Source organism: Brachionichthys hirsutus, chromosome 5 (assembly GCF_040956055.1).
Source record: "Brachionichthys hirsutus isolate HB-005 chromosome 5, CSIRO-AGI_Bhir_v1, whole genome shotgun sequence".
Classification (NCBI taxonomy): Eukaryota; Metazoa; Chordata; class Actinopteri; order Lophiiformes; family Brachionichthyidae; genus Brachionichthys; species Brachionichthys hirsutus.
In genome coordinates, this window is record NC_090901.1 from 1,764,243 (window position 1) to 1,877,249 (window position 113,007).

At 43.1% G+C, this 113,007-nt stretch overlaps 10 protein-coding genes across 11 annotated transcripts; 4 read left to right on the forward strand and 6 right to left on the reverse strand.

Annotated features, from left to right (window-relative positions):
* Positions 1 to 2,975: 2,975 nt before the first annotated feature.
* mafb (MAF bZIP transcription factor b) lies at positions 2,976 to 3,956 on the reverse strand. The gene has a single exon (XM_068739327.1). It carries the CDS (start codon positions 3,954 to 3,956, stop codon positions 2,976 to 2,978), a length of 981 nt encoding a protein of 326 aa, XP_068595428.1.
* A 43,140-nt stretch (positions 3,957 to 47,096) lies between these two features.
* On the reverse strand, positions 47,097 to 53,349 carry prpf18 (PRP18 pre-mRNA processing factor 18 homolog (yeast)). The gene is made up of 11 exons (XM_068739334.1): positions 53,248 to 53,349; positions 52,610 to 52,687; positions 52,345 to 52,371; positions 50,669 to 50,767; positions 50,467 to 50,580; positions 50,169 to 50,315; positions 49,967 to 50,035; positions 49,309 to 49,449; positions 49,142 to 49,213; positions 48,891 to 49,046; positions 47,097 to 47,968 (listed from the first exon to the last, which is right to left on the reverse strand). The coding sequence occupies exons 1-11, from the start codon at positions 53,311 to 53,313 to the stop codon at positions 47,888 to 47,890; spliced, it is 1,050 nt and encodes a 349-aa protein (XP_068595435.1). The 5' UTR covers positions 53,314 to 53,349; the 3' UTR covers positions 47,097 to 47,887.
* A 1,020-nt stretch (positions 53,350 to 54,369) lies between these two features.
* Positions 54,370 to 57,761, forward strand: bend7 (BEN domain containing 7). Its single transcript, XM_068739887.1, has 10 exons — positions 54,370 to 54,433; positions 54,874 to 54,951; positions 55,037 to 55,363; positions 55,536 to 55,655; positions 55,739 to 56,064; positions 56,394 to 56,501; positions 56,657 to 56,774; positions 56,872 to 56,985; positions 57,212 to 57,342; positions 57,732 to 57,761. Exons 1-10 carry the CDS (start codon positions 54,370 to 54,372, stop codon positions 57,759 to 57,761), a joined length of 1,416 nt encoding a protein of 471 aa, XP_068595988.1.
* Positions 57,762 to 61,009: 3,248 nt separating this feature from the next.
* On the forward strand, positions 61,010 to 64,587 carry sephs1 (selenophosphate synthetase 1). The gene is made up of 9 exons (XM_068739304.1): positions 61,010 to 61,136; positions 61,237 to 61,333; positions 61,757 to 61,860; positions 61,986 to 62,093; positions 62,239 to 62,393; positions 62,483 to 62,573; positions 62,672 to 62,771; positions 63,044 to 63,256; positions 63,923 to 64,587. The coding sequence occupies exons 1-9, from the start codon at positions 61,041 to 61,043 to the stop codon at positions 64,135 to 64,137; spliced, it is 1,179 nt and encodes a 392-aa protein (XP_068595405.1). The 5' UTR covers positions 61,010 to 61,040; the 3' UTR covers positions 64,138 to 64,587.
* Positions 64,588 to 64,711: 124 nt separating this feature from the next.
* On the reverse strand, positions 64,712 to 70,828 carry cpt1b (carnitine palmitoyltransferase 1B (muscle)). Of its 2 annotated transcripts, none has more exons than XM_068739303.1 (19): positions 70,684 to 70,828; positions 69,682 to 69,831; positions 69,413 to 69,552; positions 69,159 to 69,330; positions 68,912 to 69,013; positions 68,476 to 68,613; positions 68,309 to 68,386; positions 67,999 to 68,106; positions 67,727 to 67,811; positions 67,208 to 67,403; positions 66,954 to 67,139; positions 66,757 to 66,862; positions 66,553 to 66,669; positions 66,299 to 66,463; positions 66,082 to 66,216; positions 65,526 to 65,678; positions 65,330 to 65,443; positions 65,150 to 65,242; positions 64,712 to 65,048 (listed from the first exon to the last, which is right to left on the reverse strand). In XM_068739303.1, the coding sequence occupies exons 2-19, from the start codon at positions 69,820 to 69,822 to the stop codon at positions 64,917 to 64,919; spliced, it is 2,361 nt and encodes a 786-aa protein (XP_068595404.1). In that variant the 5' UTR covers positions 69,823 to 69,831; positions 70,684 to 70,828; the 3' UTR covers positions 64,712 to 64,916. The 2 variants fall into 2 exon arrangements, with proteins under 2 accessions (XP_068595404.1, XP_068595402.1); XM_068739301.1 differs by having other exon boundaries at positions 69,159 to 69,333.
* Positions 70,829 to 71,626: 798 nt separating this feature from the next.
* On the reverse strand, positions 71,627 to 77,646 carry chkb (choline kinase beta). Its single transcript, XM_068739193.1, has 11 exons — positions 77,242 to 77,646; positions 76,391 to 76,499; positions 76,108 to 76,221; positions 75,768 to 75,901; positions 75,575 to 75,679; positions 74,508 to 74,566; positions 73,791 to 73,878; positions 73,225 to 73,333; positions 72,396 to 72,490; positions 72,225 to 72,306; positions 71,627 to 72,070 (listed from the first exon to the last, which is right to left on the reverse strand). The coding sequence occupies exons 1-11, from the start codon at positions 77,586 to 77,588 to the stop codon at positions 72,014 to 72,016; spliced, it is 1,299 nt and encodes a 432-aa protein (XP_068595294.1). The 5' UTR covers positions 77,589 to 77,646; the 3' UTR covers positions 71,627 to 72,013.
* Positions 77,647 to 78,771: 1,125 nt separating this feature from the next.
* LOC137894406 (zona pellucida sperm-binding protein 4-like) lies at positions 78,772 to 81,138 on the reverse strand. The gene is made up of 8 exons (XM_068739888.1): positions 80,787 to 81,138; positions 80,488 to 80,672; positions 80,298 to 80,395; positions 80,028 to 80,188; positions 79,757 to 79,949; positions 79,244 to 79,421; positions 79,057 to 79,132; positions 78,772 to 78,860 (listed from the first exon to the last, which is right to left on the reverse strand). The coding sequence occupies exons 1-8, from the start codon at positions 81,136 to 81,138 to the stop codon at positions 78,772 to 78,774; spliced, it is 1,332 nt and encodes a 443-aa protein (XP_068595989.1).
* Positions 81,139 to 83,728: 2,590 nt separating this feature from the next.
* Positions 83,729 to 85,812, forward strand: LOC137894409 (zona pellucida sperm-binding protein 3-like). The gene is made up of 8 exons (XM_068739889.1): positions 83,729 to 84,019; positions 84,125 to 84,243; positions 84,438 to 84,541; positions 84,777 to 84,954; positions 85,032 to 85,149; positions 85,245 to 85,324; positions 85,405 to 85,568; positions 85,763 to 85,812. The coding sequence occupies exons 1-8, from the start codon at positions 83,888 to 83,890 to the stop codon at positions 85,810 to 85,812; spliced, it is 945 nt and encodes a 314-aa protein (XP_068595990.1). The 5' UTR covers positions 83,729 to 83,887.
* A 1,820-nt stretch (positions 85,813 to 87,632) lies between these two features.
* Positions 87,633 to 101,445, forward strand: mapk8ip2 (mitogen-activated protein kinase 8 interacting protein 2). Its single transcript, XM_068739789.1, has 14 exons — positions 87,633 to 87,697; positions 92,238 to 92,343; positions 95,039 to 95,272; positions 95,384 to 95,462; positions 95,978 to 96,181; positions 96,442 to 98,698; positions 98,854 to 99,062; positions 99,495 to 99,570; positions 100,175 to 100,347; positions 100,433 to 100,542; positions 100,646 to 100,768; positions 100,873 to 100,943; positions 101,034 to 101,132; positions 101,373 to 101,445. Exons 1-14 carry the CDS (start codon positions 87,633 to 87,635, stop codon positions 101,443 to 101,445), a joined length of 3,879 nt encoding a protein of 1,292 aa, XP_068595890.1.
* Positions 101,446 to 103,881: 2,436 nt separating this feature from the next.
* arsa (arylsulfatase A) lies at positions 103,882 to 107,702 on the reverse strand. Its single transcript, XM_068739319.1, has 8 exons — positions 107,396 to 107,702; positions 106,226 to 106,466; positions 105,875 to 106,093; positions 105,584 to 105,753; positions 105,292 to 105,416; positions 104,911 to 105,038; positions 104,718 to 104,820; positions 103,882 to 104,625 (listed from the first exon to the last, which is right to left on the reverse strand). The coding sequence occupies exons 1-8, from the start codon at positions 107,608 to 107,610 to the stop codon at positions 104,330 to 104,332; spliced, it is 1,497 nt and encodes a 498-aa protein (XP_068595420.1). The 5' UTR covers positions 107,611 to 107,702; the 3' UTR covers positions 103,882 to 104,329.
* Between the last annotated feature and the right edge of the window lie 5,305 nt (positions 107,703 to 113,007).

Here is a 113,007-nt window from a genome sequence, read left to right on the forward strand (position 1 = left end):
AGAGAGCATAAGTCAATATGCCGGGCGGGAGAATAGAATTACAGTCATACTAATGAGATTAACAATGTGGTGTGTCTACACAAAAGCGCACATTTCTTCACGCCGCACAAAAGAACGAAGCGGTGGAGTGAGAATGAACGAGAGGGCACCGATGTTTGTTTCCTCTGCATTCTGTCCTCCTTCAGCACAGGAAGTGAATCCTTCCTGCCCCTCTGTTTTCTCTAGAAGTCACCCCACACACCCCCACACACCCCCACACACCCCCACACACCCCCATACACCCCCACACCCCCCCACACACCCCCCCCCCCCCCCCACACCACGCACACACCTCAAACCTGTGCCATCTAACGCTGCTGCATTAACAGCTTCCGGGTTAATCTGTCCTCAGAGAAAAACCCAACACAGAAGAAGGAGGTGTGGCGAAGAAGAATAGCATCTCCAGTGCTATAGGTTATAACACAAATGCTATAGGTTATAACACAAATGTAATTAAACAGCACACTATATTGACCTAATCAGATAGGAGGGCCATAAATTAGTGGACACGTGCTCACTAAAAGCCCCCCCCCCCTCTCAGCTAGGACCGTCTCTGATCGTTTATCATCTGAAAGGCGGCCAGCATCTCTCTCTCTCTCTCTCTCACACGCACGCACGCACGCACGCACGCACGCACACACACACACACACACACACACACACTTTTAATCACAGATAGAATCATGCTTCCAGGCACGAGAGGCTTCTGCTCTCGCATCTTGTCCCTCACGCCGGGCTTTCATGGGCGCTAACCTGCAGGTGTGTGTGTGCGGGAGAACTCAGAGTGCGCGCAGTCCTCGAGCGTGTCACGACTGTACGGTGCGTTTGGACGTTTCCGTGATAGGTGCACGAAAACACCGACGATCACGCACTCCGAATCAGCACTCGGACGGCAACATAAGCTTCCCGCACTCAAAACGCGCATTGTCCAACACGCAGCGTGGTGACCCCGCGCGTGCACGGCAGCCCAGTGGAGATGCGCTGCCTCCAGGAGGAGAGGCTCGCTGCAGGCCACCTTCAGCCCAGAGCAGAGGCAGGTCTTCGGATTCCGGATTTTCCTTTTTCTCGTCTCATCTGCATTTTTATGCCTGAAGTCAAACAAGGAGGCGGATTGACAAATTAACTCGCGGGTCAAGGCGATTTTTTTTTGGGGGGGGGGGGGGGGGGGGGGGGGGGGATTTATACTCAATTTAAATGAGTCTCTTTTGGTCACATCGCTTATCGTTGCTTTACTGTAGCTATTTTCAGACGCGCGTAATTGCAGGAAGTGAGCACACTTAAATGTATATGTGTAAATATTACAACACAATTTCACCCTATATTGTTCGGACAAAGTCTTTCATGTGTTTTCTTCTAATGAGGACCGTCGTTTCGGTCCATTTTTAAAATGAACTTACCACATACAATATTCAACAAGTGCAGCGCTACCGAGTAAAAAGTCCAAGTTTACTCTGATATCAATCATTAACGTTTCTAGGGCACTGACTGCACAATTATTGGACCCTCATGTGGCAAAAATAAAATTATCTTGGAAATTCAGACAATTTCGTCCTGGGGTTCGTTCCATTTTTAAAGCGTTTTAAAGTGTCGACGCGCAACAAGTGAGCGTCGTTTAAGTGAAGTAAAGAAATTAAATAAAAGGATCATTCTTTGAAATAAGCCCACTGTAATTTTCTGTGAAACAAAAAAATAAATGAATACATTAACCCAGAATATTAACTGAATTACAAACATTTATCCTGGTCTTAGTGCGCGCTATTGCGCGGTCACCACAAAACAAATATATTAATACAGTATTCCAGTAGCACATTTAATCTGCTTTCCTTCTGTTTAAATATAAGTTTATCTCGATTTAACTTTACATGACTTTAGTGTGCACAGAGACAACGACATACAGAACTAAAGAAAACTGAAATAAACATTTTTTTAAGAATACATTTGATTCCATTCATAAAGATTTATTGTTATTAATTCCGTTTTAAGGGTGAACGCTCTCTGCTCGTTAACGATACACTGTTCAGAAAATACATTTCGCTATACGCGCTACAGAAATGCAGGGCGTCACAGAAGATGTGTGACAAGATGCTGCTTGATGACGCCAGGAGAACATTAACAGGTCATTTATTTATCGGATTCTAAGCTTAATTAAGTTACTAAATGAGCGGAAAGCAGCAACAACAAGCTGCAGCAACATTTTACTGCGACAAAGCATCCTATTTATTTCAGGACATGCGTTCTGACCAGCATTTAATCTTCATGCCCACTTGTTGATCGCAATAATCTCTTTAATTTTATTTTGTTATTACATATTATTATAGCTGTATATGTGCTATATATTGCTGCTCACCTTTGTTGTCTGATAGGACAACTCAGTATTTAGTTTTTGTCACTTTTCCACAAGTCTCCATGAAGAAGCCTGAATGTCGAAACGCAACGTGACGCGGATGGATGCGCGTGTTGCCATGTTTTTAACAAATAAAAGGAGATGAGGCTGATCAATGCAGTTATTGTATAGAATACACAAGTTCACAAAAACGTGTAAACACACAATCCGCACATGACCAGCATGCATCGCTTCACACAACAGTCTGATCACTTTTCCAAACGGGTTTGGATGAGATTTATTTTCTCTCCACACGATGGATGATATGAAAATGAGATAATTCATTTCAAGAAAAAATGTCTCCCAACAAAACAAAAAACACAAATAAATTCACATCAAAATCAAGCCTGAGGACTGTTGAATAGAGAAACATCAAACGGTGACAGAAAGGCTTTGAAATGTGTGGAAAGTTAATTCTCATTCAGTCATTTAAGTGAAAAGTGGTCAAAGACACCCTGAAACTAAATACAAATCTCATTTTAGTTGCGCGCAAAGTGCCCGTTTTTCTGCCTCGTTTCGAGGGTCGCGTAATAAAACTTTTCCGCGCCGGGACTCACATGAAGAACTCCGGGGACGAGGGGTTGTTGTCGCTGCTGGAGCCCCCGTTTTCCCTGAAGCCGGTGCTGATCAGCTTCTCGTACTTCTCCTTGTAGGCGTCCCTCTCCCGGGCGAGTCGGGAGATCTCCTGCTTGAGGTGATCCACCTGCTGGACGAGCTGCGTCTTCTCCCCCTCCAGGACGTGCCGCTGCTGGACCCGCTTGTACCGGCAGGACTGGGCATAGCCCCTGTTCTTAAGTGTCCTCCTCTTCTGTTTCAGACGGATCACCTCTTCTTTGCTGACCCCCCGGAGCTGACGGTTCAATTCCCGCACCGACATGCTCACCAGCTGGTCGTCCGAGAACCGATCATCCAAGCGCATGTGCTGGTGGTTCCCCCCTGCGCCGCCGCCGGACTGAGCCCCGGAGGAGGGGTGGTGCGCCCCCGGGTGGAGGTGGTGGTGGTGGTGGTGGTGGTGGTGGGGAGCCCCGTTCTGAGCTGCGGCTGCAGCGATGACCGCGGACACCACGGCGGCCGCTGAGCCCATCTCCTCCCCGGCCATGGCGCCTCCTGCCCCGGCTGCGCCGCCGTACTGCTGCCCCCTGGAGTAGCCATCGAAGGTCTGGAGCTGGTGACTGCTGCTGATCAACGCCTCTACGGCGTCCTCCGGGCTAAAGCCCAGAGCCTCGGGGTTCAACTGCTGTTGGTATCCGGTCATCCAGTAGAAATCCTCCAAGTGGGCTTTCTGTTCGCTCCCTGATCCCGGACTCGGCGCCGAGAAGCTTGGAGAGGGGGGAACCGAGCTGCAAGGCGTGCTCATCGGGGTGGAAGACAGGGATCCCCCGGCGACCAGGCGGCTGCACTGGCTGATGCTGCGATCGGGCTCCACCGGCTCCTTTTTCACTTCAAACTTCATCAGATCGAAGTCATTAACATATTCCATGGCCAGGGGACTGGTGGGCAGGTCGGAGTTGCTCATTGCCAGCTCTGATGCCATCCTCTTGCTGCTGACAGTCCTCCAAAGGGTGTGAGGAGCACCTGTCAAAGTGGGCTGCGGAGACACGCACTGAGCCAGCTTTATTTATTTATTTATTTTCTTCAAAACCGAAGAAGGAAAAAAAAAAAGTGGCTTTTCTCGCACTAATTTGCGCAGCGCAGGTTTTTGGTTTCGTGAGCCGCGAAGTTTTTTTTTTTTTTTCTTCTTCACAGAGGAGCGCAGTTTCCTCCCTCTCTCCGGGCGTGCGTGTGTCTGCGCGCCGCTCGCTCTGGTTCCACCATTTAACACTTCATGGCTCCTTTTAGGATTAGTGCGCCAGTTTGAGGAGGTTCGCGTTCCCGTCCGGGGCAAATAGTTGGGTTCGGGTGGAGAATGGAAAAAAAAAAAAAAAAACTCCACCCAAGGATTGATGGATTTTTTTTTTTATCGGGGTTCAGTCAGCCGACGAGTTAAAACGCATTGCTTAGTTTTATAGGCGCCCTGACGTCAGGACTGAAATATGAAATTGACCGAGATTCAGCCAATGAGGAGCCGGGCCTGGGGATATAATTAGCATATCAGTATAGAAACACAAAGTTTTCTCAGCTGTCAGAATCCATCATCACGTTGACATGTGAGACTTAATCTTTTTTTCTTTTTTTTTGCGTAACAAAGGAAGTTAAAGAAAAGAGAAGATTTCACGCGGTTAGTAAAAGTGAATGTAGAATTTAATTTTAGAGTTTGTCGCCAGTACATTTGGTTTGTTTGTCAGCATTATCCGGTGATGCTTAAATAATTTTCACCGGAGCGTTACGTTTTGTAACTTTCTGAGAAGACAAAACCGTTTCGATGACTCGCAGCTCTTGAAAACGAGATGGATCAAACTATATTATAATGACATCCACTGCGCAAAACACGAATGATCTGCATAGGTTAAAGCATAAACCCGCAATAAAGGTTATCCAAGACGATGCGGACCGCTGGGTGCGCGTCTGAGGACGCGCGTCTGGTTGAATGACAGCCTTTGGAAACCCAACGTCGCCACCTTTCGGTAGAAAAAGGTATTTCAAGTGGCTCCTCAGAGCGGTGAATGAATGAAGCAGATTTTTCTGCTGTACATGGATTTAAATTTATTTATTTTTACTCTTGTATCCTAATCCGGGACATAAATAAGCCTTGTGATATCCTTTAAATTCATAAACTAAACTATACACATATTTTCAAACATGTGTACAATTCATTTATTTAAAATGAAGCAGTGTCCATACACCTTTATCTTGTCCTTCTGGTGTTTACAGTCTCAAGTCCTTGTAATGAGTAGAGCATCCGTGTTCCTCCCTTTCTCTGTCATTCCTCAGGAGTGGTGGAACATAAGAACAAACAATAAGGAAGGCTATACTCAGAGGACCGGAGAGTAAATAAGAGCATTCTCACTGGAACATGTCACACGGGGAAGCTTCAGGAAACTACAAAGCCGCCAGCAGATAATCCAACTCCCCGGTGACCCGACGCAAGTAAATATTCTCTCGGTCCCTGTGACTGTTCACGGGGACTTAACGTTAAACAGGAAGGATAAACATCGTGTTTTATTCATTAGAAAATACAACAGAGCTTCCTCTGATGACTTTGAATTAATATTAAACAGATGAGGTGTCCCGTTTGAAGCGAGTTTGCTGCTGGTGCCATGTAGTAGGATGCAGGAAAATAACGTGTGTGTAACAGCACCATAACAGCCATGTTTATGTGTTTTAATAATTGCAGCAGCATCATGTGGACAGGAAATAGAAATCAAAACAGATAAAGGTGAGTAAACAATACAAAGTGAATAAAAACAATACTCCTGCATGACGCTTACATTTTTATGTCAGGGCGATAAGCAAAAATATAAATATCAAAAGTTTCAAATATAGTGTATGCAGACAAACAGCAGCTCTTATTGTTCCCGATGCAACACAGCCTCCGAGCTGCTGTGTGAGTTCTAGCTTCTCCAGATCTCTTAAACTAAGATTTATCAGCCTGAGCGTCTCAAGGGTTAACAAGCAGAGTCCAGAGCCAAAGCAGCAAGTTGTGTTACTGAGGGCTAATAGTCCTATGCCCCTGATTCTGTCTCCCTTTGGAGTTTCACACAGCCAGCGCTCTGCCATGAAGTTTACTATTAAATAAATCTACTATTTATTTTATAGGGGATCTCCTCCCTTATACTGTCCAGGGGTAGCACTCAGGCACATACAATACAATAAGCCTGTGTAGATGGAGGAGGACCTCTCACAGATTTCTAATTAAGAGAAAAGTTTGGCGCATTTCATATTTATTTGTGTATATATTTGATAGAATTACAATGATAAAATCAAATTTGATAGCATAGAATCAGAATCAGAATCGACTTTATTGTCATTGACAGCACAGTACGACAATGAAATTACATTCGGTGAGTGAGCATCAGGCCGCTGCAATCTCTCGCGCCACCAACAACTCTCTTCTACAAGAAGTTGCAGAAAGAGGGGGGGGGGCAGGCAGGCAGTCTCAGGACAGAATGTCATCAAGAACAGACGAGCCAGAAGGGAGATGTGTGTGTGCAGTTCTTGTGGGTAGAGTTTGATAAGAGCCGCAGAACACTGCGACCTGTCCTTGGGAAAGTTGTTATGGTTAAAAAGATAGATAAGGCTAGCTGCGTGGTGCACGCTCTGATGGAGGAAGGAAGGAAGGAAGGGGGGGGGGGGGGGTGGGGGCAAAAAATAGATGAATTTGTCTTGATCCAATTAGGCAGTTGGTCCTCAGTAAATCCACATTTCAGGAGCCAAGGAGAGACTTCAGTCCCTCTGCCATTCTTCCACGGATCCGGCAGCTCATCGATCCGGGCCAACACCCGGTCCCCCAAAGTCCCGAAAAGCACTTTTAGATCCATGGTCAATTTATCAGGAACTGTGAAAGCCGCCGTCTTGGAGACTCTCCGGTACACCAGGGCAACTCTCAGCCCAATTTACAGATGCCCCCTCACCAATAAGCCAAATATCTATGTCCTCCACAGATAGGACCGCCAGACAAACAACCCTCCACTTGCCCCAGGCCCTTGTATAGCCTGCTGCAAAGGTCCCATTTGGGCAGGTTGGCTCCCCCGGGTTGCCGTGCTTCGATAAAAATATTTGATCAATTCCATGGTATTAGTCATCGGGAGCGCATCAGGGAGTGGGTCCAGAAGAAAAGTCATCAGACAGACAGACAAGACAAGACAGAGATAGCAGCAGGCAGGTGGGGGGGCAGGAGCAGAGAGAAAACGTGTATAACTAGTTGAAATGTCATTAAATCCATAAATAACTTTCTGAGTTATCTTGCTAACAGACAAACCAACGGTGCTGAAAACATGACCTCCTCGCCGGAGGCAACCTTCAGAGGGACTAAGCGCTGTGCAGTCAGGTGATCTGCTAATGCAAACTCTCCCGGCCTTACACGAACAACCCACGTTTCATTTAATAGCCTCGTCCCTACACGTGGAGCCCGGCTACAACCTGGGGTAATGAGACACTGTCTGACCTTTAACAGTTCATCCCAGGAGAAAACGGATGCACCCTGGGTAAAGGATAACCAGTGCTCACAGACTTCATTGATTTACTGGTGCGGTGACTTTACTAATTGTTACATCTATTAAAACCATCCTTGTTACAGCATGACTTATGTTCCCTGAAGTTGTACACTCACAGAGGATGTGCTTGCTGTTTGCGGCGTTATCCACGTTTATCGTGGAAATGTTTTCCTCGCGGATCTGTTCATCCATTTCAATTTGTCGAAGCACAAGCGTGATTTGAGGTCTCTAAAATAGAAATAAGATGTAGAAATACAATTTGTTTAAGACAAATATAACAAAATGGGTTCCATTGATACGATTGCGATGCTTCTAAAATGTTCTACAGTGTGTGGGCAAAAATTGAGGATGGAGAGTATTGAGAAAACCCTCATAAAATCTATTTATGCATCTGCAAGATATGCAGTTTAAAAGCACACATGTTATTCAGAATATTAAGTGCTACAAAAATATCCAGACAATACCACGTTTAACAGACAGCAACTTGAATAGAACACCAGAACCTAAACTAAAGGATTTCTGCATTACTTATGCATTATAATAATTTATTACATTCCCAATGGGAGGTAGACTTCATTTTCAATCCTTGTTTAATGTCATATTAAACTCTGGTGGTACTCTAAATGGGGGACAACTAGACGAGCGGGCTCAGTAGACTCATCTGAGACGCACTTAATTAGCAGTACAGAGAATGAGATGTTTCGTGGGGTCTTAACTAACTATTGTACCTTACGTAATTGAGTGAGAGTCTTGGGCAGCTATTATGAGGAGGAGCATGAAAAACGGTGCCACACTTAACTCTGCCAGTGTTTTATGGGGGAATAAAAGAATGTGTATTCAGATAATAAGCTTTCTCATCACAGAAACAAAGTACTATATTTGGAAAGTGCAATGATTGAGAGAACGGGCTCGTTTGTTCCCGCTTGCTCTCTCACCACACTGTCGGGTTCTCTGATCCTGCAACAGTCGGTGTCTTAGAACATGTATTTATTTACCGTCGTTTTTAATTTTTATTTTTTTTGCTGCATCATCTTGATGGTTCACATTTATAATGGCAAATGTCAAACATCCAGCTCTAACATGAAGGCATCTGTAAAACACCACATGAATTCTGATCGCCTCGCATTCATATCAAATAGCCACAAACTGGATTAGAAAATATCACATTTTTGGTTTCATGCAACTATGAAAAATTCTGATTCGAGTCACATAGAAAAATATTAGAATTGAATAATAATAAAAATCTGTAAGCTTTCAGCCAAAGGAACTGCAGCAGAGTAAAATGAAGTGAAAATGGACAAAATTTAGATACAAGTTATTTGTAATTCTGATCATGAACTGTTAAAATAACCAAAAAGTAATCCGAGCAAAGCATCGTCAGAGAAGAATGAAGCTTGTTATGGAAATATACCGAATCAGAATTGAAAATACTGTATGAAATGTATGCTTTTCATGCTGTCATGAAAACACACAGACAACAATAACAACGACAGCATAATTTAACTGAGGCCATTGTTTTCCTGTGGTCGGACCATTGCTTGTCACACTTATAGTCCAAAAATAAGAATCTTGTTTGTACACTATAAGTGGTGCATGATTTGGATTCGAGTGACTGGTTGCATTTTACTCTCTCTCTCCTTTTGGGTCTGTGCCTGACAGAAAGATGCTTCAACCTGGTAATTGGCCACAATGAGCAGACTTGCATGTGTCAAACTCACCTCTTCACATCTGGTTATTGTCTCTCACAGCGGGTGGACATCACAAGCACGGTCTGAACATCATCTGTTTTCTGTGCCTGCGTAGCACAGGATGTAATGCTATTACACTTATAAACCCGTGGTTTAGAATATGATATCTCGAGTCTGAACGGTTTCAGTGATGGAGAAGAGTTTGGTCCCTCACATGTCTGTGCAGTCTGTAAGTCCTATAGGGTGTCATGAATGCACAAATTGGAAGAGAAGAAGCCGTTCACTGAGGATTCTGCAGTCCAGGTTAAGCAGTGTAATAATATTTACACAATAAATTCTAAAATATAATGTGAATTATGTGGAACCTTAGCTCAGCTACTCATTAGACACACACTGCTAATTCATTAGCTTGCTACAGCATGCATCCCCAGCATGTGGAGAAGCAGGAAGAAGGGGACAAAACAAAAGTACAGCAAGTAAAGCAAATTCTGTTTCCACAGAGCTGATGTTTTATAAAAGTCTAACAAGGGGAGAAACGGATAATATTTCCTTCAGGGCAAATGACTCTGTCTATTTTCAGGTTTATGAACCCATGTTTGCACATGTGACTTTCAGTAATGGAGGTGTGATGATTCATGTTGCAGTTGGAGGGTGTGAGTTTTTATTGATGTGGGCGGTATGTGCTCTGTGCTATATGCTACGCTGTTATTAATGTCCACAGCGTCCACTATGTGCTGTTATTAATGGGACTTATATACATAGAGTTTCGCCATTAGTCAGAGTCGAACTGCGGCAACATAGAGAGAGGAGGTGTGAGGAGTCCTCGTTCTCTTTATCCTCCTTCACCTCCCCTGTATCGTCATCATCGTCACTGGCATCCGATGTATCAACGATAGAATGAAGTCATTCGCACACACACACACACACACACACAGCAGGCCTTTATTAATGAACTCCTCTTCAGTCCACAGACGTTCTCTATAGTTCTGAAACACCCTGGTGACTCAAAGCTTCTCAACTGAAACAACCCATGCAGCGTGAATTGAACCAACACAAGAAGTACCAAAGCAATTGACTAAGCAATTGATTTCACAACTGACAGAATTTTCAGCAAAAACAAATGTCATACTTGACTTTTAAACAATTTATCAAGAAAGAAAATTCCAATTTAATTTCACATTTGCTATTCCATCATTTTGCTGACCAGAGTCTTCATCAACTCAGAAAAGGCTTGTTGTTGTTTGTTGTAGTTGTTATTTGTGATTCATATGGAATGATTTGTGGTAAAATAGTTTTTTAAAAATGGTTGAATCTTATTTATGCTGATCAGATAAAATATAATGGAAAGGATATTAGTTTTAGCAAAAGAACAAAAAAGAAAAAAATTGAAATGAATCCATAAACACTGAAAACATTTCAACCTCTTGGTGATAATCCCCCCCCCCCCATCCGTTCACCAGAGGCTGAAGAACCATCTGCCTCTAGCTCTTAGTGAGCAAAGCAGCGTGTGAGTGAGCAGGAAACTAAAGTCGCATCTCTCTGTGTTATCCTACACTCTGTCAGGGAGGAAGCTGCAGAGACAATACAGGCCACAGGGACACCGCGACCTCATACAGCAATCCTTTACATCGCTGCCAGATTAATACCAGGAGACAAATGCGCTTCCACTGGGATTTTCACTTCTCCGGGGGAGACTGAGGGAGGAGAGGTTGATCGTTGCTGAACTGAGGGATGAGGGGAGCAGGATGATGAACAGGCGTCATGTTATGGGTGGACTTTTGATTATGGCAATATTGAGTGTGGAAATGAGATGTTTATCAGATGTGGTTTTGAGGGAGAGGTGGGAGGAGTAAGAGAGGAGGGAGAATGCTGGGAAAAGCGTTAATCTGGCTGCTAAAGGGAGGTTTTGACATGTTGTGTCTGCCTTTAGAGCCAAGCGGGACACGTCGCCTCTTCATTTCCTCTCTGCACACTTTGATTAAGCTCAGAACCATTCTCACAATTAACACCTCATGACTTTGAAGCATTTGGAAAGAAATATAAACATTTGTCAGACCAACTAACAGAAAAAGATCCAGAGGGAAACGGAGGTTTTGACAGTGAGAGTGAGTGAGATGAGGAAGAGAGTATCTTTAAGCTTTTCCTAAAAATGCACAAACAGACTTAATAAGAGTTAGTCATGGTTCTTTGCACACTCACAGTAGATTTGGATGCTTACATAGGAACAGAGACACCCTTCCTGTTGCTTATCCGCTTCCTGAGCCTCAATTTGTATTGAAATCCCTCACAGGCAATTATCCATATGCGAATGGTGTACTTACTCTGAGCTTATATAAGTTTCTTTCCCGGTAAGCCGCACCATTTTCATTTTAAAACTCTGATTACAATTTCAGAATTTATTCCTATGTGAAAATGACAAAAATGGGTGTTCATAGTTAGCACAGAACCTAAAATCCGACCGGACCTCGTGCTAGCATAATCATTTGAAAGATTAAATCATCTCTCCTTGCCTTGGTGTTGAAAATCCCTTTGCAGGAGGGCAGACATGGGCAGCAGTGGGCATTTTATTGGGTTACATTTTTGGCAGGCAGGCAAGGGCAACACCCTCCCACCTCCTCACACACCTGCAGGCTGTCAGGAGTGTCATATGTCTGGGCGATATCTGAGGGCAACTGAGATTGTAGTCCAATTACGGGCTGATAACTAATCAATAGGCCACTTATTCCTACAGCAGGAAGTAACGGAATGGGCCCCTGGGACACGTACATTACTCTCCTCTCAACATGGGACAGCCACTAATGATGAGACAGAAACAGAACTGGTAAAGGGGCAGGCAGAGAAGAGCGGCATTCTTTACCAATCCGCTGATATACAGTTGAACTCGATTACCACAATCTACTCTCAAATTAGCTGGACATTGGGGAGATTCACATTTTCACACTTCAAAGTCCGATAAAATGGGAAAGTGAAGACGTGGCTCAGTGTACAGATGAACACATAGGTTTGGTTTTGTCTAATATAAAAAATGAAATGAAGATTGAGCATTGCGAAGGAGAATAAATAAAAATAACCAGAGATCTTTTAATCCATCTGAGATTAGCAAGCAAAATCCAAATGACGTTCATTATAAAAACAAGGAGCTTCTGGATGTCACAACCTCTTTATGTACTACTAATTAACCATCTTCATCGGTGGCATGGATGTATTCTGTGTTGCTAGTTGCTAGTCATGCTAGTTGCAAACTAAAACCTGGCTTCTGCCTACAAACAAAGCGCCCTTGATGCTGGAAGCGTCCTCTGCCATGGAACACAGGAACTATTCGTTCTCATTTCTTTTGACAGGCCATTCATTTTGTCGCTCCTCTGTCACTGTCATCCTCATGAAGAAATATGGCAGCAGCCCCTGCCCCTGCCCCTGTCCCCCACACCTTATGCCCTTAGCTGACAGTCAGGCCCCGGCCAGCCCCCATCCACACCCGAGGCACCTGTTACTCTCACCACTGTTCGACTAATATCAAGTAAATAATCAGCAGTCTCTGGTTCAGAATCTAGCATTTCAGTACAATCAACTGCAGGCTGGTGAGGTAGAATAACGACTATACAAGTGTTAATGTGTCTCAAAGTTTAGGCAGGTTGTGTCATTGTAGATGTAAACCGACGCTTTTTTCATAAGTTGAGAAGAAGAAAATGAAACTATAAGCTCCTCCTGTTTTCCTTTTTCAGTGTCGTCTAATCAGAAAAAGCTGTCGGGCTGAAGGCACCAGCACAAGCCCAAAGCCTAAACCATCGCCATTAACACTGATCAGGTTTCTCCCAATCTGCTTGTTTATCCTCCTTTCTCCCCGGATTCGTACAAAGCTACTTTGCAGCCTCTTAAACCCAACGTGTTTTTTTTTTACAATGCAGATGAACAACAAAACGTTCCTCTGTGACTCCAGTGATTAAATGGAAGCAGCAGTTTTGGGGGAAATGAGACCAGAGAGAGAAATAGAGACAGAGAGTGGGAGTCATTGCTGTAGCTGCATTTGGCTTTGGCACATTGGCCATATCCAAAGTTTTCCACACAAGAACAATGCTACATTCCCTCCAAATCGATTGGTAAAACGTCTCATCCCACTGATGCCATCTCTAATCCATTCTGGGCTCCTTTGCAGGATGGAGATGGAGAGGCAGAACTGGATGTATGGCAAGGCATGTGGAGAGAGAGAGAGGAGACGGGGAGCTGCCTGAACAGTCGTGTATTCTGAGAAATTTGTGTAGAGTTTTTTTTCCCCCCTCCCTCCCTCTCCTGCAATGGGACCGTGTTGTTAAGCGCTTTAGTCCGCGTGGCTAATGGAATAGGGTTGGCAGGATTACACAGGGCTAAAGCACTGTGCCTGGTGAGCCTCGGAGAAACCGCTGTAGCTCTGCCAAGTGAATGGGAGGGGAAGGATAGAAAAATGGGAGGGGGTTTGTTGAACAGAATAGGGCAAAGCAAGGCTTTTTGGTGATTGAGATAGTAGAAATGAATGTGTGTCGTTACACGATACCATTATCACAGGCGTCAGATCTGATCCTGGGTCATTTTTAAGAAGTTGGTTAATCCAGATGCGGCTTGCTTCTGTGCTGTTTTAACCCTAAACTCCCCTGGAGGCTCATAATATTTAAGGTGGTCAACCACTGGCAGGGAGAGAAAACAGGGCGAGGAAGATTGCTCACACTTGGCTTCTAATAGCCATAAAGTAAGCAGAAGGTTTTTAACTAGTCGTAAAATCAATGGCAGGAACAGGAGGATATTAATTAAATTAACGCATTCATGGTACTGTGATCACCTCTTCTGCTTCCACAGTTATTTAACAGAGATGTAATTAGATCAATTCATCATTAGATGTGTATTTTGTCATATGAACACACAAGCAGTCCCGATCTCTGTAAAACACTAATTAGCAGCAGAAAAATATTTAGAGATAGGCGTCCAGATTACATTCATTGTCATTGTAATTTGAAAATATTAATTTATGCTTTTAGTAAGATGAAAAAGAGTACTGAAGAGTTTTACAACAAAATTAATAGTCTTCATAAGATGGCTTTTGATTGTTCATTTTTGTTCAATTATCTTGTGCCACCTAGAACTTTCTTAATTCTTGTGGTACCCCTTTAAAAAAAATCATTTTGTTTAAACCTCTCTGTATTGCAGGGACTTCTCTCTGCCCTGTCCTCTTCCTCCTCTTGTCACATTCAGGAATAAATTTGTTTCTAAACATAATGGAGCCCTCCAGGAGGGAGGGGCTTCGGTTTAGTATGCCACTGTCTGATTGGCTGCTTGGCTTGATGTCGTATATGATGATAAATCTGGCCTAGGTGTCACCTCCTCGGCAGCAGGTGAGGATTGATGGGATACAGGAGGACTATCCATCATGCTGGGCAGGAGGCACGCTATCGAAATTTGGGAAATCTGCTCCCAATCAGGGTCCCACAGTGCTCGGCGGGGTTCGCCATGCTGTTTGAGAGGCGTTACTGGAAATCAATAGCTAGCACTCAAGGTCAATGTACTGTTAGAAAACTCCTTAAGTTCTGACGGATAGAGCTCTCTTTTCCTCTCCCTCCCTCTTTCTCTCACTTTCTCTGTGGATGAATGCGAGGAGACATTGACATCTGCTATCCCCCACCACTTTCAAAGGAAAGCTGGTTTTTAGGTGGATGTCAAAGCAGCTGTCTAGAAGAATTTGTGACGTAACCCTTCTGTAGGTGGAGCCAGCGAGTGCCGATCTAGAGCCTGGGTTGGAGCCTGGGAGTATTGGAGATCTAATTAAAGCCCAGGGCACCTGGCTGGCTCCTTATTCTTATAGATTACTGGTAAGTCACCTTGTCCCTGCTATTGTAAGGGTTATGAGTTAAACTACCAAAAAAAGCAGACATTCACCCTCACCTCCATGGCGAGCTGAGAGTCGGCTCAAGCTATAGATCAGAGGACAAGGAAACTTTCCTGGTCATTTTTCTTACATCATCAGTCAAATGTACAATGCTGTGTATCAGATGTCTGTCTGGTATGTCTAAAGCCATCCTTACCTTTTTCTTTACCAGTCCTCATACTTGCCACCCTGCCCCTTTATCCCAAGGTGACCTTTCTTCCCAATCCTCACTATCGGTCAGGCCAGGGTCCCTATTAATCCTACTTCATTTGTCCTGCCTCTTCCCTCCACTTTGGGTGGAATTTATGACAGTACCTTAAATGCTAATGGCGTCTAATCTGTGGAGAGCTTCGCTCTTTTCTAAAGACTCCTATCACTCTTTGTGCCACGTGCGTACAATGAGTCTACAGAGCCAGACTGGTATTAAGAGAAAGTTCGCTCAGTGAATAGAGTGCACATGTCCATTCAAATGTATTTCCACCCAGGAAATCATGTCCTCTTTGTGGAATAGTGAAAATATTAAATTTTTTGTCAAAATGCTTTAGTCTGGGTAGAAAAGATGAATCCCCCATCAGAGTTCAATGGCTCGGGGTAAGATTCACTGCAGTGAACCACAGAGATTAATTTTGGCCTGGGGCACTTCACTGCGAGTGTGTGTCTGTCTGTCCGTTGGTCACGGTGGCAATTAACATGGAAACTCCTCGAGACTGTTTAGCCTCACTCAAGTGATAAAACCTGTCAAAAATAAGTGCTGCCTTTTGGTAATGTGTGTTTATGAGAGAGAGGATAAAACTGGACAATTTTCTGCCTCACTAGTTTATTCAATGCAGGAGTAAAATAATGCACATTTTAAATGGATGTAATTACTAGTTATCACTGGCAGTTATTCCAAGTCACTTTGTGCTGGAATAGAGTGAAGGGACCAGTGATTTCTCTCCAACACTGGGAGCTATACACCAAATACACAATGGTCCTGTGAGAGTAACAATTGTGACACTTTAGTTCAGCAGCGATCCTCTCCATTGGCCCGGAGGGAAAGACACAGTGAATAAACTAGAATGATCAGTCTGAACAGAAAAGTATAGAACTGTTGAGATGTTGTGCTGGAGACTTAATTAATAATACAATTTAAATGAATGTTTACTGATATGCAAAAATAAAATCATAGAACAGTGGCTCCAAGGCCCCCCACAGACCACACGGATGTGACGAACGTTGAAGAATCGTGAATTATTTTTACTTTTATTTGTTTTATTACTGAAAGGTAAGAGACTCGTGATTAAAGTCCTGCAGTCCATCATCGTGTCACATTTTTTCCAAAAAGACCTCAGAGAGTATTTGAAGCCCACTTTGAAAGCCCACGTAGTCGTCGACCACAAGCTGTGATCTCAATATGATAATGCATTAATTAGTAAAGCATTAGTCTCTTCTGAGTATCAATATAATGTACTAATCTGTTCTAATCCAAATGTCTTGATAATGAAATGCTGTCCGCCCGCAAAGACCCTCCTCTGTCAGTTATAAAGTCAGGTAAAGCTGCACACCTACACACACACACACACACACACATTTACAAACATCAGTTTTTCAAAAGTTTAGAATAAATATAAAATCAAAGCTCTAAATATAAACACAAAATGTACCTTGGTAGACTAATTTTGCTTTAAATTCAAATAATACAAATTAAAAGATGAAAAACACAAAATAACAATTCTCACTTTAATTATTTTGATTCCTATTAACATGATTTAAGATGTGTGATGTGTGATGTATGTGCAGGATACCGAACTCTCTCTTTTTTTGACTTATTCATTAATTAATATCTGGCTTCTGTTGAATGCCAAAAGCTAAACAATTTTGCATATTAGACATGCAGGAGGGATTTCACACACAAATCAGCCTCAACAATCAACTCACTTTAATTGCACCCATAATATCAATGAAGAAACGTAATATTGGAATGCATTGAGGCGTGTGTGTTGGATCGGGCATGTTCAGGTGTGTGTGTGTGTGTGAGAGAGAGAGTGCACATCCATGCACAAGTTAATTTTTTGCTGGTCACTGGAGTGAGCTACGCTAGAGAAGGCAAAGCTGTGATTGCGTTGAGCGCTGTGCTGCGACTGCAGGCTTAATACCAGCCCTACTGGACTGAGATCAGCTATTAAGATAAACCAACTTAGTTTAATTCCTGTGCAGAATTACTCACAGAACAGGCCTGTATTTGCATTCATGTAAATTTCATTAAAATACTAATTTTGCCAAAGGTTTTGATTCTCTTATTATTTCTGCAAGCAGCATATTGTCATTCCACAAATACATTTCGTATGAGAAGCACTGTGACATCAAGTACCCGAACTCTTGCACGGCATGCATTTGAGTGGGTGTGTCCAGTATCGTGTGAGGGCAACATCTATTGCTCTGTGTGTGGTTGTGTGTCGTGCAACTGTTCACTCATCTGAATGTCAATCAAAGCAGGCCATTGACTGATCCAGCAGTTCAGCAAAGCAGCCAAAATACTGACGGCTGATGAAACCTCAGTGCGGCTTCAATAATCGGGCTGTAATAAAGCTGGTCATCCTACGGTTTAAACACAACCTGACAGTGAGCTATTGTTCCCTGGAACTGTGGCTACCTATAAGGCAGTTCTATTCTCATAATCACCACACATAATGGATGAGATGGGGCAGTGTGGAGGTGGGGTATTTTTCATGCTCACTTTTAGCCAGCCAGCCTATTCTTTTTTAGAACCTCTTCATGAGCGAGTTGGAACATTGCTGAATCTCAGACTGGATTTTTTTTTTTTTTTTTCCTGCTTTAACCTCTGTTTGACTTGTTCACCTGGAAATGTCAAGGGGAGGTCACACGATGTGCAGCGATGCAGGTATAACAAGTATTACAAGGTGTTGTTTTATTAGAGTCTTCCTAAAAGACTAGTGTGTTCAATTTATTCTCCAAATTTAAAATAATTCAAAACATTAGATGCATTTAATAAGTCATTAACATCGCAAATGTCCCACGTGTGAGGCACAACCGTCATTACATTTACAGGTACGTTCTCACGTTAAGCCAATTATTTAAGTCTGCATGGACGTAAAACACGATAAACCATATGGCGTTTTTATTAGTTTTCTACTGCAGGTTTATAGCAACAAATAAAATAAAACATGTAGGCGTTTTATGACAATGGAAATTAGACACACTGCACTGTTACGCCTGTGGACAATAAATGTGGCATTCAACACCTGAGAAATGCAGCGTCCCAGCGCAGCTTTGGCGTCCCACATCTGTTAGTTTGTGTTATGACATGTATGCACGTTGTTTAGGTTGCTGGTTCACAACCATGCTTAAAATCCTTTGCTTTACACCTTGTGACTTTTTTAAATGAACGTAACAGAATCGCACTCGCGCAGTAATAAAGACATTTATCACATCCACTGTCTTCTGCTCACACACAAACAGACATGCAGCACAACCACACGCAGAACAGCCTCACGGACCGCTGCCTCCTGCGCTCTAAATCCACGCTGTAACGCTGTCAGGGGCTTTAGTGAACGTGTTTACAGTGTTGTATGGCCGGTGATCATCAAGTAGCCTCTTCTCCTCCCAGCTCCATCTCAACCACCTTAAACTTTAATAGTGGACAGTTAAATATTAATAACTGATATCAGTGGAGGCTGTTTTACTGTTTTTGGCAGCAGTACAACATTAGCTCCATACTGCGCTGGTCCTGCTCCAAAGAATGCACACACACACATACACACACACACACACACCATACTGTACATTAACACACTACTGGAGGCAGATACATGAAAAAAGGACAATTTATGAAAGAGTATTTCCACCGGTATTTTTGTTGCTACCGCAGCTGCTTCTAATAATAAAAAGAATAGCAGTGGTAGAAAGCACTAAAGTGATTGAAAGCTGCAGCGCACACAATTGTGCAATGTAAATTCAATTTAGGGTAATGGAAAAGGAGAACATTGGCATGGACATGTCTGTGGTTGCATTTATCGTTTTGAATGGGGTAAAGTGTGATTCCTCCTTTTTCCTGTGCCTGGAATACAATATAAATACAGTAGAGAGAGAGATTTCCTTTCCTGCCGACGTAACGCACACACCGGAGTGTATCTTATAATGAACACTATAATAAAAGAATAGGCAATGTGACAATGTCGTGAACTAAACTCCCTTCAACTAATATAAAATCAAATATACACAATGTTGGTCTTTATCCCTATAAATTCCACATTTCCTTGTGGTTTTGTTTTTTAGTCTGGGTCTTTAAAAAAAAGCTTTCATGCAGGCTGTCAAGTCCCGTCTTCACCTCTAACCATCAGGTACACTGGTTTGTCGACGCAGATGTCTGAGTGTGTCTCTGCTCGTCTTTACCTAAACATTAAAGGTCTTCATACGTCAGCAGACATCACACACACACACACACACACACACTGTCCCCTGGTGCCTGCAGGGTCTCAGGTTTGAGTACGGCCCAACTAGCTCTGCAAAAACAATGTTTTCTGCCTCAAGGCCACAGGAAAACAGGCCGGTCTTCAATCACAATTACCTTAACGAAGAGAGAAACTTGCGCTCAGCATTCACACAATCAACAGACAATAAGAAGAGTCAACAGAGGTTTAAATCAACATTTTAGCAATGTACTTAAACTTGTGAAGCATGACTTCATCAGCAAAAATAAACTAGTTGAGAGGACCTTGATGTCAGTCCTGACTTTGTGCCGCGTTTCCTAATGAACCTTTTCATGTGGTCAGATCTTACGAGGCCGGATCACCCTCTTTATGAAATATTTACAAATTCAAGTAAACATCAGATTTTTCTGGAGGAGCATTTCTACATTTTCAAAGAACATAAATGAGCAATGCTTATTCCCAACAAACACTCCCCTATTTATGTGTTATCTACGTAAATGAATCCTCCAGTTTCAAGGAGCTGGTGTCAGCAGTTTTGGCTCTTTCCCTCTGTTCTTGTTTTCTCTGTTTCTCTCCATCTCTCTCACCCTCTTGCTTCATGTTGCGCTGCACATTTCCCAGATGAATCCGATGGGTTCAGGAGTGAAGTCAGTAATACACAGTAATCCTTTATTTGCTTGATGAACATATTTGTTTTCTCCAGGGTACTCACTCTTAGAGGTAATTACATCATCCTATCTAAACCTCTAATTACAACATTTGTAGAACAATCAAGGTCCTCAAAGTCAAGCGAACTGAAACACGTTTCTTTGGGCTATCTTTATTGAATTCCCCGCTAAGCATATAAGGCCAACTGTCAGATGTATAAGTGTGCACCTTCACACCGAAACAAACACTCTCTGTATGGACTATAACAAAATAGGAGGCAGCTCTCCCAGATGTGCTCCATTCCACTCTTCCACTTCCTGAACGTCTCACACAGCTGTTCATCCCGTGAAACCTTGCTTACCAGCAGCTGCTGTGATGAAGCTCAGACTTCTTGTAAACCCGTTCTCATCCAGAGGTCATTGTGGAGGGGAGCTCAACGGGCCGGCCCCAGCCCCTACTGCACCACTAAGACGAGAGCAGGAGCGCCGCTAATCTGAGAATTGGGGGGATTAGGCCGCACTGTTATTGTCTGTTTGATGAGGGATTAAATTTGGTTAATCCAGACCTTCATATGGGATTCCTCATTTAAGATAGTAGCAGCTTAAACGACTCTCTTGCGCTCTCTGTCTCTCACTCCTCTTCCTCTGTAAGTCTTTATTTTACTCTCTCTCTCTCTCTCTCTCTCTCTGTATCTCTATTTACCTGTGATTGTGATCACTTCTGATAGTGCCTAAAATAATTACAAGTTACTGTATGGTTCTATAAACAGCATGTTTGTGTGTGTGTGTGTGTGTGAATGATTGTCTGTGTGGCCCTGCGATGAAATGGCGGCTTGTCCAGCGTGTACCCCGCTCCTCGCCCCTAGACTGCTGCAATAGGCTCCAGTAGATCCCGCGACCCGTATTTTGGATTAAGCTGCTAAGAACATGAATGAATTTAGAGAAGGCCAAATGGTCCAGGTGGTCACATCAATCCTGTTTAAAATCCTCTCCGAAGATAAAGGATCAAAGTAAGATAAAAACAAATCATTTTTACAATCGATTTAAGGGAAATATCCAGGTTGGAAACATGCAGATTCAGCTTCAGTGGAGAGGTAGGGGTCTTTGCATCATTTCGGCAACATAAAATATTGACATTGTTTTTCCCGTTTGTAACCCAATTGATGAGTTGGAATAAATTATTTATCAACTTCAAATATTCATTGAATGAATGTGATTTTCTCTGTCTTTCTATACGTGTAGCTGCTCTCAGGAGAGCACATAAAAGGACAATAACAATATTCTAAGTGCTGTTTTGCTGTATCATCAATGTCCTCAGTGATGTATTCAGTTTTATTGTAGTTTTCATTCATTCAGTCGATACAAAAATAAAGTGGTTTCTCGATCGCTTGACACTTGCCAATACAAAAGGCACAGCCATAAAAGTATATGATCTAATTGATTCGCTGTGAATATATATATATATATTCCAGAGTTTAATGCATGCGAGTAGACCCTGCACAGGAAACAGATGTAGATATATTTCTTAATTCCCCAAAATATGCTTACTAGTGACAAGCATATAAAGCCACATATGTACATTTAAACTGTTAATAAAACAAAGCCTGTTTAACAATCACAGCATGTGGGAGGGCAGGAGAGCGAGATGCGTAAAAGTCAGTATATCTTCCATTTATATCTGCACAGCAGCTTGTAAAGTCTGGAGCGTTGTCTCTGCCACACGTGCACCGCTTCCTGCTCGCTGACACCCCCCCCCACCCCCCCCCCCTTCGTTCTCTCAGCTCCGACACCATTTAGAACAGTTGGCATCATTAATAGGAGGGATTGCCTCTAAATTGGCAACAATGAAAAGACAAATTATGAGTGGCAGAGTGCTGGAAAGGGAGAGACGGTGGGTAGAAGGAAGAAGGGAAGAATTAGAGCATTTGAATAATTTAGCCCCCCGTGGATGGGATGACAGGAGTGTTACTCTGAAGTCAGGCCCTGCTGCTAGAGAAATGAGAGGTTGTAATGAAACGTAAGCGTCTGTGAATGTGTGTGTGTGTGTGTGTGTGTTGATTTGACAAGTATTTTCTAACTTAGCAATAGGGCTGGTAATAGAGAGGGCTGCTGTGACATGAGCATGTTCTGTCTTTTTGTTGGAGAGGCAGTTTGGCATGTCAGCGCTGAGGTTTATGTTTTGTAAGCTCTGTACACACTTTCCTCCAAGCCAACACTCTATTTACCCCTGCAACTATACAAACATACAAGAGACTGGCGCTTTAATAACTTTAGTGTAACTTTTCTGAAATAATAATGAAAAAGGATTCCTCACACACCGTGCGGTGCGATCCACTGGACCAGTCAAACAGCCTCTGCCTTCTAAATGCATGTGAATGTGGGCCAGTGACAGCTCCGTCCCTCACCTGTCCCCCATAGCGCTGTCTAGGGACCCCCCTCCCAGGCCTTCTCTGTAGGGAAGACGGGAGACACCCCAGACACCTCCCCACACTCAACTCCACTTCTGGCTTTGAACACTTCCTCTACTTCAGTGGCAACTTGTCTGAAAAAGCTCCTGCACTCCGTTCCTCACACAGCCACTTATAAGAAGGAATTCTCTCTTTCCGTCCTCTCTCGCCAGCTCTCCTTCTCCTCGCCTCCTCTCTCTTTCTCTGCTGGCACTTGTAATTATCTTATGCCTGGGAGACAGGTTTTAAGCAGAGGTGTCAGGCCAGGTGCTTCCTGACAGCTGGAGATGATTAGGAGAATTCTGGAGTTCTGTCACTGGTCTCAGTGGTGCTCCCCACGGCGGCCGGGATGCCTTGTTGTCACCGCAACAATAGCAGCTCTTAATTTGTTGACGGTGGAAAATTCATCAAGGCTTGTGTGGCTCTGCAGCCCTAAACAACAGGCCCTCTGGGGGGTAGGAAGGCACACCCGGGGACCATCGACTGGGCTACTGACAGAGAGACAAAACTTCGGCAGCTCTTCCTGACTTTCCTAATCACGGGTACACTGCTGTTCCCCCCCCTCTTTCTCTCTGTCCATCTTACCATCTCCCCATACTCTCTTGCTGCTTTCTGTAAAACTCTGTGAAACACAAACACAAATATGCATACACAGACAAACAGACCTAACTTTAACTTTCATAGTTCATTAGTGCTCAGCTCATTCCCTGGCATTTCCCAAATGCTTGCATGTTTGCTAATGTGAATGTCTTAATGAATGCATGTCTGTAATGTCCTGTCAAGAGCATAACGGCAGTGTGTGTAACTCCTCCTGTTTTATGACCTGTGCTTCAAGGACTATGTGAGGACAGAGACTTTCACACAGGCCTCATAAATGTTGGATCGGAGTCCCTTTGCTGTGATCCACACAGTCACTCACCCTAACGATTGAACCACAGGGCTGCTGGGATACTAACGGTTCCGAACCATACATGCCCAGTCTGCACAACTAGGGAATGTTGCTTACAATGGCTTTCAACACAACTGGTTCAATTCAAAATGATAATATGTGATCATAAAATAAATTCTGCCATAGATTGAACGTAAAGGGCCTTTTATGTTCTATGTTAAACAATGACATGGCTGGAGCCTTTCTTATCTGTTCTGTATTCACTCCACGTATGTTGCAAGGAGGTTATGATTTTTTTAAGGTGTCTGTCTGTCTGTTTGCAGGATTACCGAAAAACTGCTGGATTGATCTTGATTTAAAAAAAAATCGGTAGATGGGTTGAAGTGTAACTTGCATCCCATTTAATTTTGAGAGCGATCCGGATACCTTTTTGGACACAATTATTTTGGGGGATTTTCCCATTTTCTTATAAAGGAGGCTTTAAAAAAAAAAAAACACATCTTCTAAAATATGCATTTAATTCACTCACCAAGAATCAATCATGGTCTGATATGCACTATCATGCAAAATATCTTCTGGATCTGATCCAGAATGAGATCAGGGGGGAAAAAATCAAAACTTGTAAAATTGAAAACTCATTTCTGGATTCGAAAATAAATAAAAATACGCCATTTACAGTTTTAAAAAGTCAGTTAAAAAGTGTACCTAATGACCTCACAGACATCTACACACTACATCACTACCGTCATCATGTTTGATGCTGTCGAGGCTTCTGAAGCTTCACTGTCCCTCTGCGGTCACATTGATGTTGGTATAAAAGTCATATGGATGAAGGCAGATGCTGATGGATAGATTGTTAATGGATGGATGAATCTATTTAGGTATGAAGGGGCATAAATGGGCCTTCAGCAGACCATATAACTGAAGGCATAAAATAGACAGCCGTGGAGAAGTCGCTGGTTTGTACAGTGAGGGACAGTTTCAAGATGATGTCTCTTTGATTTTTGGTCTAAATTATTTTGGTCTACCAATTATTATTGGTAGAACTCGTGACCAAAACTGCAGCTGCAAAGAGGGACCCAACTTGGTCTGCTTCACTGCTTCATGCAACCTCAACTCTCTCCTCCGTGTATTTGTTTAACAACTCTTTAAAAAGCTGTGAATCACTTCTCTGTCCAACACACACACACACACACACACACACACACACACACACGCACACACACACACACACTGAGGGAGAAAAAAAGGAGAGAAATGGCTTGTCCAATTATGTCCAAGTGATCAGCGAGAGAGATTTTCAGTGGAAACACTTCTCAGTTGCCTGCATGATGAGCTCAGCAGGGTGAAGGCGAATGGAAACACTCACGCACTCGTGCATCGCGGCGGCCCAGGGTGGCAAAGCGAGAGGGTCTAATTGAGGGGAGATAATGAGTGAGTTTGGGCCTCCCCGCTGGCACTGCCACGGATGCTCTCTCACCTCTCATCATGTCTCCATTCAATGTCAAAGATAAGGTGCTCGTCGTGCGAAGGAACCTCTTAATGTTGCTGCTATTGATTTACCATCATGAAAGGCCTGAAATTAATATTGATTCAAAAACATCCAACATGACGATTTTATCAGCTGCTGTAGTACGTCAGGGATATCTTACAGGCATGGGGGGGTGATCGACACGGGGGACAGCAACACAGATGAGCTTTTCTTTGCCGTTCCTTTATGTGGTGACATTTTGTGGGCGAGGGGGAACACTTTGAGAAGTAAAGAGGAAAAAAACACAACTTAAGAGGGAAAGTTAAGTAAAATGCTGATATCGGCAGAAGAGGCTTCGTTGTGAGCATTGTTCATATGCTTTCCTGCAAATACAGAAATAAGGAATACTAGAGGGGGATAGCAGCTAATTAAAGCTAAGATCAAAGCCTCCCTCTAAGTGTTTTTCCTCGACACATCCGGGAAAACTCAAAACACTGCTTTTATTTTTCTGCCACCTCAGACATTTCATTTTTTTGGGGGGGAAGACAAATACAGTGAACTTTCTTTGAGTACATATTGTTAACTAATGATCCCATTCTGTTTGCCAACATGACCTGGTAGCAAAAACAGAGGGTTTCAGTTGTGGTTTCCTCGCTGTCATAAACACTCATTTTTGACCTTTCCAAACGGAACCCGGAACCGTTTTACAACCAAGATCGTCTTGGATCTTGACATCATTTCTCTTCATAAACGATCTTGTCTTAATCCAGCACCAAGCAATTAAGAATCGAGTAAGTACTAGCCGCCATTAACATTTCAATTAATTTAAAGCGTGATGAGTGTGTGTGTGAGTGTGTGTCTGGAGCCCAGGCTACTGATAGATCCCCTGTAGCTCTGCAAGGATTACACCCCTAATCTACACTGTCACTCTGAATGAGCCCATAGACACACGCTGCACTAAGGGGTGCGGGAGCTGAGAAAATGAGGCTGACTTGAGCCTGCATATGTTATACGATTATAATGTGAAGGAAAAAAAGTGCATTTTCTTCCTCGCTGCACACACACCATCCAAAAAACTTGCTTTTTTTTAAATGTACTCCTGCAAAAGTAATGATATTGTATTCCAACTGCTTCCTGATACAGTCGTGGGATCACATTTTGTTCTCAGTCCGGTAACTCGTAAATTAAACGTTTGTTTAATCCTGTTTATATGTGAAACCGTGGGATCGCATTCAGGATCAAGGAGGAACTATAACATCGCTCTACAGGGAAGTAGAGGTCACAGTCATCTTGGAACACTCACTGGTCCAATAGGAGATGACATCATTACCTGGTCCTCTCAGCATTGTAAGTGATTGAGCTGTGCTGTTATGTGACACTGTATTGAGTTAGACCCAGACAGGTCACACCAACCCTTCCCTCCTCATCAGCATCACCAGGCCTTCAAAATGGTCTGTTCAGCCCAATCAATGACCCTAATATGCATACATTTGCATACTAAACAAATGGATCTTTGTTGATTCAACCTGGCCAGTACATGGAAATGTGTGGTATGTTCATCTTTCTTTTCTTTCAGCAGCAAATGGTATCATAAAGTCCATTTCTGGTTTATTCTTTTGTTTGAATGAATAATGTAACTTTTTTAATCAGACAGACATTTAAAGTGTTTTTTTGTTTTTTACTTTTCAAACATACATTAAATATAACTTGATATAACTAACTAATTGTGAAAATTAGGATAATTCTAAACATGTCCAACAGGATGAAATGATGAAGTGAAGACAGCCAACACCATAGCTCAGGAACAGAAGCAGAGGATTGGCAGCACTATATATTTGTATATGCGCACACATACACACACACACACCAGCCTAAATGCTAGGGATTCAGGGTTTCATTACCAACTGGTTTCTTCCTTTAAAAACATGTTTTGTACAAATGTGTACAGCATAAAATCGTGCATCCTTTTTATTATTCATATTATACGAACAGTAATATTTCTAATAATACTGGAATGTTGGGATATTTGAAACGTGGCATATCCTCCACATTACATGCTCCTGGCCCTGCGCGTTGCAAATTTGACACGAGGGTTTTCTATTCACTATTCAATATTTCCACTGTCACTGTGTTGACATCTTGATATCCACTGTATGTGTGTTGCATGTTCAGCTAATAATGAGTCGGGCTTGTCCTCCCATGTCACTGCTGATCCTCCAATCTCTTTCTGTATCCACCCTAATCTACCAAAGACTGACGACAGACAATATGCTGTGCACGTGTGTGCATATATTGAGAAGCAGGGTGATGGGTGCTTTTTTCCCCCCCACTTTCGGGTTGGACACATTGACGGGAAAATAGGCCTAAAATCAGCTGAGGAGGTACTGAGAACGGACAGACAGACAGACAAACGCAGGCAATTAGATAATAATAATAATAATAATAATAATAATAATAATAATCTGTATAATTGGTGATTCAGGTGTTTTGGTTTCAGGATTCTGGTATATGTTGGCTCAGCGTCAAACTATGTGTAACTAGACACTAGCTATTGAAATGACTTACTAGTGCTGTAATCCAAACACAACTTGTGTACGTAGTTTACTGCCCAGGAACAGGTGTATTATAGCAAAGTAGGTTTGTGCTATGTATGACCTGGTTACCGTATTTTCACACCCATAGGACGCGCCTAAAAGTCTTAGATTTTTTTCAAAATGTGCAGCGCGTCCATTGGTCCGCGCGGCCTATTTGTTGTTGTAAGGCGGACTCAGTCAGGCGCCTGGCGGAGTGATACGCTCCGACGTGCTTCACCACAGTAAACTATTATGGCGTGTTGACGGAAGTGGCTGCCGAGGCTGCCGGTCCCGCAGCAGAACACGGGAATAGAGCAGCGGAGAGAGAATCCAGCATCAATGAATCAATGGAGGAAGCGGAGGAAGCAAGAAGAAGACCTGCAACAACTCGGTTCCTGCGATCTGCGACTCCGTGCGGGCCGATCTCACCGATACGGTCTAAACCGGAGTGAAGCTAGCTAACGCGCTAACGGGCTAACTAGCAAGCTAGCTTATCATCGTCATCCCCGGTGGATTAACCAAAGAACTCCAACCGTTCAACGTTACACTGCGGGCTGCGTGGGAGCGCTGGACGACAGAAGGAGAACACAGTTCCACTCAGAGTGGCAGGCAGCGCAGCGCCACAGTTTGAATGGACTGTAGCTGCTTCGGCTAACTGTCTGCTAGCATTGTTGTTCTCATCATTTCCGAGGCGCCGACGCCGCCGCACGTAAAGTGACTGGCAATGAAGAAAGAGGCCGGCATGTTTGACGAGATCTAGCGCAGCTGTTCACTACAGAAACAGAGGATGAGGACTTTGATGGGTTTGATTAATGACTCTGTTTTGCTCCGGCTCTATTTTTTAAAACGCGCACTAGTATGCTTGTTTGATTGATGACGATTAAAGATGTGAGTACCAAACTCAGTTTTGCTCCTGCTTTATTTTGCGCACCTATCATGCCGGCGCCTTTTGATCCGCGCGCCCTTTGTACGTTTGAAATACTGAAAAATCAGCTGTTAATGAGACTGCGGCGAATCAGCAGGTGCGTCGTAAGGTCGTGAAAATACGGTACTTGCTCTCTCTCTCTGTGTGTGTGTGTGTGTGAGAGAATGAACGAAGAAGTGAATTATTCTGGATTTATCTATTCTTCTCTCCCTGTCTGCCTTTCTCTCTCTTTTTTCTCAGTGCTTGCTCTCTGATCTCAAACAATCGCCATCGTGAGAGACAGCGGTAAAGAAAACGTTCCTCCACAGGGCAGGTCTGTAGCAGTTTGTTTATTTGTCAGTGACAAAATTCAGTAAAGCAGCCCACATATGAAAGAGGAGAAACAGCAACAGTGTCTGCCCGGAGGATTTATCCCAGCTGTGAAGCACTTTGTTGTCCTTATCTTCCCAACACGACGCGATACTTCCACTGCTGCGGAGGCATTGCTCTCCACACGTCCACCCACAGTGACAGGCTGGAAGATAGCCTGGCTGCTATGAACAAAATACGGCCTCAATTTTCATGGAACTTGATGGAAGGTTTTAATCACGAATCAGGGGGTAAACGTAACGTACATTTTCCACAATCATTGTACGTTGGCCATTCGGCCCTGACGGAATCTTAAAATCCAGTAAGTGGCAGTAATGTTCAATTTGGACATAATAAAGCAAATTGTACAAATACCATGACAACATAATTAACGGGTACCCTCCGTCTTCTGGGGCTGCTAAGCTGTTCAAACAGTACTTTTATTGGAACGCCTACTTAATTGTAACAAGGCCTTTTTAAACAAAGACTTGGAGCATCATGCAAATGTTTTTAAACTAAGGACAACAGGAACTCTCGGCTACGTGGGAATGAACGTGGAGTTAGCGCTTGCGGATGTACATGTCATCGGTCAGTGGGTGTCTGGGTGAAGGGTTTCCCTCCCTTCCAGTAATTAAGATGAAAAATTGCATTTTCAAATCAGTCTTACAAAACATGGAGAGAGAGAGAAAAAACACTGTAGCTGTAAAAATCAAACAAAAAAAAACACACAATTACAACAAATAAAAAAACTTCCATCCTTCCACCCATTTTCATGTAGATGAGACGACCTCGTCTCGTCGACAGCCGCTTCATTCACCTTGCGGGTCCCGGGTGTTGCTGGCTCCTGACCAGAGCTTGATCCCAGCACCGATTGGTTGAACGCTCCTTATTATTTTGCTTTTAGGAATGCAGGACTCTGCTGCCTCCTGTGTCTAACTTAGGTACTGCGCATGAAATGAAACGCTTCACTAGGAATAGTCTAAATTCAGACGATGACTGAAAACGTAAAAATAAGATAATTAAAGAAACCAATTATGAGATGAACTTTTAGCGCTCTTACTTTGCTGATATGAAATTTCACTGAAATCTGTTCCTCAGCTTTGGTGGAGATCAGAACCTTCAATCAGAGCTCTTGAAAATAGATTCTGTGAAGACAAATTTGCCATAATTATCAACTCACTATGATGTCATCATATCTTATCGGTGCATGTAGGTTGCATGTGGCTGAATTGGGGCTATGCGTGCACCTACCGGTAATCAGACTTCATTTTGCTTCTCTTTGGGGATTTGGATCTGTCTGAATGTCATTCATTCTGTCCCTCTGTCTGCCTGTCTGTCTGTCTGAGGCAAGAGCAGAAATGGCAACATAGCAGGGCTTGGTGTGTCTGGACAGGTGGATGGAGAGACAGGACTGGAACAGCCAGACCTGTCAGCCGTGTGTAGGTGTGTTCGTGTGTGTGTGTGTGCGTGCGTGCGTGTGTGCGTGTGCACACACCACCAGAAATGCCAGTTGATGGCTGCCACTACGATGACTAATCTGCCACCAGTTGAGGGAATGTCCAGTTTCCCTGACCTGCTTATTTAACCACCAATGAGGCCACATTGTTAGCTGTAAACATCACTCTCCACTTAATGGAGGTCAACCGTGTGTGTGTGTGTGTGTGAAATGAAATGACACCAGATGAGGAATGTTCATATTTGTTTTTAATAATCATTTTAAAGGCTTTTTCTCAAAAGGACATGACCGTGTTTTCTCGTCTTTCACGAAAATACATAAATATATTACAGTCAGGAAATACCAGTGTGTTGTCTGTCCATATCAACCCAAATTGAGTTTTTTCAGCACTGACTGCATCCATGTCTCTGGGTTCAAATGTCCTAGTACGTCTATACTGTGCATTTATGGATTGTATCTTTTTTTATCTGTTTCTGTGTTCAAGGTCTGACGATACACTTGTGAAGTTGTTTGAACTATGTGTAATTATCTTACTTTCACTGCGCTAACCTGACCTGTAATAATTTTCCAAGCAACCATGTCACTAAAATGTCCTCACCCCAGAAATGCAGTGACATCATGCACATTGTTCATTTTGTCAAACCAGACTTTTCCATTATTAGAGCATTTCTAGAAAAGAACAATTAGGACTGAAATGGCCCAAGCTCAGAATGGCCTGGTGCCAGCCATCGGGTTATCGGTCTTATCTGTATTAATTCAATGAGAGCTGTTACAGACATCAAACTGTGCTTTTTCTCCTTAATTGCTCCAGTGTGCAGTTGATCTATGGTGAATGATATGAATTTATACGAGGTAGCGGGGTGGAGCAGTCATTATGCTCGGAGATGGGCCTGGTGAATGCTTATTGATTGACAGTTAACGCAGGTTAAGGTTACTTCCTGCTCAAATAATTCATCTGATTGGCTTAAAGATGAGACAACAGAATGTGTTAGTGAGTTCAAAGGTCGCAGGTGGATTATTCCTCTTTTATTGAGGAGTTGATCTGTATTAATTACAGCAGAAAAAAGTTTTCTTATACATTTTTCTGAGCCCCCCCCACAGCACTGTGCATGCATTTCCATGCAAAACCCTTCGGCAAAGCTTTATCCTGGAGCTAACATGCTGAAAAGCCGCTGAGTACCCCAATGATCAAAGTTGCCCATTTGTTTGAACACACTGAGACAGAGTCATTAGAAATGCATATTACACGACAGCTATTGCATATTAACACAGTCAGGCAGCCAATTAATCATTAGCTCATCAATATCTCATTTGCATGAAATTATTCTCTTTTAAGAGTCTGTGTCTGAGGTGATGGGGTGAGCTCATCGATAATGCTAATGTCCCTGTGGGCCTGGAAGTGGAAGGGGGCAGAAATGGAGTGGGGGAGACCTTGTTCTCGCGTTCATCTCCCACTTTAAATACCGTATGGAGACAATTAGCATGTACATCCACTAGAAGAGTTTCACGTGATTGAGGCGAGCAGACTTTCTGCAAATATGCTGAGGAGAAATGAGCACATAAAGGTGAGACATGTGTGAGAAATACATACGTCCACACGCGTAGCTATGCTATTGGCAAGGCCAGAGTGAGTGGGGTGTCTCAAGGTCGTCTAAGGCTCAGGGCTCTTATAGATTAGAGCTATGTGCCCTGGCCACACCTCAGCGTGTCAGCGTGTGTGTAGCATGGCTGTAGATGGAAATGGCACCATTGGGAGTGATTCTGTCACCCTTCCCTAAAGAAGAAGGTGAGATATGCCATTCTTGTTATCCATCAAGACATTGATTCCTTGAATGGACAATAGAAAAAAGGAGAGAGGTGGAATTGTAAGAAAAGACCAAATAGTTTGTGTAGTGATGAAGCAGTTTGTATTCAGACACTAAAAACAAAGAATAAATTAAACACATATGTAAAATACAGAGGATTAGAACTGCTGAGCTGTCCATAACAGTTCTATCTGCATGGTCTACAATCCTAGAAAAAACATGGAAGGTGTTCCTTTACAATCTTATATTTGAGACTTCAATCAAACTTAAAGAACAAAATAAACTGACGTTTTCTGGGAGAAGCTAATGCAAAATTATTTAGAAATAACTTCCAATAAATTGTGGTGTCTCCTCTCTCATCAGGTAAAACCCAGGTCCCATCTGATCTCTCCTGTTTCTCCTCTCTGTCCTCATGTCTCATCCAACTCGGGGAGGTGATACAGGAACTATCAGCTGATTACCAAACATGCAAAGGTGTTCCTTCATATTGATTCGTGACCTGCTCAGTCGGTGCCTCTGCTCTAAACCTTAACCCCTCATTGTCGATCTCTCTGCCCCTCCCCTTACCCCTTATTGGCACCAGAACCTGTCCATGACACCCATATTAAGTAGGTAAAAAAATACCTACCTACATTTTGCAAGCATGAGCTGATGTATGTGAACACATTCCTGTGTGTGTCTGTTCAAGTGTTTGTGTCTGAAGACACACTTGAGGCCTAATTAGATCTGTTATAGCTGCAAAGGGAGGGGCATAATGAAAAATGACAAATCTCCTCTCCAATAAAAGCGAAATAGATTAATGAAAAGCACTTTGAGATAGAAGAGGCAAAGTGTTGTCGGATATAAAAGATGATGTATTAATCCTCTGCCGTTACAGATGGTTCAACCCTCCTGACAACTGCTATTCTGTCGAGACACTGTTAGCATGCATAATTATGCTAATTAAGACCTAATTAAGTGCTAATTCTTTAGAGAGTCTCTTTCTTTGGTAGTAATTTAACACGACTCAGCGTTTAACACTTCTTAAAGAATTTCATGCCCCGTGTGATTCATTTGTAGTCCTCATTTATTTTATTAGATACGTGTAGGCCTCAGCACTGGTCAAACAATGACGCAAAAATAAAAGGAGGGAAATGGGCCTGAAGCGAAAGAAAAGGAGAGAAGTCAGCTCACTGCCGAGGAGATTCAATTATGATCGGCTTTGTGTGAGATCTGTTTGCTGGGTTGAAGACTTTTGGCATACAGTATATATATGAAATTGATCTACCTAAAAAAGAGCATGAGCGTAGATCCCTATGAGGTGTTTCCACACAATTGGCAGTCAGTCTTTAATTCTGTTTTCCTGCTTGCTCACTCGTTAATGCAAGATTTCATTCTCCAGCAGGCTGATGGGACATTGTTAAGCTGAGTGACAGACAATTCCGAAGTGGTTACAGTTTGTTGCACCAGAGGAGAATGACGGTTGCGTGACACTGATTCAGCATGGGTCGAACAGCGACCCTTGCGTATACACAAGTGGTGATTTGTCCACTGACATTAAAATAAAGCCAATACAAAGTTGACGTGACGTCTGTCACACCAGCCGTCATCTCAGGTCAGGACTCTTGACCTTTCCACGTCTCGGTGCGTGTAGCGATCGGACATAATGTGACTCACTGATCGGGGGGAAAGCTGTTCTCTAATGCTGTCTGTTGTATCCAGGAGTATGGCTTGGGTTGCTACAAACTGCCTGGTGTCTTTCTCAAGAGGAAACTCACTTCTGACTGTTTAGAGAACTCCGGTCTGCATTTCCTCGTCTTGACAATCACTAAAATAAAAAACATCCACCCTGTGTAATGTTTCAGCAGGTGAACTGTACTATCGTGTGTTTCAGAGCAACATACTAAAGGCAATATCAACAAGTTGCTTTTAATGTCTAATTTTATATTTTTATATTTTATCTAATTTATTTTCATGTTCCTATTTTAGTGTCTGTATTGATTTGCTGTTTTTATCTTATGTACACATGTAAAGCGACTTTGAGTTTCTAGAAAAGCGCTATATAAATAAAATGTACTGTTATAATTATTAAGTTTTAGATGGTCAGTAAAAAGGTAAAAATAATTCAAATCAAACATTCCATAAAAATCAGAGAGAAATGCATTTTGTGAGAAGCAACGTGATGGAGAGAGAAGATTTTACATAGGAACAATGAGCCCACAGCGTCGGAGCTGGAGTGTGTTCAGATAATGAAATGTGGCACTAAGTAGCAGTGGAGACCCTGCCAGAGCTTAATTAGGGAGTCATGCACCGGTGTAGGTTTATCACTGTTAGCGGGGCTCAGCAGGGTGTCGTGCTTTAGCCATTGGCATAAAGGGGTTTATAGCTCAAACACATAGTGTTTGTGTGTGTGTGTGTGTGTGTGTGTGTGTGTTGCGTGGAGGTGAGGGGGATAACGGCCACATCTCGGCCTGTGATGGTAAAAAGCAATAATTAATGAGAGCTAGGACTTTAGCACCTGTTTCAATCTATTGTTAATGGAGACCTTGCAGTGAATCCAGTGGGGAGGGCCAGTGGGTGACTTTAAGGTAAGCAGTGGGTCTGAGCATTAACCTCTGGTTTTATTCTTTTCTTGCGTGAACATTTTCTAATGGTTTGCCCTTAAAAGGCACTAGATTAACGACGAGACAGTATTAAACAGTAATATACAGAATGTAATATGCACCTCAAGGAAAAATAAAAAGTACAGTAATATCATTGTAAAACATATCATAAAAAATGTATGATCTAAAGGTATAGTCACACAGTTTCAGTTTATCTGAATCGATTACATTAAAGGAAATCAAAAATAAAAGCTTTCACCTTATTCCTCAATATCAGCTTCATTGCTCAAATGTAAGCAGAATATTTTTGGAGAGTAGTTTTGCACAAATATATGCAGTGTCATCTGTGTGTCCATTTAGGTTTGAACAATCATGTGTAAAAAAAACAATAAGAAAAAACCTGGTTTATTTCACCAACCAGGAGACACATTCACTTGTAGCATAAAAATGGCGGTTACGTGGTTCATAGCTCATATCATAGTGTGTGTGTGTGTGTGTGTGCTGACTTGAGGAGGGGGCGGGGGCCTGAGGTTTGATTATGCACCACTGACTGTAGAGTGTATTTGGTGAAGGAGGAAGCACAGAGGCACCGGCCCAGTGACTCAGTAACACAGCCCCTGGGACTGGAGCTTATACAGCGTTTGTGATGTTGCTGGCTGAGGCTGGAGCAGGGGATACACACATACACACACGTACGCACACACACGCACACACACACACACACAAGATAATGGTCCTACTGCAGACAACACAACACTCAGACAACAGTGAGGACTTCATCCCTGCAGGAGCTGTAAACTTTTATTTCAACAGTGACCAAATCAAATATTTAAATTGTGTGTGTGTGTGCGTGTGTGTGTGTGTGCGTGCGTGCGAATTAGTCTTTAAGAAGATTTAACGCACCTTCATGCTCTACACTGCGTTCAGCAACATCCTCTTTCCCGTGGCTCTCCTCTGTCTGTGTTTTAATTTACCATCACACACACAAAGCAGAGTGGGAGGTGAGCATAAACTGTGGAATACGGCCGACATATAAAGGAGGCCAGCGAGATAACGGGATGGAAAAGCAGCATGTGCAATTCACTCCTTTGTATTAGTGACATGTTTCTGGCTGTGTCGTTTAATCTGGCTAATTGAATGCTCCAATAATTCTAAAGAGATTATTGTCCAATAAGGTGTCACAACTGGGTCAGAGGTAAAGCAGCCCAATGATCTATTTGTCAAATAGGTTACATCACTATCTCCTCTAATTTCTTTTGATGAAAATTGATCATTTCGTGAATGCACAGTCCAGATGGCTGGTGAGATTTGTGCAAGGGAGGTTGAGGTAATGTTATGTAAAGGAAGTGTGGATAATTCTGGATTAAGTAAAGATCCACGTGAAGAAAGCTGGTTTTAAAGCTCTGTCTAGCACATGCTGATGATTCCGTGCAAAGCTCTCATGGTTTTATGTAAGCTTGCTCTTACTTATAAATTACCTGTAGAGTGTAATCTCTATCTTGACTTTATTTGTTTTGGTATCATTTTCATTTACTCATGTATTGATTTCTTAATGATGGCCACTCACTCCCAGAGTTTTGCATCTCCATCTGCCAACAAGCCTCCATATATACAAATACATTTAATATATCTTCTGTGTTTCATTTGGATTCAATGATTTTTGAATCCAATTTTATGGATAATATAATACTTGGAGGGTCAGGTCTCTGGAGGCAGAAAACCAAGGCGCACTTCTGGTTGGCCATAAGTGGAAACTGCGAGGGATCATATTTGTATGTCTACAAAATCATGCATAGTGTGCCTTGATAGTTGCATTAGTTGGCGTGCATAGACCATGTTGAAGGAAATGATCAAGTGAGGCAAAGAAGGAGACAAAGAGGAAGCGAGGACACTTTGAGCCTAATATATTTTGTGCTTGACCTGTCACTTCAGATGGTTTCTGCACAGCTCTGTTTGTAACTATGAACTGCTGAAGCGCATTTCTCTTCTGACATTCAACAATTTGAAGAGGAGGTTCCCGATTATTCCAAAGTCATTCCAACTTTACCAAAGCAGGTTGTTTCTCCCCTAAAAGTCACGGTCCATGTTAGTCAACGTCATCCCGGCTCAGCATTTCTTAGTTTCCTGTCAGCCTTGCAAAATAAACATCTCTCTCTAATGCTCCCCTTTTCACCCCCTCCCCTCTTCCATTTCTGTCTCCCTCTGTGTCTCTCTTCCCCCCTGTCACTGTTACTCATTCGCAGGTTGATGGGAGGCATCGGAACACGGCGTGCTATCAGTAGAGAGGGACGTCTCTCTCAAAGCCTGTCTCTGGTCATATCCACAACCGGGAGACAACAGATGACGCAGAAGAAAGGATAGCGCGGGCGACCGCCCGGGGGCAGCATGGCGATGTGGAGAGGTTAGCGTGGAGCGAGAGCATGCAGGGTCGGGGGGTCACAGGGCGGAGCATGAGCTGGCTCTATATGTCCCATTGTTTAAAGGGTGTTTTTGTTTTCCAGACCCCCCCCCCCCCCCCACCGGTAAATGTGCACACACACACACACACACACACCCGGCCTCCACTTGTCATTCTCCTCCTCCCCAGTCGTCCTCTACATGTAAAGCCTTGTCAGTTTGATCTGCACAGACAGGCCATAGCTGCGTGTGCACACTCAGACTGACTGCTCTTTTTGACTTAGTATGTGTGTGTGTGTGTGTGTGTGTGTGTGCACATTTGTGAGCAAAACGAGGAGGAGGGGGTAAGTCTCTCTTCCTGGTATCTGAAGGGTCTGATTTTTGTGGCAGGGCTGTCAGATCTCTGTTCCCTAAACGCCAGATCAATGCCAACAACAAGCAAATGGCAGCGCCTGATGAGAGCCACCCGCTCCTCTGATGGGTGCCTCCTATGACAGGGAATATGTTCTCCCAAATAGCAGGCTGGTGGCGGCAGAGGGATGCAGACACAGACGGGAACTACCGGGGGAAGTTGGTTCCTTCGCTGCACAGCAGGTACCAAGGCCTTGTGGTCAGGAAGCTGCCGTGTCAACCAACAAGCTCAAACACTTGTGAGTTATAGCGCACGCGCACAGTGAGATTTTGGGATGTTGGAAAGCGATTATTGATTACCTTCTTTCATCTTCTTGAATCACTTTTCCTCTCTTCCACTGCTACTGCTTTGTGTTTGGAGATATTGCAGTACCAGTGTGTTTCTTCTGACTGCAGCTTAACATGAAAGCATCTCCCTTGAACTGAAATACGAAGTCTGATGGAATGCAGCACGATGCACAGACGGGGTTAAAGGACAGCCTCACCGTAAAACATTTAATACACAGTGCCAACATTGTAACGCTGAATAGATGCTGCCCACGTAAATCTTTATTCATTTAGCTCCCCAAACATGACAGTCCCCATAGATGAATAATGAAATATCGTTAGTAAAAGGTCCACAAATTATTGATGTAAAATAAGCAATGATTCTTTTTTTGTTCTGCAATTTATTGCTATTAACAAGTAACTTGCAATCCAATAAATGTCAGGATGGCTTTCAGTTAATTAAAGGCAAAGATATTATACAGTAATGCAGGGTGGCGTTTATATCTCGATTTCCAGAGACTGCAATTTACTGCTGAGCCTTTATTTGAGGGAACCCACAAATAATGGCTATTAAGCCGTCAGGGGACGGACAGGGGATCACATTAATGAAATTAGATTAGGTGGAATGGTGATCTACACTGCCTGGTCTCTGGAGACGCATGAAGACCCACAACCCCACACAGACATGCGTGCGCTCTGCACACAAAGCATGACACGTGAGGACTGGCTGCTGTTTAGTTTCCTCTTTCCACATATTTTTATTTTCCTGACCTGCTTGGTTTCATTTTCCTCTTCCTCGCCGTCACCCCGTCTGTCCGAGCCCCAACCAGAGCCGCGTTAGCGCTTCTACATGAGGGCCTGTCAGCTCATCAGGGGAAAGTTTCCCTGTTTGTCCTGAGCACTGCAGGCAGCCAGTCAGTCCATCAACCCTGTCACCAACACAGCCAACACACACATGCGTACACTCACACACTGACGCACTTGTCCACATCTCCCCCACTAACAGGGAGGTGTCACTCGAGAAGGCAGCTGCAGTCGCTGGTGTGACTGCTCTGCTCAAATCAGAGACCCTCGTCCCTGTCAACAGCAACCTGGCCCCGAGGCTACCGCTGTCACACGGCGTGCACCCCTCAAACATGCACACACACTCTCCGACTTGGGGGGGGAAGAAGAGAGGGAGATGGCTGTGTTCTATCTCGAGAGTTGATTTCCACTGCAGGGGAGCTGGGTGACGGAGACGAGAAGAAGGGAGGGGAAAGTCGGGAGAAGGTAGAATCAAGGGAGGGATGAGGATGTGTGTTTTAGTTAGAACAGCGGGCCTGATTCCTGCTCGGCAGAGAAGCCCAATTATCAGGTGTGACAGTTTAGGGAAATTGGACTTGAGTGTGAGACAGATAGGAGCCGAGCAGGCAGGGGACCTGGTAATTGTTTGACAGACACCCAAGCCAGGTTGAAATCCTGCTGCCAAATTCACTCTGTTTCATGTATACAAATACGAAAAGGAAGATTCCATGATTTACCAATAAGATATAAAGTGAGTAAGTTAGCAAAAAGTAACTTTGTATCCCGAAACCATCTCAACCTTTGCTTCCCTCTGGCTTTGTTCTGATGCTCATGCTCATTGTGGGCGTGGGCGTATAAATGGCGTGCCTGTATCCGTGCTGCCAGCATACATAAGAGGCTCTCAATGCAATCGGACAACATGCCGATATCTCAGTCATGTGACACTGACTTTCTGTCTGTGGGTCAGGCAGCAACTGAAGGCTTGTCGATACCAGCTCGTGGTCACATCCTCTCCCATCTCCTCCAACACAAACTCACGCAGAGAGCTGTGAAAAGAACTTTCTTCTTCTCGCTCTCTGCACGCTGCGTGTCCTGAGGGACGGAAGGAGGACTTAAGACTATGACAGCTGCAGTTTTTAGACATTCATATGATGCCATAAGATTTTTTTTATCATAGCTATATTCAGTGTGACAGCATATCACAATATACACATATCTGCTTTAATTAAAATCAATTAGTTTATGTTACGAATGTTTAAGAAGACCAAGCAGCTGCTCATCTCTCCTATCTTCAATCCCTCCCGTTCATGCTTTTCTGCTCCACCTTCCACTCGAGGCAGAGCTGCTGGAGAACATTCCAAAGGACAACACTGCCCTCGTTTGGCTGGGTGATGCCATTAAAATAAAACATTCACGCTTGATTCACTCTCAAAATGCAGTCTGTCATCCAAAATGTATGGCATTCACCTCACCATGTGTGGAGTATGTTCTTTCAAAGTTCCTTTTAATTCAAGCTTAGTGCAAAAGGAGTTTACAGTTTGTGTGTAAGCTGTAAGCAGCACACTCACAGAAAGACGAGGCTGATCTGTCCAAAACAATCCGTTTATGCCCTCAGCATTCTTGTTTAACCTGAAGGATGCCTGTTGCTGTTGCTACATCCATCCACTCTCTGCTTAACGTTTGTCATTGATCGCAGCCAAGCCCTCATTGGCAGGTCTAATTCATTTACGAACTTGTCATTCCACGTTATTGATTAAGTTGTCCTTCATCCCAGCTTTAATTATATGCAAAGATAAAAGATTTTCTCATTATTGTGTTTAATCTAATGAAAGGCCTTGTGCTACTGAAGAGGCCAGTTCAGAGGTCCAGATTATTGACCTTGGAGGGCACAGCTTGAAGGCAAATGTTTTTAATTAGACACAGCAAACGGTTTAGAGAGCCTTTAGTTGTCTTCAAAGCTTTGCCAAGCTGCCATGATGCATTGAAATGAATCTACAACAGGTAGAACCCAGAGTGCGAGGCGACAGCGCTAAACACTACTCCACCGTGCCGCCCAATAACATTTACATTCTTAAGATATTAGAACTGTGTATTTATTTTACACTATATAAAAAAGATAAAAAACACACTTCATAAACAATCTCAATCAACTAAGTCATCGTCTTTCTTTTAAAAATGATTGTTGAGTATTATTTTTTATTCTAACCACGTTGTGTTGAAGAGAGTAATCACTTTGCTAAACTATAGAAAAGCACTCACTTAATTGGATTTACACCGTCCACATGGTAATCCAGATCATCATCGAAAGGTTCTACATTTTTCTTTGTATCTTTATACAACAGACTTCAAAGTGAATTTGAGTTGATTTTTTTTTAATCCATAAATGGAGTTTTCAATGTTAAATTTTAATATTATTTCCTGACCTCATTCTGGATCAGATCCAGAATACACTTTTCATGAAGAACTATTTTTTTTTTTTTTTTAACTAGCCTCGATTATTAGTAAATGGGGAAATTCTGATTTTTTTTTTTTTTATTTTTATTTTTTACTTTTTTGTATACAGATCAACATTAGACCAAGACCCATCTTCAGGTTGTTTTTTTTCATCAAGATGCATCCAGCAGTTTTTGCAAACAAACAAACAAACTAACATAACCTCCGTCAACCCTCCTGACGACGCGGGAGGGTTGAAGCTCTCGATCGAGATCCAGGCAACAAGCCGTACCAGAACAAAACACTCGGGGGCAGTGCAGCTTCATACCTGCAATCGAGGAAACGTTCCATCCGAATTTCATCCGGATCTGATCCAATAACTTTAGGAAAAAATATTACATTTTAACATTGAAAACTCAATTTCTGGATTCAAATATCTGTTAAAAATACATGTACATTCTGATTCACTTTTACTTTTCATGGTTGGTGTATAAAGATACCAAAAACAATGATCCAGATCACCATGTGGATGGTGTTTAATGTTTAATGGCTTCATAATGTTCTCTTCACTAACATACAAATTTAGGTTCCTTTTCCTCTTTATTTACTTTTCATAATAATTAAACAAGTGTGAGGAGTTCATGAATCTGATCTATTAATCAGCATTTTCTCCTTTGTCTAAAATAATACACATTTAGAGTTAAAAAATTGAGTAGCCTGCATGTTTTGGAAATATGCCAAAAAATGTAATTCTGGGTCAGAATGTTTTAGAATGATCACCACATTGTCAAACAAACATAAAAACATGAGGCTTGGCTTGGTAACACTTTTAAGCGGCTCCCTCCTCACGAGACAAACTGTCATGGTTTTAACCATTTCTCAATACAAGACAACACATAATCCAGCAGCATTCTCCACTAGGTGGTGCTATGCATTCACCAGTTTCTACTTCTGGTTCATTTATACATTGAGTCAGCCACGCCCGTGAGCTTGAAGGTCTCAGCCACCTGCCTGGAGTTCTGTATCTTAGCCGCCAGCGCCTCCAGGACGTCGTTCTGGTCCACAGCGGTGGCTGTCCGGTAAATGAACGCCCCCATCGACTCCAGGCCCCGCATGCCGAGGTTCACCCCACAACCTGGAGGATGGAAGTCGAGGGAAAGGCAAAGCAGATCACCGATCATGACATAGATCGAATCTGATTAAAGAACAATACATATCGATCCCACTTAGACTGAGCAGCAGCCCACCTGTGTCGAAGTTCAGGGCTCGTGCCGCCTCCCCCTCCACAGTGACCGCCACGTTCTCCTCCTGGATGTAGGCCGCACTGATGCGTCTGTGTGATAGCTGGATCTCAAAGAGGCGGCGGCTGCACTGCATGTGGTGGAGCGTCATGTCATTGAGGCGGGGCTCCACATCCGTCTTATACGCGTTGAAGGAATGGTGGAAAATGTTCTTCATGATCTGAGCAGGAAAACAAATGAGAGAAGTTTCTCATTATTAAAGCGCGTTAAAGGTTAGGTTTACCTGACTTTAACCTCATTCTGTTGTAAAACGACAGCCGGCGATAGATCATGCTGCCACGGTGGAAATATGGCAGCGAGCTTTGTAGCGTAAAGTCATTCCAAACACTCCGAGAATAGTCCACTCTTTTCTGTGCGCGTCCATTTCAGTCCTACAGTACTCGTAGAGATCGAGTGGCGAGTCTCTTTCTCCTTCGCTCGGCCGCTGTCGCTCTCTGAGCTCTGCTCTTCTTGAATCCGTGCTGGCAAAGTCGTCTGTTACCAAGTAACGGTGCATCTGAATGAGCAGCCACGTAGCAACAAGCGCTCCAAAGATGGTCTGCTACATACCGGCGTGTGCTGTGGCTGTCGGCTGCACGATAGCGTGAGAGCACGCTCTAACTGAACCTACAGCCTGTCATTGAGCACTGATGGCTCTCTATGCACACACACACACACACACTCACGTAAACACATGAACCCACAGACACTAATGGACTCTGTCAATGGTGCAGTTAAAGGAAACGGAAACACAGGAATAAGTAGGCAGGCAAACCAAGAAACCAGAGCGGCGTTTTGTTCACACCTCCGGTGGCCGACAGAAAACAAAGCTCTGGAACAGAAGAGGTCAGAAGGCTCACGGAGGAACTGGCCGTATGTCTGAGGAAGCGAGCCGTCTTGGTTTCAGAGGCGGGGCAGACGAGCGCCATGTAGCGGTTTCTGAAGGTGCCGTAGATCTTCAGGTGGAAGCCGGGTTTGGCGGCGGGGTGTCGGTGTTCTCGGAGGGCCTCCATTCCGTAAGCAGACAGGTCAAAGTAGAGGCTGTGGGCACGGATCTCAGGAGTGGGTACCTGAAGAAGAGACACGAGATCAAATCAGCTCGGAATGCTCCTTTGCAGATCGAGTGCAGCCAATTCAATCACAACAGGAAGCAGCCTGGGAGTAACTGGGCCAATAAGAGGCAGCCGCGCAGCCACCAATGACGACACGGTATGAATTCTAATGGTGGCCTGAAATAGCAAAGGAGACTTCGTGTTCAGATATTATTCGTTATTACCTTGGAAATGTTAACCTTTGCATCAACTTCTCCAGATTAATCTGCTTTCTTCTTCTTCTTCTGTTTTATATAATCATAGACGGTGCCATTCGTCTGCAGGAGACAGTCTCCTCGATGATGCAATTATCAACAATGGCTAATGTCCGGTGACCTATGCAGAATGAGTAGCAGACTGTTGCCGTGACTACCGGCAGCGATGCCACAGTTCTTATTTTCTGTTTCGCAGCTTTCATAAATCAACAAAAGAATTCATTAAGCCAATGTTTGTGTGCGCATTTCAGCGATCGTATTTCTATTTATTTATTCATTATTTTATGAGCCTCGGCCTCAGGGAGTCATCATCAAAGGAGCCGTCTGTTTCTATGGCGTCAAAACAAAAAGAAAACAAACTCTCGTGCCCTTTGTAAAAAAGAAAATATCTCATGTTTATATATCTTGAGTCGTGTTTATCTGGCAAAAGACAGATTGTGAGTCTGACCGGGAAGACGCGAGTCGTCATCACCCGACCGCATCAAAGGAAGAGCTGCTCTTCAAAGTAAGGCCCGTGTTGATGCCGATGAGACGGAACAGTCTGAGCGTGAGACATCGATCCCCGCAGGTCTGCGTCCCTGCTTGCTTTATGAGCCCAAATAAATATCCTGCATCTACAGTCGTCATTCTTCGCACCAACAGAGACCTGTTGGCTGTTGCTTCGGTGTTGAGTGAAGGCAGATCCGATCGTGCGTGCGTGCGCTGACCTGTCTCTGATCCGCTCTCTCTATCGTTGCATTCGCTCCGTAGGCGCGGCAGGACTCCACCGTGTAGTCAGAGCTGATGCCCAGCGCCGAGCAGGAGTCGCCACGCCACCCGTCAGCCACCACGATCACACGTGGCCAGTTGTTGTGAGGGATCCGACGCAGATATTCCTCTGTGAACTGAGCGTGACACGAGAAAAACGTGGTCGTAGTACGCGGTAGGGTTCCTGATAGATTAGTTTGATTTCCACATTTAGAAAACGCCCCCAAGATATTTGAATTACACTGGAAAGGTTCGTGTATGACGCTGCTCAACAGCAAGACATGAGTTTGTTGCTTTAAAGGCGGCAGGGGGGTGGGGGGGGGGGGGGGGGCAGGATAGTTGGGGAGCGATCGACAGGCTGAAGGAGCGGTAATGGCCCAGTGTACAAAAGATGCCTACATTTATTTAACCAGGTGGGAGGAAGTCGGAGAACCCGGAGAGAACCCGGAGAGAACCCAGGCAGACACTGGGAGAACATGCAAGCTCCACACGGAAAAGCCACAAGTTGGGTCTGCCTTTGTTGCAGGTTTTCCCCGACTTCCACGCTGATCTCATGCACTGCTGTTTGAGAACCGCCGTGGACTGGTAGGACAAAGCACGCGCAATCAAACACATGGGCGGGTGCTTTTGGGTGGCCAATTTTCAATATTTAGTTTGATGAATAATCAAGGTGGAGTAACAAGTTCCGTGGAGCCGCAGTGAGGCCAGACCGGCTCGTGTTACTTCCACACCCCAGTGATGACGCACCTTGGTTCCCAGCCGCACCTCCACCTGCACCTTCTGTTTCTTCTTCTGCTCCAGGATGCTCAGCAGGTGCTCCTGAAACACGCCGATCCTGGTGAAGAAATGATCGTCGTGCCAGCAGCCCTCCATGTTATCGAAGTCCACGCCGAGTCCCAGCAGAAACGTCACGCTGCGGGGGTCCAGAGCGATCTGCTGCGGCCGGCAGAGCAGGGCGGCCCGGTACCGCTCATCCAGCACGGTCAGATTCAGCACCTTCCCGGAGCGGACAGCGACCAGCGCGGCCGTGAGCCCCACGGGTCCGGAGCCCACGATGAGCATCGAGATCCGGGCCCGCCACTGCCTGATGCCGTCCAGGCTCACTTTCACCAGGACGCAAACCACCACCGCCGCCAGAGTGCTCAGAGCCGAGTCGCAGGCGAGAGCGCGATAGTCCACCGCGTGGCCCCCGGCGTGGCCCCCCGCGTGGCCCCCGGCGTGGCCCCCCGCGTGGCCCCCCGTGTGCCCCCCCGCGTGGCCCCCCGCGTGGTCCCCGGCGTTCGGCGCCCGCAGCCAGTCCATGGATGCTTCTTGTCCACCGCGCGTTCTGTCAGAGGAGCGCAGCCTCTAACAGCGACGCACGACGCACGACGCACGAGCCGCTTCAGCCACGCGCGTCCTGGGAGTTTCTGCTCGTTCTCTCTCACGCACGCTCTCTGTCTGGAGCTTGTCTTTAAAATCCACAGCGCGAAGGTTGAGAGAAAGTACCCGGACACGAGAAAGTTGATTCTCATAGTTCTGTGATTCCCGATCCGAAAAAATCCAGTAAATGCGTAACAGCAAACCGTCGAGGCTGAAATACGCGCGGTGGGTCTCAGAGAAACGATCGATTACCCGTCGCTTGAAAATCCATCGCTCAGTGATGAAGCGATCTGTCTGGATTTCTTTCACCTTTTTCTTTCACCCTTATTTTTAAAATGTTTGTAATAAAACCAGGCGCGTGTTTACATGAGTTCATCAATTTAGTCACTTGTAAACATGTATAAAAAGAGAGAATAAAAATAGAACCGACCACAAGCATTTTCTGCTCCACGAACATGCGGACATGATTTCCTCCTCTCTTTTATGAGCGTCACACTCATCACGAGGTTTAGCATTCCTGCTAAAGCTCTGACCTTTAAGCCCCATTTGAGCTCTGACAATAAAAGGAGCACTTAGAAGGTGCGTGATGATGACATCAATTTATCCAAGTGACTCCTGATATAATCCAAAACCGTCACAGGAGATTGATGAACAGGTTCATGCGCAGTTTTTAGTCTCCATTTTAGTTAGATGTATAATAGCAAAGATCCAGGAAGAAAATATAAGGCAAACACACACACACACACACACACACACACACACACACACACTCAGAAGGAAGCAGACAGGTTGGTGTTACAGACGATGGCCCAAACAGTAATTAGTTTCCACCTCTGCGGGTGCCTGGCAACGATAATGCTGCTCATCCAGTCCAGATGAAAAGAGGAATGAAGCTCTAATTACAGTAAACCTGCAAACTGGCAGGAAACCAGAGATAAAGTGGGGGGGGGGGGGGGGTCTGAAATATGTCATAAAAGTGTAACGTATTCACTTACAAATATGTTGTTGCCTTTAATAACAAGCACGACACACTCCGAGCACACACACACACACACACACACACACGCGCACACACACACACACACACACACACACACGGTCAGTGCCACACGGCCCCACTTCTCTGGATTTGCTCTGCCGAGTGTCCAGTAATCCCTCGCAGGACTTTGAAGATGTGATGCGCTCTGAGCTCAGTGGCTGAAGCCGTGCTGACATTACGGTCACAAGGAGCAGATCACCATGGTTACTCCATGTAATAAGGTCAGCATGTGACGCTGGATGTTACCATCTTAGCAGACCACTGGAAGGTTTCCATCTGCAGTCAGCTGTTACAAATCGAGTTTCTCCGATTCTACTCATCTGCTCTAACTTCTCTTGTGTGTTCCTAATAAAGCTTTATGTCATGTACTCCAAAAACTAAAAAAAGTCCTGGAACAATCGGGGCAGAGCCATTTATTGAAGCTGCTTTTCTGTAGACATATTTGTGATGACAAAACAAAGACTGTGGTGGATAAAAACAGTTGCATTAACAGTCCAGCTGCAGAAAAAAATGGAGCAAAATGTATCTTAAAGAAGGAATATTAACTATCACGCTGGATATAAACTAAAACCCCTGAAGAGATTAGACAGATTGCTTTATTTCCTTAGATAAATAGGACAGAAACACATCAAAGGGTTTAATTATCTGACGAAAACTTTCAAACTGAACCGAATCTGCATGAATTTTAGCTGTTTTGAAATATCTGGAATATCTAATTTGTAATAATAAAGAAAAAGAAGCTCCTGTTGCTTATTTACATCAATAAAAAAACACACACAACTATTTCTATTTACAGAAACAATGGTTTGGACTCCTCAGAGCAGCCATTAACAAACGCCCTCTGGAAGGACTGCAGGCTTGTGATTATTAATGACATCATGACAGATTCATCAAGTTTACAGGTAGTTCCCATGGAAACGTCTACCTGGAATCCAGTGTTGTTCAGAGTTCTTCAGATCAATCTGCAGAAATGTAGCCGTAATGGAACTATGGAGTTACAACTCGTCTCACTGAACAGCCTTCCGTCTAATTCATGCGTTACTTCCAGACACGATGCTCCACGCCATTCACAAACTGAAGCATTTTTCATTTGTTTGGTTTTGGGAAGTTTCGGCAAACTGATAAAGTCTGAACCAATTTTTTTAATGCGGTAAAATGGACCCGACCTTCTTGACTAACTCAGCAACAGCTACGAGTTAAAGAGCGTTGTACTCCACACACTTCGACGGAACTGTCGTGAAGTGTTTCTGGCAAATAGTCATTAGCCTCTTCAGTCCCTGCAGAAACGAAAACAAACAAAACATTTAACAAGTAACCAAATTAAGCGGCAATTTACACTAAATCTTACCTGGATGATTATGTTCTCTACGTTACTGTGCGCCGTCACATTCTGTCTGACATTAGTTAAAGAATAACAAAGGTACCGAGGGCAATAAAGGTATTTAATCGTGTCTGTTAAACACAGTGTACTTTACCATGACGGTGCACTGGTAGACAGAACAGGAATATAGCAGCGCCTGTGAAGCCTGACAGGGGGTTGCGTACTTACTCACTTTGCCACAAGGGGGAGACATATTCCCCAATTCTGGTTTTAGAGTTGAAAATAACTGGTAGTAAAAGATATAATGAAGAAAAAGGTTCTGCTTCATCTTCACTCTGCATGCGGCATTTGTTAATGTAATTAGCACAATAATTTCAATACTTTTCAATTTCAGATGTATTTGATACAATTAAAGAGAAATTCGAATAAATATGACTTAATCTGTATTTTTGAATCAGAATCAGAATCAGAAGTGGTTTATTGCCATTGTCAGTGAGGGTTCACAGACTAGGAACGTTTCTCGGTGAGTGAAAGGAAAAGAGTGACTTGATGTTGGACACCCATAAATGATATTATCTATCACTACCTGAACCTTAAGCTGATACACATCAAACCACAGCAGAGCACTGTGATCATTTTTACTAAGCTCGTACTGATTTGTCAGTGGATTCACCATCTGCCTTATTTGAACCATTCACATTTATAGGTTAATAATTGGTGTGTTGTGATCGAGCGCTGACATTAGTGAGTCACATCCCTCATTTGTAAATGAGATGACATCCATAATGATTAAGGCTTTTCATGTGGGCGTTTGCTTTCATGATGCATTATTCTCACGACTAATCATCATCATCATCATCATCATCTCATAGTCTCACCTGGATGTATTTTCGTTGAGTCTCATCATTGAGAACGTGGGCCACATGCTTGGAGAAGATCTTCTCCCGTCCAGTCCGGGCGTGGATCCCCACCATTGTCACGCCAATAGGCCAGGGGGCATTACCGATGGCCATCTGCAGATAGGCGTCGTTTGCCTGGACAAAGGAGCAGATCAAGCAGATCAATCTGTAAATTCAATAAAAGGGCAGGCATTGGGGGGGGGGGTCCTCCTATGCAGAACGTAACATACCTTGACATATTCTCTCTCCAACATGAATTTAATGATGTCTGTGATCGACTCTTTGATGTCACCTGGCAAATTCTGCAAGACATCATTGATAAACTTAGTCATAAATGAAACAAGCAGCATCCTGTACCGTCCTTGTAGCTCCTTCATTGTGTCATCTCAAATTGCACCTTCTTTTTGAGTTTCCTGAAGAGAGGCTTGAGGTAAGACTCCGTCTGGGAGTGGGTTGCACTCGCAAGCTTGCCCTGAACTCCTCGCTTCACGAGGTCCTCGCGGCTGTTTAGGTCTTTGGCCCAAACACCAAGAAGAAACTAGAATACAAAAGGAAATGCAGGCATTCGATATTGGGATTAACTGAAAGGTATATTGTTTAATTTACTTGTGATTGTGGGCATAACGAATACAAAATAACTTAAAATATCTACATTTCCATAGTAGCTGTATGATTAAAAAAGACAATAAGAGTCTTCGTGACTCCTCGACTGCCTGTCAGATAACACTGGTCAACACTGGTCTCCACTCTTCAAAACAGTTACGAGCAAAACTAACAGGGCTTTGTCTTCAGAGACAAATATCAAGTGTTGCTAAAGGAGGAAACACCGAAAAATAGGTCACTCATATTCACAAATATCATTCATTAAGCTAGTCTGTTTCATTGATGACAAGGATAAAATTCATGCTGCTCATTTGCTACACAGATTGAATAATCCGGTACCTTTTTTTCTCCTAGTTTATCGTAAAGAAATGAGGACACAGCTTTATTTTTTTATTTTTTTTTAAAACATTTTACCCATAGCTCTTTCAGAAAAACAAAAAAACATTAATTACCCTCAAAAACTTGTGAATGACTTCCTGGTCTCCGTCATCGTCTCCTGTGCCCAGTGTCCTTCCAAGAGCCTAAAAGAGATCGTCAGTCATCAGAAGCAGACTGAATCATAAACCACAACTTCTTAAGGATGACATCAATATTTAATGTCAATATTTAATATTGTAGCCACTAGAAACGGTCAGAGTTCACGACTGAACACACCTCCAGTTCCTCTATAGTCGTGTTTTCTTCGAGCACTTTCAGGTCATGCTGCGTGTCCACTTCTCCTGCCTCTGTTCCGCCAACGATCTCATTCAGGTACTGCTGGTCGATCTTGTCCATGGCTGCTTTTAGGTCATTCCTTAAACCCTGGACACAGAAGTATCAGAAATATACAACCCCATTACAAATCCAGCATTCTGCACTCAAGAACAAGGCCTGAAAAAGACACAGGCAATCATTTTTGTGAAGAGTGTAGACTTGTCTGACTCCAAGACGCACTTCCGGATCATCATCTCACCTTGTTGACCTCTGGGGTCAGAATCTCAATCTTTCGGAGCCTCTGGAAGGCGTCGTAGTCGGACTCTCCAAAAAGTCTAATTGGTTCTCCTCGTTCTCTCAGCCGTCGGATTACCTCAACAAACACGGGGAAGAAAGAGACATTTTACTTAAATGTTGAGAGAACTACTCTGAAAGATACTTTTACATTTCTGATGACTCACTTCTTGCCGTGAGAGTGTCATTGGCAGCTTCTCTTCTGTTAGCTCAAGTTCCAGCACTGGATTAGACGAAGAGGATGGCTCATCGTCTTTCTTGTCAATCTTCAGATAAACATGGGAGGAAAAGAAACGTACTGAAGTTATCGGAGCGATGTCAAGGTTTTATGAGAAATCCAGATTTACGATTTGGGTGTGAGAAAAGCATCACAATGTGAAAGTAAGGTGAGACATCAGGATTGCAGATTTGTGTCAATGTGAAAATCAGGAATGCACACAGTTACGTCTGTATCTTACCTTCAACTCTTCTCTAATGACTTGCCAATAAAAGTGATCATAGTGATTATTCCATCGATTTAGATCACAGGCAAAACATAAACCAACGAGCCATAACATTATGACCACTGATAGGTGAGGTGAATGGCACTTATTTATACATCATGGCAGGTTTTATTTGTTTCTATGCGCAGTATGTTCGTATGTTAATGGACATCCTATATGTTTTTGAATATATATTTTTTCTAAAGGGGCCTCTTGGTCAGGTCATGCTTGTAAATCAGAACGGGTTCTCAAATATTTCAAATACATAAAAACTAAGCAGCAAAAGAACGTCTGTCCTCAATTTTACGGTGTTAGAAGCAGGAAACATGGAGAAAGAAGGGCTAAATAGTGTTGACTGGGTCAGATCATCTTCAAAATGGCAGCTCTTGTGGGATTTTCCCAGTTTGCAGTGGTAAATATCTAACAAACGTGGTTCAAGGAAGACAAAGTGGTGAACTGGCAAGAATGGTATTTGGGTGTCCAAGGCTCACTGATGCAGGTGGAGGCTGGCCCACGTGCTCCGATCCAACAGACGAGCTACTGGAGCTCAGACTGCTGACTGACAGGTGTCAGAAGACACAGCAGTGTGTCGTGGATGAGGCTGCATAACCACAGAGCGGTCCACCTAGAACTAGACCACATGTTCAGAGGCCTATTGGGGTCATGCCTCGATGGGTCAGGGCTGTTTTGGCAGCAAAGGGGGGGGGGGGGGGTGATCATAATGTTATGGCTGATCGGTATATTTGCACAACGAAAACTGAAAGTATGATTTCATGCTTTAACGGGCACATGCATCCATCGGTCTTAGATTGTGGTTAAAGGAGCACAATCTAAAATAACAAGCAAACAATGGCCCTTGCTCAACTAAACATATGTCCTGAACGGATATAAATAGTTGCCTAGAGTTAATATTTTAAGCATTGCAGAATGTGGAATATAAAAAGTTCCCCCATTAAGCAGCATTTACTCGTAAACCAGGGAAAACGTACAAAATGTCAAACTACTTACGCTGCCGTCAGTTTATGTGTAAAATAATAATAATAAAAAAAAAAGAACAATCAAGATGCATTTAATTGCTTAATTTTAGTTAAGTATCTCATGCTAAAATCCACACCCCGTCTGTGTCCCACTCTGGCTTTGTGGAATCCCTTCCTTGTTCCTTTGGACCCATCCATACCCAACCATGGCACGGGTACATTAATTATTAACAACCCACACGAGTTATTTCTGATTTCATCCTGAATTCATCTACAAAGTATACATTCAGAAAAGGGTGTAAAGGAAGGAGAAGCCTTTGGGACACAGCATTTTGCCCTTTTATCATGCACCCTGTCGGCTTCTTTCACTGTGCAATCCCATACCTGGCTCTCAGGAGTGTCCCTGTGAACCTACAGATGCAGGCAGCAGAGGTAGGTTGGGGAAAAACAGCATAAACACAGACATAAACACTAATGTTCAACAGCTGAGCATCAAAACTAACCCCAACCGGCTTCCTGCTGAAAGGCTGAATGACAGTATTAATGACGAGATACTACCGGTAAGCATGATAGCAAACACAACTGAGGGAAGGCAGTGACGTAAATGTGTTTGTGTGAAAGATAGAAAAAGATTCCTCTTGACACCAACCTTATATCCACATTTTCTGAAGTACTCTTCTTTTTCCTTTCGTGCAAGATCAGCTCTTTTGAAGAATTTCTTGGAGTCCTGTAAGAACAGATAATTCGCATAGTTTTCCCTTTTAAATAAACACAGATGTTAGATCATATAAGATACTATTAATCAGCTATTAGCACTAACCAAATCAACAAAGAATATTTACAAAGCATGATCAACAAGACATTAAAAAAAATTTAAACAGGTAAACAATGGCGGCTAACACTCACAAGTAGTGACAGGCATCTCCTATCCGTAGGATAACAATCTTTAAAACGTACCGAACATAAAGCAGTGCAGCATTGGCTTATTTGCGACTTGAAAAATAACAAATTAATCCAAATTACAAACCGAAGTTATTAATATTCCGCGTGACGTATTTGCTAATGCTACCTGCTATTTTCGTTTACGTCGAACTGTTAAAGTTCCCCTTTGCTGGCAGAAAACACACAGACGACCCCGTCCTTCTGAATAGTTTTCATTTTAAGTTAGCTGTGTTTTGTTGTTGTTGTTGTGTTATCCAACGCTGCAACGATACATCGAGGAGTTTAGGACAATATTCAGCGGTCAGAGCCAAATTGGACCATCGGCTTTTAGCCTCACCTACTCACGTCAACAAGCTGCTTTTCTTCGATGAGTTTCCTTTTCCGTGCGACTTCAGCTTTCAGTATATCCATAATTGTTTATTTTCGTTAACAATGATTAAAAAACAGCCACGACAACCATGCTAGAGATTCTTACTCGTAGCTGCTCCTTCTTCTTTATATTTGGATTTGCTGCAGACTACACGCAGCAAAAGCGCATTACTGCCCCCCACAGGTCAATTGTAGATCGACGCCGACTGGAAATTTAAATACAAAAATAATGTTTTCTGGACATGTGTGAAGTTACTGTAAAGATTCTGCAGGTTTCATTACAAATTAAGATATTAGATCTAAATGAAAATGGTTTCCACTTAAACGTTAAATGTTAACGACAAGAAGATTGAATTGAACATTTAAGAAATGGTGGAATATGGATGGATGGATGGATGGATGGAATAACCAAAATCATTTGCATATTCCATTTGATGTCATTTCATTTTTATTTATTATTTTCTGTTCATAGTAATGCAGCAGGCAATGACACAAAACACAGAATAGCAATAAAAAAATAATAATGCATACTGTAATGATCCCTCATGCAGAAAGAAAGAAAGAAAATGATCAGGAAGAATATAAAACATACATATACGTATCATAAGTGGAAAAAAATACTTCTTATTTTCCACCAGTGGTTAAGAATTCATATATTTTTACTGAAGTCTTGAGGGAGCGATAAATCATCCTTTGCTGCACTACATCAACTTAAGGCGCCTAAAAAAGTTGCTGTCTCGTCTGTTCTGCTTTGGTTCAAATCCCAGGCTCGGCAAATGTCTGACGCGACCCTTTTGATAAGAACAAACCATCAGGTGGCGCAAAGAACGATTTTTTAAAATATTAAAGTCGTTAATATATTTCCATGACGAGATGGAGGAGTCGGCATCACGCTGGAAACGTGAACAGAATGTCAAGACAGTTTTCTCTAAACACGGTGAAAATCTCCCGACGACAGGATCAGTCGTGCGTCCGGGGGAGAAATGAAAGGATGAATCAGGCAGACGCGCTGATTCCTCTGAGCGCGTCCCAGTCGCTGCTCTCGTGAGGAGCGATTCGACACTGCACGACTTCTTACAGACTACATTCCACCCGAAGATGGAGTTTGGGGAAAGGAGGAGGAGGAGGAAGTCACAGAGCTTTAAACTGATCGCGGATGAAGGTAGGCTGCTGAATAGCTGCAAGACGCGCGTCTCCGTCTGCGCGTCTGTCTGGCGCTGCGTGACGGCACAGACATGGCCGCGACTGTGCCCGGAGACTCTCTCGCTATTTATCTAAGTCTCACTTGTACAAATTCCTCCTGGATGTCGGTCTCGATGTGGATTCAAGACTGGATTCTGGAAACGACTCGTCCAAAATATGAAAACATGAAAACATGAAATGCATTCATACATTTTTCTATTGTGACTTTTTACTGAAGCTGTATGCTCAGACAAGGCCACGTCTTACACGAGTTCATACCACCTACAGGTGGTGGTTATGCATGCGTGTGTGTGTGTGTGTGTGTGTGTGTGTGTTGACATGATAACACACGAGACTGCAGCAGTGATATAAACGTGAAACCGGAATCATTTTAATACGCTCCTTGCTGATATCTTCCAGATTCTGACGTGTCGTATGTCACAAATTCCAGCTGCAAAGATGCCAGCAGAGATCCTGAGGATGCAGCTGCGTCTGATGGTACGTGCCTTTGTAAAGATTCATTTCAATGATACGTCATGGCAGATCTCAGTATTTGAACTCACACCCTTCTCTATCGTTGTAGTTTGGGTGGGGGACAAGGGTTTGGAGATCAAGAGGCAAATCACAGGAATGATGAGACTCCTGAATGATAAGACTGGCAGATATCAGCGCATGGGAACAGAGCAGGGCAGGCTAACGAAGGAGCCCCAGCCTCGGAACCTGACTGGGTTACGTCAGCCTCCATCTCCGGACGACCATCAGAGCAGCAGCTGGAACTCTGCAGGGAATCTAAGGCCTTCTCAGGCATCCATATCCACTCCCATCCTCAATGGTCCAGACTGCAGCCCCTCCAGAGTCATGAGAATCCTCAGCGGTACCAAGGATCTGGTGAAAGCGAATGAACCCAACGGTAGGGTACCAAAGCTTATCGGAAACTCTAGACAAACACAAACAGAAGTATTTGTGCTCAAGGTGCTGGTTTGTTTATCTGTCCATTCAGAAATATACACGTTCATGTCAGAGACATACACTGTGTATGCCTGTTTGAGTAGACAACACTAACCAGCATGCTAACTTTATAGCACCTGCAGTCCCTGCTGCTGCGCCAGAACCCCCGTGCTGCATGTGCAACTGCAAGGGAACGATGCAGGCTATTTTGCAGGAAGTCCGTGCCATGAGGAGACTGATGCAGTCTAAAAAAGGTAGTGGAGGAAAACAAACACTCTCACACTTGGAGACAAGGAGACGGAGAAAGAAAACATCATTTGCTGTTTTCTATTTCTAGCATTCTTGGAAAAGCAGGAGCAGGCGGTATCACCATGCCAACCTCGCTTTGGTCCAGGTCCCGCTCCGCGTTGCAGGCCCTGCAGGAGGTGGCCAGTCTCTAAAGTGGCCCCCCTACCGGTGTGCAGTAGAAGAGCTACTCTTAACCCGCAGGAGGAATCGCCTGCACCATCTGGAAGGAAGAGCAAATGTGAGGAAAAGTCATCTCCACCCGGCAGTAGTCCTGTCTCCTGGGCGTCAGCTCTGCCACCTCAGAATAATCCAGTAACTGTGAGCAACACACACAGTCCTCATCGGAGCCAACGGACGGACCCGCAGTCGTTGCCGGTAATTTGCTGCTCTCTGTGCTTAAGTTGCAAGTGCACTTCATTGATTTGATGCAGTTTCGTGTTCGCGCCCAAAGGAACATCGTTATGAATGGGAATACTGGCCTACAGATAAAAATTATATCATAAATTCTATATATGTTGTTATAGATTATGACCAATCTCTCTCTTGCATCTCCCATTTCCAGTTTAGATGTGCATATATTAAAAGTCGTTCAGTGGTGTTACAAATCAGGACATTTATGTCCTCCGAACCCATTTTAGAACGTATGAGATTTTAAATTCTGCATCGTCAGCCTAACTAATATACCATGTTTTTGATTTCATCAGTCTGAGGTGCGTCTTGCAGAGAATTATGATGTGTTTATCTCGAGGGCTCAGCTCGACTCCATTCTGGTCAACTACACACGGTCTGGCAGCCTGCTGTTCAGAAAACTGGTTTGTATAAATATGTTTTATGCCCCGATTCGTCGTGGGTCAGTTTGCATTCCTGTGACGTCTCTGGTTATGTGCATTCATCAGAATGCAAGCAGCTAATCGTTTACTGGCTCGAGGCTCAGCAATGTTTTAACATGGCGCTACTATATGTTTAGGTGTGTGCCTTCTTTGATGATGCTACCTTGGCTAACTCATTGCCAAATGGTAAAAGGAAAAGAGGCCTAAATGATAACCGTAAGGGCTTGGACCAGAACATTGTGGGTGCCATTAAAGGTGTGCAAAATACTTTTTACGTTACGGTTCTGTTAGTTCAAGGGTACAATACATCAATGCTGAGGAAATAATGTCATTTTTTTTTTAATATCTCAAGTGTTTACAGAGAAATACTGCACTGAACATAGAATAGAGAAACTGCCTGGGCCACGAGACTGGGTTCAGATCCTTCAAGATCAGATCAAACTTGCCAGGAGAAGGCTGAAACGAGGTACGAACAAACACCCTGCCGAAACGTAGATTAAGAACTACATTTTAATGTGTCCTAAATGAACCACTCACCTTTTATATTATGGAAAAGGTTTTGTTAGTATAGTTTTAAAGAGATCATTTAGTGTTAATCAATAGGTTTACAGTTAGTTAGACAGTTAAACAGTGATAGGAGTGACTTTCTTTGTTAAACTTTGTGTTGTTTGTTTGTTTGTTTGGGTCCTCAGATGCTGCAGAAGTTGAGGAAGTTTTAAAAGGACCTTCCACAAGTACGAGACTCATACTTAATCTGCATACAATTATTCGGCTGCACTTCTACTCCCACATCAGAGCTACGTCTCCCAGCGTCTCTCCATCAGCCCCACCGCTCTCTCTCTCTCTCTCTCTCGCTCACCACACACACACACTGACACACACAACTACTGATTCTCATTGGCTCATATGTCACGCTGTTGCGGTGACATTTGACATTTTCACAGAGCTTTCCGAAAATGTCAGCTAATTTTCTTCACAGCATGCACTGTAACCCCCGCCCCCTCCCTACCCTCTCATATTTGCAAACCTCCCCATTTCAATGGCATTTATTTTTCTGCAGTCAATTTTTTTTTTTTTACAAAGACTGAGATTCTTTTTTTTTTTTTTTACTTTACCAAATATGTCAGTTGACTTCTTTTTTTTTGGGGGGGGGGGGGGGCATTTCAACAATGGTATTCTAATCCTGTAATTATTTTTTTCTCCTATGTTTAGGCTCTGGCTATAATGAGTCTGCGAGTGTGAAGGGGAACGTGACAGATGTAACCGGCTGATCTGCAGAGTACCGCAGATATATTGATTGTCTTTGTTTCTTCGTGATACATTTTGCCGCTTTAGCTGTTATGGATATCAAAAAGGAAAAAACAACACTTTATTATGGACCTATCTGCCTGTTACATACATTTACATTTTCCTTCTTTTGAGCATTTTCATTGGCCACATACTGGAAAATGGGATTTGTGCCAAAAGCCATTAAACTATAGAATCCTTAAAATGGAGGTGTTTAGAGGCAACATACTGTTTACATTAGAAGCTAGAGCTTCAAAATCACACTGCTTTGTTCCCGTCATTGCAATGAGTTACATGTCAAAAATGAGACAAATTACTGTAATGGTAGAAAATTCATACATTTAACACAGATTGCATTTTATTTGGAAAGTGTCTATTGTGGATTGTGCCTTTTATGTGACCAGTTTTTAAATGGTTGTAATGTGCAGTGCAGCATCCCCCTCAAACATTACATCATAAAGAAAATGATACATTTTGGCCACTTTGGTAATTAAAAATAAGTTGATAGGCATCATCTGGACAAAAATGAATGATGGTGTTTTTGTTCATTCGAATCTCTATGCTCCATATCAGTGCTTTTGTAGTTAATATTGTGATGAAATTAGAACATATTTTACTTTTCACTGTGTGAATATAATAAATCCTAATTTCTTAAAGTTTAAAAGCATTTCCTGACAATGTTTTTATTATTATTATTATTACAAAAAAGAAAACAGGAGTAGGTTTCATGTAGGTAAATTTCCTCCTGAAACACTGGTGGGATCTACTTATGAAACAATAAGACATATATGGCCTGGAATGGCTTTTCTATGGTCTAAAAGCCATTTAGGAAAAAATAATCATACATACAAATCTTGTTATAATTGTATCAACAGTTTTACAAACAGATTATTAAGGGATTTGTCATTTCTACCGAGGTATATTAAATTAAAGGTACACTCCATTGCAGAAATTTTGTTGCCAGACTTCGCAGATCTTTAAAGGGGATGTTCAATTCGCCAATGTGAAGGAAGAGGACCCTTTGAGATCTCATGCCTTTCCGCTCTGTATTTTTAAATCAAATATCATTTTATTAGAAACGCACAAGGTCAAATACGAATATACACCGATCAGTTTTTGGTTGTTGATTATAGTTTATTTTATTGTCGCCACGTCTCAATTTAAAAATCTATTATATATTTCCTTTTAGTCAGGCTTTTTCTGTGGACGCCCGAATCTAGCCGCAATGCATTCTGGTGCTGTCCCCGCTCTTCTGTCGGGATCCACCGCTAAAGTGAAGCTGGTAAGGATAAACTGGTCAGAGCAATTAAAGGGGAAATGTTGAAAGAATATAACTCCGCTTTGGTCCTAAAGTCGTACATAGGGCAGTTGTGAACACTCCCGTTGTACCATATCATCATAAACTTAGCACAAGTGATGCGCTTACTGCTGCTTTGTTGATACGAACTCTGATGTTGCACACCGCGCATGGCGTGGGACAGGAAAGGGTTAATTTTTTCCGCCGCCGACATTTTTCTTTGGCGCTACACGCAACTTTTCAACTTACAAGCGCATCGCCGACGCCGCGATCAACAGCTTCAATGTTACATTTAGCTTGCGCCGCGCACAGGACGCGCTTTCAGATGCGTCGCCGTTGGCGCACGCAAACAAAGGCGGCCCTTTTGTTGCAGAGAGCTGCCGCAAATGGATCCGTGTTTGCGTGCGAGCTAGCGCGCAACGGCACATTGATTTATAGAGAGAGAGAGAGAGAACCCATAAATATATAAACTGATATATATATGCACGGTCGACCCGAAGCTGATCACGCAGCAGTTCTGAATGTTTGAGATGAAAGACTTGCGTGCCTCAAGTTAGCGCTGCTAGCGTTAGCTTAGCCCCGGGGGTTGAATGGAGCTGCTAGCTTCCTGAGCCGAGCCCGCTTGGGCTCCAGCGACCAGTAGCTGTTCGGGTTCGGGTTCGGGTTCGGGCTCGGGCTCGGGCTGGAAGATGTCCTGATTTGAAGTTCTTCGCGCTCGTTTTCATGCCGCACACACTGAGCGTTCCTTTGATATCATGGAACTCTGTTATTAACTTCCACAATTCAATTTCACTTCAGGAAAGGAAGAACAGGTGAAAGAGCTGGTTGAATTAAATGGTTTAAAGTTTCTTTTACTCTGCTTTGACACCCAAACAGTGTTTATAATCACTGACTGGTGTTCTGTCCTCTCACTGTTATTCCGTCCTCTCATTGATGTCCCGTCCTCTCACTGGTGTTCTGTCCTCTCACTGATGTCCTGTCCTCTCACTGGTGTTCTGTCCTCTCACTGTTATTCCGTCCTCTCATTGATGTCCCGTCCTCTCACTGGTGTTCTGTCCTCTCACTGATGTTCTGTCCTCTCACTGTTATTCCGTCCTCTCATTGATGTCCTGTCCTCTCACTGATGTTCTGTCCTCTCACTGATGTCCTGTCCTCTCACTGGTGTTCTGTCCTCTCACTGTTATTCCGTCCTCTCATTGATGTCCCGTCCTCTCACTGGTGTTCTGTCCTCTCACTGATGTTCTGTCCTCTCACTGTTATTCCGTCCTCTCATTGATGTCCTGTCCTCTCACTGATGTTCTGTCCTCTCACTGATGTCCTGTCCTCTCACTGGTGTTCTGTCCTCTCACTGATGTCCTGTCCTCTCACTGGTGTTCTGTCCTCTCACTGATGTCCTGTCCTCTCGCTGGTGTTCTGTCCTCTCACTGATGTCCTGTCCTCTCACTGATGTCCTGTCCTCTCACTGATGCTCTGTCCTCTCACTGATGTTCTGTCCTCTCACTGATGTTCTGTCCTCTCACTGATGTCCTGTCCTCTCACTGATGCTCTGTCCTCTCACTGATGCTCTGTCCTCTCACTGATGCTCTGTCCTCTCACTGATGTCCTGTCCTCTCACTGATGCTCTGTCCTCTCACTGATGCTCTGTCCTCTCACTGATGTTCTGTCCTCTCACTGATGTCCTGTCCTCTCACTGATGCTCTGTCCTCTCACTGATGTCCCGTCCTCTCGCTGTTCTGTCCTCTCACTGTTATTCCGTCCTCTCACTGATGTCCCGTCCTCTCACTGATGTTCTGTCCTCTCACTGATGTCCTGTCCTCTCACTGATGTTCTGTCCTCTCACTGATGTCCCGTCCTCTCGCTGTTCTGTCCTCTCACTGGTGTTCTGTCCTCTCACTGTTCTGTGATTGCAGTGGTGAAGGCCCAGACTTGCTTCAGACATGTCTGTGAGGGAGTCCTTCAACCCAGAAAGCTACGAGCTGGACAAGAACTTCAGGCTGACGCGCTTCGCTGAGCTCAAGGGGACCGGCTGCAAGGTTTTTGTCTTTGATGCCGTCTTGTCATCGGATAGATCTTTTAATTGATAAAGCGTGTACGGAAACAAAATCATATGAAATATAGGGCTTTTGTTCGCAGGTGCCTCAAGATGTGTTGCAGAAGTTGCTGGAAACTCTTCAGGAGAACCATTATCAAGAGGATGAACAGTTCCTGGGTGCAGTCATGCCTCGATTAGGTAATTCTGATTTAAAGCCTTGATTAGGAAATTCTGATTTAATGCCTCGATTAGGTGATTCTGATTTAAAGCCTCGATTAGGTAATTCTGATTTAAAGCCTCGATTAGGTAATTCTGATTTAAAGCCTCGATTAGGTAATTCTGATTTAAAGCCTCGATTAGGTAATTCTGATTTAAAGCCTCGATTAGGTAATTCTGATTTAAAGCCTCGATTAGGTAATTCTGATTTAAAGCCTCGATTAGGTGATTCTGATTTAAAGCCTCGATTAAGTGATTCTGATTTAAAGCCTCGATTAGGTGATTCTGATTTAAAGCCTCGATTAGGTGATTCTGATTTAAAGCCTCGATTAAGTGATTCTGATTTAAAGCACCAGCACAGTGCAAACATGGTAGACATCTTAAACTGCCCGTGTGTTTGTGAAGGCATCGGAATGGACACCTGTGTGATCCCGCTCAGACATGGAGGCCTTTCCCTGGTCCAGACGACGGATTACATCTACCCCATCGTGGATGACCCCTACATGATGGTATGGGGCGCTCTTTGGTCTTGTGACAAATATAAGAGTCTCGCTCGCCATTTTCGGGGTCGTGGGGAGACCTGATTTGGACTCCGGCGCTTCGTGTGTTTATTTTCAATATGTCTGTTTTGTAGGGCCGAATTGCTTGTGCCAACGTTCTTAGTGACCTGTACGCCATGGGAGTGACGGAGTGCGACAATATGTTGATGCTCCTCGGAGTCAGCAACAAAATGTCTGAGAAGGTGAGAGTTGCGTGTCATTTTGAGGAAAGAACTGCAAAGGATGAGTATAAGAATGAACAAAATGGCAACTGTAAATGTTACAGAAAGTCAAATTGTTCAGTACTTGCATGTGTTCTGTAACTTGGTCATGTGTGGGTCTTTATAGGAGAGAGACAAAGTGATGCCACTGGTCATTCAGGGATTCAAGGACGCGTCGGAGGAGGCGGGCACATCTGTCACGGGAGGACAGACGGTGCTCAACCCCTGGGTGGTGATGGGAGGCGTCGCTACGACAGTCTGCCAGCCCAATGAATTCATCATGTGAGGATGAATTCCTACGACGTATTTCTTGTGGAATTTTGCAGCAATGCGAAAAGAAAGTCCGGATTATTCTGTCTGTCGTGTCTCAGGCCAGACAATGCGGTGCCAGGAGACGTGCTGGTGCTGACCAAGCCACTTGGAACTCAGGTGGCTGTCGCAGTGCACCAGTGGCTAGATATTGTAAGTCTACCAAATTGCTCAATTCTTTCTTGACTCTTGTTTTTTCAGGCTATTAGCAACTCATGTTATTTGATTTTTATTTTCTTGAAATGGCTCAGCCTGAGAAGTGGAACAAGATCAAGCTGGTGGTAACGCAGGAAGATGTCGAGCTGGCCTACCACGAAGCCATGATGAACATGGCTCGGCTCAACAGGACAGGTTGGTTGTCCAAGTTATTGATCTGCAGTCGTGATTCTCTTATCGTGTCAGAGAAGGTGTAGAATGATTTTGTGTTTAGACCCAGTTACCTTAAAAAACACTGACAAGTTACAGGGAAACGGCCTCAAGTGTTTCTGACACTCTTTTGGTTCCAACGAGTCTCTTTGAGTTTTCGTAGCAGTTTGTCTCTGACTAATCAACTTCAAGGCATTCATAATGAACCAACTGATCAACCAGGTGTGTTTTGATTGGCTGTCTATCTTCACTTGTAGCGGCTGGTCTCATGCACACATTCAATGCTCATGCAGCCACGGACATCACAGGCTTCGGCATCCTCGGCCATGCTCAGACGTTGGCACGGCAACAGCGAAGTGAAGTCTCATTCGTCATCCACAACCTTCCAGTGCTTGCAAAAATGGCGGCAGTTTCCAAGGCCTGTGGGAACATGTTTGGACTCATGCATGGTACCTGCCCGGAAACATCAGGTAAGTGTGTGTGTGTGTGTGTGTGTTTACAGTGTGAAGCAACATGACCAGCGTAACGAGGACTATACCACTGTGGGTTTAGTTCATAGCGCTGAGTTCTGAATTCCATTTTATGTGCCGACTATTCAGTCCGCTGCAGACCACTGGCTTAGCGACGCGTACCTTTCTGCTTCCCATTCCCATTAGGAAGCCTGGAGCCTATCCCAGCTGCCCGGAGTCAGCTGGGATAGGCTCCAGCAAAAGGCAGATAAAGCTGCTGCAGACGAGACGATTGAGTTCGTCTCGGCTACAAGAAAATGGGTGGACTTATGACCGTCTAATTGGGGCAACATTTATTCTAAAATACAAGCCACAATTAAGACATTTTAAAATGTCATCATAAATGCACATGTTTGATGGTTCAAATAATATCCCTTCTTGCGTTGGATTAAGTACCTTTGACACTATAATAACACTCTAAATGAGGACTTGCCTTGTTGTTTTCCGTCTTTTTAGATTTCTGACTCACTGACTGTCCTCGTGTTGTAAACCAACTTGTCTAATTGATTTAGAGAATGATGTCTGTGTAACGGTGCTAACAGCCAGAAAGAAAAGTTCCGTCTAATAATGTGAACGGGAACATCTTTCGAGACCTGCGTGACGAACTAAACCTCCTTCTCCTTGCAGGAGGCCTGCTTATTTGCCTGCCTCGGGAGCAGGCTGCCCGCTTCTGTGCCGAGATCAAATCCCCAAAATACGGCGAAGGCCACCAAGCTTGGATCATTGGGATTGTAGAGAAAGGAAACCGCACTGCTCGCATCATTGACAAACCGCGGATCATAGAGGTGACGCCACAAGTGGCCACGCAAAACGTCAACCCAACTCCCGGTGCAACTTCTTAATCCTCCTTCTGCATCATAGACCAGAAAGCGAGCAAGTGATTTTAGACACAAACGACAAAATCATCCTAGTGTGTTGAAATTTGTACACAAATTATGATGTACAAAAGACTGGGTTGTATGTATCTACATGAGCAAATGCCTCGTGCAGTTTGCCGGGAGACATGTCATCACCAAGAGGACCGAGCCTGCAGTATCCCCATGATAGGATGGTAAAGAATTAGAGCATACTTAAAAACACTTTGCCTTTTGTGTCTGTTGTGTTCTATCATGTTAAATGTGTGCAATTGACAGGTAGCTGCTGTCAATTTTGAACCTAAGGAAGTTCAACATTTGTTGACTTTTGAGTGCTTTAAATATTGCTCTCATCAAGACAGTTGACTGTTTGATTGTGCTTTTGTTTGTCTCCTCACTTTGTACAGTTCTAAAAGCGAGTTTTAGTTTGTTACGACTGATGCCTTGAGAGAGTCAGCGGAAACCTTTTGTATTGTCCCCTCATAAATTAATAAATATTCAAATAGGATTGTTTTTTTTTTATTTCTGTCTGTGTTGCAATTATAAACGATCTACTCGCATCTTGAAATTGCAGGTTGTTTATTGGCAGAATTACAGATCCATTGTGTATTGACAAATGTGAAACCACAAAAAGTTGTCCCTGTCGCCACCTTCGAAAATACATGTCTTTTAAAATAAATATGATTTTGATGTATACTTCTGTGCTATTGTTGTAATATCTGCAGGTTTTATGGGAACCAAATGCAGCAAACCAGCCACAATTCCTCTCATATATGCTTTTTCCCATTTTCCAGCTGAGCATGTTTTTCTTGTTCAACTGTCTTTTCATTTTCTGTCTTGAAAAGTGATTGGATATCAAGCATGGCCTTCCGGATGTGCTGACCGAACCGGTGCGAGTCCTGCGTGTCACAAAGCAAGATAATGGGTGTGTGTGTGAGAGAGAGAGAGGCTTTCTAATATAGTATGAATCTTACTGTATTGTCGCTTTTTAAGCCCTTACCGTGTCAGGGCTGGAGAACTTGCTGGAGATGTGGAATGTGATGAAATTTTCTCCAACGATGATATAAGATACACCATAACCGTCGTCAGCCACCTGGGAGAGAACCAGAGACGTCAATCAAATGCTCCCAATGAGGACATCTGGGTGAAGCTCGTAGCTCTAAAAGTCAACTTAACTCACCGGGCCAAACCCACCACCGGCACCCGCATATCTCGGAAACTTGTTGATGTCGACTAAGTTGAGCTGCTGTTGTGGAGTCTGGCTGGTAGACAGCTTCCAAGGCTCCGATAGCACCTGGAAGCAAATGCAACAAATGTGAGGGGAAATGGAAGAAGGAAAAAAAAAAAACTGAATTAGAAACCAGTTTAGTTTAAACCTTTTTAAGAAACGGCGAGTCAACATCAAGGTATTTGGACATGATGTAGAGACAGAATAGGTGACGGTCGATACCAGAACCAGTCATGGCCAGACGATACATGTTTTGGTGTTTTTCTGCTGCCTGCCTAAATAGACCAAGTCTCTGGGAATTCTGTTTGGGGGGAAAAGGAGAAAGGCATCAAGGCAAATTCAAAGGACGTTAATGTCGTATCAAAACAATCTCATTTCTGTTGGCAAACAAATGTAGTTTCAAACTGCCAGAATATCACGATGTTCAGAGTCCAGGGCAGTGACGCACAAAGACACATTTACTCTGGGGCTTTGCGACAAAGTCAAAAGTGGATCATTGTGACCTCTCTCACACCACGGGTGTCCAAAGTCAACTTTCCTAAAAACAGAAAAACAACTCCAATAAAGTGTTTTAATCTCTTCAGCGATGTTGGGCCTGCCTTTGAATCCACCACTAAAATCGGACTTTAGGGGCCTGTCTGGCTTTACATTGTGCTCTCATGATCCGTTTGAAGTGATTCTGTGCGTTTGTTTTCCTTGCTTACTGTTGCTCCGGCGTCTTCCATGGCGCAGACGAATGCCACAGCCTCAGATGTGCAGGAGCGCACCGTCTCTGTGCGACCGTCTCTGAACATGCGCGTCATTGACGACTCGTACGTCAAACAGAACACTCCCTGGTCCTGTAAGTTATTTAGTGATACTGAATGTTACAATACAGTAATGTCATTCTAGACACAGGATCATGGATCAACCCAGGCCTACCCTGTACTGCGCCAGCTGCAGAGCCATCTGAATAAAGGCATCAGGGCTGGTCCTGCATTTCTTGATCAGCCCTTTCCCAAAATCAGTAAACAGACAACCATGGAAGTCCACATCATCAGCTATCTGCTTGGCTGACAAGTACGAGGCCTCAATGGTTTCTTGACACTAAGACAGAGGAAAAAAGAAAGTTTGCCTTTGTGGTGAAGGGACAGCTGTGCTGACATAAAGGTCAATAGCAGCACGTGTGCCTCTACCTCCTTTGGAATCTTCCACTGGAGTCGAGTGGGGGGAGGTAGGCCTTTGTTCATGTCCCCTTTGCAGTGTCCCTCCTCTGTGTAGCCCAGATGGAAGCAGTCTGTTGCGAGGACGTACTGCACCGGAGAGAAAAGTGCGAGGTGAAGATATGCACACACTTTGAACAATTGCTTTGAAATAAAATACAAGCACTCATTCCGTACCTCCCACATATGTCCCACAATTGGTGCATCAGCCCAAGAATGTTCAGCATTTATACCTATTTTTCCATTCGGATAAGAGATCAAGGTGAATGACTTGTCAAACCACCTGTCAGTAAAGAACAAGGGGGGGAATTGCATACCAGTGTAACCAGCGCTGCAACCAGTAGAGACATTCCTGTGCCCCCCCCCCTTTCTACCTGTCATAGCATTTTCCATGAAGAAGGGATTTGGCATATCCGTCAAGTGAACCTTCCATCGTCGAGTCGTAACCCTGCGGCTCCTCTTCGAGTGTGAGGAAGAAGGCGGCTGACTCGATGGCATCCAGGGAAGCTTTGTTTACCCCCTGGCAGAAGTATTTAATCCGCGCCCGAGCCCATGGTACTCTTGAAGATGGGACATCACAGCAAACTTCTTTTTCATGTGTTCTGTGTACGTGCTTGTGGATGCTTACCTGTTTCCTGCGGTCAGGGCAGCTAATTTGAGTTCGCCAGGCTGGGGTTCTGATTTATCGGTGAGGATTTGTTGAAACTGCGTCTCGAGTTCACTGGGTAAGAGGTGACGCCCCCCGGTGTACAGCCACACTTGAAAGAAACAGCCCTTGTGGTAGACAACCAAGTGCTTACGATTAGTAAGGTGCTGCACGATATCTGTGGACAAGGAAAGAAATAAAAGAAAAGGTTAACTGAATGTATGAAATGGTGAATGTTATTAAACGAATGCTCAATTAGCAGCAAGTAGGGCCCTTCCATGCAAAGAGACACATGCACCTCTCTAGCCTACTTACTCAGACTGGATAACCTGCAGAGCCAATGGAACACATTGATTTGATCACTTAGACAGAGCTGTACTTCCATCTATACCTCAGCGATCATGTCAAGATTCAACCCAGGACAAAAACCGCTCTCTGCTCAGTGGGGTTGAGAGTGGAGTTGGACTTTAAAGCAATTTTGTGACCTCAGCAGTTGCTTACCGGTTTCAACCCCAGGGACACGGGTGGTGTTAAACATCCTCTCCATCTGAGTGGAGCACATAGGGACAGTCCCCAAAGCTCTTAGCTGAGAAAGAAAGATGGTGAAGACAACGCAAAGCTAGTTATTGAAAGAAAAATTAAAAAAAAAAAAAAGTTTCATTCTGACTAGTGAGAAGATGGGAGTATAAAATGACTGCACCGTGATTAGGATTTCAGAACTACGTGAATGGGGCTTAAGATGGCATATCATGGGGTTTGAGTCATGGCATTACCGGTGCATGTTCACCACGTTCCAATTTGCGTCTATACTGCAGCATGGCATGCACCACATTGGCTGCTCGGGCAGCCTGTCGGTGTGTTGGGATCACATACAAGAGGTCCTTCGCAAAAGCCCGTTGACCAGATGAGAAGCAGACAAAGCAGCAGACAGACAACAGTTAGTTTGAATATTTTTTGGGCTGGAACTCAATTTCTACCGGTAATTGAAGTGTTTACTTTTCTATTTTGTACACACCATTTACTGTTTTTTTTTTGTCTTGCTACAATTATAAAAGACGAGTACAACCAGCTGACCTGCCTTACCATTATGTAGAAGTTACTGTTCACCATGATGGGACTCCTTCCCCTCAGGTATATATACTCTTCCCACCAGTCACTAACCTAGAGAAGAACTCACATGGCGTTTGCGTTGCCGTACATTGAACTTTAGTTTGTGAGTGAACATTCTATCACTTGTAAACATTACTCACATAATTTGTTTCCCACCAGGATTTCAGGATGAGGTATCTTTGGAGCATGGCAGCTATGGAATCTTGGAAGTCATTGGCTAAAATCTCCATTTGGTTGTACTCTTCACTGTCCAGCAGAGGACGGACTGACTCAAGGTACTGAAGGGGAAAATAAATGAGTGCTAAAATGGACAAAGAGAAACCTGGACGTCCAGCCGTGCAAAGAAACCACACCGCTGTCCTTGACATGGTGCAGGAAGGCAGTTACGTCAGTAGGTGTCGCTGTGGCTAAATTAAGTGTGGTCTAAAACTGGATTCAACAAATGGTTCGAAAATGATTACCTTTTTGTAACAGTGTGACTAACGTCCATACAGCTCAAACAGTTCCCCAGTAGGTCTAGTACCAAATGAAAATGTTTGATCAACTTCATCCCAACACGCGATTGTAATTACAAACCCTGTTAACTGTATCGTCCACGCTGGGCACAGGCAGCCGGGGTAAAGAGGCCTGGAAACTATAGAGCAGAGGTCTGCGCCCAGACAGCACTTTTACCAGGCTCTAGAAGGAAACAAATGGAACACTGTGTATAACAAACCAAACTCTCTGGTCCGAGTCGGGGGACAGACACCAAGAAGACATAGATCCCAAGTCAGAGACACACAGTGCACTTCAAAATAGACAGAGGACAAAAGGACAAACCTACCAACCACACTTTGGTTGACGTGCTACTCTTTCCATGGGATTCAAAAATCCATCCATGGTAGGAGAGAAGAGCTTTCAGAGCGTATCTCAAGACGTAGATGAGAAACAGCCACAAGCCGGTGGCAAACACGATGGCACTCAGCACTGCTCGGGTCTGCACCGACGCACCGTCTCTGCTCAGGAAACGCACAGCGTGGCCTTTGTTAGTGAGACATGGAGAATAAAGATCCACAGTGGATAAAGCAGGCTCCTGACCTGTGTGGCAGGTGATCCTGGATGGTGGCGATCATGCCCAGTGAGGGGTCTATGTGGATATACAAGGAACTGATCATGGCAATCACCACAATGAGCCAGCTGGATGGACTGGCAGGGTAGACTCCAGCCAGGATACCGTTCTGTGAATAACAAGCAAAAGATTTAATAACACAAAACTCACCATCCTCATTTAAGTTCTGCTCAAACAGCACGGAAGGGATTTTCAGCTTGATTTATTGCACCGATATGAAAAGCTACATCTTTTGTACCTTGAATAGAATGGCTCTCTTCCTCCATGCCGTCACTCCCGACAGGTAGATGTTCTTGATGACTTCTTGACTCAGCGTAAGGTCCACTCCATCTGGCCGGACGGTGAACTGGAATCCTACTGCCTGATGTGCTTCAGCCATTTCGGAATACTGTATGGAAATCAAAGAGATGCTGAAGTCAGAATCTGGACTGACTAGTAATGTTAAACAGTAAGCTGTTATAGACTTTGTTTTCTCTGCTTACTGTTGCTCCGGCATCTTCCATGGCGCAGACTTTTAAATATTAAAAACTTTTAATATTGTGGGTTTTTTTTTTCAGATCCATCAGCTCATAACTCATTTTAATGTTATAATGCAATGCTTTTACGTCAGCTTCAGTTTTACTTCCTTCTAAAAGCTGTTTTTTAATATTTAACCTGTGGCCATTGTTCATGTTTAGATAACTGACAGTAACTATGATGAACATTTTTTTTTTAATGGGCTTCTCTTTCTTTCGCTGGATTCACAGACGTCAGTGTAAAATATTTCTACACTCGGGTCAAATTCAGCTCAGTCAGTGTATTTAGTTTCCAAAATCCCCCCCAATAAAGTTGGTTCACCATTCGGTGTGATGGACAGGGTGGCAGGTCTAGGGTTTCTCTTTCCACAGCGTGTGACTGAACCGTTCCCAAGTAGGACAAAGTTCAACAACCAGATATAGCCGTGCGCCGTCTGAGCGCGTGCGCAGACCTCAGGTGGACATGGCGATATAAACACAAGGTGACAAGCAGCGCAAGAACATCAGGCTCTGAGAGAAATAAAAGACACTGAACAGAGCTTCATTGCTTTGACTTGACTGTGTTGCTTTATCTCTCCGTGCGTGGCTTGACACAATGAAAGCAACACATTAAATCATTATTCTTTTCAGCCTAACCTGTTTTAGTATTATCTCATGCATTTAAATCATGGAGTGCAGCTAACGCAAATATAGAACAGGACAAAAACAAACAGACTCACGTGTACCTTATGCTGGATCGGTATCCGCTTCGACTTGGTTGGTGTCTAAACTCCCTCCTGCTCAGGCGTGTGTGTTCTGTGTGACTCCGGTGTCCTTGGTGTGACTTTCCTCAGGTAGGGAGGACAGAACTACCTCCTGGCGTCACCCCCCCCCCCCCCCCCCTGCCAACACCAGCCTCTCTCACCCACGACAGGCTTCTTTCTTTCTTGTTACAAGACACCAAACAAAAACTGAGTCAAGACTCACGTGCTTTGGGAGTGCGTAATGAAACAGAATGTGCTGCATCGCTGCGTCAGGATGTGGAGGACAGGTTTGGACAGGCACCCAAGTTGCAGGCTCTTCTATCCGTGATACCTGGGAACGTTCTCCAAACTATAGCAATACATTATTGCATCCATGTCCATATCCACCTAAAAGGCAACTAGAAAACTTTGCCGGAGCATATGACAGGATCCAAGTTTAGCTATGTGCTATATTGTCAATAGTCATAAAACTCACAGTCACATGGCTAAAAAGCTTCCTAAATAAGGGAAGATAAACAATCTGAAAGATATCCAAACTGCCAATGCAATGTAGAAACAGAGGACAGAACAACCAGAGTAGTTCATGTACCAGAGGCTCCTCTCCCTTTCCTTTCAGCAAGCCACCTGAGAGCAAAGATGTAAGAAGCAGCAGCTAGTTAGGTAGAGAAAGCGGTGCCATAAACACAAGGCTACATTTTCAGCTTCGCAATTCATGCTTCCACAACAGAGCCAGTTCAGAAATGTCATTCGATTTGCAGCAGTCGGGTCTATTCTTGGAGCATCTAAGTGGGACAACAGTTGACGCCGTAGGATGAAACATGGTCTGCACTCTGCTTACGTCATGAGGGTGAACTCAAGTTACTTTTAAAGTTCCTTTAAATACAGACACATTACTTAGAATAAACAGGTTAGTTGACAAAGGTTGATTGTACGATTTTATTAATATATTAGCAAATATTAAGAACAGACGTTTAAACAGAAATAAACTGTGCTGGGACAATTATGTTTACAATAGGAACAGTATAACCAAGCACGGAACATTCTGGATTGTGATTGCATAATCACAAGTACTGTTGTTAACAGCAATATTATATAGAACAGCCTTCTACTAACTTGTGGAACTGCTGGACTGTAATATTATATGGAACTATGATTGGCCCATCAGGAATCTTTGCCCCTTAATGCAGAAAGAACACCAGAAGCGCTGAACTGGAATGATTCACATACTAAACTTCATGAATTTGAATACAATTTTAAGTACAGATGAATGAATGATGGATACAAGCAACGTTTTTGAAGAACATTGTGGAAATCAAGAAAATAGCTTTTTTTGCTTGTAGTATTCATCAAAACGACACTGGGCATAGTCCTGAAAAACAAAAGATGTCAAGGTCTTGTACACATTATCAGATCACAATCATATAAGTGACAACAATAATGTAATGACAATGTTTATCATGGGAATCAAAAAAGTAATTATATACAGCTTCTGGGGAAACAAATAAAATACAAAATGTCATTACCATATATCCAAACTCAATTGTGGATATCCTTGCTTGGATGATGGACCACAGCCCCCATAAGAAGTGTGATGCTAATGCATACCTAAAATGAACAAAAGAGATGGCAAATCAAACCCTGTAACGACTTATAAATGCATTATATTCACTGCCGCAGTAAAACGTAACACAAACCTGTTAGCTTCAATGATCATTTGCTCTTCAATCTGTGTCTGGTCCACTGTAGTGTCAGAGTTCTGTTCTGCCAAATACGCTCTAATAAAATACAGCTGAAATAAGAAGTAGAATTATTTGTGGCATGTTTAATGAATGCAGTAAAATGATCATTTATAGGTGGGTCGTTACAGATCATTTGTTTGGGTTTTTTCTGTCTGTTTGCTTCTCTTCTACAAATCTGATTTTACTTTACAAAAAAAAAGGGTAACAACAAATAAAGAGGTTTGATGTTCCTGTAAAAATCAGTTACATTGGTGCACAGATGGAAAAAATTTGTTCAACAATGTTTAGCGAGTTGCACTGAAAGACTGAATCGATTAAGTTGATTTGTTTTTTTTATTTAATCTCTACTTAAAACTGTGTGTGTGGCCACTAGATGGCACTGTGTAACCAGAACGTCTATTCCCAAGGGCTTCAACCGCAGTGCATACAGCATACTGCATCTGCCCGAGCTTCACAGAGAGAAGCCAGAAGGATTTATTTTTAAAGCAGAAGCGGATGGATGAATGGGTTTCGACCAGGGGTCCCAAACTCCCGGCCCGCGGGCCATTTGTATGTGTTCACATCACCACCGGTTAATGTGGACTTGTTTTTCTATGATTATTATATTAAGAAATAAGATGATTGCACTGTTCTTTAATTAAATAAAATGTTTGAATCTGACATGCTCTCTGTCCTATGTTTGACTTTAGAATGATAATTAACCTGAAGTGGCCCCACCTCACCCAGACTATGCCTCCTGCGGCCCCCAGGTAATTTGAGGTTGAGACCTCTGGTTTAGACTCGCCTGTTGCTCTCTGGTGGGGTAGTTCTCCGGTGTGGCTTTGTAGAACGGCCACTGGTCATAAGTGTAATCATACATCCATTCACAGAAATGGTTTCCAAAGTCAAACCCCCTTGAAAACAGAAAATACACAATTTTTAATATCAACACACAATAAAACTTGAAAAGAACTCAGAGAGCAAACCTCCACCAAGCAGCTCATAATTGGATTTACACCGTCCACATGGTGACCTGGATCATCATCAAAAGGTTATAAAGTGTTCTTAGTATCTTTATACATCAACAATGAAAAGTAAAAGTGAATGAAAGTTTTCCTGACCTCAATCTGGATCAGATCCAGAAGACGTTTTACATGATATTTCCTCTCGGACCACTTTATTGTGATCTTCTGCGAGTGAATTAAATGCATATTTTACAGGATATGATTTTTTGGAAAAGTCTCCATTATAAGTAAATGGTGGAAATCTGGAATTATTTGTATCCAGAGGTATCTGGATCGCTCTCAAAATGTGTTGGGATGCAAGTTAGACCAAGGCCCATCTTCAGATCTGTACAAGTTTACACTGTACCTGTAATTATAACTGCTGTACTCAAAGTCTATCAGCATGAGATTGTGTGATGCGTTGTGGTCTTGGTCATCCAGTAATAGAATGTTTCCTGCAGCAACAAAAGATGAAGGGAGCAAGTTATCGATCACCCACACTGACAAGCCTCTAATTACTTTATCAAGTGTCAACACAAACATAGATTATCATTAGTGATAATCACAGCAAAAATACTCTAACAATAAATATCTGACAATTCAGACTGTTCACACAGAGATGGTGTGTGTGGATGCATGAATTAATAAAACGGTATTTAAGGTACAGCTACAACTGCATTTCTTTTTACTGTAAAATTCTGTATTTTATAATACACAGCTCTGGTTAGTAATCTAATTCTTGTAAATACACTAAAATAATCATAACGCGAGTAGTTTTCCTTTGGACCCAGGTTACATAGTCCCCAAATAGATCACCCAACACTTTTGAAGTGAGGTGGGTGAAAGCTCTCACCCCAAAATACTATCTCCAAACACTGCTTTGGTGTCTTAGGGAGGAAAATACCACGATCAGAAGATCTCCCCAGAAGAATGAGATACCTTAGATCACTGATTATTCAATACAAACCTAAATCTCTGACTGACCTTATACATTTCACAGGCTCATTTTTACATGTCGGGGGAGGCAAAGCGTAACTACAGCACTGATTTGACCTATGCAATACACACATGTTTGTTTTTTTACCTTCCTGGATATCATTGTGGCAAAAAACCACTTGGGATGGAGTCGCTGCCAGCAACGCACTGTTGCAGAGGAAATGTCGGGATGGGCAGGAAACAGAAGAGGAGGAGAAATAGAGTAACTTTAGAGTCATTTTTCATACTGGATAATGTGTACCTAGTTATTCAAGCCATCTGCGCATGAACCCAGTGAGATTATCTAATAGGTTCTTAGTTAATATGATGACGGTCTTCAGAAGCTGAGGAACGGTAAATATGTCACTGTGACTGACATCACTACCTCAAATTCTTCCACGAGAAACATTTAGCAGCTCAGTTAGGATTTAGAAGAGGGTCGGGGAATTTAACGCAGTCGTGGTTGCATCTTACTATTTCTGAGAGACAAGCAGCTATCTGTGATATAACAAATATCCATGTACAAAAAGACGATAAGCACTGGGCTTATTATCCATTGACTGCTGACATGGGTTTACCAGGAATACTCAGCAGGGAAGCTGGAGAGACAAGGACAAAGGTCAGTCACTGGATCAGAGAAAAAACAAACACACACACACAGCTTTCCCCCCCCCCCCCACCAACTAAGTTATTTTAATTAAAAAAAGCATTTAATCTAACTTAAAAATGTAAAGCGGTAGCAGTAATAACACTGAAGTCAGTGCAGGGTTGTTTTATGCCGTCATTCGCTCATTTCATCCAATAAGAACCCGTTAAATGCCAGAACACTTGGACTTTGCTGCCCCACATTGGATTTATAGAAGTCACATGTCCGGCGAGTTACTGTGACTCAGCAAATGAAGCGTGTCACTCTGTGCTCACCTGATTAATTCAAATAAAAAAAGAGAGACCCAGAGGTGCACCAAGGACAGAAGTGCCCTAGAAATGCCTACAGCGGCATTAAAGCAAATAATAACCTGTAAGGTCACGATTTGAATATTACGACATGAATATGCTAAAATTAACACATATTGAAACTGGTGAGTCACAAATCCTTCAGGTGTTTGGGTGAACCTCACAAATGCAGTTGCACAGGCCGAGCAGCTACTCTGCCATCACGAGGACGCAACAACCAACCGCAGACTCTCCAGCTCGGCGGGAAGATCCAACTTCATCAGCTTCTTGTACTTCTTCACATGGGCCTCACGCACAAAGTCAAGCTTCATCACTTGGTCCATGTATCTAAAAAAAAAAAGAAGTACATCAATATATTTACTTAAAAACCAACAGAGAAAATTCTGGAAAGACGCGTATATCAAAGTGTCCCCACCTGTCAATGGTCCCAAACAGCCACTTGGGCACTTTGTTAAAGGGCATAACCATTTTATGGAATTGGGCCATCTTGACAGCAATCTCAGCGGAAATAGCAGGGTGTGAAAGTTGCTCTGTGCGCATGCGGGTATTCTGAGAAAACAGAGGCACACAGTTATGGCTCGGGTTTCTCTAAGTAGGTTCAGCAAAGACAGGTACCGGTAGGTACACCTTTAAATCGCAGGAATTAGAAACAGACTTCTTGCCTCTCCACAAGGCAGAGATTGTTTAAATAGAATGCTCACATTATAACTTAGCATGATTGACACACAGTGTGTGTTTGAGTGTGCAGACAATACCGGAAGGAACTGCTCCAAGCGTCCCTCGGGGAAGATGCCATAGAGTTTGGGCCCAAGAGTCCGTTCAGCGAGGATGGCAAACATCACGCTCTCCAGCACCAGAGAGTCCACGCCCTACGCCAGAAACACAGTTTAACGGTGACGCTGGTTTGCTTCACGCTTCCGCGTGAGGCACAACAACTTCTAACGCGGGTTTTTGACTGCCTGAATGAACCGTTTGATATCATGTTCTCCCCGGACACACACTTCCATGGACTGCAACGCCCCCACCAGACAGACCGACCTGCAGGATGGCGCCATAGACTCGGAGCAGCACCTTGCGAGGTTCGTCTCCCACAGACTGCACGTAGTCAGGCAGACAACACAGGTACAGCAGATTACTGAGTCCACCACTGCAAAACAAAACCGGCTCGGTCAAGTTATGAACACCATCGCTTTCTTAAACTACCGGCCTCCACCGGTCACCACGACAACAGGAAATCATCTTCTCCATTAAATAAAATGACTCCAAATATTTGGATCCCACCTAAATTGTTACACTTACATCGATCAGTTCTATGGAGCGAGTAAGATCTATTTATGTATCAGATATTTACTAAAGGGAATTAGAGGGTCAGCATTTGTTGTTCCATTCTAATGAGAATCACATGATTATATCGGTTACTAGTATTTTCTTAAGGACAGGTCGTGAGAATACACATGAGTGAAACTACTGAACACGTAAAAATAATAACTGCTTGCTGTCTAATAAAGATATTCCCCCCCTGATTATATAAAACTTGTAATCCAGCGGTGTGTGTGTGTGTGTCATCAGTATTGTCTGCCTGTTCTCTTTTTTTTTTGTTTTTTTTTTACATCAGCACACATTCTGTCTATCTGCTGTTCATCTTGGACTTCTCTACATGAGCCTTTTGCTTGTAACGTACAAGATACACAAACCTGTCCTCAGCTCAAAAAAAGAGAGAAATAATCCTTTAATCCTCCCAATACAAACTGGCTATGAGTCAAATAAGATGAAAAGATAAACACTGATCCAAGTAAACAGCTTCCATAAATAATTCCTCATTGGAGGCTACGAATACACAACACAGGTACTTCCCACATATTCTCCTCTATAATATACATTCGTTTTACCTGACTATACCGATTTCAAAGTCCTCCTCTCTGATAGTCTTCCAGGATCCTGACAGGAAGTCTCGACACCAGGAGAACGCTCTGCTCCTCGTGTCCCGGTCGACCTCCTCGGTCCTCCCGTCCCGGAACGACTCTGCCTCGGAGTCGTCGTCGCCGTTGGCCCCCAACAGAGGACTCGGGGTCTTCATCTTCCTCTCGAACGCGAGAAGCGCGCTTCCCAATCCTTTCTTGCCCCCCGCAGGTTTCTCCTGTTCGGTTCCAAGGCTGCTGAAGAGTCCCGGTTGATCCGCTCGTTTCAACTCGTCTTCATCGCAAGCGCTGCCGGTCGTATTTCGATACGACTGCATCGGGAATCTCCGGGTGGGGAGCAAAAGAGGACGAGAACGGAATGCCTGTCGGACCCGGCGGTCGGCACTCACTGAACGTAACCGGAAGAGGCGTACATATTTGGATGGGCTGAACTGCATTAGGGGCGGGGACGCGGGCGGGGACGCGGGCGGGGACGCGGGCGGCGACGCGGCGGCGACGTCGACTTCGTCTGTTCGCATTGAAACTGATTCTCGTCGCGGGCATTACGCGTCAAATAGGCTGAGCTGGACTGACGTATTCAACATCCAATCAGAAAGAGTTCCTGTATAAGCTCATTGGTTACTGCTTCGGAGGAAAACATACGTCGTTTCCTGTGCGAGAAACACACTGATGCACGCTGGGAAATGAAGTTCGTGTTTGTGTTCAGACAAACAAAATAAGAAAGTGAAATGCATGAAACATAAACACCTTTTTGTTGTTGTCAAATGTACAATTTATTTGCGATGTTTACAATAATTGGGATGCCACAGCTCTAATTAATGTTTTTTTTAAGACTACAACTTCCTTATTCATTCAAGTTTACAATTGTAGTAAAAATGTAAAGAATCAATTTTTCGCCTTTTAATGTTGTTAAGCACATTTTAAAGGTGATTTTTTTCCATCTGTTGGTATAAATTGCTATACAGTACTGTATTTTCCGTGTTGAGATTGAGAGCAACTCTAGTCGTAATGTGTTGGCATTGCCCTGTAATAGGACACGCAACCTCCTTTTGATATAACAAATAAAATTCCATAATGGTATTCAAATCAATCACAAAACGTTTAAATATTTTACTGACATAGGAAAAAAAATGTAATCAAGTGTCAGGCAGGTTATTCATTTATTTAGAAGTTTTAATTTATTAGAAACAAAAACTGAAATGACAATACCACAAGGAGTGAGAAGTATTTTTATGCTGATTGCATTGTTTTCATTAAAAAACATACACGATTGTTTGATTTGGTATTCTGAAAACAAATAACTTTATGTTACTTCATGAATATTCAGTATTTGCATTTTCTGCAGTATATTTTTTATTTTAGTCTAGTTCTATGAGGTCACAGTATAAATAATGTATCTGAGATAATTCAACACATTCAGCAAAGTATCAATTTATTTGAACCTCAATTACTTCTCAAGCACTGGGAACATATATTTCATAATTAAAAGTCTTGATGTTGTCACTGTCTTGTTATGACAAGCTCGTGACTGCTAACCACAGTGGGATCATCTGTTTGGCCCTTCTGGTCAGAAGCAGCAATCTCTCTCCCTGTGTAAAATGCATGATAATGGTCAGTTACTGTCGCACTTATGGTTCAACAAGAAACAAGAGTGTCAGAGATCATTTTGTTTGTATATGAACATATGATCAGATGATATGAATTTCATACACATTTTCAAAAGGCGACCAATTACAAATAAGACATTATTATGTATTTCTCAAGTGCATATTGTTCTATACTTACTATTTCTAAAACACCGAGGTTTGCATGAATTTTCGTCAATGAGTTGGCACACAGCTGTTTCACAGTGGATGTACACCTATTAATAGGAAATTGAGTGCATTGTTTACGGACATGTAGATAAGATTATATTAAGAATAATTTAAAATGGAAATAAAATGTGTCTTTCAAACACAGTTAAATCACATACTTTTTCCTTGAGAGGGATCATGGCCACTGCAGCATCTCCATCACTGGGATTGTTAGCTTGAGATACAAATGTGAACATCTTAAAAATAAAACGCTTGTGGTGGGCCGGGTACAAGACGTCTTGTGAAGGTTCCACAGGTGCCAGCTGGGTCTGGTAATTGTCATCACGGTAGGGACAGCTATAACAAGAGTAGTGAATGGGGACACGGGACTGAGTGTAACGTTAAAAAAAAATGTATTCAACAAGTACATAGGAGGACAAATGTTCTCACATATGAGCTCTGTTCCAAAACAAAAAACGGGGCTACTTAATTGAATAGAAAGATAGAGAAAGTCTAAAAAGAAAAGGGATTCAGAAATTGTGATGACTTTAGACCTTGAAAAGATTTTGACAGAAGTGGATTTGAATTTTTATTTACTGAGTTCCATTCTCAGATTTACTCAAGGTTAAAAAAATGTTTGTAATGTGCAGTTTTGAAAGAAATCCCAAAGTCAGAACTTGACTTACTCTTACCCATTAATTAGCAAATCCCAGTGAGGATGGTTATCAGGCTGGGGGCTACTATTTGCCCAGCATCTTCCAAGAGTCAAAGCAATGTCGGGATCAGTCCTTTCCAGCATTCGGACGTCAACATACACGGGATCCCTGAGCACTTTAGTGACTGGGTAGTCAGCATCCGTGTAAAAGGAGCTGTAGGCCACATCTTCTGCTCAATCAGAAAGAAGAGTCGGTAACACAGTCAATGCTCACTGAGAGTAACTGCACAAACCTTCTTTACACTCACCTTCCAGGCAGCCCTTCCCAGTACACAGCCCATTGGCCAGCCTGAGCTCCACACGCAGTGGTCCAAGAGCTGCGATTGGTTGTGGTGAAAGATTATCACTAACCTCAACGGCCACAACCTCATTCTCTGGGTAGTCACGATATATACACCTAAACAGCAGCCTGAGAAAAGAAATAAGGTCCGTCAGTCAGAAAGAAATCTTTGGACTCGTCTCATTTTCATTGTAGCGATTTCATGTCACTTAATTTTAATCCAAAGAAAAAGACATACTCAAAGCTGCTGTCCCTGGTAATGGCACCGTTTTGTCCAACAGCAACTTCATATGATGAGGACATCGTGTTTTCATAGATTATAGCACCAGATTCATCCTGCTGTAAATTTGCAGGATTTAAATCTTCACTATTATCTGACAAAAGTGAATACAATCCACTAGAACAGTCAAATCAATAGCAGTTCTTACCAGAAATGTAGTGCCACAATGTGAGACAGGGAATTGGTAGATGACAAAGGCTGCAGTCTTGCTCTTGGGCTTGCATGCCTCACCAATTTCATGGAAAGCAATTGAGTCTAGATCAAGGCTAGGTAAAGTGGCATCTCTGGATACCGCCAAGATGAACTGGGCATCCTTCGTGCACTGAAGAGTTACTGGGAAAAACAAGTTAGAAAGCAAGACCAGTGCAATAGTCTTTGAACATGTCTAAGTTTACCTTAAGCATCAGCACAGAATGTTTATCTGATTTAGTGAGGAGAAATACTTACCATATTTGCCAAAATAGCAAATTTTTCCATCAAAGCAACATTTTATGGCCTGACAATCGGAAGCAGTGATCAAAGGACTCCCACATTCTACCTTGTCTTGCCCAGCCACTTGACAAGTGGGAGATCTATCTTTTTCTAGTGCAGGATGAGAAAGTCTAGGAGGCAGTGGAAGCTGTGGAGACCTCAGAGGATTCTGAGTCTTCGGCGGTTGATATATAGGTGGTGACTGTATTGGGTATCTTGAAACCGGAGGCGGGACCGGGTTGCGCTGCAGAGTTGACTGGTAATATTGAGCATCAGCCAGACAGAAAAGCATGAAAACTGCCAGAAGGCCAGTCCAAATCATCTTCATTGTCCTGGTGTCACAGCCCAGAGTGATCCAGAAACAACATCAGGTGCCGTGGAAGATGTGCTGAACTGACTTTTATAAGGTAATGTGAAAGAGGCTTGTGGAGACTTCCCATCCTATTTGCTGCACACAGCTGCCAATCACACGTACAGTTAATGATTGATCTGTGTTTCTGTACTAAAGTGATGAGGTCAAAAAGAGTAAAATGCTACAAAGTTGCAGATATTATCAGTATAGCCTAAGGAGATTCTAAATGTTGACATGATAGTAACCATTTTATTATATATGTGATAACATTAATTGAAAGGCATCTAATCCAAGCATGCTGGACAGTCCGCTGACTGTTATTGATCCTGCCTGAATGGTATTCTGGCTTGTTTGGACAATTTCAAAACACAAACCTTCACAGGGTCGGCATGACCGACAAGGTCATGTTGTATTATACAGAAGCACTGAACATAACAAACAAACCTTGCTATCTGGCTAATCGGTCAGAACATAATCAATACTTTTTTCCTTGTATAATATATCAGCAGAAATTCAGCTGCAAGGTGTCCAAAATACCCTCCAATTCACTCAGGTCATGCACAGTATACCAGTAAAAGTCATTTTAAATGAGCAGTGGTCCTCTGAGATGTCTTTCTTTATTATTCATTATGATTTTGACGGTGTTTGTCTGTCTGTCTGTTTGTTTGTTTGTTAGCAGGATTACAGACAAACTGTTGAATGGATCATGATGGGAAAGAAAAACTCTGAAGATGGCTTGTGGTGTAATTTAGATCCCATAAAACTTTGATAGTGATCCAGATACCCATCTGGATACAAAAAAAAAAAAAAAGATTTCCATTTACTTGTAATCCGTGCTGGAGCCTATCCCAGCAGTCAACAGTATTACTGTAATATAAAATGTGGTTTTATTATGAGATTTGCATTCATGACAGATGATAACAGCGATGTGTCATATGATGAGGAGAAGGAGGGGGCGGGGGGGCGGACGGTACCTTACATTTACATACATTTACACTTACACTTACACAAACTTAGACATAATAGTTATGCCTCTCGAAATCTTTGTGTCTCTTTGATGATTTTACATATCGTCAATGTACTCGTACTGTACTCACCAAATCACTTACGCGGACACCATGGTCATTCATTCATTCAGTCATCCTCCTAACCGCTTTGTCCGTTACCGGATTGCGGATCGTGCTGGAGCCTGTCCCAGCAGTCTACGGCAGAGTGGCAGGGTACACCCTGGACAAGCCGCCAGTTCATCACAGGGCCACACACGGACAGACAATCATTCACACACACACACACACACATATGGGCAATTTATTGTAAACAATTTGCACGTTTTTAGTGGTGGAAGGAAGACTGAGAACCCGGAGAAGAACCCACGCAGACGGGTAGAATATACAAACTCCTCACAGAAAGGCCCCAAGTCGGATTTGAACCTGTGACTTTCTTGATGTGAGGCAACAGTGCTTTTCAAAAGTAACTTTGGAATCTAGTCAAAGATCTAGATGCTAGATCTTTAACTATCTTTGAAGGACAAATTAATCTCTATGACCAACATCTAACTTTCGATGAGTTGTGTTGAAGTAATTTATCATAGCATTGCTTGGTAAATGTTTTGAGAAATAACATTCCTTTGTTTATTTTTACTTTATTCATTCAAGTAAATTAGTTCAAAATTTGTACTGCATCAAGCTCAGAAGGCATATAACATCAAAACCCATTTTAAAAATCAATACAACTAAATTGCCTTTTATAATATATTATAGTTTTTTTTTGCATAATAATGCCTTAAGGTGTGTTCTCTTGTCTCATGTTTTCTGTACCAGTTAAATGGTTTTATTACATTTGAAGTTAATCAACATTAGGTCAGTGTGTTATTATTATTATTATTATTTACTAAATTCATTCTGGTCAGAGCAGTATTTCAACAATTCACTAAATGTACTTTGACCTAATATATTTAGTCATGCCTGTTTGAGGGCAGGCAATCTTAACCCAGGGTCGGCATAACCTTTTGTGGCCACTGCCTCCTGAGGACTTGTTTGCTAACTAGTTATTGATATTTTCACATTTGCTTGATGCAATTTTAACTTTTTAAACATTGAGTATGAAGTTGTTATTTATCTTATTTAAGCTCTGCACAGACAGGATTCAAACCCGGTGCCTTCTTGCTGTGAGGCTACAGGGCTAACCACTACGCCACCTTGCCGCCCATACCAGACCATATATATATTTATTTTTCAAATACTGAAATCATTTTTTGGTCTACAGCATCAATAACGTCACTGGCTAATGTTTAAATGCATCAGGTCTGATAGAGAATGGTCAACAGAAGAGGCGGGACTCCGACTGGAGTAAACATGCTCCCTGTACTATAAAAGCAAGTGAACACACATTTCAGTCTTCTTTACAGCACCCAGTGAGCAGTGCAGTAGCCATGGTGATGACGCGTACTGTGGTGTGCTTTGTCGCCATGCTTGCTGGTTTCTCTAATGCTCAACGGCGTTATCTTTCGGTTAATTACCAAAATCCATTACCACCTAACCTACAAAGCCCCACACTGCCAAAACAGGATTATGAAAGGGACGAAAAATGGAAGTACCCCACAGATCCCACGCCTGAGCCCCAATCGGAGCCACCGGTACTTTATGAGCCAAGCCCTTCTTTTTCTCCCAAAACTGTTGCTGTCAAGTGCTTTGAGGACAAGGCTCAGGTGGAAGTGAAGAAGGACATGTTTGGGACTGGCCAGTTTATTAATCCATCTAACCTTAAGCTGGGACCCTGTGTGGCTGTTGCAGAGGATGCTGATGCTCAACTTTTAATTTTTGAAACAGAGCTCCATGGCTGTGGCAGCACAAAAATGGTGAGCACAATGACGATGGCAACTATTGAATTCAATGAATGTTAACAGTACCTCGAAATGTGGTCATGTATGATGCTATTGTATCATTTTGTTTTCTATCGCTAGATGACAGAAGATATCCTCATCTACTCCTATATCCTGAATTATGATCCCACACAACAGACTAATATTCCTGTGATGAGGACCAACAAAGCTGCTATAACAGTGGAATGCCACTACATAAGGTGTGTCGATTAGGAAAGGTTGTGTTGGAATAGATAAAGAAACTAATATGATCTAAACATAAAATCTATGGTCCTGAGTAATCCATTAACCACGGGTCACCAAATCGACTTTGCCTATCCCAACAGCAAATCTACATTAATCTAAGAGTTGCTTTGGTTTTATGAATTCTAAGGAAACATCTTTAATCATTTAGGAAGCACAATGTGAGCAGCCTTCCTCTCAATCCTGAATGGATTGCAATCTCTGAGGCTAAGGTGGCTGAAGAATTCTTGTACTTCACTCTGAAGCTCATGACAGGTGAGTCAAGCTATAAATTAATTTTAGATCAACTTTATTGTCAGAATCAGAGTCTGTCAGAAAAACAAAAAAACACAAAATAAGGTGCTATAAATACATTGATATCAAAACAAACATGATCAATTTTGATTAAAGGCATTTATATAAATACGATTTTTCTTGCACTATTCACACTTGTTACTCATACACAGCCTGTGTAAGCAATCCAACTATTAATACAATCATTTCATTACAGATGACTGGTCAGAAATGAGGCTAAACCGCCCATACTCATTAGGAGATGTAATTCGTTTTGAAGCTTCCATCACGCAGTACTTCCATGTGAACCTCCATGTTTATGTGGAAAACTGTGTAGCTTCTGTTTCTCCCGGGACGACCTCCGGCCCCAGATATGCCTTCATTGACAATAATGGGTAAAGTCGTTTAACAAGTTAACACATGCTGCTCTTTCCAGTGAGAACAGATCATCACAAAAGCTTTTTTTCTGCAGGTGTTTTGTTGATGGTCCGATGACAGAATCTAAGTCTAAGTTCTTGACTCGCACGGTTGACAACAAGCTTCAGTTCCAGTTGGAGGCCTTCAAATTCCCGGATGCTGAAAGTGGAGAGGTGAGCGTCTGAGAATGAAGGAATATTTTCTATTGAATATTCGATGTATCAAAGTTACGCCAAGTCATAACCCAAAACCTGTTTTATCCTAACAGCTCTACATTACTTGCCGCTTGAAAGCAACATCTAAAAATGTAGCCAGTGCTGAATATAGAGCTTGTTTCTACGAGAATGGGTGAGTCTTCGTGTCTGTGTGTTAATGAAAAAGTGGGATGTCTCACTGATACTGTATATTATTATATGTGTCGCCATTAGATGGCGGGAGGCCAGTGGAGCTGATGCAGCCTGTGCTTCCTGCGATGCTGGTAATTCTGCACCACCTCCGTTTTCAACTGGTCTTGCTGCGCCGATCACCAACTCATGGAGTGGATCAAAAACTAATCCGACAAGGAGGAACCGAGATGTGTCTGAAGGAACAAGTATGTTCATTAAAATGCTGTAAAGTGTTTGCTATTATGGTATACCAGTTAAGGTGAATAATCAAAATATTGCAAACTGTTTAGCAGATGATAACATCGTCACAGTGAACTACCATCCTATTGCATGATGTCTCGTGTTGCAAGACAACAGCAGGGGTGAGATTGTAACACATGTTTTCTGTCTTTGTTGCTAGTGGTTGATTGGGAAGCTGATCTAATGCTGGGCCCCATCCGGATTGGGTAGAAGAGGCGGCTTTAAACCAATTCACTGCCAGAATGATGAGCATCAAAATTAATAGACAGAACTCGAGAGTTCATCCTTATTTTATTCTCTTGGTTCTTGTTTATATTTCCGTTTCAATAAGAAAAGAATTACTCCATTTATTGTTATCAAAACAGATCGAGACATTAGTGGCATATGTAGAAAGAAATTATCCCGGTAAAGTGTAACGAACCACAGAATACAAAGTAAAGTGTAACTAGTTTTACATTAGCCTTTGTGTAAATGTCAGATATGAACCATGTCTACCCAGTTCATCCTCCTTTATTTCCATTTGATGAAAATAAAAATGCAATTGTATGATATGCATTATTCACTGGGTTGGACCGTCACAGAAAACGATCATTGTTGTCGTTGTGTTGTTGCTAATAGTAGGAGTATAAATAATAGCATCATTAGTATGTATCAAACATACAGATTAACATATACATTTATGAAGCTCTTTCAACTTTATTACATTGAGTTTTCTGTGTGATCTGTTTTATTTCAATATTGGTTGTTGTGTCATTTGTGTATTTTACTTTGACCTTCTCAGCTGATGAATAAAGTTTACCATCTATCTATCTATCTATCTATCTATCTATCTATCTATCTATCTATCTATCTATCTATCTATCTGTCTGTCTGTCTGTCTGTCTGTCTGCTTGTCTGTCTGTCGAGAGAGAGAGAGAGTGAGAGAGTAAAATGCCAAGTCGTAATTTGAAACTGGCTAATTTTGTTGTTCAACGTGAAATCCTACCATTTGGCGCCCCCGCGTGGCAGACGTTCTCCACTGCGCCTGAGGAAGGTGCCCTTCAGCACCACCAGCAGTGAACAGCTCCACTGCGCCTGCTGAACGTGAGCCCTTAAAATCTGTGACAGACCAGACGACGTTTCTCGTTGATACAAGTTGGTAACTAATGAAGTCCAAGCAGGGGTGTTGCTATTTAATAGGGGGCACAGCCCCCCTGTGCAAAGCCTTTACGAGCGCCAGTACATCGTGTCGCTGCAGCCGGACCGGAAGCTCTATTACTATACTGGTAAAAACCTATATTACTCTCTCTGGAACATTCCTTCAGTGGAGACTGTAAACGTTGTCAATAGGTTTTTATGGTGTAAAAGTCTGAATAATAAAAAAGTGATGATCAAACTATGGTAATTTTTATTTTTATTATCGAAAGATCATTTCAACACAAATAATGTTTCACGCAAACAACATAAGAGTTCAAAGAATTCTCAACAGTTCTGATTCCTATCAGCAAACCCAACGTGTGGGTGGATCAGTCAGTCGACATTACACCTGGCTGAGGGTTCGTGGAGGTTCCGCGCACTCGCTGCGGGTTCCTGGCCGCTGTGGGGAACACCTGAGGAACCTTGAGTTCCTAAACGCCGCAGACTGCCACGCAGAGCAGCCTGACGTCACCCCCCCCCCCCCCCCCCCCCCCCCTGCCCCCTCGTCTCCGCACCGCTGGCCGTTCTTTCACCGGCAGCATCTCAGCTTGCAGACATTTGGCCTGTTTTCCGCCTGGACGCAACAGGATTGATTTTTTTTTTAATTGATTTTTTTTATTTCCCCGACGACAATTTCCTGCTCTGACCCCCCCCCCCCCCTGTCCATCTACCCTGCTTGCGTGGATGGTTGACTGCAGATCTGATGGTGCTGAGCAGGCGCGTCTGACCGAAGGCTCCCATCCAGGGGATCCGTGTCTGTCCGCGGGCGCGCCTCTCCTCCGCCCCGTGCTCGTGAATGGACCGCGCTCCATCCGCGCTTTTCTGCAGTAGCTCCGAGTCGTTCGTGGGAGAAGATGGCGGACAGGGCTGAGATGTTTTCCCTCTCCACTTTCCATTCGCTCTCCCCCCCCGGATGCAGGTGAGAGCGGGCCGGCAGCGGAGGGGCTGCTGGGGGGGCGATGCTCGCTGGGGATGAACGCTCCATGCAGTTTGATGCTGACGCGTCAGACGTATTTATTTGTTTGTTTATTATGACTTTAATACAAACGCGCCATTGGTAGCGATCGATACTTTGATTGGCCGTTATCGCCGCGTCGGAACAGCAAGTTGTTTGTGTATCGGGTAAGAGAAACCAGGTTACATTGTTAACCCGATTTAACACGATTGATGAATGGCGTCAGGCGCACGCCTTGCGCGTTCCCTGTGAGAGGCCCACGCCCTGTTGAGTCCGGGCCTGAACAAAGATCTCCCAAAGTCCCGGTGAGGTCGATGCTCGGTCTATTGTGCCCGACGCGACGCATAAAGGGAGAGCGCCATTCTGCCGCGCTGGACCAGAGATGATGATGATGATGATGAGAACCATACCATAATTAGGGTTAGGGTGTCCTAACCCTAATTATGAAGAAGAGGAGGCTGTAGAAATACAGTAGTTTTATTACGATGACGGATTTGCCATGAATTCCTTATTATTATTATTTGACGTCTGTTTCTGCCTCTATATGTGGCCTTGCTCCCTTTCCCCAAATACAGGAGAAGAAATCCTTTTGGAATCCAAATAATTTGTTCTTAATCTTTCCGTCCGTTGTTGTGACGCTACAGTTTTCACTTGTCCACAACAAGAAGCAAAAAAAGACTAGAATGGCATTCAGTGGAGTCCATGCGTCCTCTGAGACATAACGACATCCCTTTGAATTAGATTAATCTAAAATCCAACAAGATTCCTGTGCCATCAAAATGCTGCCCTAAAGGTTCGACAAAGTATAGCCTAGAGAGGGAAACCCCCCACCCACATATTTCTGTGGAACCATTTATATAAAAAATGAAAAGAATCGATATGTAATTGATAATTGTATTGTTATTTGTAATGGTAAAGGAGGTGACATAATTTCTTCCTCTCCAAAGTGTCATATTACTCCCCTACAATGTGCCCCACCCTGTGACCTATAGGTTCTCAATGAAGTTCATAAAAGCTGTCCAAATTTGTTTTTGATTAAAAAAAACCCCAAAGAAAACCCCATCCCATCCAAAAAATAAAGTTAAAGAAGATGAAATTAGATCTAACCAGTGGTGATGTGATGGTGGCGTACTGTAATCTGACTTACATAACGCTAACTCTGTTTCCAGCTGGCATCATAATCCTTAAGAGGGCCTATCGCTCTCTCCTCAGCAACAGCAATTTATGACGGACCATAATCTTTGATGCACTGAGGAAACGCTTTCTCGTGTTGAAATGTCCAGAAATAAAAAACGGCGCTCTGTTCATATTCATTTTATGGCTGCCGCTTCGGGAGTTTGTGTTTATATTTCTTTCAACTTGAGCAAAAAGACATGGAGTCACATAAGGATGGTAGAATTGCTCAATCAGAGGATACAGTTTTTATTTCGCACACTGCTGTAGAATTGCAAAGAGCATACAGTAAAGATGTGAAGCGTACATATTCAGTGTCTTGTACTCACTTTACTCCCTAAACTACAGTAATGTGCAACTTTACTGTTTCCAAATGGCTGTACAAGTAGTGCATAGTGCTGTCTTGAGCGTTTTCAGTGTCACCGAGTTCTGACGGGGTTTTTTTGCATTGGAAAACACTGAGAAAATGAAGTGAGAAAAGCACCAAAGCGACAGAGAAAAACTGTAAATGGTAAATCAATATTTTAAAAGTAGACGAGACAAAATTTCCTGTAAACATCCCTCCGGCTCCACCCTCCTCCTCCTCCCCCAATCCCCTCTCCTCCTGCTGCCTCCCTGCTTCTCTCTCCATAGCTCATATGTTAAGCAGTCGATGTTCCACTTTAGCTTTCTACCTCTTTGAAGGCAGGGGGCGTGGTGGGTATGGTTACCGTGGGGTAATGCAGATTACCTAAATACAGAGTCGTTTTTTTCCATCTCTGCATCCCCCCATGCTGTCCTTTTATCTCTATTTGTGTATTTATGTCTTTCATCTCTCTCCCACACCAGTATTTGCCATTTTTTGTCATGTCAACGTTTGTAGCATCTATTGTAGTTTTATTCGTTCAATCAAAACTAAAATATTCCAGACATATTTACGGAATCCATGTTTATTTTTCATCAGTCTGATGCCAAGGAAAGCTTCCCGTTTAATAGCAGCATTTGATTTACATGCGAGGACTTCATTGATCCTATAGTCAGATCAATATGAAATCATCTGATCGGAGCAAAGCAATGCATCATGGTCAACGTTGGTTCAGAAATGGTGTGATCTTCAGCTATGACTCTGACACAGACAACGGAGCGTGCTCTTTATTAGGCTAAATGCATGACTCACAGTCGTGTGTGTGTGTGTGTGTGTGTGTGTGTGTGTGCATTAGTGGAGACTGACAGAGGGTGAAAAGCCTTGGAAATTGATCTTCTAAATGAATCAGTGCTGACCGCATCCAGTGTCCTTGGCTTTTAAAGATGATGTCACCATGAAGCAGGAATTGCTGCTTAAAAGAGAGCTTTATTACAGCAGAGACCCCCAACATCCCGCCCCTCTGGTATTGTAATTTATTTTCTACTTCACACTGAACACTGTGTCTGGGTAAGGAGAGCATTAAATATTATTTTCTTTATGGATGAACCTTAAACCTTAAAAAAAAAAATGTCCATGGTGACATCTCCAGTTATCAAATCGTGTCTCTGTGTGAATGGGTATATAGTCAGGCTATTTACAACGAGGCAAGCAGAAATTTCAGTCAGTTTGATTATATCTGGTATTGTGATGACAGACAATAACTGTTGAGAATGAGGAAGAAGATGAGAAGAAGGAGACAAAGGTAAACACAGAGACGGTAGCAAAGGTCTTGGTAGCAGTGGAGCTGGGTGTGCTGAGTTTTTACTGTAACATATTTTATAGCTCAATGTCAATTATAAATGGAAAGAAACCCATTTAATTCCCATCAGCCAAAGACTGAAGATTATATTCAAGTAGAACAATGAAATGTTAAAGTATTTTTAATTTCAGATTTATTTAGATTGATTTACAGTGAAATTGATTTAGATTTCATTGTGCTGTCTATACCTATAGCTTTGTGGTCAAGTTTGTTAATACTGGCGACATTTAGGCCGCTGTAGCGAAGCCAAGACGGTTGTTGGTGCGGTCGTATATGGCGTAGTACTCCCTGAATGGTTATTAGATGGGTTATCAACTAGTTCATGTGGGATAATGCACCTGGATTATATTTGCACTTCAAAGAAAGTACTTTAATATGGAATTTAACATTATCTTAGCAATACCGCTCATTTTATTCAAAGATATGCAATTCTTTCTCAGTGAAATTTAAAGGAATCTGTTGCCTTTTTAAAATCAGAACGTCTCACAATAGGTGATGATGAATGATGAATATATTTATTAGATAGAAGGTGTGACAGATTTATCTTTGTCTTTTAAGGAGTTGATACAACTGATACTTCTGATACTGAGCTGTGTTTTCTCTGAAAATGTTTGCTCGATGTTGGACATTGTCAAGATGTACCTGTTGTACTGTATCTGATTAGATATTTATATATCAACAGCAAGGTCATGCTTAATACCATGGCACCACATGTAATTTTCCACAAATGTAATATTAAAGCGATATAAATGACTGTTATCAGCAGCACTCCTACCACATGAGTTTATCAAATCCTACCACGGAGCTTATCATAACTTTTAAAGTTGTTTAATTTAGATAGCTCCTCTGATAATTTGGCATTTTTGAGTCCTTTGTTTTTGACAACTTACAATTAAATTAACTGCACAATGCTCATTCATTTGAAATGAAAATGTATTTATTTTATTTCTGGGTTAATTTGCATTCTCTGCGTTATGACAGCCCAAACGTTTAGAAGAAGAAACATGTAAAACCTCATGAAAGTTTATTTAACGCCTCTGCTGCGGTTTGTTTTCAGGATTTTCTGTCAGAAGCACTTTACTTTGTCTTTATCAAGCCCTCCTCGTTTCACTTTCCGAAGCATCAGCAAAAGTTCTCATTTGTTCAAATGTACCAGTGATACTGTTTGTGGACTGGACTCTGTGAATGATGTACGATGACGTCCATGTGTATTATGTGGAGCGTCCTTCACGTCGCAGGAAAACTGCAATGCAGCATCAACACATTTCAGGCCGACTGCTGTAGAAGGGAGAGCCTGCTGAAATTAATGGGGCAAAAATAAGTTAGAGGCTATTGAAGACTTATTCGTGTCTCCGCCGCTGTGCGCATATGCTGTTAATAGAACTTCAGAAACTGTGATGTGAGAGGAATACGCTAATAATTCACTGCATCACTGAAAACTGTCGCACCTTGTCGGTGAGGATGAGTTTATTTTATATGTCTGGTTGTCGTATGTAGCATCGAGACCTGACTCGTTGTGGAGGACACGAGTGAGAGAAGGCTTCCTGCGCAGCAGGGCTGAGTTTGTGGACATTTAACTGTAACTAAGAACAGTCACAATGAATAGACTGTCTCTCATATGTTTCCAGGCCAGCCCATGACATCAGCCTGGAGGAGTTTGATGATGAAGATCTCTCTGAAATCACAGATGACTGTGGGATTGGACTCAACTACGACTCTGATCCGTATGAGAAGGTGAGGCCCTCTTTGCTGTTGGCTTGTCCGCCGAGGAGGTTCCGTTTTTGACACCGCTTGTCTGTCTGATTGTTAGCAGGATTATACGGAAAAACTGCTGGATGGATCTTGATGAAAAAAAATCTTGGTCTAACTTAGACCCCATTTAATTTTGAGAGCGATCCGGATACCTATCTGGATACAATAAAATCTGGATTTTCCCGTTTACTTATAATACAGGCTTTTTTCTTTTTATGAAAAAAATCTGCTTTCAATTCAATCCAAAAATCACAGCTATAAAGGGGTCCAATGTGCAGCATTATCGTGCAGAATGTCTTCTGGATCTGATCCAGAATGAGGTCAGGACAAAATATAAAATGGATTCAAAAATCAGTTTAAGATACGAGGGGAATGAGCTGCTTGGGGGAGGTTTGGGGTCTCTGAGTGCTTTTCTAGTTTCTATTAATGATAGTTTACCTTGCGTTTTGTGATCTTGCCATCTATAAATGCTTTTGGTGGCTGTCAGTGTTTTTAAATCTGCAGTTCATGCAGAAAAATGCATTCAACACAAAGAAATTGTTTAAGGTGACAGAATGACAAATGGATCGAGACTGAACTGCTTAGTATAACTAGTATAAGTGTTGAGAACTGCTTTTGCATATGACAATCTAATGTTTGTGTAATTTTATCTGCAATCTACCTGACTAGCAAACCAAGGCCTCAAATAAATGTCCATGCAGGGACTAAATAACAAAGATAAATAACACACACCCCTTTTTTTTACATGCTGGTGGCGTGGAGCCACGGCTGCAGCAGAGGGTGGGTGACCCAATGCAGTTGCTGCTATGCAGAGACGGTCTCCCTCCCTCCCCTCTGTGTGTCTTCTCTTCCTTCCCTGCTTTCAGAGACAGAGCTCAGATTCCCTCCCTCGTTCTCTGCCACTTCTCCACTCCCCCTTCTTCTTCCAGCTTTCCTTCCTTCACTTTCTCTCTCCACTCGGCTGAGATGCCTGGTAACAGGGATTTAGCTCAGGGATGGTTGGCTCTGGGGCTCAGGCAATTGGCATAAATCTGCGCTAGATATTCTGCTTCCTCTGCCCTGAAGCTGTTTTTTGCATAGAATGTGAGGACCTCTGAAGAGAGAATATATTTTTGCTTGTACCAGAGAGGTTGTGCCATGAATCAGTGCCCACTTTTCCCATTATACGTACATTTCACAAACACACATCAGGCGAATGCTGATGTTACAGTAAAGCACAAATCAGGGGTGGTGTCGGTCCTTGTTATGTTTCACCATTGCCCAGAGGAAGTAATTGTGCTGACAAGGTATGGATACAACACATTCACTCATCCTCTGAGATTGGGCCTGCAACAGAGGCAGAAAGGTGAAAGAGTGCACGTCATAAGACATTTGGTTTTACCAGCATCATTAGGGTGGGGGATGTTCTGTCAGCTCCTCATCATCACTGCTGCCTGTGAGCAGCAAGCTTTTGTTGGTCATATTAGACATTATGTCCTTGATTTAGAGCCAATCTGAACCATTAGATTATCCTCTGGCCCCAATCCCCAGCTCTGATTGATTCAAATTTGTTCTTCATTTCAGGTCTCAATCTTGTCCTTTGGCACAGTGCATAGTCTCTGACAGCACACACACACACACACACACCCACACACACACGCTGTAATTCTGTTATCTGGAGGTTAACGCAGGCAATCAAACGTCATTCACATGGGTTTATTAGAGATGACTTGGGTGGTTTTCACACTGTCGCTGTCTGGTCCCCTTTAAACAGACCAGAGTTCGTTTCCTCGGATGGTCCGCTCCGTTTGTGCAGTTGTGAAAACTCATCCAAACTCTGGTGCGAATTCAAGCGAATTCTGGTCCGCCTGAAAACGTAGGTCTCGGTTTGCTTGCAAGAGAACCCTGTTTCGTGTCGTTAGTTTCGTATGCGGTGTGAAAGCTCACTGGACCAAATGTACGTAGCGCTATTATATTTATATAATAACTATACGTATTCATGCATTCTCTTGAGTGTGGAGTTTCGCTACTCTGCCATAGAGTGGATTTACCATGTGTCAGCAAAGATCGTGTGGTGGATGGGCCGTGGGATGAGGTTTGATTCCACCATTAAATAGGCTGCACTGAAAGGAACTGCTGTGCTGTTCAAAATGCAAACTCGATAATTCCATTGCTATGTAAGCAAAGTCAAAGGGAGGATCAGAAAACAACCTTTGTGGCGGTAGCTTTGCTCTCCATGCCCATGAAAACTACGGTGGAACAGCTTTTATTGGAAGTCGCATGAGCGGTCGCCGTAGACATTGTCTCATGTTTAGCACACTGAGGGGTATGTCAGTGAGCTACCTCATTGACTTCCATGATTATACTTCATTTCCTGCAAGTATTAAACAGGCAGCATACTGTATAAGGCCTAACAGACTGCAGGTCTGCTAAACCTCATATACATCCAGCACTCTTTCTGGTAAACCAACTGAAACCTTATGGATGTCTGACTGAAATTCCCCTCCTGTGTTGTTCTTACATTTGTCTTTCATACATGCTCTCGCTCTCTTCTCCTTGCTCTTGTCGGGTGAACACTTCACCCTTTAGTCCACTTCATTATTCTGCTCTTTGCTCAGTGTCCGTCTGTTCACGCCGAATGCTTTTCATTGCATCCTTTTTCTTATCTTCTGTTTCCCTCCCTCCCTCTCGACCGCAGGACTCCCTCATCCTGGAGAAGAGTGAAATGCACCACCCAGTGTGCTCCTTCCAAGATGACTTCCAAGAGTTTGAAATGATAGATGATGAAGACGAGGAGGAAGAAGAGGAAGACGATGAAGAGGTTGACCCAGATGCACCCCCATCGCCCTCTGCTTCTCCACCTTCTTCCCCTACTCTTGGCACCCTAAAGACCAGACCCACCACACTGAACCTCGCCACTGAGGTGTCACAGGCAAGCAACATGAAGCTCTGGTTCCGATCACACAGTGACCACAGATAATAATTATTTTCTTTCTATTAATATTGTAGAAGAGTGAATCTCTCTCTCTCGCTCTCTCGTTAGGATTCACTGAATAACAACAGCAGTTTGTCCCCAAAGAAAGGAAGCTGGCAGGACTCGTTATGCAACCCAACCTCACAAGGTCAGCACTGTTTATGATAATGTATTCTAATCGTTGACTCTAAATTGAGTCCAATGACCAGGAATCCTACGCTGAACATAAGAAAACATGAAGGGATGATGGGGGGGAACCACGATGAACTCACAAGGAGGGCAGGAAACTCGCAGACAGGTAATGAGAGTCGATAGGAAATAGGAAGGAAGAGACAATCAGAGACAGGTAGGAGAGAATCAGCAGACAAACACAAAGGAGGGAGAAAAGAACAGGGAAATCTCCATAAAGAGGATTCAGTAATAATCTAGGGAAAACATAGACACAGAGGGAAGCAGCTGGAACCGAAACACAGACAGGAAACGGGTAAAGTGGATGAAAGAAATGACAGGAAATGTAAAGTTTAGGACCTGACATGTTCTGTATCTGTTCTGCGTGGAAAGAGCCGGTATCACAACTTCCCTTACAACATTTTGTGCAGTATAATATTGGCTGAGTTACATGTTGATTGTACATGTGAGGAAATAGTTCTGCTATTTTTCCAGGTCGTCTATCTCCAACCCATTCCTGTCTGGAGGACGGCAGTCATGTGACAGGCCATTGCCCTGCCTCTCCAATTTCACAGGCACCCGGGCCTCAGAGCAAAGGTAGTCCACTGACACAGGCAGGGGAGGGCGGGAACCCCCAGTCCCCCGACAGGCCCCTCCTTTGTGACATGGAGGGCAACAGGCGCGAGAGACATGAATATGGTAACAAAAAGGCCAACCCTATACCATCAACACAGTACCAGTGTGTGTGTGTGTCCTTCCATATGTCATGTTCATTTCTTAAAAACTTGTATGTATTTGTACTGGAATCAAATTCTCAGACTAATTTTCTGAACTTGCCTCTTACATCTGTTTTTAAGTCGTCATGAACCATTAACATCTTTATTTTTAGCTCAAATGTCCCTTGCCTATATAAATGATCTGCATCATGCACTTTATAATGCCCTTTGTCATATTTATAGGTTCATTTGGTCAACACAAGAAGTCCCACCCTTGCTCTGGCGCTGTCACCGAGCCAAAGGAAGACCATTCAGTCCAGCCAGTAAGGACGCCCTCTGTAGACGAGCACTCTCAGTGTTCAGACACTGAGGTGGACCATGACCTCAACAGGGACCATAACCACAAGCACTTAAATCGGCGCGCCACTGACACCTACACCGTCACCAGCGAGTCAGCTATGGAGCCGGACAACAACCTGGACCCGGATGGAACCAGCCACTGCTTGTCATCCACTGCACCTATGGGAGCTAATGATGGCTCCGATACGCCCTTGTCTGATGAGGAGTTGGAGAAGGACTTTGAAGTGGAGTTCATGTGTAAGGAGACCTATGATATGGTACACAGGGAGAATCAGTCATCGTACGTGGAATTCCCTTCCATCGAATCGTCTGAACTCCGCTCGTTCTCCAGCTACGTCTCCGCTAGCCGCTCAGAAGCTCTCGATCAGTCTAATAGTTTAAATCTTCCAGCTTTTACCGTGGGGGGAGCAACTAATGACTCCACCTCTCCATCCTCAGACCCAGGGATAGCTGATATGAACCAACAATGTTATTTGACTTCAGACCAGGACAAGGACCTTAGCTCTCCAGGCTCTGAGTCTGATGTTGAAGAGGAGTTGGAGGCAGCATTTGCCTGTGGGGGTCACGTGGTCTCCAACATGATTTCCTCTATATCAGAGACAGAGCTGGACCTGACAAGTGATGACAGTAGCAGTGGGCGCTCCTCTCACCTCACCAACTCCATTGAGGAGGCCAGCTCACCTCCAACAGACCAGGAACTGGACCCAGACACAGAGTTGGAGCAGGACAGTGGCATTGTGGGATTCAAAGCATCTTTACTTCTGGGTGGGCCTGACCCACTTAAGGAAGGGTCTCTTCTACCTTCTCCTTCTCCCCTACCCTCACCCACGATCGCTACACCATCCCCTGTTGACTCACCCATCTTACCTCCCGAGGCCGACGGTGATGGTCAAGTTTTGGCGGGGCGGCAGACTGTGGATGATGAGCGGTCCTTTGAACATCAGGCTGACCCGGATGAGACCCTTCCGCCAGCCCAGCAGTGTGAAGACAGCTTGTCCAGACAGATGGTGTTAGAGATAGAACCAGACCACAGTCTAGAGGGCTTTAAGCGTTCCTTCTATCTGCCAGTGGGACCCAGGCTAATGCCCAGTGCTGACGAATATGATGGAACCAGTGAGGGAGACTCAGAATCAGAAAGTGAAGATGACCTCAGTGAAAACTCAGACTCCCCCTGGCTGCTGAGCAACCTGGTCAACAGGATGATCTCAGAGGGCTCATACCCAATCAGTTGTCCTGAGGAGTGCTTCAAGCGGAAGGCGTCTGTGTCTGACACGATCTCTCCATCCTCAGACATCGGAGAGGGAGATGGCTTCAATGATGAGGACCAGGAGAAGAGAACAGGAAGTGAGGAAATGGAGGAGAAAGAGGAGGGTGAAGGATACCGAACGGAGTCAGGAGAGGAGAGGAAGCAAGTGGTGTCTTCAAAAGGTGTGATGATGAATCCATTTCTCTATATGAACAGTCCTTCCAGTGACACCATAGCGCCTCCGACCTTTGAGTACTGTGCAAGCAATGAAAGAGGTACCACAGAGTTCAGGCCCTTGTGTAACACCAAAGACTCCGAAAAGAATTTCATAGACAAGCCATCGAAGAATGCCAGGAGACAGGAGGAAGATGAAGAGCCCAATAATGACTTAACAATGCTGGAGGGTAGGAAGGATCTGGAGTCACCAGGCCTCAGTGAGAGTGTGGTCAGTGACAAGGACGAAGGGCGAGAGACCGATCATAGGCCAGCAAGCCGTTCCGCTGCCTCTCTCGAACGTATCACGGAGGTTAAAAACAGCCTGACACTGGACATACCCACCACTCAGACCAACCGCTGCTTCAGCCTCACTTATTCCACCGATAACGATGAGGAGGAGGAGGAGGAGGAAGAGGAAGAGGAGGATGGGGACTCTTATCCGTTCCTGGGAGGCTTGGGGAAGCAATCCTACGGGGGTAGCAATCTCGAGCTTGACAGCTCACCACCTTTTGATTCTAATGTGCCAGGCTATACCTTATCTGAACATGACCTTCCACTGTGTGAGAAAGAACCGTCTCTAAGGCAGACAAACGAAGATGACGGGTTGGCCTATGACTCCATGAAGTATACACTGGTGGTAGATGAGAATACCAAACTGGAACTAGTCAGCCTCAGAAGGTACGTGCTTGTGAATGCTAATAATAAATGCTATATACGTTTGACTATAATTACACAATATTTTACTGACAAGTAAACGCTAATAAGTAGCCGTTGACTCTTGGTGATTGTGGAGCGTTAGCGTGATATTTAAACTGGTGAATCTTTTCTCTAAGGTGCACCTCCGTTCTGAGTGATGATAGTGAGCTTTCCACATTGTGTGATGAGGAACATTTGGGAACAGGAGTGGTGGGCTATGGTTGTGATGAGGAGGAGGTGAGACCAGAACTTCTCAGTTCCTCTGAGGACTCATCCCCTGAGGCTGACCTCCCATTCTCCAAGAAGTTTCTCAATGTGTTTGTCAACAACACTTCCCGCTCCTCCAGTAAGATACATTTTTATATTCATTCATTCATATATATGAACTCATTAATTTGTCTCAAACATCTTCTAGCTGTAGCTTCATATTCAGTGGTACTGATCCTTTTAACCCATGAATTCCGAAACATTCCTTTCAGGATGACATTGCAAGTCATATAACATTTGGGTTATTACCAAAACTGTTTTCCCACTGCGCTCCATGAAGCCCGCACAGGATGTACAGGACATAGACATGTGTGTACATAGATCATCAGCCAGCGCTCTCTCCTCAAGATTTATATCCCTATAGAAGAGATAAAACCATTTTGTTTTTGACAAATCCAGCCAGCTCCCATTTAGCCTTGTCACATAAAGTTTACATGAGAAGTATCAGAGAAAATACATTTGGATGTCTAGCTATCAATCTTTTGGAAAAATCTGTCTCTCTTTGCCATAGGTACCGAATCCTTTGGACTTTTCTCTTGTACCATCAATGGGGAGGAAAGAGACCAGACGCACAGGGCGGTGTACAGGTAAGAGAGCATACGTTGCACGTGATTCTCTACTTGGGACCTACTTGTCTTTTCTCATGTACTGAATGTACCTTGGTTATGGAGGAAGGCAGCTGTCAAAGTTACAGCTGTGCTTGAGAGCTGCAGGGTGGCCGGCCAGTACTTGCGGCATCAGACACAACCGGTCTCTGTGCTGTTGTTGGTGTGCAAAGCCACCGTCAGTCCTCCACGCAGACACGGGGAGAACATACAAACTCCTCACAGAAAGGCCACAAGTCGGATTTAAACCTGTGACCCTCTTGCTGTGAGGCAACAGCGCTAACCACTGAGCCACCATGCTGCATCAACTCTGATTCACTTTTACTTTTCATGGTTGGTGTATAAAAATACCAAGAACAATCTAGAACCTTTTGATGATGATCCGGATCACCATGTGGACGGTGTAAATCCAATTACGATGGGGAATGAGCTGCTTGGCGGAGGTTTGCGCTCTCTGAGTGCTTTTCTAGTTCAAGCTCAAATGAGCTTCATTCTGTTGGATACACATTGACAGGGGTGTGTAAGGGCGTATTTAACGTGATGATAACATGAGAGGGGTTTCCGGTTTGTCCCCACTTCTTTACAGATTCATTCCCAGACATGCAGATGAGCTGGAACTAGATGTGGACGATCCGTTATATGTAGAGGAAGAAGAGGATGACTACTGGTACCGTGGCTATAACATGCGGACAGGAGAGAGCGGCATCTTTCCTGCCTTCTATGCCCATGAGGTCATAGGCCAGTCTAAGGAGTTACTGGGTGAGTTAAGAGAGATGATTTTCTCTCTTCTGTCATTGCGAATGCCAGAAGAATCACATGTTCTATATTTACATCCATATGAGAGGCATGAAAAGAAATCCTGCATGGATGGAGACTTTCAGCGTTCAGTTTCTGGGGTCTGTTGAGGTACCTTATCACCAAGGTAATGGGATTCTCTGCGCTGCCATGCAGAAGGTAAACAGAATGGAAAAAAGCAAGACATGTACAATTTAAAAACAAAGCAGACACAAGCAAGTATGCTAATGCAGGTTTATGAAAATTCCCTTCTACCTGTCAGATTGCACTTTCGAGGAAACGGACAGTCCATGTGCGACCTCCTGCGCTCTGTGAGCTGGAGGTTAGCTTGCAAGGAGTGAAACTGATCATGAGCCTGGAGGATGAATATGACACCCTTGATGAGGTACGGGCCGATGACTGAATCACTTCACATGAACCAAGTCAATGGGGAAAATGACACAGATTTATGTCAACTTTGTCTTTCTCTACATCTCTGTCCATCTCAAGTATGACAGATGTAGCCATTTCTTCCAAATGAAGAACATCTCATTCTGTGGATGCCACCCGAGGAACAACTGGTACACAAACATTCTGGTTCTCTGCAATCATTCAAGCGCTGCAGTGTCAAATTTGACTGATCTCGTGGCATTGCTTTCTTCCCTCTGCAGCTACTTTGGTTTCATTACAAAGCACCCCATGCTGAACAGATTTGCTTGCCACGTGTTTGTATCGCAGGAATCCATGCGGCCTGTTGCGGAGTCTGTTGGGTGAGACCAAATGATTTGTTTGTATAGATTGTAAGCCGTGTCTGATCTGAAATACTTTACTCTGCTTAAAGGTATTAGCACATTATCTTAAACAATGTTTTTCTAGGGTTTTTACATGGATGGCTAAGTCCTGATTTTTATTACATTTATATATATTTGTTTTGTATATATTTTACAGTATTTTACTCACAGCTGGCAGACTGATCAATACTAAATGTAGAATCTGTGTCCTTTGTGCAGACAAGCCTTCCAGGAGTATTACCAGGAGCATCTGGAGTACGCCTGCCCCACGGAGGACATTTATCTGGAATAAGAAGTGTTGCTATGACAACAGCTGCCTTTCTCCACAAGTTATGTTCATTGATTTTGCCACCAGAGGGCGCAGTCCGTGGGCTCTCTGTTGTAAAATCCTATTCTGAAATTGGGATCTTCATCTCTGCAGTATGCGAGGCATCTGGCTGATTTCATTACTCTCTGCTTTTTCCATCATCTTGGTGGATGGATTATCTGTTTTTCTTTTTCTATAATATACAAACTGAGCACCTATTTATTTAAAGGTTCCCCTTTTGAGAGGAAAAGAATACACGTACTACTTCTATTTCAGTTTTCAATGCATGGCTAATAGGGTTACTGCACACAGACATACTGAAAACGTACCTGAATGAATGGCAAGCAGCTCAGCAATCTGTAAAAGAATGCTGCAGAATCAAGGAGTTGGCATTTCATTTAGTGTAAATATGTATTTGTTCAATAGTGGCAGACATTGGAGCGAGTAGAAAGTACAGTGAACTGTCCTTGGTCCAAGCTTACCCTCGTGTCCATTCAAGACGTAGTGTGTTGTAAATAAATGTATAGAAAGTAGACATGCAGGCACCTCATCCAGACTAACGAAGCACTCACAGACCCGATGGATAGAGGAGGGGATGTTGCTTAGCTGTCCGTCTGACAGGAATAACTGCAGGATAAGAGGTTTGAGATTTATAATGCTCTGGGAGGGGTTTTGGTATCTTTAGACCTTGCTTTGATTAGGTGCAGTAGCACATGCAGAAGGAACGACAGAACCATTTTACTTCTGTTCAGTCTACAAAGTTGTCCTGTCCTCCACTGTGAGGCGCTTTCACAGGAAATCATTCAACTGTTAAAATTTCAAATTGTAGATCACTGTATGCTCTGCTAGGATTGATGTACTTTTTGGGTCAAAGAAAGCAAAGGCCCTCTGAAAAGCCATATTCTACCACCTCTGACCTCTAGTTTTTAGTGCCGTCCTCGTCTTCGCTTTCCTTTGACTTGCCATTTTCAATGAGGGGAAAAAGAGTGACAGGGTTGACTGGTGGACACAAGTCAGCAGTGTGAGAGTCCTGTTAATACTCGGTCCTGGTATCACAATGTAATCAAACCTTTTATAAAGTACTAAAAGGGAGGTTTTATAGTCACAGCCTTTTTTAATTGTGATGGATAAAAGAGATGGCCACATGCTCCCAAATGTATTTATTGCTTGTAATCTGGAGTTTAAAGCATCAGTCAAACATTACGCAACAGCATACTCTGGGATTATTGTAGCATACTAGTCTAGCACCTAACGTAGGGAGGAGTGTATATTTAAAAACGATGTGGCCACTTCAAATTGTCAGACTTGGATGTTTTACCACCTCAGTCGTCCTTTATTGTACTTTGAGACACAGTTTAGCATCCTGTTCCACTGCTTTCAGAGCACTCAAGAGCAAACAGCTCAGATCGGCAGGGCTTCAGTGCTCACTGAATGTAGATGGAGGAGGAGGGAGGTAAGGTGTTATTTGCATATGTACGTATCGCTCAGTTAGCTCATGTATATAAACAATAGCAGATCTGAGATAGTGCTGTGTCCTTTATGTTGAGTATGTTATGAAATAAATATGTACATTAAAGACAAGAAAAAAAGTTCACAACCTGATAAAAAAAACCCGATAAAGAAAGGAAGAAAAACAGACATTTGTGATCTGCATTACTTTGAGTGTTATGTTTTGACACAAGACTTTAACTCAGTATCTGTCACCAGGTTCATTTTCATTTCTTCATCTCCGTAATTCTCTAAAGACTTCGGGATTCAACAGCACATCGAGCACATTAGTAGTACGTGACATCATTAGCGAGTGACACACAAGACTTACAACCAATCTGCTGTTAGAACTGAATAGTGACCACACCAGCTGCAACTGGAATCTATTACTGTATCTCACCTATTGTATAAATCATCTTTGAGCTCCAACAGTGCATCACTGATCTTGTTTTTTTTAGCTTGTGACAGCCTACTTACACTCCTCCTGCACACACAGCTACACAAAACCACATCTGAGGATGATCTCGACCCATATAGCCCCGCTGAGAGAATTAAACCAAACTTCTGACCATGTTACATAAAGAGATTCTTCACTGTATACTTAGAGAGAAACAGTATGTGACAGAGCAAACGTATCCTGTCTCGTATCTTTAAAAACTAGGACATGTAAAATTCCAGGGAAAAACTGACAAAAAACAAAAATCACTCCGCCTTGTTATGGGTTTGGTCTTATGAATAAAATATATGCTTGATGTCTCAAACTTACATTGTCTTTGTTGTCTATTTTTAATCTTTTGCTAAACATTTTCACCTGAGAATTGATATATTTATTCCACATTTTATTATTTTAGGAAACATATTGGTGCAAACTAGAGAATAGGTCATGCATAAAACATGGTTTTATATGGAACAAATGAGGAAACATACAGCATAAAGTTCTACATTATCTCTCAAGTCAATATTATGACTGAGGGGTGTTTATAACGATTCTTGTCAGCATAATTATTTAACTGCACCCCTGTAAGCAGCAAGGCATTACATTTTAAAAACACACACCAGAAGTTTCAAAACAAACATGTCAAGTGTCGGCTGTCGCGGACTGATACAAGTTCCACATCTTGTGCTTTCATAATCAACCTTGATGCAAACTCAGTTAAGACTTCCTCACACCACATACATATCAACCCTGAGAGAACACATGTACAGAGTTTCAAACAAAACAGTGTCATGGATATGATGGCTACCCCCACCACCCCCCCACACACACTAGTGACCCCAGATATGAGTCTTTTGATCGCATGCAAGTCTTACAGGTGAGCATCAAATTAACCTTCATGTACTGTCATCATTAGGAATGAATCAGTGTTAGACGTTCTTCCCATCAGCAGCGGCAGCAGCCTGGCTTGGGGCTACAATCAGGATTGCAGCAAGGCTCCAGGATCGGGTCTTTTCCTTTTAACATCTGGCTTTCTCCAAACACCATGGAGGCTTCAAACTGCTCCTTAACCTTCTTGATCCTCTCCAGCAGCGCTTGGAGGTCAGGCTTTCCCTCCAGTGACAGGGGGTAGTGCTCCGAGGGGTCAGCCTCCAGGTCAAAAATGAGAGGAGGGTCATGGGCCTTGAAGCCTGCAAATACTGAGCAGTCCTGGTCAGGGGTCGTACCGCTGAGGCCAGAACCTGATACAGGAATGAGGACAAGAATGGATGATGTTGTTCTGAATTAAAACAGAACAACAATGTTAATAAAGTCATCACTATTATTACAGTACCTTCTGTATAGAAGTGGGCCTTGTACTTCCCCAACCTAAGAGCAAACAGGCCATACTTCTCGTTGGAAGAAGAGGGGTAGAACATCATTGTCTCCCTTTGGCTCTGTAGAAATAGTAATAAAACATCAGAATTCAGGCATCATCTTTATTTTAATATTATTTATCTACACAGTGAGATGTGTGATGTCTCTACCTTCGTTCGGTTGACAAGGATTTCTGTCATATCAACTCCATCCAGCATCACCTGGGGTAGTTTGGCTTCTGCCAGGCGTGCGATGGTGGGGAGGATATCAAGAGTGCTAGCCAGCTCATGAGTCACACCTGAAGACATGCAAACAGGAAAAGAGGTAAAATGTGATGTGTAAACGGGTTTGCATGTGTTATTACAGACTTCATTTTGCTGCTGGAATCAAAAAAGGCCAGTTACAGTTACCTGGAGTCTAATAAATCTATGTAAGGTTTGGAAAATCAAGAGAAAAACTTTCTTTGAATGGTGTACAGTGGAAAGTGGAGACAACTAGTTTAGTGCAACAGAAATATTCTTCATTCCTTTTGTGTAAACTGTTGTTCTAACCTGGACTGATGGTCCCGGGCCAGAAAGCAATCGCTGGCTCTCTCATGCCCCCTTCATATGTGGTACCTTTTCCACATCTCAGCGGCCCAGCGTTTCCTCCATGGGACATTCTCATCAGTGAGGGTCTACACATATGAACAGGAATGACACAGCGTTACATTTAAATATATATATAAGAAGAAATCAGGTGAGAAAGATACAATTCCATTTAGAGCAAATACTCTGCTGTAACAAAAGTGTTAGAGAAGGAACTGCCCTTAGAAACATTCAATAAACCAGAACAAAAACCAACCCATTGTCTGAAGTGAAGAAGACTAGTGTGTTGTTGATCACTCCTGTCTTCTCCAGGGTCGTCATTAGTTCTCCTATTGCATTGTCAAGTTCCAACAATGCATCTCCAAATGGACCCCTTAAGGACTTCCCAGCTGCCCCTGGACCTGCATACTGGGGGTAGTGGGTGTGCTAAAACGAAGTAGAAGGTCCATTCAATTATTTTCTGTGCATCAGCTTTCCAACAAACCCTAAAGTCTTCCCCGTCTTTCAGCATTCGAAGTTGACTCCAGCATTCTGATTTGTTGCTTACGTGAGAAGGATAGTAAAGGAAGAAAGGCCGCTTCATCTTGGCTGATGCGGTGATGAAATCGGTCGCAAAGTTGCTGTAAGCCTGTTCCAGATTCAGGAAGTTTGCAGGTTGCTGAATGATGCGCTCATTACGCATTACTGGGACAAATACAGAGTTAACATCACACGTTCCAAAACACTTAACATCTGGAGGGAAACATGTCAGGTTATGACAGGGACCCTGAGAAAGAGAGAGACAGATGAACACATATTTAAATATATGTTGTAAGAGAACCAAACTGAACAAAAAACAGAAGAGACCGTTTTTAATCATTCGTGAAATTCAGCTTGGAGTACAATCCAACACACTGACCATGTCGTGAGAGTAGGGGATGCCCAGGAACTGATCAAACCCCTGATTGGTTGGCAGATACATCCCGTTGGGCCCCAATCCGAGGTGCCACTTCCCCACAGCAGCAGTAGCATAGCCCAGAGGCTTTAACACTTCAGCAATGGTGGTCTCATTCAGAGGAAGACCACCTATAGAGCCTGGAAAAAACACTCCTGGGTAGATACCTGAACGGGTCTGATAGCGGCCCGTCAACAACGATGCCCTGAAAAAACAACAACAAAAACTAAGGCTCTTGTTTGCATAGCATGTCTAATACAGTATAGGAACTGATATAGTCCCCGAGAACTGGACTGCCTTCCAGCTGGGTGAGACAGAAGGTTCTGTCCCCTGTGAAGGAACTTTTTTGTCACCAGCGGAACTCGCCTTGACGAGAAGGCTGGGATGACAGAAACTGTTAATGAACTAAAATCTTGTAAAATGCCATTTCCGTCGTTATCGTTGTTGAAAACCAACAAGTCGGGTTTGGTTCATGTTTAAAGCAGGACTTTTGTTTTGTGTCTGACAGTAAAGGAGTGAAATAAATAATTAGAATTGGCTTTTGCTCAATTTCATTTGGAATATTAACCTAATTAATAAATGGAATAAAATATGTGTCTAAATATGCGCGCACAGACAAACTAACTCGTTCATCCAGTCTGTCTTGTTTCTTCTTCCCTCATTAATCCGGAAATGTGGCGTCGGGCATTTGGGGCTAGACGACTGTCGACGCCACTTTAGGACTTGCAACATAAAGATCTATTTAATTTGTTCCGTTGGTCCCCAGCTCGTTTTAGCGGGTTTCCCCAACCACAGGTCCGCTCACACTGAAGACCAGCACGGCATTAGTAATCCAAAGCATTTATTAACACTCTAAAAACGTCCTTCAAAACACTTTACAAACAAAACTAACAAAAGAAGAGACACAACAGTGACAGTCTACGGCCAACCTGCCTTCGAGACGGGGAAAACACAAATGAGGACGCTGGAACGAGGGAAGGGAAGCACCTATATACGCCCCCCCCCCCCCCCCCCAAAATCAGTGGTAAATGGGCCACAGGTGCTCCCTCCCACACCTGCCTGCCCAATTAACTCCAATCATCCGGTTACACGGACAATAAATTCAAGAGTCTCGCATGAATGTCAGACAGATACCTGGACGGGCTGCAGACGGGGCTGGTGCAGTAGAAATCTGTAAACCGGAGACCCCCCGCTGCCAGACGGTCCAGATTCGGGGTGAGTGAACTGGGGTGTCCATAAGCCCCCAAGTCCCCGAAGCCCAAGTCGTCTGCGAAAAGCAGGACGAAGTTCGGGGGCGAAGCCGAGCAGGTAGAAGCGATGAAAAAGCCCACAAACAGGATGCGGTCCATTCTGCTGCAGCGTTTCACACTAATGACTCACGACTCGTGACCTCTGCTTCGTGTTTATTCCCGGTCTGCGACTGTTTCATCTTCAGCACGATCTCAACATCAAACGAACCCGAACCAATCATCAGCGTTCATGCTGAACAGAACCGAGACGACCAACCAACCAGAAACACATTCGCATTCTGCTGCGTCCTGCTTTCAAAGAAGTTTCAAAACAAACATGTCACGTGACGTCTGTCGCGGACTGATGACGTTCTTCTCATCTAGGATGTGTAGTCGAACACCGAGTACGTTCAAATGCAGGGTTTTACCTTCTTCCTCTATTATAAATGAGGAATATCAAACAATAAACCAGGTTAAAAACAACCCATTCTCTGAAGTGAAGAAGACCAGTGTGTTGTTGATCACTCCTGTCTTCTGTCCAACAATGCATCTCCAAATGGACCCCTGAAGGACTTCCCAGCTGCCCCTCGGCCTGCATACATATATAGTGTAAACTTTTCTGTCTTCTTGCATCAAGTTATTCTAATTTATGGGGTTTCGGCTCAGCTGGAGCGATTATGCACCGATCTCATGCCTCTGAATGTCGGAATGCATCTTCCAGGGAGATAGCATGTATCAGTAGTTACAACAACAACTAAATGTTGACCTTCCTGTTTGGCGAGTTACCAGTTTGTCCTCTCATTGCACAAATTCAATAAAGAGTCCTGAAATTTCAGTAAACCTCAAAATATTTTCTTCAGCGCTTACAGTTGGAAGTGTTTTGCTTTTCAATGTCCATACATGCATGTAAGAAGGTTTTCCAATACCTAAATCATATTTGCTCCCTTAGAGACTGGCTCTGCAGCGCACACGGAAACAGAAGAACACTAGGAGCAGGCCCAGCGTTGTCTACAGCAGTATTTATACTGTATGTTGGACGTATGGATGTCAGGATGACTTCACGCTGTCCAGAACGACAGCTGAGCCTCGGGGAAGTCTTTCTTTGGCATCGGTTGACAGTTTTGATTTACTATTCACTTTCACGGCTCTCTACAGAACTGACCTACATTCAGAAGCAACTGTGTGTGTGTGAGAGAGAGATAGACAGAGATACAACTACTGATACAATTTCATCCTCTGTTTTCTCATTTTCTGCTGTCTGTTTTTCCTTACTTTCATTTTATCAGTCAATATAAATGGCAAACCAACCATGTTTGACTGTAACCTGTATTTGGCCTGTCTATTCCATTCACGCTATTGCTCATATACTGCAGGGATTGTATGAGTGTCGATTGCCCCCTAGTGGGTGGTTGTAGTATAGGTTCGATTTTGCCCTTTCATGTTAGAGACAGAGTAAAGTTTATTTTCTTTTCTTACTATCATGATTTTATTATCATCATCATCATCATTATTATTATAAACACTAAAAATTGTGATTTTCTGAAAATGACCTCACGCACCAGGCATCTTGTTTTGATTGTAAAAACGTATTTTAAACCTTCTCTTTGTTAAGGTCAATGATGAATAATAATGAAACAGCTTTTAAAGGAACACTTCATGAACGAAATTTATTATGAGCAAATATATTCAGATAACCTTTGAACTATGAGCCACTGCTAATGACTCATATGGACCCAACGGACAACCCAGTCTCATGAAGACGAATGTGGGAACCCCAGACTTGCCTGCACTGTTATTCAGTACAAGATAACTGCTCTGACCTTTCCTCTGAGTAAATGAAAACTGTTGTCACTTGTCAGTGAAAGAACAAGTAACTACAAGCATCTGAGACGAGAGAAGGTCCTCACCCCTGTCTCTGGGAGTGTGTGAATCTGTGTGTGTTTGTGTGTTTACGTCTGTGCATCTGCAAATTATGTATATATATATATATATATATTATATATATTTAATACAGATGGAAGCGTGTCCCAAAACAACTCTAAAAAGCTGATGGAGAATATGAATCTCATCATGCATCCTCATCCCTCAGTAACGAAGAAAAGGAGGGCTTCCTGACTGCAGGGGAAAGCCCATCCTCACCTCAACACACACACACACACACACACACACACACACTTCTTCATTGCTCTCTCTCCAACTCCCTCCCCTTTTCTTCAGAGTAAGCCATCATGTTCACACCTATCTTCACATGCTGTGAGTTTATTGCTTTTACAAATCCCACAGCAGGTATCAACTGGGGCGTAAGAGTTAATCTCTCACAATGTGAATGGTGGGAATGTGTGGCTTAAACTGTGAACAATAATGCCGCAGTGTTTTCGGCCCCCTGGCTTGTGTAAACCACCTCCCAGGTGCAAGTAAATTGTCTGAACACTAGTGGGAACTATTGGATAATGGTTCCCCTTACTCAACTGACACAGTTTGGTCCATTCATGAGAGGAAAAAGAACCTCGATCCAGTAAGATTTATTCCAGGGCCATTTTCCTGAAACTGATCTTCCAGTCTATGAAATACTGAAGCATTTGCCGGATTGTGGCTTTGCTTTGTGACTTTTCCAGGCTAGTGTAAATTTATGATTCTGATTTTAAGATTAAGATTAGTTTTTATTGTCATTGTTGCACACGTTTTACACTGCAAACAACGAAATTCCATTTACACCCTAGTACAAGGGCCCCTTGAAACAACCACACACACATCATGCATAGACACGCTTCGGGGCCCCAGAGCATGCGGATGGTTGGTGGTGTATAAAGATAAGAAGAACAATTTAGAACCTTTTGATAATGGCCCACATCACCATGTGGATGGTGCAATAATGAGGGGAATCAGCTGCTTGGCAGAGGTCTGTGCTCTCTGAGTGCTTTTATAGTTTTAGCTTCATAATATTTGCTTCAAGCAGTTGTATAGGCACATTTTGCAACAATATGCTGTACAAACCAGTCCTTTCAATGATGAAAATTCATCGTTAGTCTGGCTTGTGAGGTGAGGGAGCAGTGATAGAAAATATTCTGGCGAACAAACAAAGGTTCATTGGCACAATATAGGCTGACACACAGCACAGAATTATGCAATGAAATCTAACAGGCCTCCGTGGAGCAACATGAGCTGAAGAACTCATAAATGTTTGAGGACACGTTGGGCTAATATGCAGCTAACTGTGAAGATGTGAAACTGTGAATTTCAGATACAGAAATGCTCATCATGCTAAACATATAGAACAAATGTTCTCTTGAAGTCAGCTGACGTGTCTCAAACTGGTGTAGGAAAGTCGGATATTGTTTTTGCTGTTTTTTTTGATCATCATACAAAATTTTATCTGTTTGAAAATTTGTATCAATGAAAAATGTATAGCTACATATTTACAATAATGCTATTGTGTTGTGTATATTTATTTATATATTTATTTCATTTTATGTTTTCCAGTTAAGGTTCATATAAATTAAAATGTCCTTCTTTCTACTTGCATGTTATAAACTACTTAACAATTATATTTCCAATAAATGTTAATCAGTACAATACTAATGTTTCATCATTAGTATTTATACATTTCATAATTACACCATACAGTGTCAGTGGAGTGCAGTTGGCCTGCAGCTCATCATACTTGCTTCAATATTCTGTGTTAAATTGCTTTAATCGTGTGGAATTCATATGGTGGAGAAGCAGAGAAGGGCTCTAAATGAATTAACAAGCAGCAATACAAAGTATCTAATTATAGTATGGATTCTAAATTAGCATGACAAGCTATTAGCCACATCAGTTTGAGGAGTGATTCTTCACAGAGCTAAAGCTCGCTCTCTGTCAAGCAGATATGTTCGCTATCACAGTCCATATGACCTCCCATTCAACAATATTCCTGGGGTGAGCCTTCCAGCCCTCCAGATTCACGAATCAATTACCATTCTAATGTCAACAAACCCAGATCCCATTTCTCTGTGTCACGCTTGATAAAGGCTATTCCCTTTATAGTCTCTCTCTGTCTCTGTTCTGAAGCAGTTTCTCATCTGCTCTTTAATCGCTGATGCAAGCCTTTAAAAAAAAAAATCATGCTTGTCTAACCTCAAACCAATAATGAACAAATAATAGAGAGTTCTAGGTATGTTGTCTGATTGAAAAAGAGAATTATTCTTACGGGAACAAATCATACATAAATAATTCTTCCTATTTTTTTTAATGAACGGAGTTAGTTGTATCCGGAGGCAGTTCATGTTTGCAATGACACAGACGTCACATACCTAATACACAGGACTGGTCTCTGTACAGTGTACACAGGTCATCACACTGCATTCATTCAAACATACAAGCTGGTCCTGTTTGCATCAGGTTGAGGAAGGACTCTGGGTTATGGATTCCTCCTGCTTCTATCTACACTCCTGCTTGTGAAATTGAGGCTCTTTCTGGGTGCAAAGGATAAAAAATTAAATAAAAATCAGATCATGTGTAACAGTACAGGTAAGTGTTTAGTGTTTAGTGCTTTCAAGAGATATTTTTTGAGAGATTAATTAAATATGATCTGTAATTAATTGACCTGATACATTGTTTACTTATTTTTTGTGTATTTTTATGTGCAAAAACCAAACTATTGCGGCGTGCACAGGTGGGGTGGGGGCCCCCAGGGAGTTCTTGCTTGGAGCCCGAGCAATGCCACTGATCTTACCTCTCAACCTTTATTCTGTTTGCTCATGTTCTTAACCTTCTTTTTGTTCAACATTTTTGCTCAAGCATGAAAAAAGTTTGGTTGCTGCAGAAATGTTCATAAAGTAACACTTTCTTAATTTTCTTCCCAACATCTAAAATATTTCCACAACCTGTAGTACTGTAAACTGTATTTATGAAGGTTTTACAGTTTTTACTGACTATCTGTGTGATAGTAATAATAAAAAAGAACAATACACATGACATAGGTAATTGAATTGGTCCCACATTCTCCATCTTGAAGTATGTTCAAAACATTCTTTTTTTTTACAACTGCTGTGTTCTGACATCCCATTTGCTCGTCTGCATCTGCCTTATTTTGTCAACACTTGATGCTGATCAGCTGAGGCATTCCCTGAAGGTGACCCCAGCAGATTTAGTCACTGCTGTGCTGTTTCAGCATGAATATGTAAAATGTCTTTTCTGGCCCCACTTAAGATGAGATCAATTTGAGACTGAAGAGGATTTACTCAGACTGTTAAATACCCAGAAATCTCATTGATATGAGTTACAGACGCTGCCCTTCTCAGCTGGGAGAGTGAGAGGAATATCAGCACAGCTGAGCGAGCGTATGTGCGAGTGTGTTTGTGTGTTTATAAAGATGTCATGCCACAGCTTGAGAGGGGTAATTATCAGGCGTAAATCCTTATTCCTTTTATTCATTCATTCATTTTTCGAAACACGTTGTCCGTTACCGGGTCGTGGGTACGCATTTAAAGGTTTGGTGTAAATGCATTCTAAAATCTGATACATTAATGCCATAGA

What these genes read in the sequence shown, in the direction of transcription:
- mafb (XM_068739327.1), bottom strand. Translation starts at nt 3,956, where the DNA reads ATGGCATCAGAGCTGGCAATGAGCAACTCCGACCTGCCCACCAGTCCC.
- prpf18 (XM_068739334.1), bottom strand. Translation starts at nt 53,313, where the DNA reads ATGGATATACTGAAAGCTGAAGTCGCACGGAAAAGGAAACTCATCGAA. An exon ending in TCAGAAAATGTGGATATAAG is followed by an intron (nt 52,372 to 52,609) that starts GTTGGTGTCAAG and finishes CTGCATCTGTAG; the next exon opens with GTTCACAGGGACACTCCTGA. An exon ending in TGACACTCTCACGGCAAGAA is followed by an intron (nt 50,581 to 50,668) that starts GTGAGTCATCAG and finishes GTGTTTGTTGAG; the next exon opens with GTAATCCGACGGCTGAGAGA.
- bend7 (XM_068739887.1), top strand. Translation starts at nt 54,370, where the DNA reads ATGGAGTTTGGGGAAAGGAGGAGGAGGAGGAAGTCACAGAGCTTTAAA. An exon ending in GAAAGCGAATGAACCCAACG is followed by an intron (nt 55,364 to 55,535) that starts GTAGGGTACCAA and finishes CTAACTTTATAG; the next exon opens with CACCTGCAGTCCCTGCTGCT. An exon ending in CTCCCAGCGTCTCTCCATCA is followed by an intron (nt 57,343 to 57,731) that starts GCCCCACCGCTC and finishes TCCTATGTTTAG; the next exon opens with GCTCTGGCTATAATGAGTCT.
- sephs1 (XM_068739304.1), top strand. Translation starts at nt 61,041, where the DNA reads ATGTCTGTGAGGGAGTCCTTCAACCCAGAAAGCTACGAGCTGGACAAG. An exon ending in CAGCCCAATGAATTCATCAT is followed by an intron (nt 62,394 to 62,482) that starts GTGAGGATGAAT and finishes GTCGTGTCTCAG; the next exon opens with GCCAGACAATGCGGTGCCAG. An exon ending in GGCTCGGCTCAACAGGACAG is followed by an intron (nt 62,772 to 63,043) that starts GTTGGTTGTCCA and finishes CTTCACTTGTAG; the next exon opens with CGGCTGGTCTCATGCACACA.
- cpt1b (XM_068739301.1), bottom strand. Translation starts at nt 69,822, where the DNA reads ATGGCTGAAGCACATCAGGCAGTAGGATTCCAGTTCACCGTCCGGCCA. An exon ending in AGAGAGCCATTCTATTCAAG is followed by an intron (nt 69,553 to 69,681) that starts GTACAAAAGATG and finishes TGTTATTCACAG; the next exon opens with AACGGTATCCTGGCTGGAGT. An exon ending in CATGGAAAATGCTATGACAG is followed by an intron (nt 66,863 to 66,953) that starts GTAGAAAGGGGG and finishes CTTTACTGACAG; the next exon opens with GTGGTTTGACAAGTCATTCA.
- chkb (XM_068739193.1), bottom strand. Translation starts at nt 77,588, where the DNA reads ATGCAGTCGTATCGAAATACGACCGGCAGCGCTTGCGATGAAGACGAG. An exon ending in ACCCCACCAGAGAGCAACAG is followed by an intron (nt 72,491 to 73,224) that starts GCGAGTCTAAAC and finishes TTCTTATTTCAG; the next exon opens with CTGTATTTTATTAGAGCGTA. An exon ending in ATGATCATTGAAGCTAACAG is followed by an intron (nt 72,307 to 72,395) that starts GTTTGTGTTACG and finishes TGTTCATTTTAG; the next exon opens with GTATGCATTAGCATCACACT.
- LOC137894406 (XM_068739888.1), bottom strand. Translation starts at nt 81,138, where the DNA reads ATGAAGATGATTTGGACTGGCCTTCTGGCAGTTTTCATGCTTTTCTGT. An exon ending in TTGCTATTTTGGCAAATATG is followed by an intron (nt 80,673 to 80,786) that starts GTAAGTATTTCT and finishes TGTTTTTCCCAG; the next exon opens with TAACTCTTCAGTGCACGAAG. An exon ending in TGATCCCTCTCAAGGAAAAA is followed by an intron (nt 79,133 to 79,243) that starts GTATGTGATTTA and finishes TCCTATTAATAG; the next exon opens with GTGTACATCCACTGTGAAAC.
- LOC137894409 (XM_068739889.1), top strand. Translation starts at nt 83,888, where the DNA reads ATGTTTGGGACTGGCCAGTTTATTAATCCATCTAACCTTAAGCTGGGA. An exon ending in GCCTTCATTGACAATAATGG is followed by an intron (nt 84,955 to 85,031) that starts GTAAAGTCGTTT and finishes TTTTTTCTGCAG; the next exon opens with GTGTTTTGTTGATGGTCCGA. An exon ending in AGATGTGTCTGAAGGAACAA is followed by an intron (nt 85,569 to 85,762) that starts GTATGTTCATTA and finishes CTTTGTTGCTAG; the next exon opens with TGGTTGATTGGGAAGCTGAT.
- mapk8ip2 (XM_068739789.1), top strand. Translation starts at nt 87,633, where the DNA reads ATGGCGGACAGGGCTGAGATGTTTTCCCTCTCCACTTTCCATTCGCTC. An exon ending in GAACTAGTCAGCCTCAGAAG is followed by an intron (nt 98,699 to 98,853) that starts GTACGTGCTTGT and finishes CTTTTCTCTAAG; the next exon opens with GTGCACCTCCGTTCTGAGTG. An exon ending in CAACACTTCCCGCTCCTCCA is followed by an intron (nt 99,063 to 99,494) that starts GTAAGATACATT and finishes TCTTTGCCATAG; the next exon opens with GTACCGAATCCTTTGGACTT.
- arsa (XM_068739319.1), bottom strand. Translation starts at nt 107,610, where the DNA reads ATGGACCGCATCCTGTTTGTGGGCTTTTTCATCGCTTCTACCTGCTCG. An exon ending in CCCGTCTGCAGCCCGTCCAG is followed by an intron (nt 106,467 to 107,395) that starts GTATCTGTCTGA and finishes TTGTTTTTTCAG; the next exon opens with GGCATCGTTGTTGACGGGCC. An exon ending in GCCCGGGACCATCAGTCCAG is followed by an intron (nt 105,039 to 105,291) that starts GTTAGAACAACA and finishes GCATGTCTTCAG; the next exon opens with GTGTGACTCATGAGCTGGCT.